The 144,179-nt window shown below is 37.4% G+C and overlaps 1 protein-coding gene across 1 annotated transcript; it reads left to right on the forward strand.

Annotated features, from left to right (window-relative positions):
- Window positions 1–2,728: 2,728 nt before the first annotated feature.
- On the forward strand, window positions 2,729–115,794 carry LOC128659599 (glutamate-rich protein 5). Its single transcript, XM_053713183.1, has 4 exons — window positions 2,729–3,093; window positions 102,829–103,116; window positions 113,533–113,640; window positions 115,415–115,794. Exons 1-4 carry the CDS (start codon window positions 3,003–3,005, stop codon window positions 115,435–115,437), a joined length of 510 nt encoding a protein of 169 aa, XP_053569158.1. The 5' UTR covers window positions 2,729–3,002; the 3' UTR covers window positions 115,438–115,794.
- Window positions 115,795–144,179: the final 28,385 nt, after the last annotated feature.

Below are 144,179 nucleotides of genomic sequence, written 5' to 3' on the forward strand. Positions count from 1 at the left end.
TGAAAGAAATAATTTGAGATTCATGTCCCTTTAAATATTAATTTCAACTTATGTGCTTGAGCGATATTTACGCATGACAGAGCTAATATTTTTGTGTTCCACATGTAATCTGGGCCTTTATGGAAAATTACATTTTAGTGTCTCTTTAAAGGGACAGTCTAGTATAAATAAAACTTTCATTATTCAGATAGGACTTTTAATTTTAATCAGCTTTCCAATTTACTTTTATCATCAAATTCGCTTTTTTCTCTTGGTATTCTTAGTTTAAACTAAACCTAGGTAGGCTCATATGCTAATTTCTAAGCCTTTGAGGGCTGCCTCTTATCAACACAAAGAGACAGAAAGTACACGTGGGCCATATAGATAACACTGTCTTCAGGCACAGGGGGTTATTTAAAGGAACAGTATACACTAATTTCCATATAACTGCATGTAATAGACACTACTAAAAAGAATAAGATGCACAGATACTGATATAAAAATCCAGTATAAAATGGTTTAAAAACTTACTTAGAAGCTTTCAGTTTAGCTCTGTTGAAAAGGTAGTTGGAAAGCCCACTGCAAGTGGGAAATAAGACACTCCCCCCTCCCCCTTCTTTTGCATATGAAAAGACCCTTTAAACAAACAGGAGCAAGCTGGAGAAGGTAGCTGACAATATTCAAATTAAACTTTGTGGCTTGGTTAGGAGTCTGAAAATCAGAGCAATGTTATTTAAAAATAAGCAAAATTATACATTTTTAAAAGAAAACAAACTTTATGGGCTTTATAAATAGATCATCTACAAAACATTTATGCAAAGAAAAAATGAGTGTATAATGTCCCTTTAAGATCTAGCACAAACCAATGCTAAATTTAAGACAATAGATAATAAACAGTCACATTCATGTGATCAGGGGGCTGGAAGAAGGTTCCTAGATACAAGGTAATCACAGAGGTAAAATGTATATTAATATAACTGTGTTGGTTATGCAAAACTGGGGAATAGGTAATAAAGGGATTATCTATCTTTTAAAACAATTACAAGTCTATGGTAGACTATCCCTTTAAATAAAACTGAACAATTTAAATGAAAATCTATGTCACAATGAAACATTCACATTCAAAGCACCTATCCACAGCTCAAGTCTTCATCCTTAAAAATACCTAATCGGTACCTAAACACACATACGGTCCCAGCATGTGCCCCCCAATACTGATCACTTTCAAGTTTTACAATTAGATCCCTTTAACACTAGAGTGTTTTTATACAATTATAGTATATAAAATTAATTCTGTATGCAAAACATTTAAAGTTATTTTTTGTAGCAATAATTGCACTGCTTTGAAGTCCAGGGAAATACCCCTTTAAGCAACTCATGAATATATTTGGCTTCATTTTTTTTTCTATGGCTAATTCCTAATTATTTTCTTTACATAATTTATAAAGAACTAAATTTTGAATTTACGTTTTTATTGAGGCGGTTTGAACAATTTGATTTTAAACATCCTGTTATTGTTTGAAAAAATCGTACCCATTGTATATTGTGGAGAAAAGAAACCAAAGTGTGTCACTCTCTCTTAGATTGAGACTTCAAGCATCAACATTACACAGAGGAGATATTTTTGTGATAGCAGTGATTTATCCTCTTGGGTTACTGCCCTAACTGGTGCAAGGATTTTATAGTAGCAGTTAAAGGAGCAATACTGTATAAAATTGTGTGGCAATATACTTTAATTATTTATTTATTTGTTGTCCCCTTTACTGTAATTTAACATAAAAACTTTTTTTTTTCCAGTTCTCAGGAGAATTAAACATCCACATTTCAGACCCTGCTACACAATACACAGTGGTTATTTACTGTATAGTAACACATTTATATGTGTCACTTTTTTGCCCTCAGCACAGGTAATGTCCCTAAGTGGCAGAACAATGCAAATGTTACTAAGAAACAGTTTGTAGGTCTTTAACAATATGTTTTTTGTTTTGTATTCAGGTTTTCACTGCACATATATATTTAGCTGTAGGCCCAATTAACCCCTTTATTACCAATGACAGAATCATTCCATCATGGAACAATTGAGCAAACTGAAGCTGTGTCCTTGGACACTAAACACCTTGTAACTACTAAACATTTTAGTTGTCTTGACAATTGGCATAGAATATTATAAAATCCAAGTGTAAACATTTTAAAAACAAAATAACTACAGTATTTTCTAATAGACAATCTTTACCATTTGCCATATTTCACTTGTAACTGAAGTACACAAAAAATAACCATGGTCATTATTTTAGTATAAAGTGCATTATTTTGCAGTTATCAGTGTAAAGCAAATAGGGAGGGATATGTAGCAGAGCTAGCCTTAAGAAGACTGCAGTGTGCATTTCCAGTAGTGAGAATGACAAAAATCACAATATCCAGAGCTAAATTGGGTGGAAAGTGGAAAAATAAATAATGAATAGATACATATTGCATAGTTGTTATATTAATACTACACTTACTTAAACATACTGCGTTTTCAAGGTGTCACTGTTTAGTGTTCTTTTTTTACTAGAACTGATTAAAGGACATATTTTGTTTGAGAGTGTTAAATAATACAAGGCTGTCGTGTTAACCCATATCATGCCAAGGTCGTGAAGTTAGTTCCCTAGCTCCGGGTGCTTTTATGTATGCAAGAGATCCCTGGCACTGTGCCGCGCATGCGCATGAGGCATAGTACGCATCCTTCAGCCCTGGCACAGTGCACAGCTAGCACGGGTTACAGCAGCTGCTGGATGCTGAGGTTCTGCTGTTCGTATGGTAACTACCTCTGCAAGTAAACATTAATATTCTGCACCACCAACAGCAGCACGAAACTTTCAGCAAGAGTCACACAAGGAGCGAGCAACTTGCAATGTGCACGGAGCTGGATCCTCTCGCTCAGTTATAGGAGACCTACAGAGCTGCAGCATTGCTGTACCGGTACTGGAGTCTTTTTAGTTTGTTACATTTTTATCTTTTCGTGATCGGTTTTGGAGAAAGTGATGGGTTGTTCAAGCAGCACTCAGACTCACGCACAAGGGAGTAACAGACCCCCTGCAAAGACAGTGGAGACCAATGGACCCAAGAAAAGCGGTGAGTATACTGCTGACCCTTGGTACAGTCCCCAGGGACCTGCAGTGCACAATGCACATGGTCAGCGTCTAATAAAGGAGTTACCTGGGGAAAATCTGCTACCATAAAGTTACAAATTATACTAAGTTGTAGCTATAAAGTTATGTAGTAGTTGCATATAAGAGGGCACTTTATATAAATGTATCATTTCTAAACAGATAGTGACCATGCAGTGTGTACATAAACTTGTTATCATTTTAACCATACCAGCCAGTAAAAGTTAATGATACTTTCCTGATATTTATTTTTACAATAGTACCAAGGTGTGCACATAACTTATATCCAAAACTGATAGTGTTTTATCTATCTATCTATCTATCTATCTATCTATTTATCTATCTATCTATTTACAAATATATATATATATATATATATACATATATATATATATGTGTGTGTGTGTGTGTGTGTATATGTATATATATATATATATAGACAGATCTATCCCGTAAGGATGAAATAATATAGTACAGTTCTGAATTTGATTTTTCTTCCTATATTTGTCAGTGCCCTTTGTGAGATTAAGATTTTAGTCCTTCTATGTTTGGAAAACAAACCAAGATCCAGCCTGTGCTTACTCTCTTTAAATGTGTACAAGTTAAAGAGCTGACTTCAAATACATAAATTGATTCGAAAGAAGCTATAGATACATTTTAGTTAGAACGCACAGGAGGAATTCCGGTTAGAGTTTGTTTAGCATTTTGCAGGTAAGTTAATGATTTATTTTCTTTGGTGCAGTACTGAATACTCTCATTTTCCTTTATCTCTAGGAGTGGGATTCTGCATATTTGTGTCCCAGCCAATGATGCAATATTGATTGTGAATCAGTATTGTAGTTGTTTTTATTATTTTTATTATAATTATTATTATTATTATTACATTTCTTATGACCAATTACAAGCTATATTTGCTACACGAGGTTGTTATCTTATTCTTCACGGATAAATACAACTAGATACAATATTTATTATTACAGAAAATATAGCTCATAAAAAGACAATTTTCCCATTCTTTAATAGTGATCTGCATTATTAGAAGCTACTGGATACAACGGGTGTGTTATTAATTGTGTCTCACATAAAAACTATATTATTATTTCCTGTGTATTAGAAAGTCATTTTTAATTTTTATTTTGACAAACTTGTTTTTAATTTCTTAACAGAATATTATTTTGTAAACGCATAAGTGTATGTTACCTGGAAGTATTAGTATTGTTGCACGTTATTACTCATTATAAGTATATTGCATAGCATTCTTTTTTTTCTGTTACCATTTTTAACCCTTGTCCCACTATATCAATATACATATGTGAGTGTGTCATTTTTTTTTTTTTTTTAAAGATCAGTTTGCTAAGCAATGTGGTTTCTTTTTTACTTAAAGGGACATGTTTTTTCATCATTTAGACAGAGCATGAAATATTTAAATACTTTTATTGCTTAATTGGCTTTGGTATTCTTTGCTCAAAAGCATACCTAGGAAGGCTCAGGGGAACAATGCACTACTGTTAGCTAGCTCACAACTGGTGGCTGCATATAAATGCCTCTTGTCATTGGCTCACATGTGTATTCAGTGAATTGTTACTCCTCCAAAAAAAAGATGCCAAGAAAATTAAGTAAATGTGATAATACAAGTAAACTGGTAAATGGTTTAAAAGTGTACCCTTTATCTGAATCAGAAAATAAAACATTTGGGTTTCATGCCATTTTATCAACAACAACAAAATATCCCAGTGTGTTCCATGTCCTTCAAATGAAATCATTTGTAGTTCTGTGTTCTCCACTCCTGTGCTCTCTAAATGGTTTATTTATTACTTTTATTACAAATGAATGATCCCTGGTTGTCTGATGGGGGTGCACAGTAAATCCCTGACCTCTGGCAGTGAGAAATATATAAGGGAAATATTAAGTGAAACAAAGATTTGGAGTAAAGGTTTTGGGGTAGGAGATTTCCCAGTGTCAAGTACATAGATATTCAGATTAACTGTACACAGGATCACTGCTGAAACAAGACCAGTATCATCTCACCCACTATCAGACTGAGCATTATAGCTCTAGAGGTGCACCTGCATCCCTGGAAACCCTGCCTGGCTGTTCTCAGTGACCCAGTGTGAGGCTATGTAGTTATAGCCTTAGTGATAGTGGGCATAAGTGACTGCAACTGAAGTACACATGTTGTTGGATCAATTTCCCAGATTGCAGTTTTGAGTTGTCACAGTGATCTAGTGCCAGGTATTTGTTGATGCCTGCCTATCTTCATGATTTAAGTCATTTGCTTGTTTCAGGTGAAAGAAAAACCATTAGGAATACTGGGGACCCCCATACACACACACACACACACACACACACACACACACACACTCACACACACACACACACACACACACATACACACACATACTCACACTCACACACACACACACACACACACACACATACACACACACATACACACACACACATACACACACATACACACACACACTCACACACACACACACATACACACACACACATACACACACATACACACACATACACACACACACTCACACACACACACACATACACACACACATACACACACACACTCACACACACACACACATACACACACACACAAAACAGAGCACAGGGTCACCCAATCACTGCTCATTTCACACCCCTGTGTTGAAACTATTTCTAGACATTTGCACTTTAATAAAATTTAACATTATCTCCTGTCCTTTTTTCTGTGAGTTACACACAAAGCATGTTTTATTTTTTCAGCAGTCTGCTGTATACATACATGGTAAAATGTGTCAATATTTGATTTATCATTTAAAATTTAGAGTTGATTGAAAATTAGTAATTCGTTTTTTTTTTTTTTACTATCTGGAAGAAGTAGGAACATACTATATATACAACCATACAATATGGGGTACAATTGAAAAGTACTCAAAATTATGATTTCAGAGAGGAGTGAAAATATATAAGTGCAGTTTTAGGACTCGGATTCTATGAGTAAAACACATTTAAGGAGTTTCTAATAATTAAAGGGACACTATCCCCAAACATTTTCTTTCATGATTAAGGTAGAGAATATAACTTTAAACAACATTCCAATTTACTTCTATTACCTAATTTGCTTCATTCTTTAGATATACTTTAATGAAGAAATAGCAATGCATATGGTGAACCAATCACACAAGGCATCTATGTGCAGCTACCAATCAGCAGCTACTAAGCATATCTAGATATGCTTTTCAGCAAAGAATATTAAGAGAATGAAGCAAAATAGAAAATAGAAGTAAATTAGAAAGTTGTTTATAATTGTATGCTCTTTCTAAATCGTGAAAGAAAAAATTTGGGTTTCATGTCCCTTTAGATGTGTGAAAAGTGTACTCAGGCGCCAACAATACTGAGGCTAAGGTTAAAATGAGGATTTATTACATATAATTTACTCACATAATATACATATACATATACAACTGCATGGATCCACGCTAAAATTGGTCTAAAAATTGGTCTAAAAATGCTGGTCTAAAAATATAAATCTAAAATCAATCAATCTTAGAAGTGAGGAACAAACTGTTAGGTGTGTCCCAATGCGGTACAATATGTCCCTAAGAGTTACTAAAAGGACTAAATAAAAACAGTGGTAGTTACATAGTGATTGGTGAGTGACCTTGTAAAAATAATGTGTTAAATTATTTAAAACACTGTGTTAAATTATTTAAAACAATCCAAATGTGAAAAAATGTTGAAAAAGTTAAAAAAGTTAAAAAATGTGACAGTGTGTGCGGTGTCCTTGAAAAAAGGGGTGCTGAAAGTCTAAAAAGTTCCAAAAAAGTTCCAAAAAAATTCCAAAAAAATTCCAAAAAATACCAAGAAATCCAAAACAATTCTGTGAAGTGTCTTAAATATGTCCTAAATGATTTGCAGAGGTCCAAAGTAAAATAAAAATCAATTTGCTCTGTGCTTGTCCGGTGTGAAACACATTATTTTTACAAGGTCACTCACCAATCACTATGTAACTACCACTGTTTTTATTTAGTACTTTTAGAAACTCTTAGGGACATATTGTACCGCATTGGGACACACCTAACAGTTTGTTCCTCACTTCTAAGATTGATTGATTTTAGATTTATATTTTTAGACCAGCATTTTTAGACCAATTTTTAGACCAATTTTAGCGTGGATCCATGCAGTTGTATATGTATATGTATATTATGTGAGTAAATTATATGTAATAAATCCTCATTTTAACCTTAGCCTCAGTATTGTTGGCGCCTGAGTACACTTTTTACACATCTGTTTTCACCTAGTGGTAGCTAGGTACCACTGTCTCGGGCATATAAGGTTTGGTTGGCGCTGGGATACACCTCCCCCTTTTTCATGTCCCTTTAAGCAGATAAGTGGACACGTTTAACCATTAGGTGAAATTCTATGGAAGCTCTATATAAGATAATTTATTTGTATGTGAATTTCTTTGTCTTTTTTTGCTATTTTGCCAGCATGCATGTTTAAGTATATAGTTATGGTAGCTTTCCTTAGAAGCTAGTGAGATTTAGCCTAAAGAATTGATATTTTTTGTTTTTTAAATTGCATTAAGAGCATGTACATATTGTAGGCTCTGCAATATCATGTTTTCAAATATACTGCAATTTAAAATGAAGTCTTTTAGGCATAGCAAATCAAATATGAGTTAGTTTAATAACATTTAGTCTGGAGTATGCAGATGGAATGTTATGTTCATTACTAGATAAATGTTAAGAACACTTGAGTCCTCCAAATTTTAGATGCTTGTTGCTGTAGTGACATTATGAAAAGGGACTAAGCAGATTTATTTTGTCAGGAATGAGTGACCTGCAGTAATGTCATTATCCTCATGCACAGTATATGGGACATGTCCAATTGCACAGGCACTTCTTCATTGCTTTGCCTATAGAGTAGAGGCCTTACCTTGGCAACCCCTCATTTGGCAAACCCTAATTTTTACATAAGGTGAATGTCCCACTAAGATACAGCCTGATCTCCAGAAAAATGGTATTATGGAGCCTACATCGTTCCTTCTTGTATACTTAGAGAGATATACATTATAGATCACATTCCCCAAAAGATTAATAGTGGCTAGTCTTCTAATAATGATTACCTGCATCACTATGCACCAGGAGTCCCTTTTTTAAATGATAGATACCCTGCACATATGGCATTCATGTATTTTATGCATTTACTGCATGGGTTGAAAGGGGTTCCAAATTAGCCTTCTATCTCCTAAAGTGAGAATACAAAACATATATATGACAACGCTCATACAAAGAGTCTGTTATTCCTCTTAACCCCTTCTCTCCCATGAGTTTTAGAGATAAAAATGTTTATTGCATGCTACCATTTCGCCGGCAAATGCGATCATATAAAAAAAATGTAAACTTTTCCAGAAACTTTGAATTTCACACTGAAATTATTTACATACTGCTTGTGAAGTCATAACACAAAGCAGTGAAGGGGCCCAAAGCAGCCAGTCTATACATAGGTGTGCCTATGTGGTCATTATCTGTGTATAGCTACTCACATCATTATACTGTGCTGCATACTCATCGGTGTATAGCTACTCACATCATTATACTGTGCTGCATACTCATCGGTGTATAGCTACTCACATCATTATACTGTGCTGCATACTCATCGGTGTATAGCTACTCACATCATTATACTGTGCTGCATACTCATCAGTGTATAGCTACTCACATCATTATACTGTGCTGCATACTCATCGGTGTATAGCTACTCACATCATTATACTGTGCTGCATACTCATCGGTGTATAGATACTCACATCATATATAGTACACGGTGTTCACTATTAGTGTATAGATATTCCATCATTATACAGCACATTCATCATAATAATCATATTTATACAGAGCAGAGTACTCATCAAAGTATAGTGTATAGAAACTCATATCATTATACAATATAGTGTGCTCACTGCCAGTGTATAAATACTCAATATCATTATCAGTGTGTGTATATAAAGTATATATATATATATATATATATATATATATATATATATATATATATATATATATATATATATATATACTACTGACTAAATTCCTTACATAGCCAATTTAACCCAGTGGGGGGTAGGAGGGAGAAAGGGCTTAACCCATTAGTAAGGGTGGTCTTGAAGCTGCAATACATTGAACTCTTCTCAGTTGCTTGTCTGGGTACATTGACAGCTCCCTTTTTTTCTAAAAAATATTTTAAGGTAAAAATTTGATTGCATTAAATATATTGCAGTTTTTTATTAATGGTTACTGAAGCAAAAACATGATATTATAGTATACATTATATTTTATAAACGAAGGAACAAAAGTTTAACATGGTTGGTTACTTCACAATTTAGCATTATTGTTTTTCAGCCTTTGCTAGAAATGTAAAGACTTCTATGGTCAAAACTCTATTCTGATTCAAATGTCTTTACACAAATTGGCCTTTTAATCTTAAATCAGATATTTTTAGTCATTACTGCTCAGAGGAAACCTTTTGCATAAAGATGAAAACTTCTTAAATTCCTCATAGTTCTGCAATGCATTGATGAGCCTATTGAAATGCAAAGTGTGGTATTTGTAACAAAGAGGAAAACAACAACTTATTTGAATGAAATTGGATAAATAATTTAATACAAACTCACCTTTTTTAGAATGAGATTGCAAAAGGTTTAAATAATTTAATACAAACTCACCTTTTAAAACGAGATTGCAAGAGATTTAAATAATTGAAATGGCTGCTGAAGGTTTTTAAATATTTAGTTTACACCTTTGCTGAACTTGCTTTGTTCCTGTTACTGTTACATAAGTAATTATATAGATATTGGTTGTAGATCTGGAGTGTCCAAGCCTTTTGTCAGCAAAGATTTATTTTCTCTTCAGCTAGAAAATTGTTAAAGGGACAGTAGAGTAAAAAATTAGCTTAAAGGACATGAAACTCATTTTTTCCAGGATTCAGCATACAATTTCAAATAGACATGTTTAAAATTTCATTAGCTGATGAATGTGGGTGAAGGCGGCTGTTCGTGGCATTCACCTGCTTTTGGAGCCAAATTTCTTCTTGTGGAAATGCAACACACTAAGACGAAGATTTGCACAGCTCTTAGTGTGTTGCACTTTCAAAAGAAGAAAAGAGCCGAATGCACGAGTGACCACCTTTCTCCGCATGAATGCACATGCCTAATTTTTAAAACCTTTCTAATTTACTTCTATTAACATATATTACATTTGTTTCATTCTTTTTATATTCTTTGTTAAAGGAGCAGTAATGCATTACTGGGACCTACTAGAAGAGGCAATGATTTGAGGCATATATGTGCAGCCAGCTCTCAGTTGTACATTGCTGCTTCCAAGCCTACCTAGGTATACTTTTCAAAGGATACATAGAGAACAAAGAGAATTTTATAATATAAGTCAATTGGAAAGCTGTTTAAAATTGAATGCTCTATCTGAATCATGAAAGAAAAAATGAGTTTCATGTCTCTTTAAATTATTTAGATAGAGTATGCGATGTTAAACATTTTCCCACTTTATTTCTATTATCAATTTTACAATTTTTGCTCTCCTTAATTGAAGAATAACCCTAGGTGAGCTCAGGACTGTGCGTCTATAGCCACCTGGCAGCAGTGTTTACTACAATGTTTATAGCAATGTTTTACATGTTTGCAAACACTCCTGCCATAGACTGCTAATGAAATGTGCACAATCCTTACCTCTTATCAGCCTACCTTGACTTACTCGTCAACAAAGGATACCAATTTAATTTTTTACTTTACTGTCCCTTTAATACTTTTTAGCAATTATATTATTTGAAACAAAATATATACTTTGTATCAGTGGTGTTCATCCTTTTGAAAATATTGTTTATCATATTTATAAATAAAAAAAGGCAAATGATTATTTAATTATATGTATGGCATATAATTTATTATACATACAGACATGGAAACAAATCTATGCATGCAGAACAATAAAGGAAGATTCATTTAAATGGACAATTAACACCTTGTGATTGTACAGTAAGTGCCCTACTTACAAACGAGTTCTATTCAGGGAGCATGTTTGTAAGTGCAATTTGTTTTTAAGTCAAACTGTATTGTAATTTGTGTGAAAGGTGTTATAAACCTCACTTAATACTTTTCAGTAATACATAAAAAACAAACAATACTGTAAAGAATACATTTTTAATCTTAATTTGTATAGTAAAACAGGCATGGAGTGAACAAAAATGGAACTAACTTCCGTGATTTGACATGCAAACTCATGAAAGTTTGTAACTTGAAAGTTTGTAAGTAGGGGACTTACTGTACTATAACATGTATAATTATGTATAGTAAAACAACTTTGCAATATACTTGTTCTCAGCAGATAACAACAAACAATAAAGTTTTAGCTAACATAATGGCTGCAGCTAACCTTGTCTACTTCAGTAACAAGTCCTGATTGGCTCCTGCAAAGGCAGATTGTGCGTGGAACTTGGCTATTGAAAAAGAATTACAGGAAACAAGGTGTTATTTTATTTTTAAAATGTTTAGACTTTGATGATATGTCATTGTATAGCAAGACAAAATAAATGTATTGCAATTACAAGGTATTTTAGGATTGATGATCAACAATTCTCTGGCATGGAGAGAAAGCATGCAGAATATTTGGGGGATTTTTTAGCCTTATATTGTAATGTATGTCTCTCCTTCATACCCAGAACCCTGCTTAGCTAAATAAATAAATAATAAATAAAATAAATAGAACATAACATTTAGGGGGGACAGATTAAATGCTCTGGTGGACTGCATTATGGCAAAACTGTTATATATAAACATTGATCAAAGGAGCAACTGCTATTGTAGCAAAATCTGTTCTACAAACCTAAATTTTCTCACAAACAGGAAAAAATCCATTGCCCCACCCAGTTGTATAGAAATGAGGCAGTTGTATAGAAGTAGAGCAGTCTGTGTGTTACAGGTGGAGAGAGATGAATGAGTGTTGCAAAGGAGGTCTGTAGCAATCTGATATCTGGTGCTGAGGTTGCACAAATCTGTTCAGGGTCATAACTAGACCTCACTGGTCATTAAAGACACGTTGGAAACTTTGAGATTATAATATAAAATGTGTTTTTTTTTTTTACTTTTGTGATTTTATTAGTTTTTACAACAAAGACATAGGGCTTTGTGAAGCTAAGGATGCAGCTTTTGGAGTGCTTGTGGTGCAAGAGTGAGCCTGTGGCTGATAATTAAGAAGCAGCTTTCTTTAGACCGCTGTTTCTTAACCTCTCCTCCACATCTGAGATGGTGGTTTAAAATCAATGTGGACTAATCTGAGCAGGATATTGAGACCCTGCTCTCTTTTGTGATTGGTTGCACAAGAGGTGGCACTAGCAGATGCTCTTTCAATAATAAAGCAGCACAATGCTGCCCACTCGCTGCAACCACGGGCGGACAGGTTCCTAAGTTAGGTACCTTGTCGCCTGCACAATGATATATTGAGCCAATGAACAACAGTTTGTACTTGAAATTTAGTAAAATTGTTACATGAATCAGTCAACAGAATATATATATATATATATATATATATACTGTATATATATATATATATATATATATATATATATATATATATATATATATATATATAATCGAGAACGTTGCGGTGGGGACGCAATTGCAATCAGGAGCTTTTTTATAATTTAGAAATTTAGTAACCATGCAGGCATAATAGCCTCAGTTAGTGTTAAAGACAATGTGGTGCAGACCCTTAAAAAGTATGATATGGAATGGCAGAAAAAGAGCCTCAGGATTGTAATCCTGAATATAAAAGACAGAGAATTCAGCACTCTTTTAAAAAAAGAAGAAATAAGCTCACAATAATAAAGTTAATCAAATTTGCAGTTTTAATCGTTAGATAGCATTCTCCCACACTGTAAAAGCACACACAAGCTGGAAATATAATAGGTAGAGTTCAGCAATTGTTGATTATGTATATATAGCAAGTAGTTGAAACCTTATGACAAGAAAATAATAACAATAATAAACCTGACCGGTCAGGGGTAGATGCATATGCTGCTTGAAGTACAGTCTAAGTAGTAGTTATGTTTATCACAAGAGACAGTATTCTGGGTCTAGGCCTACTACACCCTACTGCTCACGGAACCTCTTCAACAGAGTATATAGAGGTAAATCCTTGGCAGGTTAATGCACGGGTTCTAAGAGGCCAGAGCAGATTACTTATGAAAAACAAAGGGCTGAGTATAGTTCACATAAAGTTCAGGCATAAATATATGTACAGAGTATCAAACATATATCAAGGAAGGCTACTCCAGTCAAACTACACGCAGCTGCACACAGCACCCCTGTGAGGGGGAGTAACGCTGGGCAGGTATACAAAGGGGATCTAAGTAGACTGATTAGCGGATCCTCCAGATATGTACATATCAGGACACAATTTCTAGTTAGTGCACAAGAAAATAATACTTGATGAGGTAGAGGATACAACTGTGTTAAATGCCAGTATATAGACTGCAGAGCGGAGTAGTATTTGTCATGCAGGGTATAAGCGGTATAAGAATTAGGATGGTTAGTAGCCAAAGCTGGTTCTATAGCGTATTTTTCATGCAGGCAAAAACATATGCAGAACCAATATCGTCACATATCCAGTTAAGCCAAAGTTAATAGCCAAAAGCAGAGTAGTTAGCGTATATTCATTGTAGGCAAGCACACAGACAGTGGAAATATCGTCACTTATTTAAGTAATTAAAAATTAGACCAGGTATGCAGATCTGTATTTTAGAACATGGTCGTATGGCTGCTTTTATCAATCAAGAACCCTCAGCGGGGAACAGCATCCAGAGAAGTACTACCCAGTATGATAGCTGGCAGTGCTAATTTTGCCGTTAGAGAGGCAGCATTCATACGACCTGTACATGCACTGTTCGTTGGAGGTGTCCTTCCTTATCCTTGCTTGTTACAGGAATAGGTGTACTGGCTCAAGCGGATTGTTTGCAGGAGTGGAGCCTTCATTCATGGATCCAAGCGGCAACGGCAAACGCATGTGTCACATGACCGGACGGCTTAGCCAATGCTGATGCGCGTTTCACCTGCTCGTCTTTACTTCAGAAAAGTATGAATGCTGCCTCTCTAACGGCAAAATTAGCACTGCCAGCTATCATACTGGGTAGTACTTCTCTGGATGCTGTTCCCTGCTGAGGGTTCTTGATTGATAAAAGCAGCCATACGACCATGTTCTAAAATACAGATCTGCATACCTGGTCTAATTTTTAATTACTTAAATAAGTGACGATATTTCCACTGTCTGTGTGCTTGCCTACAAAGAATATACACTAACTACTCTGCTTTGGGCTATTAACTTTGGCTTAACTGGATATGTGACGATATTGGTTCTGCTTATGTTTTTGCCTGCATGAAAAATACGCTATAGAACCAGCTTTGGCTACTAACCATCTTAATTCTTATACCGCTTATACCCTGCGTGACAAATACTACTCCGCTCTGCAGTCTATATACTGGCATTTAACACAGTTGTATCCTATACCTCATCAAGTATTATTTTCTTGTGCACTAACTAGAAATTGTGTCCTGATATGTACATATCTGGAGGATCCACTAATCAGTCTACTTAGATCCCCTTTGTATACCTGCCTAGCGTTACTCCCCCTCACAGGGGTGCTGTGTGCAGCTGCGTGTAGTTTGACTGGAGTAGCCCTCCTTGATATATGTTTGATACTCTGTACATATATTTATGCCTGAAATTTATGTGAACTATACTCAGCCCTTTGTTTTTCATAAGTAATCTGCTCTGGCCTCTTAGAACCCGTGCATTAACCTGCCAAGGATTTACCTCTATATACTCTGTTGAAGAGGTTCCGTGAGCAGTAGGGTGTAGTAGGCCTAGACCCAGAATACTGTCTCTTGTGATAAACATAACTACTACTTAGACTGTACTTCAAGCAACATATGCATCTACCCCTGACCGGTCAGGTTTATTATTGTTATTATTTTCTTGTCATAAGGTTTCAACTACTTGCTATATATACATAATCAGCAATTGCTGAACTCTACCTATTATATTTCCAGCTTTTGTGTGCTTTTACAGTGTGGGAGAATGCTATCTAACGATTAAAACTGCAAATTTGATTAACTTTATTATTGTGAGCTTATTTCTTCTTTTTTTCAAAGAGTGCTGAATTCCCTGTCTTTTATGTTCAGGATTACAATCCCGAGGCTCTTTTTCTGCCATTCCATATCATATATATATATATATATATATATATATATATATATATATATATATATATATATATATATATATATATATATATATATATATATATATATATATATATATAAATAAAGGTTAAATCCTTAAAGGGACACTGAACCCAAATTTTTTCTTTTGTGATTCAGATAGAGCATGCAATTTTAAGCAAATTTCTAATTTACTCCTATTATCAATTTTTCTTCGTTCTCTTGCTATCTTTATTTGAAAAAGAAGGCATCTAAGCTTTTTTTGGTTCAGAACTCTGGACGGCATTTAAACTTATATTCTTGCATTTCAAATAAAGATACCAAGAGAATGAAGAAAATGTGATAATAGGACTAAATTAGAAAGTTTCTTAAAATGGCATGCTCTATCTGAATCACAAAATAAAAATTTGTGTTCAGTGTCCCTTTAATTCAGAGTAACTGGTCTTATTAGTGAAAACTGGGTCTCTAAAACTATAAATCCAAACAAAAATAATAGCTCTGTTAGAGTTGGAGGCTTTTGTGACAAACTGAAAAGATGTATAACAAAGTATCAGTTATTCGCCGTATGTGCAACACATACCTCCCAGAGCTCCCACAACCTTTGTCACTGTTTACATGCGGCTATACTAAGTGTCACTGCCGCAATATGTATATCATAAGAGTACTTTAGTTCCAAAGGACGCTCAAATCAGTAAATGTTCCCACAGCCGAATCCAATGTTAAATCCACTCCCTCGGTGGGTCCGCGCTCCACATGTGCGGAGGACACCAACAGCTTAGCTCTGGTAAGAAAGGTGCTTTGCTCAGGTAGGTCACGTTACCATCAGAGGAATCCTTAGGGCTAGATTTATCAAAGCAATTCGCCTGTAATTGTGGGCAAAATAATGCATACGCACCAATCGCCATATTTATGAAAGTAATCTGCGCCTAGAATTGCGCAAATCTGAAAGCAATCCATTTGCACTTTCCCTGCATTCGCCTAGGCGCACGGTCGCGCTCCCAACAGCGCTAATGCACATTGGTTACAGACGTAATTTTAGAGGCAGACATAGAAATATGACTTGTTTTTTATTCATCATTGCTTTGCGCCAATACTGAACTGTAGTTTCTCCTGCAATTAAGTATTCTCTATTTCACCTTATATACATAGGCGAATCTCAGTAGAGCCGACATTTTAACATATCTGAAGATGGAGTACTTTTTGATTTTAGCTAATTTGTCCATTGCTTGACGCATGGAGGAGACTGATTCGACAACAAATATGCGCTTAGAAAGGCGCACATGGGTGCCGAGAGTTTTATTGCCCTGTTGCGTTCTGCATGCTCTAACTGATAAGAAATTAATAAAGGTTTCAGGCTCAACAGATCAACTATTTTAGATTTATATGGACTAATACGAAATGTACTAGAACCAAGCACAAGAAGGACAAGATCAATACCAGGAATAGTGAAATTATTGGCTGTGCTAGATTTCTTGGCTACAGGATCTTTTCAATCGGTGCCCAGTCCGATTGTAGGAATGAGTCAGCCATTGAGCAATGATTATTTTTTTATTGGAATAAACTATACATTATTATAAGTACACTTATAAATGTATAGTTAGTGCAATACATTTTTTTTATCTCTGCTCATGCCAATACTATGCTTATTTTATTATCTATCTATCTATCTATCTATCTATCTATCTATCTATCTATCTATCTATCTATATATATATATATATCCATATATATATTTTGTTATATATGAGATAGATATGTAGATAGAAAAAGAAAGATAAATATATTACAGATGTAACCTATTATCACATTGTAGACATATGTCAATATATAAAGATATATATGCGCAAAATTTACATATAGAGGTCTAGCATGATCAGGGATAGGCAGGAGCCAAGGCTGTGGCGGACATTTTCTAAAGTAAAGACCTTTAGTGAAGGACACCAAGGTACATTTCAAATTAACACCATTATTTTATAGTGCTGAATTTTATTATACTGATGCAGATACCACTGACCCTATAACCAGCCCTTGTCTGGCTATACGCATGTGCCAGTATCACTTCTGTGTCTGTATAGTGCTGGGTGTTATTATACAGATGCAGCCACACATCCAGTATTTCCCTCAGGCTTTGTTTATTCCATAACTTATCACCCAATATCGCTAGCAGTCTCTTGGCAAGCCACTAACTTTATTCACACTACATATTCTCCCTTTCCTATTATTTAATCAGAAAAAAAAGATATACTAAGGTTATGAATCACAACCTTAGTATATATTTTCTTTCTATTTAAATACTACTTATAATAAACCTCAGGTGCTGGTTAAAGTGCTTTACCTTTGCATATAAAGCTCCAGGGACTCAGTGGCAGCTTGCTCCCTTAATCCTCCCTCGCTCTAAGTCTCACTCAGAGTCATTTTCCTGGTACTAAGCAGCATCATGTGGGAGTGGCCACAACCCTGCGAAACGTGGAGCCGCGTGTGTTAAGGAGGAGTCAGGACCAGTATTCATCTGTCTTACTCTTCCCTCCCCACAGCAAAATGGGCGGCCAGTGTCCGTGACACCTTGCCTATCCCTGAGCATGATAAATATAGAGAAGTCAAATTACGATCTGCGGGATTTATCATAATACGCCGCAGTTCGCCAGTTTCAAAGAGCGCAGAATTACGAGCTGTTTAGTGATAAATATCGGCGCATCTGTGTGCCCTTGCAGAGGCGAGATGAGGCGCAGTTACAGGCGCACGTAATATACACTACGACTTGCCTTTGATAAATTTAGCCCTTAGTATGGGAAGCAGTAAGGGCACTTTTGTGAATCAAAGGAACTGCCCCAGCTCCAACGAATATAAGTAGAGAAAATCAAAAAGATAGATCCACGAAAAAAAGGAAAAGGAAAGGAAAGGAAAATGAATGTTGAAGTTTTTTTTTAAATTGTGTAGAGACATACAGGGCCGCACAGGTTTACAAACAATATCCTCTAAAACTATAATGATTAAAGGGACAGTCTACTCCAGTATTTTTAAATAACTCCATAGGAGTGAGCACAATGTAATCTATATGGCACACATGAACTAGTATTGTCTAGCTATGAAAAACTGCCATAGTGCACTGAGATAAAGAGGCAACCTTCAAGGGCTTATAAATTAGCACGTGTACCTACCTAAGTTTAGCTTTTAACAAAGAATACCAAGAGAACAAAGCAAAATTGATGATAAAATTACATTGGAAAGTTGTTTAAAATTACATGCCCTATCTGAATCATGGAAGTTTAATTTTGACTACACTATTCCTTTAAATAAAAAAACAAACAGATTCAACATCTTGATCATGTCATGTCATATGCTATCCCCTAAATCTACTTCACTAAATCACTGAAATCCCTAGTTAATCATTAAAGGCAGCAATCAGGGCAACTCTTATTTTATAGAAATATGGAGACCTTTGTCAAACAATTTGAATGCCTTTAATTGAATTACCACAAAAAATATAAACCGATGTGCAGGTTCAGTGTAGATGAAATAGAAATAAAATATACAAAAAAAACATATAATATGTAAAATGTTTAAATATGCATAGTAAAATACTTTTCTTTCATGTAATTGGCAAGAGTCCATGAGCTAGTGACGTATGGGATATACAATCCTACCAGGAAGGGCAAAGTTTCCCAAACCTCAAAATGCCTATAAATACACCCCTCACCACACCCACAATTCAGTTTTACAAACTTTGCCTCCTATGGAGGTGGTGAAGTAAGTTTGTGCTAGATTTCTACGTTGATATGCGCTTCTCAGCATTTTGAAGCCCGATTCCTCTCAGAGTACAGTGAATGTCAGAGGGATGTGAAGGGAGTATCACCTATTGAATGCAATGGTTTTCCTCTCGGGAGATCTATTTCATAGGTTCTCTGTTATCGGTCATAGAGATTCATCTCCTACCTCCCTTATTCAGATCGACAATATACTCTCATATTATATTACCTCTTCTGATAACCGTTTCAGTACTGGTTTGGCTATCTGCTATATGTGGATGGGTGTCTTTCGGTAAGTATGTTTTCATTATTTAAGACACTCTCAGCTATGGTTTGGCACTTTATGTATTAATATAAATTTCTAAATATATGTATTGTACTTATATTTGCCATGAGTCAGGTTTATGTATATTTCCTTTTGCAGTCTATTCAGTTTCATATTTGGGAAAAAACATATTTAGGAAAATATTTTTCTTACCTGGGGTTTAGTCTTTTTTCTTAAATTGACTGCATTTTTACTAAATTTTCGCAGGCAAAATTACGCTCGCGATGCGCAAAATGCTGATATTTATTGCGTCATTTTTGGCGTGAGAATTTTTTGGCGTGAAGGGACGTCTGGTGACGCAAGTTCATCATTACATTCATTGTACAAGATGCGTCTGCAATGACGCGAGTGTCTCATTTCCGGATGTTGTTAGCGCCAAAAAAATTTCAGTTTGTGTTGTGCGTCATACTTGGCGCCAAATAATTTCATTATTTTAAACCCCATTCCTATATGCCTCTTGCCTTTTTTCTATATCTGAGGGCTATGCTGTTTGCATTTTTATCCCATTCCTGAAACTGCCATATAAGGAAATTGATAATTTTGCTTTATGTTGTTTTTTTCTCTTACATTTGCAAGATGTCTCAATCTGATCCTGTCTCAGAAACCACTGTTGGAACCCTGCTGCCTGATAACAGTTCTACCAAAGCTAAGTGTATCTGTTGTAAATTTGTGGAGATTATATCTCCAGCTCTGGTATGTAATAGTTGTCATGATAAGCTTTTACATGCAGATAATGTATCCATCAGTAATAGTACAATGCCTGTTGTTCCTTCAACAACTAATGTACATTATATCCCTGTGAATATAAAAGATTTTATTGCTGATGCGATTCAGAAGGCTTTGTCTGCTATCCTGCCTTCTAATAAATGTAAAAGGTCTTTTAAAACTTCTCATAAAGTTGATGAATTTTCAAATGACTGACAACATACTGAATTATCCTCCTCTGATGAGGATCTATCTGACTCAGAAGATCGTACCTCAGATATTGGCACTGACAAATCTACTTATTTATTTAAAATGGAGTATATTTGTTCCTTGTTAAAAGAGGTGTTGATTACATTGGATATTGAGGAAACTAGTCCTCTTGATGTTAAAACTAGTAAACGTTTAAACTCTGTTTATAAACCTCCTGTGGTTACTCCAGAGGTTTTTCCAGTTCCTGATGCTATTTCTTATATGATTTCTAAGGAATGGAATAGGCCTAGTACTTCTTTTATCCCTTCTTCAAGGTTTAAAAAATTGTATCCTTTGCCAGCAGTTAATTTGGAGTTTCGGGGAAAAGATCCCCAGAGTTGATGGGGCTATTTCTACTCTTGCCAAATGTATTACTATTCCTATGGAAGATAGTACTTCCTTTAAGGACCCCTTAGATAGGAAACTTGAATCTTATCTAAGGAAAGCTTATTTATATTCTGGCTATCTTCTCAGGCCTGCCATTTCTATGGCTGATGTTGCAGCTGCATCAACTTTTTGGTTGGAAAGTTTAGCGCAACAGGAAACAGATCCTGATTTGTCTAGCATTGTTCACTTGCTTCAACATGCTAATCATTTTATCTGTGATGCCATTTTTGATATCATTAAAAATTGATGTTAAATCTATGTCTTTAGCTATTTTAGCTAGAAGATCTTTGTGGCTTAAATGTTGGAATGTTGACATGGTATCTAAATCTAGATTACTATCTCTTTCTTTCCAAGGTAATAATTTATTTGGTTCTCAGTTGGATTCAATTATTTCAACTGTCACTGGGGGGAAGGGAGTTTTTTAGCCTCAGGATAAAAAACCTAAGTGTAAATCTAAAGCTTCTAACCATTTTCGTTCCTTTCGACAAATAAGGAACAGAAACCCAATCCTTCCCCCAAAGAATCTGGTTCCAATTGGAAACCTTCTTCAAGTTGGAATAAATCCAAGCCATTTAAGAAACCAAAGCTAGCCCCCAAGTCTGCATTAAGGTGCGGCCCTCATTCCAGCTCAGCTGGTAGGGGGCAGATTAAGATTCTTCCAAAGCATTTGGGCAGATTCTGTCCAAAATCAATGAATTCAGAGCATTGTCTCTCAAGGGTTCCAAATAGGATTCAGAGTAAGACCTCCTGTGAGAAGATTTTTTCTCTCACGCATCCCGGCAAATCCAGTAAAGGCTCAGGATTTTCTGAAGTGTGTTTCAGACCTGGAGCTTTCAGGGGTTATCATACCAGTTCCGTTTCAGGAACAGGGTCTGGGGTTTTATTCAAATCTATTAATTGTCCGAAAGAAAGAAAATTCATTCAGGCCAGTTCTGGATCTCAAAATTTTGAATCGTTTTGTAAGAGTGCCAACTTTCAAAATGGTGACTATAAGGACTATTCTGCAAGGTCATTATATGTCATTATATGTCCACGATAGACTTACAGTGCCCTACTCTCTGTAATCTGAGAACGGGGTATTGCGGTGTTTCCTTATTTGGATGATATCTTGGTACTAGCTCAGTCTTTAAATTCTGCAGAATCTCACACGAATCAACTAGTGTTATTTTTTCAAAAACATGGTTGGAGGATCAATTTACCAAAAAGTTCCTTGATTCCTCAGACAAGGGTCACCTTTTTAGGTTTCCAGATAGATTCAGTGTTGATGACTCTGTCTCTAACAGATAAGAGATGACTAAAATTGGCTTCAGCTTGTCGGAACCTTCAGTCTCAATCATTCCCTTCAGTAGCTATGTGCATGGAAGTTTTAGGTCTCATGACTGCAGCATCGGACGTGATCCCCTTTGCTTGTTTTCATATGAGACCTCTCCAGCTTTGTATGCTGAATCAATGGTGCAGGGATTATACAAAGATATCACAATTAATATCCTTAAATCCCAATGTTCGACACTCTCTGACTTGGTGGTTAGATCACCATTGTATACTTCAAGGAGCCTCTTTTGTTCGTCCAAACTGGACTGTGATCATAACAGATGCAAGTTTTTCAGGCTGGGGAGCTGTCTGGGGATCTCTGTCAGCACAAGGGGTTTTAAAATCTCACGAGGCCAGGTTACCAATCAATATTTTAGAACTCCGTGCTATTTTAAGGGCTCTTCAGGTGTGGCCTCTGTTGAAGAGAGAACCGTTCATTTGTTTTCCGACAGACAATATCACAGCTGTGGCATATGTCAATCATCAGGGTGGGACTCGCAGTCCCCAAGCTATGAAAGAAGTATCTTGGATACTTTCTTGGGTGGAATCCAGCTCCTGTTTAATTTCTGCAGTTCATATCCCAGGAGTAGACAATTGGGAAGCGGATTATCTCAGCCGTCAGACGTTACATCTGGGGGAGTGGTCGCTCCATCCAGATCTGTTTTCTCAAATTGTTCAGGTATGGGGTCTTCCAGAAATAGATCTAATGGCTTCCCATCTAAACAAGAAACTTCCTAGGTATCTGTCCAAGTCCAGGGATCCTCAGGCGGAGGTAGTGGATGCATTAGCAGTTCCTTGGTGTTACCAACCTGCTTATATCTTTCCGCCTCTAGTTCTTCTTCCAAGAGTGATCTCCAAGATCATCATGGAACAATCGTTTGTGTTGCTGGTAGCTCCAGCATGGCCTCACAAGTTTTGGTATGCGGATCTTGTTCGGATGTCCAGTTGCCAACCTTGGCCACTTCCTTTAAGACCTTACCTTCTGTCTCAAGGTCCGTTTTTCCATCAGGACCTCAAATCATTAAATTTGAAGGTATGGAAATTGAACGCCTAGTGCTTAGACTTAGAGGTTTCTCTGACTGTGATTAATACTATGTTACAGGCTTGTAAATCTGTTTCTAGGAAGATTTATTATCGAGTTTGGAAAACTTATATTTCATGGTGTTCTTCTCATAAATTTTCTTGGCATTGTTTTAGAATTCCTAGAATTTTACAGTTTCTTCAGGATGGTTTGGATAAAGGTTTGTCTGCAAGTTCCTTGAAGGGATAAATCTCTGCTCTTTATGTTTTATATCACAGAAAGATTGTAAAGCTTCCTGATATTCACTGTTTTGTGCAGGCTTTGGTCCGTATCAAGCCATCAAGCCTGTCATTAAATCAGTCTCTCCTCCTTGGAGTCTTAATTTGGTTTTGAAGGCTTTACAGGCTCCTCCGTTTGAGCATTCTTTGGACATTAAACTACTTTATTGGAAAGTGTTGTTCCTTTTGGCCATCTCTTCTGCTAGAAGAGTTTCCGAATTATCTGCTCTTTATTGTGAATCTCCTTTTTTGATTTTCCATCAGGATAAAGCAGTTTTTCGGACTTCATTTAAATTTCTACCTAAGGTTGTGAACAACATTAACAGAGAAATTGTTGTTCCTTCTTTGTGATCTAATCCTAAGAATTCTTTGGAGAGATCCTTTGGATGTTGTAAGAGCTTTGAAATATTATGTTGAAGATACTAAAGATTTCAGGAAGACTTCTAGTCTATTTGTTGTCTTTTCTGGTCCTAGGAAAGGTCAGAAAGCTTCTGCCATTTCCTTGGCATCCTGGTTAAAGCTTTTGATTCATCAGGCTTATTTGGAGTCGGGTCAGGCCCCGCCTCAGAGAATTACAGCGCATTCTACTAGATCAGACTCCACTTTGTGGGCTTTTAAGAATGAAGCTTTAGTTGATCAGATTTGCAAAGCAGCAACTTCATCTTCTTTGCATGCATTTACTAAATTCTACCGTTTTGATATATTTGCTTCTTCGGAAGCAGTTTTTGGTAGAAAAGTTCTTCAGGCAGCTGTTTCAGTTTGATTCTTCTGCTTATGTTTAAGTTTTTCTTTTCATTTATGAGAATAAATTTATATTTTGAGTTGTGGATTAATTTTTTTCAACGGAAAATTGCTGTTTTCATCCCTCCCTCTCTAGTGACTCTTCTGGGGAGTTCCACATCTTGGGTATTACTATCCCATACGTCACTAGCTCATGGACTCTTGCCAATTACATGAAAGAAAACATAATTTATGTAAGAACTTACCTGATAAATTAATTTCTTTCATATTGGCAAGAGTCCATGAGACCCACCCTTTTTATGGTGGTTATGATTTTTTTGTATAAAGCGCTATTATTTCCAAATTCCTTTTTTGATGCTTTTTACTCCTTTCTTTATCACCCCACTACTTGGCTATTCGTTAAACTGAATTGTGGGTGTGGTGTATTTATAGGCATTTTGAGGTTTGGGAAACTTTGCCCCTCCTTGTAGGATTGTATATCCCATACATCACTTGCTCATGGACTCTTGCCAATATGAAAGAAATGAATTTATCAGGTAAATTCATACATAAATTATGTTTTTTCTACATACCGTACTTTCATTATTTATGTGGCCCACTTTGGGCTAGATTACATGTGGCGCAATATTGAAATATCGTGCCAGCGTTAACTTGCGTGCCTTTTACAAGTTAAAAGTAAATGCGGCCTCACGAGCGCAAACTAAATTTGCGCTTGTCAGGTTAGCGTGACTGAAGTAAACGGTTAGGGCTAACAAAAAAAGTTTCAACAGAACATAAATACATTAAAATAAAGCATTACACTCAAATATACAATATCTAATAAAAATGAATGATAGAAATATTAAAAAAAAATATACGGGTTAAAAGGTATATGGTATATGATAAGATATGTGAACGGAAAGGGCTATAATGTATTTATATATACAGTATATACATACATATACATGTGTATATATATATAAGACCACCCACCAGGGCGACCAATTGTGTCAGCGGTACAATCCATGACGCAACCAGTAGCACAGCTACTTGACATATTGCTGCAACCCACAGTGAAAAAAACCATGTCTTATATCGCTGACACAGATGATCTCATACGCAAATTGAGGGATGTTGCTGTGGAGACTGGGGACATCCTGGTAACCCTGGATGTCAACAGTCTCTACACCATCATCCCTCATGACAAAGGACTCACAGCAGTCAGGAACCATCTTATTGAAGACACAGAATATGAGGGACCCCCAATTGAGTACTTCATGACACTCATGCAATTTTGTCTCACACATAACTATTTCCGCTTTGAGACCCAGTACTACCTGCAGACATCGGGCACGGCGATGGAGTCAAATATGGCCCCATCGTATGCCAATATATATATGTCTGACTTTGAAAAGACATTTCTGTGGAACAAAGATATAACATCTATAATATTCTATGTAAGATATATAGATGATGTCTTTTTAATTTGGAGGGGAGGACAACACACACTATTAGAATGGTTCCAATACATCAACAACACAGACACACCGGTGCGATTCAAAATAACACACAGTGTAACAGAAATACACTTCTTGGACCTAAATGTGTACATACAAAACGGCACAATAGGCACTACACTGTATTACAAACCCACCGATAGGAACTCCTTACTATGTGCAACTAGCTGTCACCCACCAGCTCTACTCAAAGGGATCATTAAATCACAACTTATGCAAGTAATACGCAACAACACAGATAAAGCCACAGGGGTCTCCCAATTTCAATATATGAGGGACAAATTCATACAACGGGGATACAAAAAGAATACAATAGATACAATCCTACAGGAAGTACTACCGTACACACAGACAACCCTTATGAACAAAGAAAAAAACAAAGAACCATCTAACAGGCTCATAATGGCAGCCACATTTTCACCAAATACCACTGAGGCTGGTAACATCCTAAGGAAACACTGGCCTGTGGTACAGTCGGACCCTAAACTAAGATTTGCTCCTAACCTTACACCAATGATTGCATACAGGAGGGGCACGAATCTAAGAGATCTGCTGGTTAAAACAGACCCCAAAAAATGCTATCTAAAAAAAGAAAAGGTTAACATCAAAGGTTCATACAAATGCTTAGGCTGTACCACATGTAATGGCCTAATAGCCACTAAGACCTTCCACCATCCGCACACTAACCGAGTGTATCACATCAAACACTCTCTGTCGTGCAATACAACACATGTAATCTACCTACTCTTCTGCCCATGTGCCAGATTTTACATTGGTAAGACCAGTGGGACATTACGCGAAAGAATGGCCAACCATAGGCGGGCGATAAGGGTGGCACTTGATACAGGCAATTCAGATCAACCTGTAGCCAGACATTGCACCCAAAAACAACATCAAGTTTCCAGCATCAGATACATCTTAATTGATCACATCCCCCAGCTGGAGAAAGGAGGGGACCGCAATAAAGCCCTAATCAGAAGAGAGGCAGAATGGATGTATAGACTGGGTACAATATATCCAGGGGGGCTCAATTCAGTACCTGACTTCAAGGCACTGGTATAGGTAGGAGACACAAACAAAGGTACGACGCCCGGATACTGTGCACCATATCAGGGATAGACTGAGACACAGACCCCAAGGGGGGCAGTGCCCTAGTCATAATCCTATGATTAGAGTAAGGGGACACACGAGAGTGGCTTCCACTACTCTTGGGGTAAGACGCAGCAAGGCATGTTACCAGTAAACAACTACTCCCATAACCTAGATAGACAGTAGCCAACTACAACAAAGAGAAAACCACAGAACATGGATATCACCTAAAGTCATAAAAGATGGAACTAAATTACAAATCAAAAGAGGAATGGCAACAAAAGAACATAGATCCGGCGTACAGAACTTTAGGAGAAAAGTGAACCGTAGTGGGGACATTCCAAGATCTCCCATATAAGAGACAATCTTAGAAAAACAAACATGAAATATAACCATATAGGAGAAGACGATAAAAAACAAATATTAAGAGGATAAGTTACATTTTAATGTACAAAATATGTAGATAGCAAAATTAGAATTGGGATATTATATGTCAGAATCATGTGTGTAAATAATTTAAGTTGTATATAGGCACAATCTGGCTACTAATCTTTGGGCAGATAAGATCAAGGATTAGAATGGGCCAATCACGAGTAACTTGACACTCACACCATTGGGAAAGATAAATAAACATGTAAAATGTGGATAATAAGATAATGTAAATAACACACAGTGGGGTAACAACTATACAACAAAGTATAAATACAATGAAAAAGCATACGGTATGCCTTATAAATAATGCCATACAGATAGTGCAAGACACATAGAAAGTACACAGTCAGCGCTACTGGGTAACCAAGGCAACCGAGATAAACAAAAAAGGTAGATAACGTTAACATAAGTAGATCGTAAATATGCACATAACTATAAATACCAACAAATTGACACAAATAAATCACATAGAACACACAATGAGAGTGGCTAATATAGAGACAAAGCCTGCACATAGAAGTTTAAAATATTAATGTAAGGTCTGATATATATTAATGTAGCGGCGAAAAGCAAGTGGATCACAAGAACACAAGAATGACACAGGGACATACTGACTATAGACACTTAATAGATACACAGTAGACATATATTGAACATGATTAGATAATAACCATAAGTTACACGGATAAGATATACTCTAAACAATAGAGACCGGAAGTCATATGACATTAGGCACTTCCGGGCACAAATCACTGGAACGCATAGTGCGTTCCAAACACGAGTGTTTGGCGGGTTTTCTGGGACACCAAGAGGTACACAGGTTGTTGGCATTAAAAATATTGGTTTGTTTGTATAAATATATGTTGTGTTTCACTAGTGTGTCATGCTGATGACGGGGACCAGCTCCTCGAAAACGTTTCATTAAAAAGAGACTTTTGCTGTTCTCACTTTGAAAAAAAGACCTGAGAGTGCTGTCATTTATATTGGAATTATATATGTATATATATATATATAAATATATAAATATATATATATATATATATATATATATATATATATATATATATATATATATATATATATATATATAAATGAAAAGAACACCAATAGAACTAGCTGCTAGGGATATTAATGACTGTGGACAGGGCCCCCCCACACACAAAATACACAGTGGAAACCCTGGTGCACGGAAGTTTAAAAAATAATTCCTCACAGCAAGAAAAAATCACAAGGGGACTTTACCCAGCAACCCCACATTAAGCCCAGTAAAAAACAAAAGAATATCAGTCTCTAGAAAAGCACACTATAACACAGAAAATGCTACTGTAATAAATTATTATGCTGTGTGGATATATATATATATATATATATATGTTTATATGTGTATATATGTATACATACATATATTCACAAATAAACACATATACACATATTTATATATAATTTGGAGCCCTTTCCACTCAAATACCTGAAAGAAAGAAAAAACATTTTTATTTAATTTTAATATTTAATTATGTGTTTTACTGTAAATATTTTACATTTCAATGTTCTTCACATAGGACAAAATGTTCTATTTATTTTTAAATAGATTTTCCTATATACTGTACAGTATATATACATATGCCTATATATATTCATATATATCTAGGTATTATTATATATTTTACAAAAATTACATTAGATATCAATAGAAATATATATTTCAAAATAAATAGAACATTTTCTTCCATGTGAAGGACATTGGAATGTAAAATATTCATAACTACCTTCAAGTTAGTGCTGTAGGTTTTACTCCTGTCAGGTAAGCGCGTGAGCAATATGTCTTAGGTTTTTTCCAGTTTGTGTTCTCCATTGAAGTCTATGGGGAGAATAAAGTAACGCGGTTGCACCATCTGAAGTCCTGAAGTTTGCGCATGTTGGTTTTTGCTTGCGTGCCAGCATTTTGCTTTCAACTTGTAATACAGTACCATGCTAAATATTTAATAGTAGTGTTTGCTCACAAGCAAAAAAGCTAAATAGCGTGCCACTTGTTATCTGTCCCTTTCTAACGGCTAGATTACAAGTTTTGCGGTATGAGTGAAAAAGCAACGTTACGGCTCATAACGCTGCTTTTTCACTACCGCTGGTATTACGAGTCTTGCAGATTTAGGGGCACCGCACACTTTTTTGGCCTTAACGCAAATTAACTTACGCAATTTGCGTAAAGTCTTTTTTCAATGGGACTTCCATAGCGCCGATATTACAAGCTTTTTCTGGGAGGCCAAAAAGTGAGCGGTACAGCCTAAACTGCAAGATTTGTAATGCAATCTAAAGTCAGTAGTTATGAGTTTTATGCTACAAAGCTGTAGCATAAAACTCATAACTAAAGTGTTAAAAAGTACACTAAAACCCATAAACTACCTATTAACCCCTAAACCGAGGCCCTCCCGCATCGCAAACACTAAAATAAAATTATTAACCCCTAATCTGCCGCTCCCGACATTGCCGCCACTATAATAAACATATTAACCCCTAAACCGCCGCACTCCTGCATCTCAAACACTAGTTAAATATTATTAACCCCTAATCTGCCGCCCCTAACATCGCGGCCACCTACATTACAGTTATTAACCCCTATTCTGCTGCCCCCAACGTCGTCGCCACTATACTAAATTTATTAACCCCTAAACCTAAGTCTAACCCTAACACCCCCTAACTTAAATATAATTCAAATAAATATAAATAAAAATTCCTATCATTAACTAAATTATTCCTATTTAAAACTAAATACTTACCTATAAAATAAACCCTAAGCTAGCTACAATATAACTAATAGTTACATTGTAGCTAGCTTAGGGTTTATTTTTATTTTACAGGCAAGTTTGTATTTATTTTAACTAGGTAGAATAGTTACTAAATAGTTATTAACTATTTACTAACTACCTAGCTAAAATAAATACAAAGTTACCTGTAAAATAAAACCTAACCTGAGTTACACTAACACCTAACATTACACAACAATTAAATAAATTACATAAATTAAATACAATTACCTAAATTACAAAAAAACAACACTAAATTACACAAAATAAAAAATAAATGATCAGATATTTAAACTAATTACACCTAATCTAATAGCCCTATCAAAATAAAAAAGCCCCCCAAAATAAAACAAAACCCCTAGCCTAAACTAAACTACCAATAGCCCTTAAAAGGGCTTTTTGCGGGACATTGTCCCAAAAAAATCAGCTCTTTTACCTGTAAAAAAAAATACAAACACCCCCCCCAACAGTAAAACCCACCACGCACACAACCAACCCCCCAAATAAAATCCTAACTAAAAAAAACCTAAGCTCCCCATTGCCCTGAAAAGGGCATTTGGATGGGCATTGCCCTTAAAAGGGCATTTAGCTCTTTTCCAAAAGCCCAAACCCTAATCTAAAAATAAAACCCACCCAATAAATCCTTTAAAAAAACTATTGGCTGTTCCAATCAGCCAATAGAATGCAAGCTCAATCCTATTGACTAATCGGATCAGCCAATAGGATTGAAGCTCAATCCTATTGGCTGATTGCATCAGCCAATAGGATTTTTTCACCTTTAATTCTGATTGGCTGATAGAATTATATCTGCCAATCGGAATTCAAGGGACGCCGTCTTGGATGACGTCATTTAAAGGAACCTTTATTCGGGAAGAAGACTTAGATTGAAGAGGATTCTCCACGCCGGATGTCTTGAAAATGGAACCGGATGAAGATAGAAGATGCCGTCTGGATGAAGACTTATGCCCGTCTGGAGGACCACTTCTGCCGGCTTGGATGAAGACTTCTCCCGGCTTCGTTGAGGTTAAAAAAGAGCTAAATGCCCTTTTAAGGTCAATGCCCATCCAAATGCCCTTTTCAGGGCAATGGGGAGCTTAGGTTTATTTAGTTAGGATTTTATTTGGGGGGTTGGTTGTGTGGTTGGTGGGTTTTACTGTTGGGGGATTGTTTGTATTTTTTTTTACAGGTAAAAGAGCTGATTTCTTTGGGGCAATGTAATTTATTTAATTGTTGTGTAATGTTAGGTGTTAGTGTAACTCAGGTTAGGTTTTATTTTACAGGTAAATGTGTATTTATTTTAGCTAGGTAGTTAGTAAATAGTTAATAACTATTTTGTAACTATTCTACCTAGTTAAAATAAATACAAACTTGCCTGTAAAGTAAAAATAAACCCTAAGCTAGTTACAATGTAACTATTAGTTATATTGTAGCTAACTTAGGGTTTATTTTATAGGTAATATTTAATTTTAAATAGAAATTATTTAGTTAATGATAGGAAGTTTTATTTAGATTTATTTGAATTATATTTAAGTTAGTGGGTGTTAGGGTTAGACTTAGGTTTAGAGGTTAATAAATTTAGTATAGTGTAGGCGACGTTGGGGGGCGGCAGATTAGGGGTTAATAAATGTAGGTAGGTTGCGGCGACATTGGGGGCGGGAGATTAGGGGTTAATAAATATAATGTAGGTGTCGGCGATGTTGGGGGTAGCAGTTTAGTGGTTAATATGTTTATTATAGTGTAGGCGATGTCGGGGGTGGCAGATTAGGGGTTAATAAATATAATGTAGGTGTCGAGGTGGCAGATTAGGGGTTAATAAGTGTAAGATTAGGGGTGTTTAGACTCGGGGTTCATGTTAGGGTGTTAGGTGTAAACATACATTTTGTTTCCCCATAGGAATCAATGGGGCTGCGTTACGGGGCTTTACGCTGCTTTTTTGCAGGTGTTTTTTTTCAGCTGGCTATCCCCATTGATGTCTATGGGGAAATCGTGCACAAGCACGTAAAACCAGCTCACCGCAGCTTTCAGCAGCGCTGGTATTGGAGTGTGGTATGGAGCACAATTTTGCTCTACGCTCACTTCTTGCCTAATAACGCCAGGTTTGTAAAAACCTGAAATACCAGTGCTGTAGGAAAGTGAGTGGTGACAATAACGTGCAAGTTAGCACCACACCCCTCTTACCGCGAAACTCGTATCTAGCCATAAGTTAATACCATAAATTGTGGGTTTTTCTAAATTCTGTGTGGATTGTAAGTGCATACTCCAGAGAATACACAAGTCTAGCCCTGTGACATTCTATATAGTGATTGTTTGATAAGTAATTTATATTTATATTTGCCCTTAGCAGGCATCAGCAGAAGGGATACAACAAGAGGCTTTTAAAAATCTCCATGGACTTAAAAAATACAAATATTACTTAAAAAAAAAAAAATTCAACACTTAACCCGTTGGTGGAAAATTAACATAATTTATTTTCACTAATCTCTAAATAAAATTTCACATTTCCTTCTATTATAAATGTTGCAACAAACCACAAAAGTATTAGCAGAAATTATATAGGCCTAGATTACTAGTGGAGCGCAAAATAGCACTTTCACAAGCGTGATATTTGCACTACACTCCCCAAATACTCTGTCATCACCTCATCCCCTCAAGTCTACTGCTGGCTTGGGGTCTCAGAAAATTATTTTTCTTCTCACATTCAGTTCATGACTAATTCCTAAATCTCAAAAATGTGTCTCTTTGTAACACAAGATCCCCCAAGTGCTGCCTGCCCCACTTCACTCTATCATGACCGCCTCTGTCAGACTCATCTTCCTTGTATATCACTCCATATCAGCTGTGTCTCTCTGCCAGTCCATCCATTGGCTTAACTAAGTCTCGAGAATAAAATTCAAACTCTTGACCCAATCATATATCGGCCTCATCAACACTGCGCCTCTCTGCCTTTATCTGCAAATGCTCTTCCAGCTTTTCTCATACGCTCTAGTTATTTTCTTGTGCTCCCATATGCAAGATGTTTCTAGAACTGCACCTATCATAAGGAATTATTTGCTTTACTTATATATGATATGAAACCCAAACACTTTCTTTGTGATTCAGACAGAACATACCATTAAAAAAAAGTTTCCAATTTACAGTACTTATATTATCAATTTCGCTTAGTTAATGTTATTCTGTGTTGAAGAGATACCTAGTTAGTCCTGACATCTAGTGCTCTTTTAAATGGATAGCATTCTTGCAAAACTGCTGCCATATAGTGCTACCGAAATGAGCCGGCTCCTAAGCATTACGTCCCTGCTTTTCAACAAAAGACACCAAGAGGACAAAGAAAAATTGATAATACATAATTGATGTTAATCAGAAAGTTGTTTAAAATAGTATGCTCTATCCGAATCATGAAAGAAAACATTTGGGTTTCATATCCCTTTAAGCATTCTATTAAACCATCTGTTAATGATGCTTACAAAATAATAATTCATTTCTGTTTCTCCTGCCTTGGACCCCTCCCCAGTCTTTCCTCATGCTCTTCCTTTAACAATTAAGCTCATGAGTCTATCTGTCCTGTTATCTCAAGTATAGTGGGTTTATAGCTAACAGTGAATCACAGCAGAGCTCTCTACCTATTTCTGTTCAGTTACTGTACTTTGCTGTATTGCATGTTACCACTTTATAAATAAAATATACTTAATAATAATAAACTGTTCTGTTCAAGTAACCGTGCATTTGATTAGTGCTTCTTTGTGTTCCTTTCACCAAAATCAACCCGCCTTATGAAACGTATATATTTGAGAATTTGAGTTGCACTCGTCAGCTGAGCACTACACGAAGGAAATTTAATGCAATGTGATTGCTTCCTGCTTTGCATGATTTCTCGCTATGCGATAATAATTAGCCTGAAAGGAATGTGCCATTTCAACTTTGCTCAGTGAACAGTTATAAGAAATGTTTTTTGTCTATAATAAGGGTGAGGTAATAGAAACCAGTGCGTGCATATCCTGTCATACCTAATAATATAACAGATTATCTGTAACAATGGTTGTGAAATAGGACATTAACATGGTCTATCTAAGCAGAAAGAAAACCATGGTTTCATATGTGGTTGACTGCAGTGAGAAATCAGTAAAGCATTTTAATTTAAAACCAAGAATAATACTTTAATTAATTCTACCATTACCATAACGGGCTAGGAAACCCCCAAAGTTTTCTTTTAGGATTCAGACAGAGCATACCATTTTAATCTACTTTCCAATCTACTTAATCATCAAATTTGCTTCATGCTTATGTTATTCTTTGTTGAAGGAACAGCAATGCCCTAATGGGAGCTAACTGAACACTGGGTAAACAATGACCAGAGGCACATATATACCACCACCAATCAGCAGCTAGCTCCCAGTAGTGCATTGGTGCTTCTGAGGCTACCTAGATATGCGTTTCAACAAATGATACCAACGGAACAAAGCAAATAAATTTAAATAAATTGGAAAGTTGTTTAAAAAAGCATATTCTGTCTAAATCATGAAAGTTTAATTTGGACTTTGGTCTGTCTGAGTCTTCCAAGCAAGAGACAACATCTGTTGTTTACTTTTTGGAATATTGAAGGGGCATTCTAGTTTATAGAATATATATATATATTAAACAGCAAAAACTTTATTACAAAATGTAACACACACGCATATATATACATACAAATACACACACACACAAACAAACACACACATATATATACATACAAATATACACACACAGAAACAAACACACACACATATATATACATACAAATATACACACACACATATATATATATATACATACAAATATACACACACACAAACACACACATATATATATACATACAAATATACACACACAAACAAACACACACATATATATACATACAAATATACACACACACAAACAAACACACACACACACACATATATATGCATACAAATATACACACACACAAACACACACACACATATATATGTATACAAATATACACACACACAAACACACACACACACACATATATATATATATACATACAAATATACACACACACAAACAAACACACACATATATATACATATATATCCACATAAAAATATATAAATACAGACACATACAAACACATATATAGCCTTATATTGTTCTATCATGTCAGGCTCATGTCGGAACTTACCCCGCCCGCACTGCGAGGGGACACTAGACCTTTACTGGACATACAATGAGTGCAGTCGGACAATCTCTTTATCTCTTCACGTTACTATTATTGTATGTATAATTCGTTGAGTTAACAGACATTTCAAATATATACTCTGTTTATGAACGTATTGTCATTGAGCAGTACTGTACCTGGAACTGTTCTTTGCATTTCTAATGGAATAAAAGCAATAAAAAAATACACACACATATACAGTATATATATATATATATATATATATATATATATATATATATATATATATATACAAATACACACACCTTGTTGGATATTTATCAAAGCCTCAACTATGGTGCATTCGCCGGCACCAATACGCTCGCCTAACATCGCCTAACGTTGCGGCCGTGGACCTGAATACTGAATATGATCTCCATATTTATAAAAAAAGCCGGCAAAAAGACACGCACCAAGTACGGGACGATGAGCATCGGACTGTTGTTAACTAACAGTCATCGATGGCGCTGCTATTCGGCTTTTTACCAACTTTATTTATACCCCATCACTAAACGCCGCCACTATACTAAAATGTTAAACCCCTATCCCACAGCTCCCGGACCCCAACGCAACCTAAATAAACATATTAACCCCATCCTGCTGCTCCCGGACCCCGTTGCAACTTAAATAAAGTTATTAACCCCTATCCCGCCGCTCCCCGACCACGCCACCACTAAATAAACGTATTTAACCCCTAAACTTCTGGCCTCCTACATCACTACCACTAACTAAACCTGTTAACCCCTAAACCACCGCCCCCCACATCGCCATAAACTAAATTAAGCTATTGACCCCTAAACCTAACAACCCGCTAACTTTAAATTAAAATTACAACATACCTATCTTCAAATAAATTTAAACTTACCTGTAGAATTAAAAGAAACTTATTTTAAACTATTAATTAACCTACCCTAACTATTATCCTAAAATTAAATTAAACTAGCAATTAAATTAACTAAATTACATATTAAAAAACCCTAACCCTACTAAAATTATTTAAATATACTATATACCTTACTAAAAATTACTAAATTACCAAAAAAATTAAACGCTAAATTACAAAAAAAACAACACTAAATTACGAGAAAAAAAAACACATTATCGAAAATAAAAAAAGAATTACACCTAATCTAATAGCCCTATCAAAATAAAAAAGAAATCGGCTCTTTTATCTGTAATAAAAAATACAAACAACCCCCACCAGTAAAACCCACCACCCACCCAACCAACCAACCCCCCAAATAAAAACCCTATCTAAAATAACCTGATTGGAACAGCCAATAGGATGAGAGCTGCTCAAATCCTATTGGCTGATTGGAACAACCAATATGAATTTAGCAGCTCTACTCTATTATTGACTGATTGGAACCTTTCAGCCAATAGGAATGCAAGGGACGCCATCTTGGATGACTTCACTTGCATTGAAGTTCCAGTTTACAGAGACAACCGTATTGAAGAGGAGCTCCGCACCGGATGTCTTCAGGATTGACCCGCTCCGTGCCGGATGGATGAAGATAGAAGATGCCGTCTGGATGAAGACTTTTCCAGTTGGATGAAGATCGAAGAGGCCGCCTGGATGAAGACTTCTTGCTGGCTGGATGGATCCTTCAAGCGGGACTTCAATAACTGTAAGTGGATCGTCGGGGGTTAGTGTTAGGTTTATTTAAGTGTTTTTTGGGTGGGTTTTATTTTTAGAGTAGGGTCTGGGCAGGTAAAAGAGCTAAATGCCCATTTAAGGGCAATGCCCATACAAATGCCCTTTTCAGGGCAATGGGGAGCTTAGGTTATTTTAGATTGGGGTTTTTATTTGGGGGGGTTGGTTGTTTGGGTGCTGGGTTTTACTGTTGGGGGGTGTTTGTATTTTTTTATTACAGGTAAAAGAGATTATTTCTTTGGAGCAATGCCCCACAAAAGGCCCTTTTAAGGGCCATAGGTAGTTTATTGTAGGCTAGGGTTTTTTATGTTTTGGGGGGCTTTTTTATTTTGATAGGGCTATTACATTAGGTGTAATTCTTTTTTATTTTTGATAATGTGTTTTTTCCCCCCCGTAATTTAGTGTTTTTTATTTTTAGTAACTTAGCGTTTATTTTTTTTTATAATTTAGTAATTTTTAATAAGGTTAAATAGTATATTTAAATAATTTTAGTAGGGTTAGTTTTTTTTAATATGTAATTTAGTTCATTTAATATGTAATTTAGTTTAATTTAAGTGTAGGATAATAGTTAGGGTAGGTTAATTAATATTTTAAAATTAGTTTAATTTAATTCTACAGTTAAGTTTTAATTTATATTAAAATAGGGATGTAATTTTAATTTAAAGTTAACGGGTTGTTAGGTTTAGGGGTTAATAGCTTAATTTAGTTTATGGAGATGTGGGAGGCCAGAGGTTTAGGGGTTAATACATTTATTTAGTGGCGGCGGGGTCCGGGAGCAGCAGGATAGTGGCGATGTCGGGGTGACAGATTAGGGGTGTTTAGACTCAGGGTGTATGTTAGGGTGTTAGGTGTAAACATAATGTGTATTCAGAACAACTGTAATGATGTAAGCATCGATCTGCTTCGGATTGGGACCCGTGGATCGTATGTTACATCACAAATGTCAACTTTTGCTGGTCTATAGGCTTTGATAACTAGGTTGGATCAAGCTTGCAACAATTATGCTGCGGAATTCTGTCATATTTGCGGTTGATGGCTTGATAGATATCCCCCACTGTGTGTATTTGTATGTGTATATAGAAATATATATCTGTAGGTCCTGAGCAGTACGTTAACTATCGCCTAGATTACGAATTTTGCGTTAGAAGCTGTGCGGTGCTAATGAGCAGTTTATGCTCACCACTCACTTACAGACAGCGCTGGTATTACAGGTTTTTAGCAACCCGGCGTTAACCGCAAAAAAGTGAGCGAAGAGCAAAATTTTGCTCCACATCTCACCTTAATACCAGCGCTGCTTACGTTAGCGGTGAACTGGCTAAACGTGCTTGTGCACGATTTCCCCATAGGAAATCAATGGGGGAGAGCCGGCTGAAAAAAACCTAACACCTGCAAAAAAGCATCGTAAAGCTCCTAACGCATCCCCATTGATTCCTATGGGGAAATAAAAGTTATGTCTACACCTAACACCCTAACATGAACCTCGAGTCTAAGCACCCCTAATCTTACACTTATTAACCCCTAATCTGCCGCCCCCGACATCGCCGACACCTACATTATATTAGTAACCCCTAATCTGCTGCCCCCAACATCGCCGAACCCTACATTATATTTATTAACCCCTAATCTGCCGCCCCCAATGTCGCCGCAATCGGAATTAAGGTAGAAAATTCCTATTGGCTGATGCTGATTATTGGAACAGCCAATAGAATGCCAGCTCAATCCTATTGGCTGATTGGATCAGCCAATAGGATTGAACTTCAATCCTATTGGCTGATTGCATCAGTCAATAGGATTTTTTCTACCTTAATTCCGATTGACTGATAGAATTCTATCAGCCAATCGGAATTGAAGGGACGCCATCTTGGATGACGTCATTTAAAGGAACCTTCATTCAGTCGTCGGCCGTGGAAAGAAGAGGATGTTCTGCGTCGGATGTCTTGAAGATGGACCCGCTCCGCGCCGGATGGATGAAGATAGAAGATGCCGTCTGGATGAATACTTCTGCCCGTCTGGAGGACCACTTCTGCCCGGTTGGATGAAGACTTCTCCCGGCTTCGTTGAGGACTTCGGCCCAGTTGGGTGAACTTCAGGGGGTTAGTGTTAGTTTTTTTAAGGGGGGATTGGGTGGGTTTTAGAGTAGGGTTGGTTGTGTGGGTGGTGGGTTTTAATGTTGGGGGGGTATTTGTACTTTTTTTTTTACAGGTAAAAGAGCTGATTACTTTGTGGCAATGCCCTGCAAAAGGCCCTTTTAAGGGCTATTTGTAATTTAGTGTAGGGTAGTGTTTTTTTTTATTTTGGGGGGCTTTTTTATTTTGTTAAGGGGATTAGAGTAGGTGTAATTAGTTCAAAAATCTTGTAATTTCTTTATTATTTTCTGTAATTTAGTGGGGGGGGGTTTCGTACTTTAGATAATTTTATTTAATTGTATTTAATTTAGTTAATTTATTTAATTATAGTGTAGTGTTAGGTGTTAGTGTAACTTAGGTTAGGTTTTATTTTACAGGTAAATGTGTCTTTATTTTAACTAGGTAGTTATTAAATAGTTAACTAAATAGTTATTAAATAGTTAACCTAGTTAAAATAAATACAAAGTTGCCTGTAAAATAAAAATAAACCTTAAGCTAGATACAATGTAACTATTAGTTATATTGTAGCTAGTTTAGGGTTTATTTTATAGGTAAGTATTTAGTTTTAAAAAGGAATTATTTAGTTAATTGTAGTAATTTTATAAGATTTATTGTAATTATATTTAAGTTAGGGGGGGTTAGGGTTAGGGTTAGACTTAGGTTTAGGGGTTAATACATTTAATATAGTGGCAGCGACGTTGGGGGCGGCAGATTAGGGGTTATTAAATGTAGGTAGGTGGCGGCGATGTTAGGGCCGGTAGATTAGGGGTTAATAATATTTAAATAGTGTTTGCGATGCGGGAGTGCAGCGGTTTAGAGGTTAATATATTTATTATAGTGGCGGCGATGTCCGGTTCAGCAGATTAGGGTTTAAAATATTTATTTTATTGTTTGCAATGTGGGGGGGCCTCGGTTTAGGGGTTAATAGGTAGTTTATGGGTGTTAGTGTACTTTTTAGCACTTTAGTTAAGAGTTTTATGCTACGGCGTTGTAACTCTTAACTACTGACTTTTAAATGCGGTACCAGGTATCGTAATCTAGGCCTATGTGTTTAACTCATTTACAGGGGTTAATCAAATAGAATTGTGTCATCTCTAAGTATAAAATTAGATGCTATAATGAAATAGAGCATGTCATTTTATCACTAATGGCACTTTAACCCCTTCAATTCGCATGAGCTTTTGTCTTGATGTACCTTTCTTGTGTGCGCATAACAAGCCCTTTTAATCATGCATGGAGATTGACAATCAAACCATGTTTTCGGTGATTCCCCACACTAAATGCCAGGGATTTTTGGTGGCCTAGTGGGAGGCACTCCCAGGATTAACGCAGATGGTGACCTCCCAAACGGGGCAGAACCAGGAAGCTCATTGTAGCTGCAAGGGAGCTGGAAAGGGGGGGTGTTATTCAAACCCCTTGAGCTCAGCTCCCAAAGCAACTACAGACCTCCAAAACTGCTCATTTGAAAGGTGGCCTTGGATCAGTACCATACAGCAGATGTTTTAAAACTAAAGTAGAAAAAAACACGTGGGGATTTGCTTGGGACTGGGTCATTATATTTGCAATAAAAAAATCTGGTTTGTGTCGCGACCCCTAATAACGTTTATTTTCTAGTAGACAAGTCCCTCTCTCAAAAAAGATATGCCTTTTGTCTGTATAGTCAGGTGATCACTGTGGTAACAGTAAACACCTTGCAAGAAAAAAAATTGCTTTTATTTTTGTAATTCTGTTCTGAATATATAATTTCTGTGGGTCACTCAGTGAAATTTGACTTACAATAGGGTTTTTTAAATGTAGGTAGCAAAAAAGCTTCTAATTAGCTCAGTACTAGGGTGAAAAAGAACTATTTATGAAAGGTCTGTCGGACATGATCCGACATTGTGGATCATGTCCGACAGACCTCGCTGAATGCGGAGAGCAATACGCTCTCCGCATTCAGCATTGCACCAGCAGCTCTTGTGAACGGCTGGTGCAACGCCGCCCCCTGCAGATTCGCGGCCAATCGGCCTCTAGCAGGGGGGTGTCAATCAACCCGATCGTATTCGATCGGGTTGAATTGCAGCGATGTGTGTCAGCCTTCTCAAAGCAGGCGGACAGGTTATGGAGCAGCGGTCTTTAGACCGCTGCTCCATAACTTGTGTTTCTGGCGAGTCTGAAGGCTCGCAAGAAACACGGGCCCTCAAGCTCCATACGGAACCCCTTAGTAATGAAAGAGTAAAATATACACAGTTAAATGTTGTTGATGTGAGCATTGTGTCACATTCATCATATACAGAGTCACCCGGGATATCTATGCTATAATTATATCAGTTTAGTAGAAGGCAAACAAACAAAAAAACTCCCCAGTGGAAACAATATCTAGTTTTGCATTACAGATAAAGTAAATTCCTTGTTGACTCAAACTATAAACGTATATTTTCCTTTGATGTACCTACTTCCTATGTTTAAAGGGACACTGAACCCAAATTTTTTTCTTTTGTGATTTAGATAGAGCATGCAATTTTAAGCAACTTTCTAATTTACTCCTATTAGCAAATGTTCTTCATTCTCTTGGTATCTTTATTTGAAAATCAAGAATGTAAGTTTAAATGCCGGCCCATTTTGGTGAACAACCTGGGTTGTTCTTGCTGATTGGTGGATAAATTCATCCACCAATAAACAAGTGCTGTCCAAGGTCCTGCACTTTCTTTTTCAAATGAAGATAGCAAGAGAACGAAGAAAAATTGATAATAGGAGTAAATTAGAAAGTTGTTTAAAATTGCATGCTCTATCTGAAAAAAATGAAAAAAAAGTGTCCCTTTAAATTAATAGTGATATTTTTAAAAACAGTATTTGCTCAATGGATTTACTACAGTTTCTTAGAGGCTCGCACTCTGTACGCAGATAGCTCTCTAGCTATATCAGTGACACTCAATCCAAATGCATTAGTTTGCCATGAGAAAACCTTGAATTCAAACCGTGTGCGGTTTTGACTTCCTTTTCTATAGCATCTATAGTTAAATAATACATTAATGATACATTATTAAAAGAAAATGTCAAACTGCAATAGAGGAAATTGAGCCATGAGGGCAAAAATGGAGTAGTGCAAAAAAGTAAAATACATTTTAGTACAGTGCCTTAAAATGATTTAAAGCCCAGTATCAAAAAATAATCTTAAAAACAGGGGCACTTTAATTCATTAAAGTTTACAAAGATGCTTTATTTTTTAAAATACTTACCATTGCATTATGGTAAACACAGCGCTGATCCTCCGCCTGCATCTCCTGCTTTCTTTGGCATCCAGCTCGTTGGGCACGCAACGATTTGGGAAGCCAGATTCGTCATCCTTATGCTAAATGCAGTAGGAGATGCGATCGGAAGATCAGCGTTATGTTTATAATAATGCATAGGTAAGTATTTTAAAAAATAAGCGTCTTTGTAAACTTGAATTAATTAAAGTGCCCCTGCTTTTAAAATTATTTTTTTATACTGAGCTTTAATTCATTAACGTTTACAATCACTTTAAATACCTAGAAAACAACTCAGACTTGAAGCAATCTTAATATACAAAATTATTGAAAACACAAATTAAAATATTTCTGATTAATAGCAGAAATTTAATCTTGTAAATTTGTGCATATGAAACAGACCCAGTTAATATACAGGGAGTGCAGAATTATTAGGCAAATGAGTATTTTGACCACATCATCCTCTTTATGCATGTTGTCTTACTCCAAGCTGTATAGGCTCAAAAGCCTACTACCATATTAGGTGATGTGCATCTCTGTAATGAGAAGGGGTGTGGTCTAATGACATCAACACCCTATATCAGGTGTGCATAATTATTAGGCAACTTCCTTTCCTTTGGCAAAATGGGTCAAAAGAAGGACTTGACAGGCTCAGAAAAGTCAAAAATAGTGAGATATCTTGCAGAGGGATGCAGCACTCTTAAAATTGCAAAGCTTCTGAATCGTGACTATCGAACAATCAAGCGTTTCATTCAAAATAGTCAACAGGGTCGCAAGAAGCGTGTGGAAAAACCAAGGCGCAAAATAACTGCCCATGAACTGAGAAAAGTCAAGCGTGCAGCTGCCAAGATGCCACTTGCCACCAGTTTGGCCATATTTCAGAGCTGCAACATCACTGGAGTGCCCAAAAGCACAAGGTGTGCAATACTCAGAGACATGGCCAAGGTAAGAAAGGCTGAAAGACGACCACCACTGAACAAGACACACAAGCTGAAACGTCAAGACTGGGCCAAGAAATATCTCAAGACTGATTTTTCTAAGGTTTTATAGACTGATGAAATGAGAGTGAGTCTTGATGGGCCAGATGGATGGGCCCGTGCCTGGATTGGTAAAGGGCAGAGAGCTCCAGTCCGACTCAGACGCCAGCAAGGTGGAGGTGGAGTACTGGTTTGGGCTGGTATCATCAAAGATGAGCTTGTGGGGCCTTTTCGGGTTGAGGATGGAGTCAAGCTCAACTCCCAGTCCTACTGCCAGTTTCTGGAAGAAACCTTCTTCAAGCAGTGGTACAGGAAGAAGTCTGCATCCTTCAAGAAAAACATGATTTTCATGCAGGACAATGCTCCATCACACGCGTCCAAGTACTCCACAGCGTGGCTGGCAAGAAAGGGTAAAAAAGAAGAAAATCTAATTACATGGCCTCCTTGTTCCCCTGATCTGAACCCCATTGAGAACCTGTGGTCCATCATCAAATGTGAGATTTACAAGGAGGGAAAACAGTACACCTCTCTGAACAGTGTCTGGGAGGCTGTGGTTGCTGCTGCACGCAATGTTGATGGTGAACAGATCAAAACACTGACAGAATCCATGGATGGCAGGCTTTTGAGTGTCCTTGCAAAGAAAGGTGGCTATATTGGTCACTGATTTGTTTTTGTTTTGTTTTTGAATGTCAGAAATGTATATTTGTGAATGTTGAGATATTATATATTTCACTGGTAAAAATAAATAATTGAAATGGGTATATATTTGTTTTTTGTTAAGTTGCCTAATAATTATGCACAGTAATAGTCACCTGCACACACAGATATCCCCCTAAAATAGCTATAACTAAAAACAAACTAAAAACTACTTCCAAAACTATTCAGCTTTGATATTAATGAGTTTTTTGGGTTCATTGAGAACATGGTTGTTGTTCAATAATAAAATTAATCCTCAAAAATACAACTTGCCTAATAATTCTGCACTCCCTGTATAACTGAAGTCTACACTTTACCCCAATAAGCTAAATACCAGGTGTAAAGGGGATTGAGGCCTATTTATCAAATGTCTGTCGGACCTGATCCGACAGTGCGGATCAGGTCTGACAGACATTGCTGAATCCGGAGAGCAATTCGCTCTCCGTATTCAGCATTGCACCAGCAGCTCTTGTGAGCTGTTCATGCAACGCCGCCCCTGGCAGACTCGCGGCCAATCGGCCACCAGCAGGGGGGTGTCAATCAACCCAATTGTACTCAATTGACTGATTCTATCAAACGAGTATCAACAGGTTATGAATATTTTTTTTTTATATTTGGTTAAATTAAAATGTTACAATATGAATATGCTATGGAATATCAGAGCTCAATAATAAATTACAGTATCAATTATTGAGTGTTGATAAATTGTGGTATTGGCCCATGTCTTTTATATGCACTACAAATGATGTGCATGTTAGATACTGTCTCACAACATACTGTCTACTGGATAACACATAGTAATATGTATAGCTTAATTACATATAATACACTTATATCAATTAGAAACATCTGGGTCTCTGCAACCTGGTTTTCATCAATTATTTCTTCAATGGATTCACATCTAACTACATAATCCCTAATATTGCAATTATATGAGAACTGATATACGGAAGTCTAGTTCTTAATCAATTCTTTTTAATATTCCAGAATTAGAAAGAGAGTAGAAAGAGCATAGGAATTATCATTATGATTATGAATATTTGTATTACAGATTGATACTTTATTGAGGATAGAGTTCACATTTGCACATGAACTCTATTCTCAATAATTTAAAACTGTGTGTTTTTTTTGGCTTTTGATTTATTCAAATATCATAGCAAGTAAACATTATGCCTTCCTTATCACTATTTTTCTTCTTCTTATTATTATTATTATTAATAATAATAATAATAATAATGTACTTATCTTTTAAACTTATTAGCTAATAGGAGGAGCGATTTCTTATTTGTTGTATGCAAATCTAGCTAGTTACAGAATTCTGGAATAGCGGTTTTAAAAGTGGCAACAAAGTCTCCATAGATCAATTTGAAGTCAGTTACTCTAAATAGATGTACCAGGGGAATCTTTTTCTCTGTAGTTTAATTAGTGTGTAATGTGCTGCTTGTACGCTTGGTCATGGAATTGCTATTCTGTTTTACTTATTACAAATGTTTCCTTTTGTGAACATTTTCTATCCATGTCATTCTTGCTGTTAGTGTTAATCAGCTCCCAATATACATTTTTTAGATATTGGAGTGATCACAATCTAAATTATAACACTATTTGCATATTGGAAAAAGATTAAATCAGATAGTGGAAAAGTCACCCATACAAAGAATGGACAGCATCAACTTTGATGTTCACATTTCACCCAACCACAAGTTATCAACTAAATATCGACAACAAAATGGACGCATCAAATTCAAAAGCCAAATGCACTTTATAAGGTGTAAAACTAGCTTTTTGATGATGTTTGCAAGTTTATGAAGATGATTTGAAATAATTCTATTATCTTGCTCATGTGCATTACACTCTGAAATGGCCATGTATGCTATGTTATATGTATATATAAATATCTGGTCTAGATTCATTAAACCTTGTCACTTGTAGAAAGAAAACAGAGGTGCCACAATGGCCTAGTACCGCCGAACCAAGTGATAATACCAATGAGACAAATGGAACTTCACAATAGTCCAGCTCACTGAATCAAACCAACTGTAGTTCAGAACCAGGAATTCCAGAAAGATCACCACAAACACCTATGTAGGGATGAAAAGCAAACAGCCATGGTCCAGTACAGTTTGACAAAAGCAAAGTTGTAAGAAGTGATTGCACTTAAAAGATGGATAGCACCTCCAGGTGCAATACAGGCAGAAGGGGACTTCACAGCCGCCCAGCAGACTGAACTCCACTGCAAAAAACAGTTGTGCTCCAAATCCTGAGGAGTAAGATGTCAGAGTCCACAGCAACAGCAAGTTTAAATAGAAAAACAATAGCTTTATTAAAAAGCAACACATTTCTCGGCCTCTGTAGGGCTGATTCCTCAGGCTATTCTTTTAAGAGGCTTGGGATTTGGAGCACAACCGGTTTTTGCAGTGGAGCTCAGTCTGCTGGGCTGCTGTGAAGTCCCAGTCTGCCTGTATTGTACCTGGAGGTGCTATCCATCTTGTAAGTGCAATCACTCCTTACAACTTTGCTTTTGTCAAACTGTACTGGGCCATGGATGTTTGCTTTTCATCCCTACATAGGTGGTGATCTTTCTGGAATCCCTGGTTCTGAACTACAGTCGGTTTGATTCAATGAGATGGACTACTGTGAAGATCCAGCCTGTCCCAATAGCACCATTGGGTGCATCACGTCTGTGAGTAACTCATTTGTATTATCACTTGGTTCGTTGGTACAAGGCCATTGTGGTGCCTCTATTTTTTCTACAGATTACCGCTTATCAGGATTTGACTGTTCTTTGACAGAGAGCTGCCTTTGTTCTGGATTTTAAGGAGTTTTTGCATGCTTTGTATTTGTTTGTTACATGTTTCAACTAATGTGTTAGTATTGGTTAGGAAGCATTCCCTATGGGATATTTTGTGCATCTTTCTCATTTTTTTTAAACCTTGTCACTTATCAGTTTTACGATAAACAGTATGATAACTGTTAAAATCCCAGTACAGAAGATGATATAAGCTGCGGCCAATTTCTTGTTATGGAAAATAATTTCCTGCAGGGTTTGTGGTATTGAATAAAAATCTCACCAAGTCTTAAGACATCCCAGACAGATCCAACCAATTACACAAGAGCAGGGAGTGTGACTTTATGAGCATTTACTATTGTGATGATAAATGCAGGCACAGAATCCTGCCCACTCACTGGGATGTCGGTCAGACAGGTTTCTGGCTGGAAATCTTGTCCATCTATGGTATGATAAATGGAAAACCAATGTATTTGGCAATTGTATAGTAGAAGCCGGAATTATGGCACTCTCTTGCATGCACACAGCTAGATTAAATGCAAACTGGAAGAGTTAGTTTCAGCATTTGACAATGGTGATAGGCTCAAAAACCTGTATATGATAGCTTTCAACCAAAATGATATACATACAAGGGTGGCACAGGCCTTTGTAGTTTCCCTAGACACATACAAAACATGGAAATTAACTGCACTCTCAAACTGGAGTAGATATACATCCCATGCCACTAGCAAAGTACTCACCTGCACTCATAGACAGCTGCATTCTCTTTAAGTGACTCAAGCCGTTAACCCCAAATCAGCCTAGGTACACAGCCCATAGCAAAAATTACATAAATATGTAAATACAACACGTAGAAAGTTTGGTGCACACAGCTTATTTAAAAGAAAATTGAAAGAGTTAATTACAGCATTTGGCTAAATGGTGATATTATGCTTTACACTGGGTGATTCATGTTTTATAAAAGTGTCATATCTTGTTCCCTGACCTTTCTAAATCAATTGTTATTATCTTATCACTTTTTGTTTCTAAGCTCCTTTACCATCATTCTTTTCTTTCAAATAGTTTTTTATTGAGGTGATAAAGAAATACAAACATTTAATATATTACAGTTTTCAAGTATATTAAGTATTAAAATGTACAGATGGTATAAACCCGCATAGATATGGTATCAGATGATATTCTGTGAGGATTATTGCAGAATGATATAATACACTTGAATATAAACATATCCCAAAATATGTTAGTATGTGTGAAAACATTACATAAACTATGAGGCCTATTTATCAAGCCGTCAACCGCAAATACGCTGAAATTCCGCTGCATAATTGTTGCAAGCTTGATTCCCCTTAGTTTTAAAACCCTACAGACCGGCAAAAGTAGAAATCTGTGACGTAACATACGATCCGCCAGTCTCAGTCCGACACAGATCGATGCTTACGTCACTACAGATGTTGCGAATGCAAATTCGGCACTATCTGACTACTTTTGCTAGTTAACAAATATCTACCAAGTACGCTCGCCACTATTCCGGCTCAGCGTACCTGGTTTTCAATCCGCCACCCTGGAGGCGGCGGATGCCATAGGAATCAATGGGAGTCTGAAAGCAGTGAAAGCTATGTTCGCTGCTGCCCGATATCCCATTGATTCCTATGGGAGAATAAAAGTTATGTTTACACCTAACACCCTAACATAACCCCCGAGTCTAAACACCCCTAATCTTACACTTATTAACCCCTAATATGCCACCGCCGCCACCTACATTATACTTATTAACCCCTAATCTACCGCCCCGACACCGCCGACACCTACATAAAGTTATTAACCCCTATCCCGCCGCTCCCGGAGCCCACCGCAACTAAATAAATGTATTAACCTCTAAACCCCTGGCCTCCCACATAACTACCACTTACTAAACTTATTAACTCCTAAACCACCAGCCCCCCACATCGCCATAAACTAAATTAAACTATTAACCCCTAAACCTAACAACACGCTAACTTTATATGAAATATTAACTCATCCCTATCTTATAATAAATTTAAACTTACCTTTAGATTTAAATTAAACTATATTAAACTATTAATTAATCTACCCTAACTATTATACTCAAATTACATTAAACTACACATTAAATTAACTATATTATATATTTAAACACCTAACCCTACTCAAATAATTTAAATCTACAATATAAAAATGACTAAGTTACAAAAAATAACAAACACTAAGTTACAAAAAAAATAAACACTAAGTTACAAAAAATAAAAAAGAAATTATCAAAGATTCAAACTAATTACACCTAATCTAAGGGCCCTATAAAAATAAAAAAGCCCTCCCAAAATAAAAAAAAAAGCCATAGCCTACAATAAACTACAAATAGCCCTTAAAAGGGCCTTTTGCTGGGCATTGCCCAAAAAAATCAGCTCTTTTATCTGTAAATAAAAAATACAAATACCCCCCAACAGTAAAACCCACCACCCACAAAACTAACCCCCCCAAATAAAAACCTAACTAAAAAAACTTAAGCTCCCTATTGCCCTGAAAATGGCATTTGGATGGGCATTGCCCTTAAAAGGGCATTTAGCTCTATTGCAGCCCAAACCCTAATTTAAAACTAAAACCCACCCAATACACCCTTAAAAAATCCTAACACTAACCCCTGAAGATTCACTTACAGTTTTGAAGTTCCAACACCCATCCTCTAAGAAGCCGGGAGAAGTCCTCATTGAAGCCGGCAGAAGTTTTCATCCAAGCGACCGAAGTCTTCATCCAAGCCCGCAGAAGTCTTCACCCAGACGGCATCTTCTATCTTCATCCATCCGGCGCGGAGCGGCTCCATCTTCAAGACATCCAACGCGGAGCATCCTCTTCATTCAACGTCTTCTTCTACAATGAAGGTTCCTTTAAATGACGTCATCCAAGATGGCATCCCTTAGATTCCGATTGGCTGATAGAATTCTATCAGCCAATCGGAATTAAGGTTGAAAAAACCCTATTGGCTGTTGCAATCAGCCAATAGGATTGAGCTTTCATCCTATTGGCTTATCCAATCAGCCAATAGAATGTGAGCTCAATCCTATTGGCTGATTGGATCAGTCAATAGGATGAAAGCTTAATCCTATTGGATGATTGCAACAGCCAATAGGATTTTTTCAACCTTAATTCCGATTGGCTGATAGAATTCTATCAGTCAATCGGAATCTAAGGGACGCCTTCTTGGATGACATCATTTAAAGGAACCTTCATTCAGGAAGAAGACGTTGAACTAAGAGGATGCTCCGCGTCGGATGTCTTGAAGATGGAGCCGCTCCACGCTGGATGGATAAAGATAGAAGATGCCGTCTGGGTGAAGACTTCTGCGGGCTTGGATGAAGACTTCGGCCGCTTGGATGAAGACTTCTGCCGGCTTCGATGAGGACTTCTCCCGGCTTCTTAGAGGATGGATGTCGGATCTTCAAAACTGTAAGTAAATCTTCAGGGGTTAGTGTTAGGATTTTTTAAGGGTGTATTGGGTGGGTTTTAGTTTTAGATTAGGGTTTGGGCTGCAATAGAGCTAAATGCCCTTTTAAGGGCAATGCCCATCCAAATGCCTTTTCAGGGCAATGGGGAGCTTAGGTTCTTTTAGTTAGGTTTTTATTTGGGGGGGTTGGTTGTGTGGGTGGTGGGTTTTACTGTTGGGGGGATTTGTATTTTTTATTTGCAGGTAAAAGAGCTGATTTCTTTGGGGAAATGACCCGCAAAAGGCCCTTTAAGGGACTATTTGTAGTTTATTGTAGGCTAGGGTTTTTTTATTTTGGGGGGCTTTTTTATTTTAGGGCCCTTAGATTAGGTGTAATTAGTTTAAATCTTTGATAATTTCTTTTTTATTTTGTGTAACTTAGTGTTTATTTTTTTTGTAACTTAGTGTTTGTTATTTTTTGTAATTTAGTTGTTAGTTTTTTGTAATTTAGTAATTTTTTAGTGTAGATTAAATTATTTGAGTAGGGTTAGGTTTTTAAATACAGTATATAATATAGTTAATTTAATTTGTAGTTTAATGTAATTTTAGTATAACAGTTAGGGTAGATTAATTATTAATTTAATATAGTTTAATTTAAATCTAAAGGTAAGTTTAAATTTATTATAAGATAGGGATGAGTTAATATTTAATGTACAGTTAGCGGGTTGTTAGGTTTAGGGGTTAATAGGTTAATTTAGTTTATGGCGATGTGGGGGGCTGGCGGTTTAGGGCTTAAGAACATAATGTAGGTGGCGGCAGGGTCCGGGAGCGGCGGGATAGGGTCTAATAAGTTTATTAGAGTTGCGGTGGGCTCCAGGAGTGGCGGTTTAGGGGTTAATAACTTTATTTAGTTGCGGAGGTGTCGGGGAGCGGCGGGATAGGGGTTAAACATTTTAGTATATAAGCGGTGTTTAGTGACAGTATACAAATAAAGCTGGGAAAAAGCAGAATAGCAGCGAGATCGATGACTGTTTAGTTAACAACAGTCCGCTGCTAATCGCGCCGTACTTGGTGCGTGGCTTTTTGACAGCTTTTTTGTTAAATTTGGAGAACGTTTTTAGGCGATGTCAGGCGAGCGTATTGGTGCCGTCAAATGCAGCATAGTTGACGGCTTGATAAATAGGCCACATAGTCACACCTCATTTTTTAAAGTTTTTAAACAGTATAGACAATTATATATCCCCTCAAAGATAATTGGACAGCTGGTAAAATATCATCCCTATGCAGTGCATATGGGACTCACGTGGATTTCTAGAATGTTATTGTCAACTACAGGGTTTTTCAGGGGGGATTTAGAAAGATTAGAAGTTTCTAAGGATGCATTTTCCTATGCTTACTTAATAAGCGACATATGAGGGGGAGGGCGGAGTGAGAGTGGTGGTACAGTACTATTAGGGCTAGGCAAGTGGCAGCCCTGATTACTATTATAATTATAAGGTAGCTTTTAAATGACATTGAGGTTAAGTATGTACAGTAAATAGGTGTTGTCTAGGGTGGGTATTTGGTAAACCAACATAATACAAATATAGCGCAACTGACCTTTATGGTATTATGTTTAAGAAAAATGTAAGGTTGCCACATGAGAATGGGCCCTATACCCTGCGCAAAGAGCTTACATTTCTACCTACCAGCTCTATATATTATGCAGCTATTGCTTTTATGAATCTATTACCCAGTGGGTTCAGTACAATATAAAATTCCTTCAGGGTGTCACATAAGTCTTGAAAAAAATAACACTACACCACCCCAACGCATATATTAGCAGATTAAAATTTAACCTTTAGTGTGCAGGAAGAAAATAAAATGTATACATGAATAAAGTTGATATTCCACTGACAATAGAAATCCATAAGTAGAATATGGTATAATAGATCTCACAGCTCAAACATGTAAAACCCCTAAACAAAAACTTAGGTTTATGACCTTCATAAAATCAGGTAGCTTCGTGAGTATTAACTGTCACAGGAGATACTGTAAATTATTATCTATACTATGCCAAGGTGTAATGCCCATAGAGTATACATCTATGTTTCTGGGAACTAATGTTACTGCACCTTTGTTATCTAGCTAGAGAATAACACATAATTAATTGGTGTCTTAACTGTACTGCTGCATCCTAGAACAGAAGAAGTAATATAACAGCTTATTCAATATTATGACATTTCTAAAGAAACTTCTCCATACTTTATGCAAGAAGACATTCATCTAAACCTGCATACTATTCAAAATACGCATATTTATCTCAGCCTAAATACTGATATAAGGATAACTAAATAGGAGCAAAAATAACATGTGAATTGGAGAGGGAAGGACTCCTTGGCTATAGACTTCTTCTAACTATATGGACACCATGATATATAACACAGGCATCTATAAGATTACCAAGAGGCACACATAGGTTAGAAGGAATATCACTGAATTCACAACAAAGTAACTCTTAAATATATAAAAAAAAAACTTGGAATTTATAAAATTGAACATGCAACCGAGTAGTAGGATAGAATTAGAAGCGTTAACTGACTATTGCGTATCCCCTAATCTAACAAGGCAATCGCACTAGTGATCTATTCCACTCCAGCCTTCCTATTCATTTGTCCCAAACAAGTGGCAGAGGATGTCATCCATCCTTGTCTGTCAGTGTCCTCGGCTGCCTGGTTATAGGATGTGAAAGATGAGGCTGCTTTAACGTATCTATCTGCTTTAAATGGATACTTAGCAGTCCCTTTCATGAATATCTGCCAAACAAATATTTACTTGGTACGATCACGTAATTAGGACTCTTTCCTTCTTATCTCCCCAAATTAGAAAGGCATGTTGGATTGTTCTGTAGGTTTCCTTGTTTGTCAGTCTAGGCGCTTGGTTGGTGGGCTAGATGTTTTGAAAACTGTTCCCGGGTGTCGACCGCATCTCCCGAGGTCTGATTATCCCAAGCAGATTTAGTATGCCAAATATCTTGCCTCTGACTGCTTATAATTAGCAGTACTTCTGTGTGAGGTGTCAGAGGGTTATTGAGTTGCAGATTCTCAGTTGGCGTTGGCGGTAGTAAGTCGCCAAAGCTTTTGAGCACTGCCACCTCAAAGGAGGAGGACTTGTATAGTTTGCGTGATATCCCCCATGGTAGGTAAAAATAAGAAAAGTCAGCTTGAGTGAAGCAGTTGTAAGTCCCAGTGAAATGGATGAGTCACCACTTTGCAATTACGGTAAACACTGCTCCGTGCCGAGTTAATCAAGGGGAGCCTGAACTTGGCAGTAATGAGACCAACTTATTGCTCCTGAAGTGCAGCGGACCTATCTAGCAGTGTATGTTGACCATACCTCCACTATTGCTATTCCATCTATGTGTGTGCACGGTAGTCTGTAGGTTTGTTTAAGTGCTGATGGCCGCCACGTGGATAAGAAGATGGCCATTCCAGCCTGTCTGCATATAAGTCATCTATAGTCACCATATAAGTCCCTATAGTCACCATCTTGAAAGCTGGGACTCTTATAAACGTTATAAAAATTTCAGATCCAGAGCTGAAATGTTTTCTTTAGGGCAAAGAATAGATTTGAATAGAAACCAAAAACTCTGTTCCTGTAGAGGGACTTGAACCATCACCCCTGAAAACTCTAAATCTGAAACACATTTCAGAAAAACTTGAGTTTTTACAGAGTTTGTTATAGCATGGAAAAGAATCTTCCCATGGGAGGTTTTTATTCTAAAACCCAAATGATACTCCTGAGAAAAATAATATTCTGAATCCACTGAACAGAAACTGCCCAAAAGTGTTGAAATAAATACAATCTACCCCCCCCCCCCTCACCACCACCACCAGTAGAACTTGATAAAAGACCACACCTTCATGCAGTCTTAGGCACTGAAATTAATTAATTATAAGACTTGGAATTAATCAAATTCAGAAAAAAATCTAAATCAGAGCCAGAGGCCTTAGGGCCGGGGAATGAAAAAACAATTAGAAGTTTAAAAAATTACCCTTAGATTTCTAAACTAATATAATAAGATAGTAATCTAAATATAAACACCATATTAGAGATTTAAGCCATAAAGCTCTTCTAGTAAAAATGGCTGAAAACAAAGGTTTAATATCAGATACAATTACATAAAATATAACATCATAAATTAAATGATTAGCATGTTGAAGTAAAAGAACAATGCTTAGACAAATTAAGATCTGACAACTCCAAAAAGTTGAAACAGCAGCAACATCAGCCATAGAAATGGCAGGTTAAAAATATGGCCAATATTTAAATATGCTTCTTTTAAGATAGGAAACAAACTTCCTATCTAAAGTATCCCTAAAAGAAGAAATATCTTCCATAGGATGGAATTACAATTAGCAAGAGAAGAAATAGCCAAAGGAAAAGGATATAGCTCTTTAAACCTAAAAGAAAGGTAAAAAGAAGCACTTAGTTTAGAATCCTTGCTAAACATATGATAAATAGCATCTGGAATAAGAAAAACTTCAAGAGTTACATCAGAAGCTTAAAAAACCCAGAATTCCAACATTTTCTATTCTTGTTATCAAGAGGACTAGATTCCCCAATACTCAAAGTAAACAATACTTCCTTAATAAAGAATGAATATATTCAAATGAAAAGTTTGATTTTTCAAAATTAATCTCTGAAATAGGATCCTCTGAGTCAGAGAAAACCACATCAGCAGAAATACTACAGTATGCTGTCGATCAATACAAACTTCATAGGTATATGAGAAGTTAGGAGAGATTGTTTACGTTAATTTGAAGGCGGAATTGCAGTCATAGCCTTCTCTATATCATTTGCAATATAATCCTTTATATCAACAGTAATATCATGTACATTAGACTGTGAAGGTAAAACAGTATATGTATATATACTATAGAAACATTATCAGTATGAATAATAAAAAATAACAAGTGCCACTTATTGAAGCTGAAGAAATAAAATCAACTAAATAAACAATATACACCCTTAGCTTTGGTAGAAATTGTGTACAGGCAGTATTGTTTCTACAGTAACATCAGAGGCAGGTTCAGTTTGAGACATCTTGTAAAATATAAAGAATGTGGTAAGGTTGCCTGAAGAGTGTGGTAACAAACTCACAAAAATCCCAAAGCAGAGAAGCCTAAGTATCCACAACGGGCAGTGCCTAGTACCGACTAAATGTAGGAGTTACAAAGTGGAGAGAAAAGAGGTACTGTTAGGGCACACTAGAATTCGGTATATGTGAGATTTACCAGAATCAAAATAGTTGGGGGAAAAAGAAAATGGATGGCTGGTAAATAAAATTTAACTTTTAATCAATAATTAGTCAAATATAAAAAAACATACCAATGTACATGCCTGCCCTCTGGAAATTAAGTCATGCAGACTCACTATAATTGTCTCAAACAGGTATCTAGTAAACTGAAAGCAAAGGACAAGGGGTGGTTGAGCAATGAGTTCAATATATGTACTACATTTACTTATCTCTATTCCAGGTAAGGCCGTGATTACGGCTCCAATTAAACCCCCCCAAGTAGTGTGCTTACGTTTAACACAATAATTAAGAATGGGTAATAATGCTTGCTGTAGCAGATTTAAATGAAGGAGGCCAATTTCAGCATTCGAGTACTGGGTAATTATGTTATTAAACAAAACACCGGGATGATCACCATTGTTCCCAGTGTCAGTGTTTTGTTATGTGAATATACTCATTACTTGTCTATATCGCTGGTACTCACATAGAGGACAATCTCCCCCCCACACAGATGTGTTTATACTAAAACTTATCTAAGCTCTGCAAGTATATGCAAGATATTGTATTCAAAGCTATCTGTTAGCGTAAAAATACCCGGATAGCTCACAATGTCAATGATCAATTATGAATACAGGGTTAAATCCGGTCATTAATCATTTTTCATATTGTACTTAACATTCAGTTTGGCATTCATTTCAAAGTACACTTGTTTGCCACAATACTAGTTAACTGTTGCTCAGATGGCTAACACCCCCACACATTAGTATGTTAACATTAGAATAAGTCAAAGCGATGTAAATATACAGTATACATAGTGGTTCTAATATTCTATGTTGTATTCAAAGTAGTTTGGTAACGTGAAGGTATTCAGATACCTAGCACTGTCAATTTTGAATACAGGGTTAATCCCAGCTAACGACATTTAAACAAAAAATCCAATTTCCTCAAAATAGCAGTTTCAGGAATAGGAAAAAATGCTTATATGAAAAACAAAAGCAAATAACATAGCCCTCTGTAACAAATGAAAACAGAGAGCAAAAAGAGAGAGAGATTTAAAGGGACACTAAACCCAATTTTTTCTTTCATGATTCAGATAGAGCATGCAATTTTAAGCAACTTTCTAATTTGCTCCTATTATTAATTTTTCTTCGTTCTCTTGCTATCTTTATTTAGAAAGCAGGAACGTGATGCATAGGAGCCGTCCCATTTTTGGTTGAGAAACTGGGTTATGCTTGCTTATTGGTGGGTAAATGTCAGCCTCCAATAAGCAAGGGCTATCTATGGTGCTGAACCTAAAACAGGCTGGCTGCTAAGATTAACATTCCTGCTTTTAAAATAAAGATAGCAAGAGAACAAAGAAAAATTGATGATAGGAGTAAATTAGAAACTTGATTAAAATTCCATGCTCTATCGTAATCATGAAAGAAAAAATTTGGGTTCAGTGTCCCTTTAATATAACAACATTCTTGGCGCCAAAAATGACACAAACAAAGATGATGCAAATGCTAAGGAAAAAACTTTTGGCGCCAAGGTTAACAGGAAATGACACGATTCGCGTCATAACAGGCTCGACTTTGCTGCCAAAAAATTTGTGGCAACAAAGACCAAAGATATTACGTGACTTGCGTCACGACAAACGAAACCTTTTCACCCAAAAAAATGTGTGCTAAGAATGACACAATAAATATAATCGTTTTGCGCCATCGTGAGCCTAATTTGCCAACGAAAATCAGCCAATAGAATGCGAGCTCAATCCTATTGGCTGATTAGATCAGCCAATAGGATTGAAGTTTAATCCTATTGGCTGATTGCATCAGCCAATAGGATTTTTGAAACCTTAATTCCGATTGGCTGATAGAATTCTATCAGCCAATCGGAATCTAAGGGATGCCATCTTGGATGACATCACTTAATTCATTCGTAGGGTAGTCGTCGTTGGAAGAGGATGCTCCTCGCCGGATGTCTTGAAGATGGACCCGCTCCGCGCCGGATGGATGAAGATAGAAGATGTCGTCTGGATGAAGACTTCTGCCTGCCTGGAGGACCACTTCTGCCCATCTGGAGGACCACTTCTGCCAGCTTCGTTGAGGACATCTTGCCGCTTGGATGAAGACTTCTCCCGGTAAGTGGAACTTTGGGGGTTAGTGTTAGGATTTTTTAAGGGTGTATTGGGTAGGTTTTATTTTTAGGTTAGGGCTTTGGGCCGCAATAGAGCTAAATGCCCTTTTAAGGGCAATGCCCATCCAAATGCCCTTTTCAGGGCAATGGGGAGCTTAGGTTTTTTAGTGAGGGTTTTATTTGGGGGGTTGGTTGTGTGGGTGGTGGGTTTTACTGTTGGGGGGTTGTTTGTATTTTTTTTATAGGTAAAAGAGCTGATTTTTTGGGGGCAATGCCCCGCAAAAGACCTTTAAGGGCTATTGGTAGTTTAGTTTAGGCTAGGGTTTTTTTTTATTTTTGGGTGGACTTTTTAATTTTAATAGGGCTATTAGATTAGGTGTAATTAGTTTAAAGATCTTGTAATCCAGGTGGTGAGGTCTTCTTCCATCCAAGAGGGCGTCTTCTATCTTCATCCCGGCGGCGCAGAGCAGATCCATCTTGGAAGCTGATCCTATGCAGAGCGTCCTCTTCATATGGTCGCCGCCGTACACTGAAGTTGAATGCAAGGTAGCTGTTTCAAAATGGCGTCCTTTGCATTCCTATTAGCTGATTTGATTCTTCAAATTCAAATCAGCCATTAGGATGAGAGCTTCTGAAATCCTATTGGCTATACGAAAAATATTTTTCGTAGAATTTGGGGTTTTTTAGTTGTAATTTAGATTTTTTTCATTTTTTTTGTAGTGTTAGGTTTTTTAAATTTGTAATTTAGATATTTTAATTGGTAGTATTTTTTATTTTATTAGAATAGTAAGGTTAGGTTAATTTATAGTTTAATAGTAGGTTTATTTTTATTTTACAGGTAAGTTTTTATTTATTTAAAAATAGTTATGTTGTAATTTTAATTTAAAGTTAGGGGGTGTTAGGTTTAGGGGTAGATAGTTTAATTTAGTGTTTTGCGATGTGGGGGGGCGGCGGTTTAGGGGTTAATAGGTTGATTTAGTGACGAAGATGTGGGAGGCCGGAGGTTTAGGGGTTAATAACTTTATTATAGTGGTGGCGATGTCAGGGAGCGGCGGTTTAGGGGTTTATATATTTAAATAGTGTTGGCAATGTGGGTGGGCAGAAGATTAGGGGTTAATAGGTTTATTTAATAGCCGCAATGTTGGTGGTCGGCAGATTATGGGTTAATAAGTTTAATATAGTGTTTGTGATGTGGGAGGGCAGCGGTTCAGAGGTTAATAGGTAGTTTATGGGTGTTAGTGTACTTTGTATCAGTTTAGTTATGAGTTTTGTGAAACATTTTTGTTACACAAAACTCATAACTACTGTTCTCAGATGGAGGTATGGATCATGTCGGTATAGGCTGTAACGCAAGCTTTTTAGCCTCACCGCACAACCTGTAATACCGGTGCTATGAAAATCCAGCGCAAAAACGTCATTTTTTTGAGTGCGGGATTGACGTTGCGTTACAGGCGGTACAGCTATACCGACACGACTCCCAATAGCGGCGTTACTGCTTTTACGCTGAAATTGCCATTTTGTCAGCGTTAAAAGCCGCAACACAAAACTCGTAATCTAGGTGTATGTAAGCAGACACCCTGTGAAAATAAAGAGAAAATCATTTGATAGGAGAACTCTGGCCTATGTTTTCCAAATTATGTCCTTAATAGGAGAGGGTGAAAAAGTAAATAGTGGGAAAGAATATATTTTATTTTATGTCCCCTCCTTCAACTCTCCATGTACTCTCTCCCATCCAGTAAAAGTGATATATTTTGTTCAGATTCTATCTTGCATGACAGGGTATTCTCCTCTAAGTACTGAAATTCTAAAATAATTTGATTTGGAAAAAAAGGAATAGATTTTAATTTGTAAGTTCTCTGGGAGAGATTTAAAGAGACAAGAAATCACAAAATGTTCTTTCATGATTTGGATAGAACATACAATTTTAAACAACTTTCCAATTTACTTCCATTGTCAAATTTGCTTCGTTATCTTGTTATACTTTGATGAAGGAACAGCATTGCACTACTGGTAGCAAGATGAACATATCTAGTCAGCCAATCACAAAAGACAAATGTGTGTAGGCACCAATCAGCAGCAGGTCCCACTAGTGTAGGAAATGTGTGTATTCATTTTCAACAAGGGATACCAAGAGAACAAAGTACATTTAAAAATAGAAGTAGTGAATTTAAAAGTGTCTTAAAAGAACATGCTCTATCTGAATCCTGCAAGTTTAATTTCGACTTTCCTATCCCTTTAATGACTTTGCTCCATATTGAGACGAAAGGTTTTATTCCATTTTCAAATCCAATATCTATATTAAATGGCAATATCATGAAACTTACTATAATTTCAATTGATAATGTAATAATTGATGTCTGGTTGCTATCTTATTAGGATTGCCAATTCGCCAGTATTTTACAGACATGGCCGGTATTTTTAAAGGGACACTGAACCCAATTTTTTTCTTTTGTGATTCAGATAGAGCATGCAATTTTAAGCAACTTTCTAATTTACTCCTATTATCAATTTTTCTTTGTTCTCTTGCTATCTTTATTTGAAAAAGATGGCATCTAAGCTAAGGAGCCAGACAATTTTTGGTTCAGTACCCTGGACAACACTTGCATATTGGGGGTAAATTTATCCACCAACCAGCAAGAAGAACCCAGGTTGTTCACCAAAAATGGTCCGGCTTCTAAACTTACATTCTTGCTTTTCAAATAAAGATACAAATAGAATGAAGAAAATTTGATAATAGGAGTAAAATAGAAAGTTGCTTAAAATTGCATGCTCTATCTGAATCACAAAATAAAAAAAATGGGTTCAGTGTCCCTTTAAGGCTTAGGTCAATGTAGGTAATAAAGAATAAATGTAGAAATAAAGACATTATTACTATGATACATTTTCTATCTGTGTTGGCATCCAGTTGAAAACAAATGGTCACTTAGGGACAATAAAGTCAAAATTAAACTTAAATGAATTGGACAGAGCATGGAATTGTAAACAACTTTCCAATTTAATTTTATTATCAATTTTGCTTAGTCCTCGTGTTAAAGAGTAGAAATACAGATCGGGACTTGCAGTGCACTGCTGTTACCAAGCGAAACTAGCCGCTGATCCAATCAACAGCGCTAGTTGCACATTTGAGTTAACGAATAATGAATAAGAGCATGTAATTTTTCGACTATAATGGCTGTTTGCCCGTCACAGCAATATTGCAATTTGGAACAACATTTCAGATGAAAACAGCAAATAATAATAAAACAAATATGTCTCTGAAATGTATTTTATAATACTTTTTCTTAATGTTACATTAGATGAGATGAGAATATATATATGGGATTTGTTTCCACATTTTGTCTCTCATAGTTGAGTTATACCTATGATAAAAATTACAGGCCTCTCTCATCTTCTTAAGTGGGAGAACTTGCACAATTGGTGGCTGACTAAATACTTTTTTGGCCCACTGTATATGCACACACATACCCGCATACACACATATATACGCACATACACACACACATAAACACTCACATATATACACACATACACACACACGCATACATACACACATATATACATACACACACGCATACACACGCATACACACACATATATACACACACTCACATACATACACGCATACACACACAAACACACACATATATACATACACACACTCACATACACATACGCATACACACACAAACACACACATATATACATACACACACTCACATACACACACGCATACACACAAACACACACATATATACATACACACACTCACATACACATACGCATACACACACAAACACACACATATATACATACACACACTCACATACACACACACACACACACATACACACACATATATACACACACACACACACACACACACACTCACATACACACAAGCATACACACACAAACACACACATATATACACACACACTCACATACACACACGCATACACTCAAAAACACACACATATATACACACACACTCACATACACACACGCATACACTCACAAACACACAAATAGAGGTTTTTTTTTCTTGCTTAATAAATGTTTTTATCTGTTATTTGCTGTTTGTTTTTAAGGAACACACAAGTCTTATTTATTGATTTCCTCCTAACCTTTTGTCAATTTGTCATCTTTTAAAGTTCTGAATAAAGCTGAAAAAGCTTATGACTGCTGCAGGCCCTAATGTCAACTTGTAGAGTCTTCAGAAGCCCCATACAAAGGGCACATGTAGGGTTGCCAGGTGTCCGGTATTAGACCGAACTGTCTGGTATTTCAGGCTACTGCCCGGTAATTTTATTTTTAAAAAAAAACTGGACATAGCCTTCGGTAGTTTTCTTTTTAACTTTTTTTTTTACTATTCAAGAAGAATAGATGCTTCAGACCGTGGCTGGAGTCCAAGCCGCATCCGGGCAAACCAGCCGAACCTACCTACCCACCCAGCACAGTAACCCAAGCCCATTAGCCCAGCCCTGGCAGCCACCCGCAGCCCGTGTCCACTCCTCTAACAGGCTCCACTCAGCTGATCCTGTGCGGGGCCCCTCAGCCTGTGCGGTGCGTGCTGCCACCTGCCGCTGTGTGTGAGACTGTCAGACGTCATGTGATCACACACAGGACGTCAAAACAGCAAGAAGAGCCGTGGGCTGCGCTGTCAGTGTCTACACAGTCTATGCTGTGCATGCGCCTGCTGAGCCTGTGTGACTTTGAGTGTGAATTCACTCAGTCAGAGCCGGCAGCAAGATAGGATGAGCTATGTCTCAGTCTCAGACAGTTATATTAGACAATTTTTATATTTTAATATCACCCTTCCTTCACCCACACAAAATGTATATATATATATATATATATATATATATGTAAATACATACTGTGTATATATATATATATATATATATATAATGTATATATATATATATATATAATGTATATATATATATATATATATATATATAAAACTGTATTGATGAAGGAGGGCACTCACAGGACTTTTTTGAATCATAAAGTAGTGTAAATTTATTTCCAAATGCGTAACAACATTAGATAGAATGTCGACGTTTCGACCCCATTATGGGCCTTCTTCAAGACAAATTTGATCAGATTACTGTCGGTTTGTAAACTGCAGGATTCTCCCAGTCCTGTCTCTCTGGACTCAGTGAGCAGCTGAAGTCCGGTGAGACAGGACTGGGAGAAGCTTGCAGTTTACAAACCCACAGTAATCTGATCAAATATTTCTTGAAGAAGGACCATAATGGGGTCGAAACGTTGACATTCTATCTAATGTTGTTACGCATTTGGAAATAAATTTACACTATGATTCAAAAAAGTCCTGTGAGTGCCCTTCTTCATCAATACAGTTCTATTTAATCTCAATGAGGATAGCACGCAGGCGGTGATTACACCAATGTGGAAGAAGTGCTGGGCCACAGGCTAAGTATTATATATATATATATATATATATATATATATATATATTAGGTATACATATATATATATATATATATAAAAATATATATATATTAGGTATATGTATATATATATATATATATATATATATATATATTAGGTATATAAAGGTATATATATATTTATATATATATACATATTTTTATTATTATTATTATATATACAGTATATATAATGTGTGTGTATATATATATATATATATATATAGCCAGTGTAGAAAGGAAGTCACTCACAGGGTCTTGTGTAGAATAAATACAAAAATATATTTATTTATTTAAATAAATATACTTTTGTATTTATTCTACACAAGACCCTGTGAGTGACTTCCTTTCTACACTGGCTATACACATATTTGAAGGACACCCAGGGCAGGATAGGCTGCTTAAAGCCACAAGAAGCAGGAGTGCTTGTCTTCAAGAATTTGTCTCCAATCTAAATAAAAACAACCGTAACATATTTCTAACATATGCCTCAAGCACTAAAGAACTGCCGTTCCTAGATATAGTGATTAAAAAAGAAGGGAATAAAATCTCTACTGAGAATTACCGAAAAAGTACAGCAACGAATAGTGTCCTGGAGGCATCAAGCAGTCACCCTGAATCTCTGAAGAAAGGCATACCTTTCAGTCAATTATTGAGATTAAGGAGAAACTGCTCCTCCAGGACAAAATTCGATCATCATGCTGATCAGATGTGCCAAAGATTTATAGAAAGGGGATATTCACGAAAATTGATTAGATACACCCTAAATAAAGTGAGGAAAATGAATAGGGATGACCTCCTAAATTCAAGAAAAGAGAAAAAAGTTGAAAATAACTTAAGGTTTATTACAACTTATAATTGCCAGTGGCATAATATTCGATCCATATTGGCACAGAAATGGCACATTCTAACACTAGATGAAAAAATAGCAGATAAGGTAGGACAATACCCACTGATGACAGCTAAAAAATCACCAAATCTCAAAGACAAACTAGTCAAAAGTAGATTTGTTAGATCACAGACTGAAACCACCTGGCTAAATAAACATCAACAGGTTAAAGGCACCTATCCCTGTGGACACTGTGTCTACTGTCCATATATCCTAAAAAGCAAAACTTTTTGCACCCACACAGGCAAGAATTTTGAAATAAGACACTTTGCAAATTGCAATACAGTAGGGGTTGTCTATCTCTTACAGTGCTCCTGCCCCCTGTTCTATGTTGGAAAAACGAAAAGAATGTTCAAGGACAGGGTGCAGGAGCACAGGGATGACATTCTCTATGAAAGGGATACAAGTGTAGCTCGCCACTTCAAAGAGGTACATAATAGTAGCACTGTATCTTTAAAATTTATAGCAATTGATAAAGGGATTACAAATGGAAGAGGAGGTGATGAGGACAAGTGCCTTCTTAGAAAAGAAGCCAGGTGGACGTATACACTAAAAACAATGACTCCTACTGGGCTAAATGAAAGAATAGAATATGCTTCTTTTCTGGGCTAATTATTGTAATTCTGAATAACAAAACGAAAAATTTATTTGTCTAGCTGATAAAATCTTTTGGTCAACAGATAATCATTATCAAGTGAAAGTTAATACTTTTCACTAATAAACACTGCTCTATTTAAGTTTCCATTTCTCTATGTCTAACCTAGTGTTTTATATGATGGCAATATTTGTATAGCGGAGCACATGATTTCTGTGTCTTCGTGGCAGATTTAAGATGCATTTGTATCAAGTCTAATTCTCCTAGCAATTGGATAGTTTCTTTGGAGGTTTGTCTGTTGGAAACCAATTGTAAATGTCCATTTACCGGAACTAAACACACCCCCTTGGGAAAAAAATCCAATAATAGGTAGGAGATACAGGTGTCAGGGAGTCCTGATGAGGCCCTAGCTTTCGCTGAGCATTGTGGGGCGAAACGTGCGTCGACAGACATCTATCTGCAGTGTACCTAAGTTCGTACGAAGGGTATGAAGATAAATATCTGTCACCCGGTGCAGTCAATATCCTTACAAGCAAAGGTGATGAGACTCTGAAGTGGAGACAGCAAGTAGTTTGAGGTCGGAAGCACTTGTCCCGACTCGGCATGAAACATCAGTATCCATATCCGAACTAATCACTGTAGTCCTTGCGGATATAAGGTGGATCCGGAGGTGAGCACAAACACAGATACCTGGACAATTATACAGTCATAGAAGTCTGGAGGAGTGTATTGAATGTAGACACTCGGACCGCTACTTACCGCTGTTTGGTGGTTACAAAAGTGGAGCTGGAGGTGAGCACTAACACAGATACCTGGACTGTAGTTATACTACAGAAGTCTGGAGGAGTGTTTTGAAGCAGACACTCGGACCACTACCTACCGCAGTTTCCTGGAAAGCTGCATTTGTCTTGGGTCGTAAGTAATAATGGCATCTTGCAACAAAGTATTATTTATCCATGCTAGCTAGAGAGGTCGCATTTACCTCGGAGTTCTAGCATGCAAGTTTCATCAACAAAGATCATGTTTTAAAGCAAAGAATGAGCCCTGGAAAAATCTCTTTCTTGAGTTTCCTTTCACTTGGAACCTGGGCCCAGACAGAAATGGACTCTTTTGAAATATTTTGTCCCTTTCTACTTTTTCAATCACAAGGAGGACTTTCATACAGGTCGTATATATGATCAAAAGTAATCCCACATGATTATTAGTTATCTTTCTTTTGTTGACTTACAGGATCAATATAAATATACATGTTGCAATTATATCAGCTGTTTTAGCAATATATAACGATAATGTATATCCCACTGCAGTGGTAGTAATATAATCTTTTATACCATGACAAATTGCAATGACTTTTCAGTATGTTTGTTACTGTGTAAATAAATTTGCCATGTGACCAGAGCTTATGTGCATTCGCGTGTCTGTTTCTTGATTGCTTTCAGTCAAACACCTAACTAAGTAAAATGAAGCTCTATAGAGTGCTATAATCCCCCATCTTTACACAGTATCTCATATAGCTCTACTGTGGTCTATCTTTTTCTTATATACTTTGTAGCTATAAAAGTTTTTGGGGGTCTGCACCTGATCTAAGAACGGATAACAACCGCTTGGATCTTAAACAAACAAAATATAATTACTGTTAAATACCTTGCTCTGTTTAAACAGGAAGGTGTCAGTATTCCTCTCCCAGTACTTGCTTTGTAACTTTTATATAAAACGTGCGTCGACAGACATCTATGCGTCGACAGACATCCTTGCCCAGTGTGCTTAGAGGAATGTGGCTGCACCTCACTGACGAGGCCCATAGGAGGCCGAAACGATCGTCTGGGGTTGTCATGTTCCTTGTTAAGAGGAGAATTGCCTGGTATTTCGGGGCTGGACTGACCTTACTTGGCGGGATCAGACTGATATACTTCAGGAAAGTTTTCTTCTGTGAAAAGCACCCTGGTCTAAAAGAGGCTGCTTCCGGGTGGTAAATCGCCATAGAACAAGCCACTGAGCTGTTGTTTGTTCCTGGTAGAGCGCTTCTCTCTTTGTATGCAAATTATTATGACCCTGGGGAAGTCTTCCTATGGGTGATGGGGGAAACCAGACGTGGACTCCTTGCCCAGTGTGCTTAGAGGAATGTGGCTGCACCTCACTGACGAGGCCCATAGGAGGCCGAAACGATCGTCTGGGGTTGTCATGTTCCTTGTTCAGAGGAGAATTGCCTGGTATTTCGGGGCTGGACTGACCTTACTTGGCGGGATCAGACTGATATACTTCAGGAAAGTTTTCTTCTGTGAAAAGCACCCTGGTCTAAAAGAGGCTGCTTCCGGGTGGTAAATCGCCATAGAACAAGCCACTGAGCTGTTGTTCGTTCCTGGTAGAGCGCTTCTCTCTTTGTATGCAAATTATTATGACCCTGGGGAAGTCTTCCTATGGGTGATGGGGGAAACCAGACGTGGACTCCTTGCCCAGTGTGCTTAGAGGAATGTGGCTGCACCTCACTGACGAGGCCCATAGGAGGCCGAAACGATCGTCTGGGGTTGTCATGTTCCTTGTTCAGAGGAGAATTGCCTGGTATTTCGGGGCTGGACTGACCTTACTTGGCGGGATCAGACTGATATACTTCAGGAAAGTTTTCTTCTGTGAAAAGCACCCTGGTCTAAAAGAGGCTGCTTCCGGGTGGTAAATCGCCATAGAACAAGCCACTGAGCTGTTGTTCGTTCCTGGTAGAGCGCTTCTCTCTTTGTATGCAAATTATTATGACCCTGGGGAAGTCTTCCTATGGGTGATGGGGGAAACCAGACGTGGACTCCTTGCCCAGTGTGCTTAGAGGAATGTGGCTGCACCTCACTGACGAGGCCCATAGGAGGCCGAAACGATCGTCTGGGGTTGTCATGTTCCTTGTTCAGAGGAGAATTGCCTGGTATTTCGGGGCTGGACTGACCTTACTTGGCGGGATCAGACTGATATACTTCAGGAAAGTTTTCTTCTGTGAAAAGCACCCTGGTCTAAAAGAGGCTGCTTCCGGGTGGTAAATCGCCATAGAACAAGCCACTGAGCTGTTGTTCGTTCCTGGTAGAGCGCTTCTCTCTTTGTATGCAAATTATTATGACCCTGGGGAAGTCTTCCTATGGGTGATGGGGGAAACCAGACGTGGACTCCTTGCCCAGTGTGCTTAGAGGAATGTGGCTGCACCTCACTGACGAGGCCCATAGGAGGCCGAAACGATCGTCTGGGGTTGTCATGTTCCTTGTTCAGAGGAGAATTGCCTGGTATTTCGGGGCTGGACTGACCTTACTTGGCGGGATCAGACTGATATACTTCAGGAAAGTTTTCTTCTGTGAAAAGCACCCTGGTCTAAAAGAGGCTGCTTCCGGGTGGTAAATCGCCATAGAACAAGCCACTGAGCTGTTGTTCGTTCCTGGTAGAGCGCTTCTCTCTTTGTATGCAATGTATATATATATATATATATATATATATATATATATATATATATGTTGTTAGGTATATACAGTATATGTCTACTATTACATATATAATGTGTGTGTATATATATATATATATATATATATATATATATATATACTATATATATATATATATATATATATATATATATATATATATATACATATATATATATATATATATATATATAGTAAAAATAAATTAAATGTTTTTACCTTTTTCTGCCCCCCCCCCCTTTTTGTGGGGCACACTCCTTTTCAGTTTAATGTTGACTAACCAAAGTAGGTAGGTTGTTAGTAATTACAAATAAATTGCTCTAATAATATAGAGGGTTGTCAGAAACATCAAATCACTTAAAAGGACATGGTAATATTATTATTAAAGTTTCATGATTCATATAAAGCATAAAATAAAAATGACAAACTTTTGACATCTAATATGTCCAATTTGAACATACCTAGGTAGGCTCAGACATGTGCACTATATGGTTGCAGCATTTGTAACAATGTTATGCATAAAGCCTACCTCAGTATGCTGTAATGGAAAGGAGCTAAGTTTCAACAAAGTGTACTAAGAGAAAAAGGCAAATTTGATAAAACAAGTAAATTGGAAATATATATATATATTTTTACTTTCTATCTGTATCATGAAACTTTAATTTTGAATTCCATGTGTCTTTAAAGAGGCAGTGTACTGAGGCAAGCAGTTGCTAAGAGTTCTTTGCATTTAAGGCAGCTGCAGCAAACTATTTCATAGAGGCTTGGTTCTCTCGTTTACATAACTTTTCTACCACAATTACTACAGCATTAACATTTTCAGTTTAACAGAAGGTTTCAACAAGCATAATAAAGGTAAAAGAGCCATTTGTAAACAATTTAATACACTTCAGCAAGTAAAATAGATTACTAGGCACATATTGAAAGGGATATCACTTTACAGTGCAGTGTCCTTTTAACTCAAAGCATTTTCAGCTAAATTATATTAACAAAATATGTTCTATTGTGCAAAACAGGATGCAAATGACATATTTAGTTGCTTGCTATCTATTAATGGACAGAGGAATAACATAGGAAACTTATTCCTTCACTAGCCGTCTAAATATGAGCAAAACTGTTTTCAAAATTACTGTAATTCCCAAAATGATCCTATAAAAATGCTTTAAATTCAGAAATCTTTCATTTTTATCAGATCATCCTGACATTTAGATTAATAATAACAAACTCTCTTTCCTCAATTTTTGCTGTAGCATAGTGTTTTAAATTGAATTCAACAACCTGACTAGAAGATGATAATAAATTAGAATCTGAGAGTTATATAATCTGCACTTCAGTTGACTTATTTTCTTTTCAGAGCTATCTCTCTTGCTGCCTAGACACTATTATGGGCTAGATTACTATAGAATGTTGTTTATTGCTTCCGCTCGTGCTTTAACTCCGCTAAACTGAGGTTGTTTCCGTGCGTATTACAAGTTGGAAATAAAACATTTTCGCACAAGCGCTAACCAAACGTGCGCAAAAAGCCGAATTACGAATATCGCGACTGCATTAACGTATTCCCTATAGACTTCAATGAAGCACCAAAAGTGGCAAAAACCCTTAATCGTTTGCAAACCTGATCACGTTTAACCAAGTGAGCTAATTTTAATTACTATGGCCTAGATTTAGAGTTGGGCGGTAGCCGTCAAAACCAGCGTTAGAGGCTCCTAACGCTGGTTTTTAACGCCCTCTGGTATTTGGAGTCAGTCATTAAAGGGTCTAACGCTCACTTTCCAGCCGCGACTTTTCCATACCGCAGATCCCCTTACGTCAATTGCATATCCTATCTTTTCAATGGGATCTTTCTAACGCCGGTATTTAGAGTCGTGTCTGAAGTGAGCGTTAGAAATCTAACGACAAAACTCCAGCCGCAGAAAAAAGTCAGTAGTTAAGAGCTTTCTGGGCTAACGCCGGTTTATAAAGCTCTTAGCTACTGTGCTCTAAAGTACACTAACACCCATAAACTACCTATGTACCCCTAAACCGAGGTCCCCCCACATTGCCGCCACTCTATTAAAATTTTTTAACCCCTAATCTGCCGACCGCCACCTACGTTATCCTTATGTACCCCTAATCTGCTGCCCCTAACACCGCCGACCCCTATATTATATTTATTAACCCCTAATCTGCCCCCCTCAACGTCGCCTCCACCTGCCTACACTTATTAACCCCTAATCTGCCGAGTGGACCGCAGCGCTACTATAATAAAGTTATTAACCCCTAATCCGCCTCACTCCCGCCTCAATAACCCTATAATAAATAGTATTAACCCCTAATCTGCCCTCCCTAACATCGCTGACACCTGACTTCAAACATTAACCCCTAATCTGCCGACCGGACCTCACCGCTATTCTAATAAATTTTTTAACCCCTAAAGCTAATTCTAACCCTAACACCACCCTAAGTTAAATATAATTTTATTCTAACGAAATAAATTAACTCTTATTAAATAAATTATTCCTATTTAAAGCTAAATACTTACCTGTAAAATAAATCCTAATATAGCTACAATATAAATTATAATTATATTGTAGCTATTTTAGGATTAATATTTATTTTACAGGCAACTTTGTATTTATTTTAACCAGGTACAATAGCTATTAAATAGTTAATAACTATTTAATAGTTACCTAGTTAAAATAATTACAAAATCACCTGTAAAATAAATCCTAACCTAAGTTACAATTAAACCTAACACTACACTATCAATAAATTAATTAAATACAATATCTACAAATAAATACAATGAAATAAACTAACTAAAGTACAAAAAATAAAAAAGAAGTAAGTTACAAAAAATAAAAAAAATATTTACAAACATTAGAAAAATATTACAATTTTAAACTAATTACACCTACTCTAACCCCCCTAATAAAATAACAAAGACCCCCAAAATAAAAAAATGCCCTACCCTATTCTAAATTACAAAAGTTCAAAGCTCTTTTACCTTACCAGCCCTGAACAGGGCCCTTTGCGGGGCATGCCCCAAAGAATTCAGCTCTTTTGCCTGTAAAAAAAAAACATACAATACCCCCCCCCCAACATTACAACCCACCACCCACATACCCCTAATCTAACCCAAACCCCCCTTAAATAAACCTAACACTAAGCCACTGAAGATCTTCCTACCTTGTCTTCACCATGCCAGGTTCACCGATCGGTCCAGAGTCTTGATCCAAGCCCAAGCGGGGGGCTGAAGAGTGACGTCCATCCTCGAGCTGAAGTCTGGATCCAAGCGGCGGCTGAAGAAATCCATCATCGGGCTGAAGTCGGAAGTCCATCATCGGGATGAAGTCTTCTATCAAGCCGCATCTTCAATCTTCTTTCTTCTGGAGCGGAGCGGAGCCATCTTCTTTCCAACCAACGCGGATCCAACCTCTTCAACCGACGCCTACTCGCCGAATGAAGGTTCCTTTAAGGGACGTCATCCAAGATGGCGTCCCTCGAATTCCGATTGGCTGATAGGATTCTATCAGCCAATCGGAATTAAGGTAGGAAAATTCTGATTGGCTGATGGAATCAGCCAATCAGAATCAAGTTCAATCCGATTGGCTGATCCGATCAGCCAATCAGATTGAGCTCGCATTCTATTGGCTGATCGGAACAGCCAATAGAATGCGAGCTCAATCTGATTGGCTGATTGGTTCAGCCAATCGGATTGAACTTGATTCTGATTGGCTGATTCCATCAGCCAATCAGAATTTTCCTACCTTAATTCCGATTGGCTGATAGAATCCTATCAGCCAATCGGAATTCAAGGGACGCCATCTTGGATGACGTCCCTTAAAGGAACCGTCATTCGTCGGGAAGTCGTCGGTGAAGATGGATGTTCTGCGTCAGCGGGATGAACATGGATCCGGAAGAAAGAAGATTGAAGATGCCGCTTGATAGAAGACTTCAGCTGGATCATGGACCTCTTCAGCTCCCGCTTGGATGAAGACTTCAGTCGGATCATGGACCTCTTCAGCTCCCGCTTGGATGAAGACTTCAGTCGGATCATGGACATCTTCAGCCCCCCGCTTGGGCTTGGATCCAGACATCGGAGGAGCTCTTCTGGATCGATCGGTGAACCCGGCGTTTTGAAGATAAGGTAGGAAGATCTTCAGGGGCTTAGTGTTAGGTTTATTTAAGGGGGGTTTGGGTTAGATTAGGGGTATGTGGGTGGTGGGTTGTAATGTTGGGGGGGGAGGGTATTGTATGTTTTTTTTTACAGGCAAAAGAGCTGAATTTTTTGGGGCATGCCCCGCAAAGGGCCCTTTTAAGGGCTGGTAAGGTAAAAGAGCTTTGAACTTTTGTAATTTAGAATAGGGTAGGGCATTTTTTTATTTTGGGGGTCTTTGTTATTTTATTAGGGGGCTTAGAGTAGGTGTAATTAGTTTAAAATTGTTGTAATTTTTTTCTAATGTTTGTAAATATTTTTTTATTTTTTGTAACTTAGTTCTTTTTTATTTTTTGTACTTTAGTTAGTTTAATTGTATTTATTTGTAGGAATTGTATTTAATGTATTTATTTATAGTGTAGTGTTAGGTTTAATTGTAGATAATTGTAGGTATTTTATTTAATTAATTTATTGATAGTGTAGTGTTAGGTGGTTTAATTGTAACTTAGGTTAGGATTTATTTTACAGGTAATTTTGTTATTATTTTAACTAGGTAACTATTAAATAGTTATTAACTATTTAATAGCTATTGTACCTGGTTAAAATAATTACAAAGTTGCATGTAAAATAAATATTAATCCTAAAATAGCTACAATGTAATTATAATTTATATTGTAGCTATATTAGGGTTTATTTTACAGGTAAGTATTTAGCTTTAAATAGGAATAAGTTATTTAATAAGAGTTAATTTATTTCGTTAGAATAAAATTATATTTAACTTAGGGGGGTGTTAGGGTTAGGGTTAGAATTAGCTTAGGGGTTAAAAAATGTATTAGAGTAGCGGTGAGCTCCGATCGGCAGATTAGGGGTTAATACTTGAAGTTAGGTGTCGGCAATGTTAGGGAGAGCAGATTAGGGGTTAATATTACTATTTCTTATAGGGTTATTGAGGCGGGAGTGAGGCGGATTAGGGGTTAATACATTTATTATAGTAGCGCTCAGGTCCGGTCGGCAGATTAGGGGTTAATAAGTGTAGTTAGGTGGAGGCGACGTTGGGGGCGGCAGATTAGGGGTTAATAAATATAATATAGGGTTCGGCGGTGTTAGGGGCAGCAGATTAGGGGTACATAGGGATAATGTAAGTAGCGGCGGTTTACGGAGCGGCAGATTAGGGGTTAATAATAATATGCAGGGGTCAGCGATAGCGGGGGCGGCAGATTAGAGGTTAATAAGTGTAAGGTTAGGGGTGTTTAGACTCGGGGTACATGTTAGAGTGTTAGGTGCAGACGTAGGAAGTGTTTCCCCATAGGAAACAATGGGGCTGCGTTAGGAGCTGAACGCGGCTTTTTTGCAGGTGTTAGGTTTTTTTTCAGCTCAAACTGCCCCATTGTTTCCTATGGGGGAATCGTGCACGAGGACGTTTTTGAGGCTAGCCGCGTCCATAAGCACCGCTGGTATCTAGAGTTGCAGTGGCGTTAAATTATGCTCTACGCTCCCTTTTTGGAGCCTAACGCACTGAAAACCCTGCCATTCTGTGAGCTCTAAATACCAGCGGTATTTAAAAGGTGTGGCCAGAAAAAAGCACGCATAGCTAACGCACCCCCTTGGCCGCAAAACTCCAAATCTAGGTGTTAGTGAAGAACATTGGAACATGAAATATTTACAGTAAATACTTAGTTAAACACTTTTTTAAAATATGAATATTGCATATATCTGTTTTTCATGTTTTCAGCTACTTGGTTGCAAAGGGCTCCAATGCATATATATATATATATATATATATATATATATATATACTCACCGGCCACTTTATTACGTACACTTTGCTAGTACTGTGTTGGACCCCCTTTTGCCTTCAGAACTGCCTTAATTCTTTGTGGCATATATTCAACAAGGTTTTGGAAATATTCCTCAGAGATTTTGGTCCATATTGACTTTATAGCATCCCACAGTTGCTGTAGATTTGTCGGCTGCACATCCATGATGCGAATCTTCCGTTCCACCACATCCTAAAGGTCCTCTATTGGATTGAGATCTGGTGACTGTGGAGGCCATTGGAGTACAGAGAACTCATTGTCATATTCAAGAAACCAGTTTGAGATGATTTGAGCTTTGTGACATGGTGCATTATCCTGCTGGAAGTAGCCATCAGAAGATGGGTACACTCTAGTCCTAAATGGATGGACATGGTCGGCAACAATACTCGGTAGGTTGTGGCATTTAAATGATGCTCAGTTGGTATTAAGGGGCCCAACGTGTGCCAAGAAATATCACCCACACCATTACACCACACCACAACCATCAGCCTGAACCGTTGATACAAGGCAGGATGGATCCATGCTTTCATGTTGTTTACGACAAATTATGACCCTACCATCTGAATGTTGCAGACTCATCAGACCAAGCAATGTTTTCCAATCTTCTATTGTCCAATTTTGGTGAGCCTGTACTAATTATAATTATTATGTACAAGAGAAATGTCGAAAGATATTCAGCGCTACAAATACTCAGAATGTGTAAATATATAAATAAATAAATATATAAACGGTTCTATCGAAAAGAAATGGAATGAAATGAAATGTCTCTTGATTGAAGTAGACAAATGTCCTTAGTCTTACAAAAAAAGTTCAGGTGATGACTATGAACAAGTAAGATGAATATTATACGTTCAAGATGTAAATTTATCAACAAAACTTAATGGTGACAGTAACGCTGGTACTAGGAGACCAGTAGTGTGCCCTTACCAGAGGGTACCTCAATCATATGAGGTAATGTCTGAGTGTCTGGTTGGTGTCTCTCCGGTATGTCTTGGCAGTCTTTCCTGTGTTGGAAGATGTTCTTATCCTTTGTTTCTTTTATTTCATGCCAGGCTTGTGTATGGTACTTTCAACCTTGGAGTCTCCTGGTCTCTGATATTGCTGACTTGGTATCTCTCCGCAGTATGGTAGTGCGATCTGGATCTTGGCTCTCACCGTGTAGGATGAAATATGGCAAAGAAAGAAAAAGAGTACATAGCGTGATACTGTATAAATAAAAATATTTATTACATACAAAGCAGGTCTAAGAAATGCACTCACATTTATTACCCTCAATCTGTATGAGGTAAGCAATGGCGTATAAGTATATATTTATACACCTTAGGCAGGTGTTACTGGAGGCAGGTGTCTGTTGATAAGCTAATTGGGTATGTCCTGGTAGTAAAGTCACTTCACGTAGTGTCCTCTGTGTCCCAAACAAGAGCTGTTAAGCTTCCGCGTTTCGAAGCGTGGGGTTGCTTCTTCGTCAGAGGAGTTTGTCTGACAAACTCCTCTGACGAAGAAGCAACCCCACGCTTCGAAACGCGGAAGCTTAACAGCTCTTGTTTGGGACACAGAGGACACTACGTGAAGTGACTTTACTACCAGGACATACCCAATTAGCTTATCAACAGACACCTGCCTCCAGTAACACCTGCCTAAGGTGTATAAATATATACTTATACGCCATTGCTTACCTCATACAGATTGAGGGTAATAAATGTGAGTGCATTTCTTAGACCTGCTTTGTATGTAATAAATATTTTTATTTATACAGTATCACGCTATGTACTCTTTTTCTTTCTTTGCCATATTTCATCCTACACGGTGAGAGCCAAGATCCAGATCGCACTACCATACTGCGGAGAGATACCAAGTCAGCAATATCAGAGACCAGGAGACTTCAAGGTTGAAAGTACCATACACAAGCCTGGCATGAAATAAAAGAAACAAAGGATAAGAACATCTTCCAACACAGGAAAGACTGCCAAGACATACCGGAGAGACACCAACCAGACACTCAGACATTACCTCATATGATTGAGGTACCCTCTGGTAAGGGCACACTACTGGTCTCCTAGTACCAGCGTTACTGTCACCATTAAGTTTTGTTGATAAATTTACATCTTGAACGTATAATATTCATCTTACTTGTTCATAGTCATCACCTGAACTTTTTTTGTAAGACTAAGGACATTTGTCTACTTCAATCAAGAGACATTTCATTTCATTCCATTTCTTTTCGATAGAACCGTTTATATATTTATTTATTTATATATTTACACATTCTGAGTATTTGTAGCGCTGAATATCTTTCGACATTTCTCTTGTACATAATTTTTCATCAGTGTCAGGGGTACACTGAATCGTATACATTCATGCAGCTCAATACCTCAACCATATAAGTTTATTAAGAGCTTATTAAGACTACACAGGGAACATACACATCCCAGACCTATATATATCTCTTCAACTAGTGTGGTAATCTAACAACATTTTTTTGCCACCTTTACCAATACATTGACCTATTTGTCTGTAGAACAACTGAGCGCTGGTACTTTTTCTTGAATACTATCTGTACTAATTATAGCCTTAGTTTCCTGTTCTTAGCTGACGGGAGTGCTACCCAGTGTGGTCTTCTGCTGTTGTAGCCTATCTGCTTCAAGGCGTGACGTGTTGTGCGTTCACAGATGATACTCTGCATACCTTGGTTGTTATTTGAGTTAATGTTGCCTTGCTATCATCTCAAACCAGTCTGCCCATTCTCCTTTGACCTCTGTCATCAACAAGGCATTTTCTTCCACACAACTGCCGCTCACTGGATATTTTCTTTTTTTTGGACCATTCTCTGTAAACCCTAGAGATGGTTGTGCGTGAAAATCCCAGTAGATCAGCAGTTTTTTAAATACTCAGACCAGCCCGTCTGGCACCAACATCCATGCCACATTAAAAGTCACTTAAATCCCCTTTCTTCCCCATTCTGATGCTCTGTTTGAAGTTCAGCAAGTCATCTTCACCACATATAGATGCCTAAATGCATTGAGTTGCTGCCATGTGATAGGTTGATTAGCAATCTGTGTTACCAAGCAATTGAACAGGTGTACCTAATAAAGTGGCCGGTGAATGTATATGTATGCATCTCTATGTGTGATATCCCTTTAAGACTTTCTGACTATCAGCACTTCCTCCTATTTAAGGAAGTGCTTTTCCATTACTCAGTGCCTGAAAATTAAAGTGGATTCTCTCATCATGTGTTACTGCTCTTTCCAAGCAGTATACTTTTCCCTTTCAGGTCTTAAATATTTTATTTTTTGAAGGCTGTTTGTATCTCAAAGTTTGCTGCACTTCTTTCCTGATTCTTTTGGACTGAAACTTCAGATCGTATCCCTACGCTACCGGAACTCTATCACACGCGGCTGAAGCCACACTCACACAAGCTGCTACCGGAACGCCGCTCTCTACTAATCTCCGGTTTAGCACTTACTCTGCTGTTATTACCGCTCTCCACGCTACACCATCGCTTCTGGGGAAATCTGGTCTTGTCACCACGCTGGTTTGGGTATCGTATTGTATACAAATCATAAGGTTTCCAAATATAACGCTAAGTGTTTTTACTTACCTGAGGTGTATTACACTGAATTAACCTCCTCCTTGCTGGTCAATATTGCGTGTGTGCTGGAACATTGTATATATATTTTAGAGTGTTTGTGTGAGTGCGTGAAACTTAAGGAAAGATATTTGAACATTACTTTATCTAGAGTTGAACTCCATCACTTCGTTTCTTATCCTGAATATAAAGGATTTTTTCTCATTTTTTCTTTTTCGATAATATTAATGAATCATTGCTTATATTATAGAGGCTTAATAAGTACCTCTCATAAGATTTATTATTATCATTCATAGAGGTTTAAACCATACTTTTCACTTCAATTACTAAAAGTAAATGCTCACCTTGTACATGCTAGTAGAACAAGTTATATTTACTTGCTGTTTACAAGAATAGAGCTACATTCCATTTATTTTATTTTTTATTATTTTTTCTCTGAAGTTTGGTGAGACAAAATTATCACAGAATTTTTAGGCCTAAAAAATAAAGTTTATTTTTTTTATTTTTGGAAGATGGATCCCAATGAAATTAAAAATGAATTTTCTAATATTCATCAAAAACTAGAATATCTTGCTAGAGCCTTAACAGAGGTACAAACTGAAAATAAAGCTCTCAAAACCTTAATAAAAGATTGTATGTCAGGGAAAGAAGCAGGAATTACTGAACCTCACATACAATACCCACAACCCTTCTCTGGCAAGCGCAGCAAATTCAGGGATTTTAAAAGTGCATGCAAACTTCTTTTCTCACTTAGACCTAAAACATACCATAGTGAAAGGATAAAGGTCTGTACCACTATTTCCTTCCTCCAGGGGGAGCCGCGCTCCTGGGCCAATAGATTCTTTGAAAGTGAATATCCAATATTAGATTCGCTTGAAGAATTTTTTCTAGCTATGACTGCCTTGTATGAGGATTCCCACACTCAAATAACAGCTGAAAATAAATTAAGATCTATGAGACAGGGGAAAAGAAACATTGAAGAATATATTACTGAATTTCAAATGTGGATATGGAACGAGATCAGCTTAAAGAACCAATTCAGATTGGGTCTCTCTGAATCCCTTAAAGATGAATTGTCACGATTAGAGATGCCTGACACACTGAATGGGTTGATGAAATTAAGCACCACTTTGGACCGAAGGTTACGTGAAAGAAAGGCTGAAAGAGCTTCCTATGAAGTTGTGCCCAGACGTTCCTATCCCTGTTCTACAACCATGGAAAAAGCTGTTTCAAACCAGGTTCCTATGGAAATTGGAACTATAAGGGGTGCTCTAACCCCAGAAGAAAAAACCAGACGCAGATTAGAAAATCTCTGTCTTTATTGTGGACAAAAGGACCACTCCGTCACAAATTGTCCATCTCTATTGAGACAGAAAAAGGGTAAGGGTAGTTTCAATCACAATATTTTTCACATTACCCAAAATCCACATCTCACTCTCACCTTTTCTTTACAGTGGGATCAGAAAAACGTGCGATCTAACGCTTTGATTGATTCTGGGGCGTCAGGAAATTATATAGATATAGCATATGTTAAGCTCAATAAAATTCCAACTGTTGTCAAAACACATCCTGTTTCAGTTAAACTTATTGATGGTTCTATTATACAACAGGGCCCCATTACCCATCAGACAATCCCTTTACTCATAACAACTGACCAAGGACATTCCGAATATATTACTTTTGACCTCATACCTATCTACATGCATACTATCATCTTAGGATTTAGCTGGTTACAAATACATAATCCTCATATTGACTGGTCATCACCACAAGTAAACTTTGACTCTGACTATTGTATAAAGACTTGTTTTCCCTATCAGGTAATCTCTACTATAGAACATGAGCTGCCTCAAATTTATCAGGACCTGGCAGAGGTGTTTGACCTCAAGGAGGCAGAAAACCTCCCACCACATAGGGAATTTGACTGTCCCATTGATTTAATACCGGGATCTCAAATACCACATGGAAAGATTTACCCTCTTTCACAAGAAGAATTGGTATATCTAAGATCATATTTAGATGAAAACTTGCGAAAAGGGTTCATCTCACACTCAACATCCCCTGCTGCTGCAGGACTGTTTTTAGTACGCAACAAAGATGGAACAATAAGACCTATTATTGACTACAGGGCATTGAATGAAATAACAATTAAAAATAGGTATCCTCTACCTCTCATACCAGAGTTACTCGAAAGATTAAATGAGGCCACGATCTACTCAAAATTAGATCTAAAGGGCGCTTATAATCTTATTCGCATAAAGGAAGGACACAAATGGAAAACCGCGTTCAGAACCCGTTATGGTCTTTTCCAGTATAACGTAATGCCCTTTGGTCTAAACAATGCTCCCGCAACCTTCCAACATTTTATCAACGAGATTTTTCATGATCTAATGGATATCTGTGTCATCATATATCTAGATGATATTCTGATTTATTCGAAATCTTCCATAGAACATGAAAAACATGTTAGGTGGGTTCTTACTCGTCTCAAGGAGCATAAGTTATATGCAAAGCTGGAAAAATGTGTTTTCCATGTCTCTAAAATAAAGTTTTTGGGTTATATAATTACCCCAAACAAAATAGAAATGGATCCTGAAAAAGTAGCCGCAATTAAAGACTGGCCTATACCCACTACAGTAAAAGCATTACAGCGATTTATTGGTTTCGCAAATTATTACCGTAAATTTATTAAAAACTACTCCTCAGTGATAAAACCACTAACACAATTAACTAGTATAAAACAGCGCTTTAAGTGGTCTGAACAAGCCCAGAAGACTTTTGATAGTCTTAAGGAAATGTTCACAACAGCTCCAATACTAACACTGCCTAAATTTGATCAACAATTCCTGTTGGAAGTTGATGCATCGAACACAGGCATTGGGGCTATTCTTTCCCAACAAAATAAGGAGACAGGTGAAGTTCATCCCATTGCGTTCTATTCAAGAACTTTGACTTGTGCTGAAGCTAACTATAGTGTTGGAGACAAAGAACTCCTTGCTATTAAGTGTTCACTAGAACAATGGAGACACCTACTAGAAGGATCAGTAATTCCATTTCTTATTTATACTGATCATAAAAACTTAGAATACTTAAAGAAGAATAAGACTTTAACAGCTAGACAAGCAAGGTGGTCACTTTTTTTAGATCGCTTTAACTTTTTAATAACTTATAAACCAGGGAGTCAAAACACAAAGGCAGATGCACTTTCTCGTATTCATGAGTTACTTCCTCATGAACAACCTAACTTCACTATCCCTCCAGAAAAGATAATAGGTACCTTAACACCCTTAGAAGAAGAGATTTACACTGCTCTAAAACATGATTCAATACCACTACAGAATTGTTCTAAAGATCCTACTACAGGTCTTTTTTATCATGAGGAAAAGTTATACGTACCTGAGAAAATAAGATCTTCCATTCTCACACATACCCATGATGACACCATATCTTGTCACCCAGGGATACAGAAAACCATTGAACTTACCCGTCGTAAGTTTTGGTGGCCAGGGATGAATAAATACATTTATGATTACGTCTCTAGGTGTGAGAATTGCGCTAGAAATAAAATTGAACATAAAAAACCCATAGGGTTACTCAGACCTCTGCCCATTCCAGATAAACCATGGAGTACTATTGCCATGGATTTTATAGTGGAGTTACCTGCATCACAACAATATAACACTATCATGGTAGTAGTCGACCATTTAACAAGACTGGCTCATTTTATTCCACTCAAGGGATTACCAACTGCCATGACTACAGCTAAAGTATTTCTTGATCAGGTTGTAAGACTACACGGTTTACCCTCTAATATTATTACTGATAGGGGTACCCAATTCACCTCTTCCTTCTGGAGATCTTTGTGTAAGCTACTGAAAATTGATAATCGCTACACTACTGCTTTCCATCCACAGACAAATGGGTTGACAGAAAGACTGAACCAGACCATTGAACACTTTTTACGTTGTTATATTTCACATTTACAAGATGACTGGCTAATTTACCTTCCTATGGCAGAATTTACTCATAATAATTCATTGTGTTCCTCAACCAAAACATCCCCCTTTTTCGCAACTTATGGGTACCATCCTAACACTATAACCTTGTCCCACAAAACAGTGAATTCCCCTTCAGCTTTAGATTTTTCTTCCAAACTTCAAGATCGATTGAAAGTATTGAAAACACATCTAGCTGAGGCTAAGGAATACCAAAAGAAATACTATGATCGGAAACATTCGATTGGACCTGAATATAAAATAGGTGACTTAGTGTTACTCTCTACTAAAAACCTCAAACTTCAGGTCCCTAGCAAGAAATTGGCTAACCAGTTTCTGGGACCTTACCCTGTAGAGCAGATAATAAATCCCAATGTGGTCAAGCTCACGTTACCCAAGGATTACAAGTTTCATCCCACCTTCCATATTTCATTATTGAAACCTTTTCATTCAATGACACGCACGGCAGTTGATCTTCCGCCTCCTATCTCAGTGGATCTTCAAGAGGAATTTGAAGTTGAATCAATACTGGATTCTAGGATTCGACGACAAAGATTAGAATATCTCATCAGATGGAAGGGTTACGGTCCAGAGGATGATTCCTGGCATCTTCATTCAGAAGTTCATGCCCCTCGTCTGGTGAAGTCATTTCATCATCGTTACCCCCTTAAACCTGGTCTGGAATCCCCGGGGGTGATTCCCTGAGAAGGGGGGGATGTGATATCCCTTTAAGACTTTCTGACTATCAGCACTTCCTCCTATTTAAGGAAGTGCTTTTCCATTACTCAGTGCCTGAAAATTAAAGTGGATTCTCTCATCATGTGTTACTGCTCTTTCCAAGCAGTATACTTTTCCCTTTCAGGTCTTAAGTATTTTATTTTTTGAAGGCTGTTTGTATCTCAAAGTTTGCTGCACTTCTTTCCTGATTCTTTTGGACTGAAACTTCAGATCGTATCCCTACGCTACCGGAACTCTATCACACGCGGCTGAAGCCGCACTCACACAAGCTGCTACCGGAACGCCGCTCTCTACTAATCTCCGGTTTAGCACTTACTCTGCTGTTATTACCGCTCTCCACGCTACACCATCGCTTCTGGGGAAATCTGGTCTTGTCACCACGCTGGTTTGGGTATCGTATTGTATACAAATCATAAGGTTTCCAAATATAACGCTAAGTGTTTTTACTTACCTGAGGTGTATTACACTGAATTAACCTCCTCCTTGCTGGTCAATATTGCGTGTGTGCTGGAACATTGTATATATATTTTAGAGTGTTTGTGTGTGTGCGTGAAACTTAAGGAAAGATATTTGAACATTACTTTATCTAGAGTTGAACTCCATCACTTCGTTTCTTATCCTGAATATAAAGGATTTTTTCTCATTTTTTCTTTTTCGATAATATTAATGAATCATTTCTTATATTATAGAGGCTTAATAAGTACCTCTCATAAGATTTATTATTATCATTCATAGAGGTTTAAACCATACTTTTCACTTCAATTACTAAAAGTAAATGCTCACCTTGTACATGCTAGTAGAACAAGTTATATTTACTTGCTGTTTACAAGAATAGAGCTACATTCCATTTATTTTATTTTTTATTATTTTTTCTCTGAAGTTTGGTGAGACAAAATTATCACACTATGCTAAAGCCCTTTGCAGTCTCAGACCTATATCTTTGAGCCCTTATAGCTTTTTTTATGCAATTCTAAAAAAATAAAAATTATAAGGCAGTGTTACTATGAGTGTAAATTAACATTTAAATTATTTTTTAATGTGTTTTGTGCAACTTTTTTTGACTCGTGTAACAGTTAACCAGAGCTCTAAGTCACTATATCCTGACGCATGTTAAATTCAATTGCACTCAAGCAAATGCGTTTACTTTCAACTTGTATTACGTGCACTACTTCCAACCCGCGATAAACCCCTTTTTGCTTGCACACAAGTTAGCACACCACTTGTAATCTAGTCCTATGTGTGTGCACTCTTCTTATTCATTCTACCTTAAGTCCTCACCAGCAAAACACCTGAGCATAATATGTATGATAACAATATATCAATCACACACGATAAGTGGCTGAGTTGTTTTTTTCCACAGTAGCCCTGATTCATTAATAATTTAAAAAATTCTGTTAGAGCAATTTATTATTGCATTTTTGCTTGTACATAACTGTTTAACCTCTGCAAATGGATTAAACACATAGTTAAAATCAGCTCAAGAGCAGAAATGCACTACTGGGATCTAGCTTAACCCCTTAATGACCAGGGCCGTACCCTGTATGACGCTGTTGTCCTGGGCGTCTCTCCGCTGCGATCTTGCTAAAAATAGTGAGATTGCGCTATTTCTGCATGTCCCACAAGTGGGGCAGTGCAGAAATAGACGGGCAGAGTTACCGATGCGGGAGTGGGTGGGACCGCTACACTACAGAAACATTTCTGTTAGAGCGGTGTCAGGTGTCCCCGGCAGTGAGTGGGAAGGAGGGAGGGAGGAGAAGGGGGAATGAGGCTCTTAAAATGGAGGGGGGAATTAGAGAGTGGGAAATCAATCTGGGAGGGGGTAGGGTAATGAGGGGGGGCAGCTACACTACAGAAAAATAATGTTTTATTATTTATTTATTTTTTAATTATGTAACTGGGTACTGGCAGCTAAGATGGCAGGAATTAGTTAGCAGGGGGAGGGTTAGAGAGCTTTTGGGGAGGGATCAGGCAGGTGGGAAGGTAAGGGGGTAATCCTACACTAAGTAAAATATTACAATTTTTTTTAAAAAAGGTGTAAAACTGTCTGCCAGTATTTAAGGTGGGGATGATCAGATGGGGGCCATGATTGCACAAGCAGTATGTAAATTATTTCAGTGAGAAATGCAAAGTTTGTGAAAAAGTTTTTTTTTTTTATCGCATTTGGCGGTGAAATGGGGGCATGAAGTATAAATAAAATGAAAATGCTCCCCTCTGAGGAAGCAAAAAGTGAAACGCGCCCGCATCAGGGGCACCTATTGTGTTTTTTAACTTGCACTCTGTTGAATTAAGATTAAAACCTTGTATATTTAAACTACTTTTTGCTAATAAATGGTGGGAAAGGATGGGAGAGCGTTAGCCACTTACTATGGAAGTCTTGCTCTACTCCAATGCAGTGGAATATTAGGAATCAATCCTTATTAGAGCCTTTCTAAATGTTTGAATTTCCCAACCTCCTTAAAGGGACACTGAACCCAATTTTTTTCAAGATTCATGATAGAACATGAAATTTTAATCAACTTTCTAATTTACTACTATTATCAATTTTTCTTCGTTCTCTTGCTATCTTAATTTTAAAAGCAGGAATGTAAATCTTAGCAGCCAGCCTATTTTAGGTTCAGCACCATGGATATCACTTGGTTATTGGAGGCTTAAATTTACCCACCAATAAGCAAGCATAACCCAGGTTCTCAACCAAAAATGGTCCGGCTCCTATGCAACACATTCCTGCTTTTTAAATAAAGATAGCAAGAGAACAAAGAAAAATTGATAATAGGAGTAAATAAGAAAGTTCCTTAAAATTGCATGCTCTATCTGAATCATGAAAGAAACAAATTGGGTTAGTGTCCCTTTAACCCACGGCATTCCCCCCTCCAATACTGAATCTTTAGCAACATTGTAATCATCTTATTAATTTTTAACAAGTCTCCTTCACCAGAGATGTGTTTTTAAACTTTTCTTTCTACAACGCCAATATAATATCCTATACACTATTATTGCAGCTGTAATTTTATTTAGAAAACTATTTAAAGTAAAATTTTATCTTAAATTCTTAATCTTTTTGTGCTAATAGGAGCAATAATTTTCCTCTCTATTTCTGCATAGGGTTACTATATGCATGTAATAGATGCTACTATAAAGAAGAATATGCACAGATACTGTTCTAAAAATCCAGTATAAAACCATTTAAAAACTTAGAATAAAATATTTGCCATGTATTTGGTCCAGATGGCTAGGGTTCGAGTGATCGGATCCCTCTCAGGCCCTTTCACGATATCAAATGGAACCAGGCAAGGATGCCCCCTATCCCCACTGCTATTTGCCTGTGTGATTGAGACTTTAGCATTAAAAATCAGATCTATGCCCAACATCTCAGGGGTTCAGATTAAAGAGCACCATTATAATCTTATGCTATATATGGATGATGTGCTCTTTCTCTTAACAAATCCGGTACAATCTATTCCGAACCTATTACACCAACTAGATGAATTTGGAAAGGTCTCAAGTTTCCTTATAAACCAGAGTAAATCAGAACTATTAAATATCAACTTCCCAGATGAGGACACACAATTTATACATCAGGTGTGCACGTTCAGATGGCAAAATCGTAGATTAAAATACCTAGGCATATTCCTGACCCCAACGGTTAAAAAAAAATTTGAGGCCAATTTTACACCACTCCAAACCTCCATAATAGCCACTCTGTCCTCCTGGAGATGGAAACTTTTGACCTGGATAGGGAGGATTAATGCCTTTAAAATTAGTATTCTTCTGAAGATACTATATTTAATGTAAACACTACCCATTGCTCTTCCACCAACATTCCTTACGTCCCTACAAAATAAATTGATAAATAGGAAGGAAATGTTCCAAACTGTAGATAATGGGGGGCTCTGGGTCCCCGGTTTAGTCTCATACAGGAAAGCTGCACATTTGCAGAGAATAGTGGACTGGTACACTAATTATGACTCCAAGATCTGGGTACGCCTAGAACAATGACATAGCAGGTTCTACACATCTAGGCGCGCAGTGTTGGACACCTTCTAATGTAGGCCCACCACAGATGTACATTACACATACAGTTCAAGAGACTCTGTCGACGTGGGATTCTCATAGACTACCCCAATATCTCATCTAAATATTCCCTTCTTACAGCTTTCATTTCCAATAAAGAATTTACATCAGGCCTTTCAACTAAGATTAAAACCAATATATCGCCAGACAGAGTGCTGATGATGTGTCACTTAGGGAATGAAAATAAGTTGTACGACAGAAATGATCTTGTGGAAAAGGGACTCGGGTGCTTCAGAAACTGGTATTTCTACTTGCAGTGTTATAATTACTTGTCAGGACACCCACAAAAAAGAACATGTTGAGACCCTTGAAAACTTTTCAGTCACTGTGTCACAAACCCACTCCCACTAGACACGCACTATCCCTTATTTACACATTACTGAAGCAGACCACACCAGGACAAATACCTCACTTCATTAGCACATGGGGGGGAAGAGCTAGATGTGCAGATCTCACACATTGACGCCTGTAAAATATACACAGCTATCAAAATATCAGCCTTTTCCAGTAAATACATTGAATTGAACATGAAAATACTGCACAGATAGTATCTCACTCCATCACGTTGTAAGAAAATCTTTAAAAACTCTTCCGACCTTTGTTGGAGATGTCAAACACACATAGGCCACATGGCGCATGTCTGGTGGTGGTACCCTAATATAACGCCAGTATGGGATGCCATCTCAAAGGAGACCTCTAAATTAATTGATAGGCCTCTGCCACTGGATCCGTGCCTCTGGCTATTCCATCTTACACCCAGGAGATTCTCTTTAGTACAGGATAAACTCTTTAATATAGCAAGCAACAGTTTAAAAATACTTAGGTATATAGGTAATAGGTAATAGTTAGGAACTGGAAAAGCACTACTATACCGACTATAGCACAATGGGTACAAGAATGTAACCATACCATACTACTAGAAGAATACCACTACATCAAATTACGGAAACTAGATACATACATACAACTTAAGATACACTGGGAGGACTACCTGAAAGATAAATTAAATCCATGTACTTCATACCTTCATTATTCAATAGAATAAGAGGATGACTGAATGGGGCATACTCGGAGGAGGTAGAGATGTGTGAATATGTTTGCAAAGAACATGTGAAGACTTAGGGCAACACATTGTTATGTCACGTAGATAATCCAATCCCTTAGATACTTGGGATTATCTGGAGATGATCAATTATTACGGCAGTAAGATAAAAATTGTATGTCGGGTTACACATTGTGTTTTGTTTAATATGTTTATCTTTGTTATTCATATATTTTAATATTTATGACCTGCACTGTACGTGTACAGGCTATTTATAAGCAATCTTTTGTAGACTTGAAATAATGTCAACTGTATATGCGCAATGTATACATTTTGCAAAATAAAAATCTTTTTGAAAAAAAAAAAATTAGAAGCTCCCAGTTTAGCACTATTGATGAGGTTAGGCTGGGACACCCAGTGAAAGGGGCTGGGAAAACAGGAACAGCAAACACTCCCCCCTTCCCTGCATATGAAAAGACAGATTATACAAACAGGAGCATGTTGGAGTCTGTAGACATCAATATACATCTAAAATGTTGAGGCTTGGCTAGAAGTCTGAAAATCAGCAAAATAAGCATAACTATAAATTTTTACAAAAACACTCCCAGATGGGCTATATAAATGAATCATCTACAAACCCTTTATGCATAGAAAAATCTAATGTACAATATCCCTTTAATTTTGACTTTCCTATTATTCTTTTTTATTATTATCAGGTATTTGTAGAGCTCCAACAGGTTCCACAGCACTATGAACATAGGTTGTGTAAAAAACTATTACAGGGATCAAATGGGGAGTGAGGGACCTGCCGAGAGTTGCACTGTTGTAGTCGGCTCTTATGAAGGTGAGCTACAAACCGCTGGGCTCATAGGCTTACATACTATGGGGTTTAAGGGGATAGCAGTGGAGATAGGAAGGTTAGTGTAGGTTGTAAGCGTCCCTGAATAGTAGAGTCTTCAGGGAGCACTTGAAGCTTTTAAAACTAAGGGAGATTCTTGTGAGAGTTCCATAAGATGGGAGCCAATCTGGAGAAATCTTGTAGACGGGAATGTGAGGAGGTAACAAGAGAGGAGGAGAGTAGGAGATCATGAGTGGAGCGAAGAGGACGGGAGGGAGAGTATCTGGAGACAAGGTGTGAGATGTAGGGGGGAGCAGTGCAATTGAGGGCTTTGTATGTCAGAGTGATAATTTTTTGTTTAATCCTGGAGGCAAGAGGAAGCCAGTGAAGGGATTGGCAGAGAGGTGCGGCAGATGAAGATCGACGTGCAAGGAAGATGAGCCGGGCAGAGGCATTCATTATGGATTCTAATGGAGCTAGGCGGCAGCTAGGGAGCCAGAGAGGATAGAGTTGCAGTAGTCGAGGCGGGAAAGGATGAGACAGTGGATTCCAAACTTTGTTGTGTCTTGTGTAAGGAAATGTCTAATTTTAGCAATGTTTTTAAGGTGGAAGCGGCAGGCTTTAGCCAAGGACTGAATGTGAGGAGTGAAAGAAAGATCTGAGTCCAATGTAACCCCAAGACATTGGGCATGTGAGGTTGGGGTAATGATGGAGTTATCAATGGTTATAGAGACATGGGGGGGTGGAGATTTTGGAAGAAGGGGGGAAAATAAGGAGCTCAGTTTTGGAGAGATTTAGCTTGAGGTAGTGAGAGGCCATCCAAGATGAGATATGAGAGAGACAGTTAGTGACATGAGTTATCAAGGAAGGAGATAGTTCTGGTGCAGAGAGGTAGATTTGGGTATCGTCTGCATACAAATTATAATGAAACTCGTGGGACTTTATTAAGGAACCTATTGAGGACATGTAGATTGAGAAGAGAAGGGGACTGAGGACAGAGCCTTGCGGTACCCCAACAGAAAGAGGTAATGGGGCAGAGGATGCCCCAAAGAAAGCTACACTAAAGGTACGGTTAGACAGATAGGAAGAGAACCAAGAGAGAACTGTGTCACAGATGCTGAAGGATTGGAGGGTATGGAGCAAAAGAGGGTGGTCGACAGTATCAAAGGCTGCAGACAGATCAAGGAGGATAAGTAGAGAGAAGTGGCCTTTTGATTTTGCTGTAAGTAGGTCTTTGGTAACCTTAACAATTGCTGTCTCTGTTGAGTGAAGGGGCAAAATCTAGATTGCAGTGGGTCAAGGAGGGAGTTTAGTTTAAGGAAATTAGATAGACGTGCATATACTAGCTTTTCAAGAAGCTTTGAAGCAAGAGGTAGTAGGGAAATAGGGCAGTAGTTGGATGGGGAGGTTGGATCGAGAGGTTTTTTGAGGATAGGTGTGACGAATGCATACCTATACCAGTGCTGAGGGAGAGGTTGAATATGTGTGTGAGTATAGGGGTAAGGGTAGAAGAGAGGGAGGGTAGTAGTTGTGAGGGGATGGGGTCAAGGGGACAGGTAGTGAGGTGAGAGGATAGTATAAAGGCAGAAACTTCATCCTCTGTAACAGAGGCAAAAGAGCTAAATTTATGACTATGTGGGTTTTGGATGATTGTGAGCTTTTGAGGGGGTGGGAGACTGGTAGAATGTTGAGAGCTGATTTCATGTCTGATGGAGTCGATTTTGTTGTTGAAGTAGCTGGCAAAATCTTGGGCTGAGAGAAAAGTTGTGGTGGGGATGGGCGGAGAAGAGTATTGAATTTGGAGAACAGACGTTTTGGGTTTGAAGAAACAGTAGAGATAAGAGTGGAGAAGTAATGTTGCTTATATAGATTAAGGGTAAAATAGTAAGAGTTCAAGATGAACTTAAAGTGAAGAAAGTCAGCAGAACTCCGAGATTTCCTCCAGTGTCGCTCATTAGTATGGGAACATCTGCGTAGGTACCGTGTCAGAGGAGTATGCCAGGGCTGAGGATGAGTGTATGTTTTCCGAGTTATAGTAGGTGGGGCCAGGTTATCGATGTAAGGGTGGAGTTATAGTGGCAGATGGATTCGTCAGGACAGGAAAAGGAGGGGATGGAAGAAAGAAGAGGTTTGAGAGAGCTAACGAGCTGTTGCTGATCTAATGACTTGATTCTTCTGTGACGTTTAGTGTGAGGGGTAGAAAGAGGGAGAGTTGTAGTGAGGGAGGTGATGGTACAAGTGAGGAGGTGGTGGTCAGACAGAGGAAAAGGTGAGTTTGTGAAGTTTGAGAGAGTGCATCGATGGCTGAAAATCAGATCAAGGGAGTGACCATCTTTGTGAGTGGGAGAGTCAGTCCATTGTGACAGGCCGAAGGAGGAAGTGAGTTGCAGAAGTTGTTTTGCAGAGGAGGCAGTGGGATTATCAACATTATTATTATTATTATTTCCTATCCCTTTAACATGAAGCTGTATCCTGTTTTCAGCATTATGGTAGCAATAAACTTGCCCAGATATTAAAAAAAATGTTTCACATTTAGTAGAAGTATTAATGCTTAAAGTGGTTCACACTTACTGCCTTTACTGGGCATGTGCAGAGAAGAAAGTGAATTCACTGCATGAATGGCCCTATAAGCTCACATTTTGTGCCAAAGTCTTGGAAAAGGCCCTGCTTTAAACAGTTGTGGGGTAAAACAAGTAATAAACAGCAAAAGTTGTGCGGTACAGCTATACCGCTGAAAAATTGGTCATTGCGCACAGAATATGCAGGTCTCCCGTATTACAATTTGCGGCAGTACAGCTATACCGCTAGCATTTTAACCTTTACGCAACTCTCTATTCATTGCCCGTATTACAGGTCGTGAGGTATAATCTATACTGCCGAAATCCATTCCGCTATCTGAGACCACTAATTATGGATTTTGCAAAACAAAAATGTTTCACAAAACTCATAACTAAAACTTTTACAAAGTACATTAACACCTATAAACTACCTATTAATCCCTAAACCGTCTCCCCCATTTGCAAATACTATATTAAACCTATTAACCCCTAATCCGATGACCCCCACATAGCCAATACTAAATAAACCTATTAACCCCTAAACCTCCGTCCCCCCACATCGCTACTACTATGATTTGAATGGCCAATAGGATTTCAGTAGCTCTCATCCTATTGGCTGATTTGAATTTTTTCAGGGGTAAATAATTTAATTAGGTTTATTGTGTTGTGGGGGATGGCAGTTTAGGGGTTAATAGGTTTATTATAGTAGTAGCGATGCAGGGGGCGGTTTAGGGGTTAATAGTTTTATTATAGTAGTGGCGATGTGGGGGGCCGGCGGATTAGGGGTTAATAGGTTTATTTAGGTGTTAGCGATGCGGGGGCCGGCAGTTTAGGGGTTAATCACTTTATTTAGTGTCGACGATGTCAGGGGTGCGGCGGATTAGGGGTATTTAGTCTAGGAGTTTATTTTAGGGTGTTAAGTTTTAACATAAATTTATTTGCCCCATAGACATCAATGGGGATTGTGTTTTGGCGATCGCCATTCCGCAATCTCAGGAATTTAACCCCTTTGCTACGGAGAATTTCAGAAAAAAACTTGCCCAAAGTACTGGAGAATTTTTAGCATTTTTCTGTCACTCCATTTAAAAAGAAATGGAGCCTTTGTTGTTGTTGTTTTTTTGTTTTGTTTTTTTACCTAAAACAACTATATGTTTTGGCATAAAAAAATCTTTTAGTGGATGACCGTTTCAACTTGCTAGTTATTCACAGATTCAAGAAATTACTGTCAAATTAACAAAAAAACAAAAATAAAATCTCAAAATTTGTTCATTGGCATCCTCTGATTCATCTAAGACCAAACAGGTATATATACATTTTTTATTATTTTTGATCATTTTAAAAGGACAGGAAACCCATTTTTTTCTCTTGGTATCCTTGTTGAAAAGCATATCTAGATAAGCTCAGGAGCTGCTGATTGGTGGCTGCATATATATGTCTCGTGTTATTGACTCACCCATGTGTATTGCTATTTCTTCAAAACAAAAGATACTAAGAGAAGTAAGCAAAATAGATAATAGAAATAAATTGGAAAGTTGTTTAAATATATTTCTCTATCTAACTCATGAAGGAGAAAAAATTGGGTTTTATATCCCTTTAAGGTATTTATCTGCAGTTATTCTCATTTTGGCATAGCATAACTGCCCAGATTCTCAAAATTGACCCCCAAAACTATATATAATTAAAGTAGACAACCCATTATTTAGACACAACTACTGGAGTCATAAGACAAATGGTTATAAAAGCTTCATAAGGATCCCCTTTATGCAGAAATGGCAGACATGCATACCTTTGTAATCGTTTTTTGGTAATAATAAGGCCACTAATTGCAGCTGCACACCACACCTTTGAAATTCCTGGTGGTGAAGGGATTAATCAGTTAGTTTTAAAGGGTAAAATGTATTGTAGTGCAGTGATTACCCTCATACGTGACACCTTCCACATCCCTGATCTCTCCCAAACAGCTCCCTCATATTGGCCCCAACAATATTAAGTACTGGTAGCCAGTCTGCCAGTATGCAGTTTAGGGCTTTTTTTATTATTATATTTTATTATTTTTTGCAGTCTAGAGAACCCTCCTCAGCCGCTCACCTCCCTGATTGCTCCCAAACAGCTTTCTTCCCTCCCACTTCCTCCTGGTCAACGCCATAATTATTTATTTTTCTGTAGTGTAGGGAACCCCTTACCCTTCCCACCTGCCTCTGCAAATGTTCGTTCAGTTTATAGATTTGCTGTAGTGTAGGACCCACCTACCCTTCCAGACAACAAAATTCCGATTATCCTAATAAAATGACGGAATAATCTAGATTTTATTAAAGAGACAGAGACGAGTATTTTGCATTACTTTTCCTTTTACTGCTCAAATAGCAATTTTAAAGTTAAAAACAGTTAAACAGAGAAACAGAAAAAATTAAACCATAACCAATAACATGTAAATAACATATAGTCAGTTAGTAAATATCCAATCAGATCATAACAGAGTCCATAATATACACAGAAAACCGTTATTAGTCCTCTTTTCTATTTGTTGAAAGAAGAAAAATTAGCATGGGAAATAGGAAAAAACAAAACTCCAAAAGAAGGCAAAAAATACTGAAAAACAGGAGAACCACATAAGAAAGGTAAACTATAGAAAATCCTGGAAACTTGAAAAATCTGGAACTCTTGAGGTTGATGAAATAATCCGAAGCTGAAGAAGAGGATCTTTGTTGCGAAAATTCATAGAAGGGTTGAGATCCAAAATCTTCCTTACATCCCTGGATTGGAAGAAGGTTGAGCTGAAATATATATAAATTAGATTAAATAACTTAAAAGAATAGACAATTAAACTTTGTCAAAATAAGAACCTTAAATAAGGGAGGGATAATGATATGAGAGGAGGGAAAATACTAGTCTCTGTCTCTTTAATAAAATCTTGATTATTCTTCATTTTATTAGGATAATCAGAATTTTATTACAAATACAGAGACTCATATTATGCTAGTTTTTGTTTTTTTTAGCAAATAAATCAAGATGCCATATGGTGTGGAATAGAAGAAATGGATTTAAAATAAAACTGACGAAAAATTGAGTCAGAAGACCAATCTGCAACATTTAAAATATCTTGTAATGAGGCAGACTTGGAAAAAGCTTTAGAAGCAGATGCTCCTCTAATAGAATGAGAAGAAAAAACAGGATCCACACCAGCTTGCAACATGATCCACTTAACCCACCTACTAATAGTAGAGGAAGTAACAGGTAAATGAGGAGGAGAAAAAGAAATTAACAGTTGGTTTTAGATTCATATATTTTTAGACAGGAAACAACACAGAGATTAGGATGTTTGAAAAAATAAGGATAGAAAATAGAAGAAGTCATAGTTTTAGTACATCTGGACAGAGAAAAAATTACACCTTGAGGAGAAAACATTTTAGCATCATAATCTATTGCTCTCTCATAATCAGAAACTCTGTTACAAGACAAAAGGCATAATAAGGTTGCAAGTTTACAAGTAAGCTGTTAAAGAGATAAATCCTTATTATCCGGCCAATTCCTAAAAAAAGAAATTGATAAATCCACATCCCAAAAATAATTATATTTAGGAACAGCAGGTCTTTTGACACAAATAACTTTGAGAAGTTTACAAATAGTAAAATGTTGACCAGCAATAGGTACATTCTGTAATAACTCATAACCTGCCGAAATAGCTGAACGAGCAACATTGATAGATCTGTAAGCCAAGCCAGCTTCAAAAAGAGAAGTTAAATAATGAATCACTTCACTTAAATTAGCTGAAATGGGATCCATATCCCTGTTACTGCACCAGCTAGTCTATTTGCTAGTCTATTTAGTCCAAGCGGATAAATAACATTTACTGGTTCCTGGTGCCCAAGAGTCCTGAAGGAGTTTAGCCCCTTCCAAAAGACCATTCGGAAGACCAGGATCCCCTGAAATTTTCCAGGCAATTAGTCGAAGAGAACCTGATAGAACTAGTTTGTGAAAATCTCTGTTGTGATTGATGAGAAGATCTTGTTGAAGAGGTAAAAGAACTGGTGCTGTCCATCAAGGAGTTATTAATAGGAGAGAGATCAATTTCCTCTTCATATAAGAGATTGTTTGAGGAATCATTGAGAATGGAGGGAAGGCATAAGATCCTGTCATTGGCCAACTTTGAAGAAAGGCATCCGTCGCTAAAGCTGTCGGATCTGGTTTCCAAATGTAAAAAGGAAGGATCTGGTAATTGAGACGAGAGGCGAAGAGATCTATTGAAAAAGGACATATTATTTCTTGAAGTCTGAGAAACAAGAAGATGTTTAATTTCCAATCGCTGTTGTCTTTTAAATGACGGAATCCCCAATCTGCAGCAGAGTTGAAAATACCAGGAAGGTATTCCACTTGAATTGATATATTGTGAGAAAGACATTGATGAATAAAGTCCTTGGTCATTTCTGATAACATCTTTGAAGAAGTTCCTCCTAAATGATTCAAATAACGAACTGCAGAAATGTTGTCCATATGAAGAATAGAGACAGGGGAAACATTCCTGACAAAGCTTTTAATTGCAAATGAGCTGGCCAGAAGTTCTAGACAATTTATATGAAGCTTCTTTTCTGAAATAGACCATTTGCCTCCCGTAATAATAGGACCAAATCTTGCACCCAAGCCAGAATTGCTTGCATCCGATTCTAGGATAATGTCCGGAGATTTCCCAAAAATAGCTCTCCCATTCCAGGCTTCCATGTTGGATAACCACCAAAGAAGTTCCAGTCTCGCTTCTTCTGATAAAGAGATCATCTGAAAATAAGAATAACCTAAACGAAGATAATGAATCTTCAATCTCTGTAAGGCTCGATAATGAAGAGGCACAGGAAATATTGCCTGAATCAAAGAGGAAAGAAGACCTATAATCCTTACTAGAGCACAAATGGGAAAAAAATTGTTTCTTGAGAAGGTAATTTATTTATTCCTTGATCTTCTTGATCTTGTCCATAGGAAGACTAAAAGTTGAAGAAATAGTATTTATAACAACACCCAGAAAAATTTAATTTTGAGAAGGGGTAAGAATGGATTTTTTGAGATTGATAATACAACCTAAATTCTGGAGAAGATTCATAGAAGTATTTAATTGGTCCGTAAGGACAATAGGATCTTGATGAAAAATTAGACTATCGTCCAAATAGATAATTAAACGAATACCCCTCATTCTCAACCAAGAAACCACTGGTTTCAATACTTTTGTAAAAGCCCAAGGAGCATAAGAGAGACCAAAAGGAAGACATGTAAACTGCCAGGTTTGATCTTTCCAAAAGAAACAGAGACATTTTCTGAAATCTGAATGAATTGGAATAGTCAATTAAGCGTCTTTTAGATCTAAACAAATTAACCAATCTCTGTCTAGAAGACAATCTCTCAAAAGATGAATACCTTCCATCTTGAAATGATTGTATTCCAGACACAGATTTAACTGTCTTAAATTTATAACTGGGCAATAGGAACCTTCTTTTTTCTTTACTAGAAACATGTCGCTGATAAAAAAAATCTGCAGGATTTAGGACTTGTTCTATCGCTTCTTTTCTTAATAGATCTGAAATTTCTATGTCTAAAAGTCTGGAATCTGACTGGGAAAAAACAATTGGACAAGGAAGAGAGCTTTGTATTGGAGGGAAAGAAAAAACAAGGTGAAAACCTGAAATAGTCTGAATGATCCAAGGATCTTTCGTGATTAAAAGCCAGTTTTTTCAATAAAGAGCTAGTCTGCCTCCAATTTTTTGTGGGGAAAAAAGAGTGTCCATTGTCTTCCTCTTGAGGGGAAAAAGTTAGTGTGGGAGGTAGTTGGTGTTGCAAAATTTTGGAATTGAGACCTAGAAACTCCCTGGAAGCGGCCGGGAAAGTGGCCTCTGCCTTTCCCGGCCCTATCAAAATTTCTATTAGGCTAATTTAATTTAATCTTATTCAGATAATTAAACTCATTCACATAACTATTTAATTTTTTGAGTCCAGATTCTCCAAAAAGAAGACCATTAGCTTTTTTACCCATTTCAGTTGGAGCAAAATCTGCAATCTTAGGATAAATACATTTTAAGACTAAACATATCCTTTGAGTTGTCATAGCTGAATTAGCATCCCCTAACAAATCAACCAATATTTGCAGCCACTCTCTCATAACGTAAGGATCAAAATTTGATTAATTATAAAGATTCCTCAGAGAGTTCAAATAATTTTGTAATGGGACTAAATAAATCAAAATATTTATCTTGGTGGGGGGCGGAGCAAGCTCTAAAACTTAACGGCCACGTTTGATCATAGCTCCAGCCATAAATGGCAAATTAACCATATATTTGGCCACTCAGACCAGCTATATCTATACAATTATTGTATCTAATGGTACACTGACCAGAAACGTGTCACTCAGAGACCTGGGGACACCTACAAGGAAATAAAATCCACTTTTCTTTGTGGGGAGTTCTGTGATAGGAGCCCTGCAGAGCGGCCATATTCTGGCACACGTGGAGGCCTGTTGATGGAAATGCCGCACTGTGAGAAAAGACTGATTGAAATTTTAAATAAACAGTTTGCAGAGTTGGAACATAGGTTAACTCTAGCACTCACCTCGTCTGACGAAGAACCCATGTTCATATCTGGACAATATGAGGTGGTGACATGGGAGACAGCTGGAAATGTTCAAGCCCGGGCCGCATCGGAGGTTGAGAGTACATATGTTGAGCCTACTGTACAGCCTAGGCCACCCCCTCGTGTCCCAACAAAACTATATGCTGCAGCAGTGACACAGTCAAGCGGAATACACCACCTAAGCAGCCAGACAACTGAAGCACCTATCTGGTACGGATGTCCTATTGTGCCTGGTGTAGCTTGGGAACCTCAGAGATGCAGGAGAGTCTTACATCTGCAGGAGAGTCTTACATCTTCTACTATGGGAGATCGCCTTGCGGTTGAGATGGACCTGACTACATGGAGAGCATCGGGTGTGGTCCAACCTACTGACGCAACATTTGAGACCTATTTGGAGTCCCCTTCAGAGATAGATTGTGTCCTCTGCGCTAAGGATCGATTTTACTCTACATGCCCATCTGAACAAGCATGGAGGCGTATCGCAGCAGAGAGCCTCCGGCTCCTAAGGAGAGGAATAGGCTGACAGAGTAACTTCCATTAGAACTAGTGGACTTGGCAATTTGAACTGCACCATGAGAACGACTATATATCCTTGCTAACTGCCAGTTAAGCCTTTTGTATTAGTTAATATAGGTTGTTTAAGGTGTTTACGAGTGTTTCCCTCTGAGATGTATTTTTGTTGGGTTGATATCGCTACCCAGGGTTTAATGATACAACAATCTTCTTAATATATGATCTCTCTTGGCTCACACATACTCCATCTTTATTAGGCTTGAAAAATGTGTTAACTTTAACCCACAACTAGTAAGGTTCATCAGGGTTTATTTGATATGTTGTAATTAATGCTTAATAATTGTGCATTCTGTGTACTACTACATTAGTTGATTCTGATGGCCATGTAGGACGGTACGTGCTGAGAGAAACAAGATAAAAATCCCTCCATATCTATATACTGAACCTCATAGCACTTCACACTACAATGTTTCTGCGACAGTTTTCATCTACAAAGTTACCAGATTATATAAAGGACAATATACCTACGTTTTTACTTAACTAAAGTTCCAAACATTTTATGTTTGAGATATAAAATAGCTAAAACCTTTTTAATTGCCCTTGTGTTTGGCCAATTAGACTAACACCATAATTTTTTTCCCCCCCGCAGCCCTGTGGTAATTTGCATCCCATAGTTGGTGACATGTTAAATTAAGTCAATAACTACTAATAGAATTCTTCTATATAGGGATCATTTTGGTTTTAGGGAACTATCTTATAATGGTTCACCCTTTTGCAAATTTTGATGGAATAGTTATGACTACTACCTCATTTAATGAACCTCGGTGCCTGCTGCATTCAATTGCCAAGGGTAGACATGGGTTAATATTGGCTGTTTGATTTTTTCCTCAGTTTATGTTGCTCTGTTCTATAGACGTGTGATACAATGGATGTCTAGATGTCGGATGTTAACTATGTTTAAAGTTTGTTTATGTATATGAGTACAGTTTTGATTATTTAGACACTTATGCTTAGACCCTACACCACTTCTCTAATAAGGTGCAAAGATTAATAGGCATAGACTGTAACCAATTTCCTTGGTTCATGCTTTACCTTACATAGAGGCATCATTGCCAACCCCAGATATCAGGACCAAGTATGCAAGGAACAGAATACTAGTGGCAAGTTTGGGGCCACAACACCTCCTTTAAGTATAAACGACTGAGCCAGTAGAAGATGACAACATTTTTAGATTTTCTTTAAGGAGTGGATGGTAGGCAGCAGATAGTCAACCATGCTCCTTAAACTGTTGAGTCCCATACACATTATGCACATATATACCTATACCTGAGTATTTAACCCATTGAACTTAGTACACTATCCTTCCTCTTGGTCATTTACATGTGCCACTCTATCGTACATACCCGTCGCTGGGCACAGGGCCCATGTCCAGATGATGGGGTAACTTTATAATAAGATAGCCACGTTTGCCTTACCTCATTCTATTGAAATGGAGGCGGATACATTTATGACAGGATAGGCCAGATCTAGTACGCCTGCATTACATGGCACCATAGGCCTTTAGTCCTAAAGGGATAAGTGAACTCAATCTGTCAGCTTAGCGATGCCCCGTAGTCATGCCAGTTGGTAGCATTCATTGTTATTCTCATCACCCAGAACGTGCCAACTTCCTAACATAACTTATGCTCCCCCCCCATACTCCCATGTGCTTATCTCATAAGCAAAGGAAAATGAATCCTATAGAACCATTTATTTTCTTTCTACATGACAACCATCTATTTCATTCATCAACAATATCCCATCTCAGTGATAACACCAACTCGAAGTTATAGATAAACCTTGAAGTCTAGATAACTCATTGTCTGTATTGAAGTGAAGTAGCCGGAGCTATAAAAGATCTATTATACTATTTCTCTTATTTCTATATAAATTGTACACTTGGGTTTAGTTACTTATATTTCTCTGGACGGTGATAGTCTATTGATGAGTGTAATTTACATGTTCACAGACGAACAAAATGCTACCCATGATGGTTGAAACTTATTTCAGAATTTATTGCTGATATATATAGTTAATGTTTTATACCTTACCAAGCCCAAAAGCGGCTATAGTTTCAATCTATTGCCTCCATTGAGCATATATATTTTGCCAAGGTCCAAGAGTGACCTACTAATTTCAGAGGAGGTCGATAAAATTATAAAAATAAGGTTGCACCTATCTCTGCCCATTTTATTTTGAATTTGTATTTATTTGATTGTACTATGTATTGTATCCTAATGATTGTACTGGTTAAGATTTGACGCTTTTACATATTTTCTATTAGTTTATAATAACCTCAATAAAAATTATATTTCAAAAATATTTATCTTGGCAAGCCTTGAGAAACCTGTCAGGACCTCTTTTGATGTTAAATTTTTTTGCTCAAATAAATGTTAAAAGGTTGGGATCAATCTCAGGAGTTAAATGAGAAAGATCTGGCCTGGGGCATTCTGCCATCAGAATATTCTTAGTTTTATTTGATAATGGTTTCCTTATATAAAAATCTAAAAACTTAGCAACCTGTTTAGATGGTTGCCACTGAGATGAACGGGGATGTAAAATATCATTAGGATCTAAATATAATTCCCCTTTATTAGCAAATAATTTAGGTTTGGAAAAAACAGATGCCTTTCTCTACGAAGACTCTCTTGCAGAAACTAAGTCTGCGTGTACTCTGCTTGTAAATTTTTTATTTTCAAATAAAATATCTTCTGAATCTGAGTCAGGGTAAGAATTAATATTAAGCTCTTTCTTTTTTGAAATTGCAGAGATTTTGTCTGATGAAATCAGACGTGAACCAGCTTTTCTTTTATTTTTATCTGGTAAACTTTTTACATACTGTTCTTTTAAATGCTTGGTTTCACAACCGCTTTTTTAGGTAAAGGGTTAATTTGAGGCGTTTGAACAGATGTTATAGCTGATTGAATCTGAGACATTTGTTCTTGAAATTGATTAATAGCTGTAACATAGACTGTAAAGAGCTCTCAGGTATTTGAGAAACATTTTCCTGAGACATAGTTAAAACCAAAATTTGTGTTTAAAATAAATTTAAAACTAAATAAATAAATACTAAAGTGATAATTAAAATTATTAATACAATAAATTAAGAATAAATACTGACTGAAATTAAAATAAATATGTCAGATGAATAAACAATTAAATAATATTTATAGTAAGCCAAAAACAACACTGTTTATAAAAACTAATAAGAAAGTGAAAAAACGTCTCTAAATATGATACTAATATAAACTGTAACAATTCAGGAAAGTAACATTTTTTTTCCTGATTAAAGTAAGTGACGAAGCAGTATGAGGGAAGTTAAGGGCGGGTAAATGAAGAGGGAGGCGGGAAAATGAGTCCCGCGATGTCAGAGAGAGGAGGAGTCACAATGAGACAAAAGAGAAAGAAAGATGGCGGACGGAAGCGTAACTGACAGTTAATGTGAATATGAAAAGAAATATAAAAAATGAAAGGTAAAGATAACAACAAGAACCGGAATTAAACAGGAACAATACTTAAACAAAAAACGTAACGAAAAAGGTCATAAATAAAGTTAGAAAGAAAAAACGGAGCAAATCCAAATAAGAGTTATAAAATTAAAACAGAATAAGATTGAAACAAGATGAAAGAAAACAAATAAAGACAATAAACAAAGATAATAATAAAATATTAAACAACACATAAAAAATATTTATTTTGCACAATCAATATAAATATACTTATCTCATAGAGCAGCAAAAAGAAAAGAGGACTAATAACGGTTTCCTGTGTATCTTATGGACTCTGTTATGATCTGATAGGACATTTACTAACTGACTATATGTCATCTACATGTTATTGGTTATGTTTTAAATTTTTCTGTTTCTCTGTTTAACTATTTTTAACTTTAAATTTGCTATTTGAGCAGTTAAAGGAAAAGTAATGCAAAATATGAGTCTCTGTCCTTGTAATAAAATCATTTTCTGCAGTGTAGGGCCCATCCATATCTCTTCACTCCTGTGCTCATTTACCATAGTGTAGGGAACCATCTCTTCCTCCCCCATCCAGCAATAAGCTTGCCTCCTTGCTTAACTGCCAACCCATCCCATCGGCTACACTGCATCATCAATACAGACAGTGACACTGTCTATGTCACTGTCTGTATCGATAGACTATCTGGCTTCATATGCTGATCGTGCTCCCTTACTATATGAAGACAAATGCCTTTTGCCACCAGCTGCAGTCTCTAATGTCAAAGCTAACAGCGGGGACTGAAGCATGAGCTCCAGTGTTGGATGTAATTACTACTGTGGGCAAAGTACTTTGCTTAATTGGATCAAGGGGTTAAAGATACATTAAAATGTAAATTAAACATTCATGGCTCTCAGATTGAGCATGCAGCTTTACTAGACTCTTCAGTTAACTTCTGTTATAAAATGTATTTATCCTCTTGGTATCCTATGTTAAAGAAAACACAGCAGTCAGATCCAGCTGAAATTACATGCTATTAGAAGATTTCAGTATTAAAGAGAATAGTCGTTTTTTTCACAACAGAGTACAGACTTACGGCAAATACCAATGTGGACATATTTTATTCCCAAAAAGCACATTTGCAGGCACAATCACCATTATTTCTGTTCTGCATTTTTATTAATGAATCCCAGAACTTTTAAAACTTTAAAACATTTTTATGTATTTCTTAAAAAATTTCACAAATAATAACATTTAATTTTTTCATACTGAACTTAATATTCTGGCCTTTGCCATATGCATACTGAACTTATATGTTGGTATTTTCCTTTGTCATATGCATATTGAACTTATGTTTTGGTATTTTCCTTTGCCATATGCATATTGAACTTATGTTTTTGTATTTTCCTTTGTCATATGCATATTGAACTTATGTTTTTGTATTTTCCTTTTCCATATGCATATTGAACTTATGTTTTTGTATTTTCCTTTGCCATATGCATACTGAACTTATATTCTGGTATTTACAGATACATCGGATGTAAGCGACCAAATCATAGATGATGTTGAAACAATTCCTGATCAGACCAAATTAGTCCCAATGACAGAGAATGAAGCATCCGATGAGGCTCAGCAAGTGGAGGACAATGTTGAAGCCATCGAAGCTGTGGAACTGGAAGCCTCAGAAGTCGTGGAGCCAGTAACAGAGGACTATGCACCTGCAGAAGAAAAACCTGATCTTGTTCCTACATCAAACACTGAAGACACAGAAGCAGCCACAGATGTTTACTCGAATCAGGATGATACGCTGGCTGACGGTAAGTTTAAAACTAAAAATTTTATTTTTCCATAAATTGTTGATATGATTTTCTCCTGTGCTTCTCATAGAGATTTTTTCCCCAACTAGACAACTTTAAAGGGATAGTCTAATTTACTCCTGTTATCAATTTTTCTTCATTCTCTTGGTATCTTTTTTTGAAAAAGCAAAAATTTAAGCTTTGGAGCGGGCCCATTTTTGGTTCAGCACCTGAGTAGCATTTCCTACTCTAAATGCAGGGTCCTGAACCAAAAAAGGTTCCTAAGCTTACATTCCAGCTTTTTCAAATAAAGATACCAGGATAATAGAGTAAATTAGAAAGTTGCCTAAAGCTTTAGAGCCTTTAGAGTACTTTCCCAAAAGGGGTTAAACCCATAGTTAAAATTAGCTCCAGATTGGCAAACCACTGCTAGTCCAGCGTTGAACATAGCCAATGATCCAGTCATTAGCAGTATTGGTGCGCAGCATCCTGACCATATTCAGATATGGAGAGGTAGTGCATTACCACTATGGAGTTGATGTTATATTGATGTCCTTTGCGGTGCTTAAATACATAGTTAAGGACAAGCATAAGACTAATAAGTAAATGCTCAAACATATTTATGTCCTTTTAAGGTAGCAATATACAAGTGTAAACTTTAAATTAAACTTAAAAACCTTTAAAAGCCCATAATAAATTATTAAATAAAAATAATAATTATAATAATGTATTTTAAGTGAAGTTTGTAATCAATTCCTGGATCCATTATGGATCTGTTAGCTGGCTTCCCCATAATTTGCACTTCCTTAAGTGATGTTTTTGGAACGAGTGGTCCAGCCCATGAGAAGGATGCCGTTTGCTTCATTCTCTTCACTCTTAAGCTTGTTCATGAGATTTGCTTGCCTGCCCAGCTTCCCCTTGTATGCAAACAGCGCATACACTTTAAAAACAGTAAAATTAGTGCAACGGCACTATCAGTAACCATGGGACTAATTAGACCACTCGTCAAAAAAAAAGTCTGGAGCTGGGAGCGGACAGCGGAGACTCTCACAGAGCACAATTTTTAACACAAGGTACATTTTCTTTGACTTAATAAAACTGGATTTTTTATACAAAGACCATTGAGTGCCTGTGCTTTGGACTGTTCTGGATATGCTCTGCAGTGCACCGTGGCATTCTACTAATTTGTGAGATTGTGCTGTCCTTTTTGGATATGTGTATATATATATATATATATACATACATATATACTGTATATATATATATATTAAATAAAAGATCCCAGCATCTGAGTCTTAGATAATTTTATGTTTATTAAACAGCATATTATCATTTATAATCCAATGATCAAAGTTTAGAAAAAAACTAAGAAAAGCAAATTAAGGCAAAGAAAGGCAGAAAAATTATCTGTCTATTCTTCACACAAACCCCATCCACCATGTAAATCCGCTCTATAGAGTGAGCTAAATGACAATTAACACATTCAATCCATCCACACTAAAAAGAAAACAAATGAATAATATATATATAAGTATAAATTGCCCCAAGGCGTCCCAAGCGGGAAAAAAATGACAACCTGCACCACCTGCAAAATAATCAAAAACAAAAAGAAAAAAAGTTATAAAGAATAACTCAGTCCCAATTATGCAATTGTATTTTCATGTCTCGTAATAGTCGTTGCAGACAATGTAACTTGTATTCAAATCCAAATTGTTACTGTCCCAGTATCTCAAAGGAAAAAAGTAATTCTTATTGTATCCAAAGTGTTACTATCCCAGTATCCTGGCTAATTTACTTATTTGATTGAGTTAATGTCCCAATCTTCGTTCAAACAAGGTCTCAAAATTTCAGTGAAAACAACATCTATGTTCAGATATTAGAATATATTATCAACCAGCAGTATTTCATAGATGCAACCTCATGAAGTTGATTATGCTATGGCCATGCAAAATTGAACCTCCTTTGTTTTAAACAAACTCATATACCAGGATTTCTGCATCTAATAACATAATTTATGTAAGAACTTACCTGATAAATTCATTTCTTTCATATTAACAAGAGTCCATGAGCTAGTGACGTATGGGATATACATTCCTACCAGGAGGGGCAAAGTTTCCCAAACCTTAAAATGCCTATAAATACACCCCTCACCACACCCACAAATCAGTTTAACGAATAGCCAAGAAGTGGGGTGATAAGAAAAAGTGCGAAGCATATAAAATAAGGAATTGGAATAATTGTGCTTTATACAAAAAAATCATAACCACCACAAAAAAGGGTGGGCCTCATGGACTCTTGTTAATATGAAAGAAATGAATTTATCAGGTAAGTTCTTACATAAATTATGTTTTCTTTCATGTAATTAACAAGAGTCCATGAGCTAGTGACGTATGGGATAATGACTACCCAAGATGTGGATCTTTCCACACAAGAGTCACTAGAGAGGGAGGGATAAAATAAAGACAGCCAATTCCTGCTGAAAATAATCCACACCCAAAATAAAGTTTAACAAAAAACATAAGCAGAAGATTCAAACTGAAACCGCTGCCTGAAGAACTTTTCTACCAAAAACTGCTTCAGAAGAAGAAAATACATCAAAATGGTAGAATTTAGTAAAAGTATGCAAAGAAGACCAAGTTGCTGCTTTGCAGATCTGGTCAACCGAAGCTTCATTCCTAAACGCCCAGGAAGTAGATACTGACCTAGTAGAATGAGCTGTAATTCTTTGAGGCGGAGTTTTACCCGACTCAACATAGGCAAGATGAATTAAAGATTTCAACCAAGATGCCAAAGAAATGGCAGAAGCTTTCTGGCCTTTCCTAGAACCAGAAAAGATAACAAATAGACTAGAAGTCTTACGGAAAGATTTCGTAGCTTCAACATAATATTTCAAAGCTCTAACAACATCCAAAGAATGCAATGATTTCTCCTTAGAATTCTTAGGATTAGGACATAATGAAGGAACCACAATTTCTCTACTAATGTTGTTGGAATTCACAACTTTAGGTAAAAATTCAAAAGAAGTTCGCAACACCGCCTTATCCTGATGAAAAATCAGAAAAGGAGACTCACACGAAAGAGCAGATAATTCAGAAACTCTTCTAGCAGAAGAGATGGCCAAAAGGAACAAAACTTTCCAAGAAAGTAATTTAATGTCCAATGAATGCATAGGTTCAAACGGAGGAGCTTGAAGAGCTCCCAGAACCAAATTCAAACTCCAAGGAGGAGAAATTGACTTAATGACAGGTTTTATACGAACCAAAGCTTGTACAAAACAATGAATATCAGGAAGAATAGCAATCTTTCTGTGAAAAAGAACAGAAAGAGCAGAGATTTGTCCTTTCAAAGAACTTGCGGACAAACCCTTATCCAAACCATCCTGAAGAAATTGTAAAATTCTCGGTATTCTAAAAGAATGCCAAGAAAAATGATGAGAAAGACACCATGAAATATAAGTCTTCCAGACTCTATAATATATCTCTCGAGATACAGATTTACGAGCCTGTAACATAGTATTAATCACGGAGTCAGAGAAACCTCTATGAGTATATCGTCGATCTGAAAAGGGAGGTAAGAGATGAATCTCTACGACCGATAACAGAGAACCTTATGAAATAGACCCCGTAGAAGGAGATCACTGCATTCAATAGGCAATACTCTCCTCACATCCCTCTGACATTCACTGCACGCTGAGAGGAAAACCGGGCTCCAACTTGCTGCGGAGCGCATATCAACGTAGAATCTAGCACAAACTTACTTCACCACCTCCCTTGGAGGCAAAGTTTGTAAAACTGATTTGTGGGTGTGGTGAGGGGTGTATTTATAGGCATTTTAAGGTTTGGGAAACTTTGCCCCTCCTGGTAGGAATGTATATCCCATACGTCACTAGCTCATGGACTCTTGTTAATTACATGAAAGAAAATGCTTACACTTGTATATTATTCATCATGTAAAAGAAACTGTGACCAAGCGACTGAGACAGAGGTAGTGTTCCGTACTTAACATTCCCAACTTCACACAAACGGATCTTCACTCACAATGCACAGCATATCAATGGCTGACCAATTTCCACAGCCGTTATGTATCTTGTTGTAACATTCCAAACAGCAATAGGCATATATCAGTGTTACCTGGATTTTTTCTCTGTGATGCAGAGTGCAATCGTGTGACTTACCACTGCCGAATGTAGAGATAGATACCTTCAAGACCCTCCGGTCTCCTGTCTCAATCTACCAACAGTCCGTGTATCCAGTTTCAAAATTTCAAAGTGTAGCTTATCCAACACAGAACCTTGCAGGTGATGGCGTCATGTGATTCTGATGCGAGTTTCGGGACTCTGCCCTTTGTCAAGAAATATGCAGGTGTGTGCTTAGATGGTGCTCTTTTAACAGTCAACTACTCAGTTTTAATTGGATTAGCACACACACACCTCTCATACATGGGTAATTTCTCAAACCAATCTATCCCTACCCATAGCTTTAGAATACTAAGTGGGTGGATCTTAGCTTAAAAGTGGATCTCTAATTCTCCTTGGAAATGCCACCAATTAGTAAATATGAATTAAATCTTTAATACCTTAACTCTAAGCAAAAATATTCATTAGAAAAAAATAAAAATAAATAAAAAATATAGTGGCAATAAACTCCATACTTATAACCATATCAGGTAAATAAAATCAAAAAAGAAAAGAAAAAAATGAAAAGGAAGAGAAAACAGGAAAAAACAAAAGAAAAAGGGATATTTACATATTTCAGTATAATCCATCATTGCTAAAAAAGCAATTCTACAAGTGCAACATCAAAGGGCATGTTTCAACACGTAATGAAGGAAATTATGCAGTAGTGGTCGGGGATCCGACTGCTAGACAGAAGCTTAAAATCCAAAAGATAGTTGATGAAGCCTTATCCTCAGATACTATTACCAAGAAACAAGCTATATTTTAAATTAAAGAGAACCCCATTGTGCCCGTCTTTTATGTATTGCCAAAAATACATAAGAGGTTGGATGACCCTCCGGGACACCCCATTAATTAATTACTGTAGACCTTTGTTGGGGTACCTTGAGTCATACCTACAGGACACAACCGATTTTTTATGCAAAATTGCACCTCTGGTGATCCCTTTGAATAGTCTTTTGGTGACAATGGACATTACAAGTCTCTATACCTCTATCCCTCATCATCTAGGTATTGAGAGCGTGTTCCATTTTCTGGATAAAGATAGACTGTATTCTCCAAGTGAGAGACGACTCATTAAGGATTTGTATGAGAATTATTTTCTTTTTGAGGATACATTCTATGTCCAGAGGAAGGGAACGGCTATGGGCTCAAACGTATCACCTACCTATGCGAACCTTTTTGTTGGCAAATTTGAGGAGGATGTGGTGTTTAGGGATCAGGGGTATAGAGACTTTGTGCTAGGTTGGTATAGATATATCGACAGTATTTTTTTCGTTTGGACAGGGGGTCAGGACGAATTATTACAATTCGTCTCTCGCCTCAATTTTTCGAATGATCATTTGAAATTTACTGTGGAATCTAGTACAGAGAATGTGAGTTTTCTAGACACAAGAGTTCTAGTGGAAGGAGAGATTTTGAGGTGTGACTTAGAGAGAGTTTGAGGTATGAACCTGCAATTTAAACAAAATTTTTGTTTAAATTGCAGGTTCAATCACTTATTTTTATATACATTATTATATACTTTTTTGGAACTCTCTCAATCTAAGATTCAGTATTAGCATTATTGTTGCTGGATCCACACATCCATTTACTAGCACTTTTACAACTGAATTTTTGAGGATTTATAAAGGAATATTTTAAAGGGATTTATCCCAAGTCATTCACTCCACTAATTTTTGTACTTCATTGCACGGATTGGTCTACTTTGAAGTGTGAAGTCTGAAGTTTGGAATTACACATTTGATGAATTTTTGATTTTTGTTTTTTCTGTCATCACTTATTCACGACACGCTGAAATTGGATTTATTTTTTGGACACTTTTATTTATTTATTTATTTTTTGGACACTTTTATCTGGACACTTTGCAATTGTTTACATATATTTTTATATTTATTGTGTTTAGGACACTATTTTTTCAACATATATTTTTTATACATATATTTTAGTTTGGCTCTTTGCCACTCCTATCATTTTACATATTATTGTATAATTTACTGTTCCAGCACCATATGACTATCCTCTATTTGGATTAGTCCCCCATATATGCATTTTATACACTCTCTGCTCTAACGACGTTACAACATTGTTTTTATCATATAGTATAGATTTAGTGTTTATATAATTCTCATGGATCCATGTAGGTTTTAATGTTTTAACCTATGTTATTGTATTTCTGATCTATATTATGTATTTATGTGATATATTAAACTATATTTTTAGTTATAATTTTAAGCTTACAGTGGTCCCAGCCTATTCAGGATAATCAAGTTGGCAGCATATTCAATGATGCCCCACTCTTTTCGTACAGGAGAAATAAAAAGTTAAGAGATTAATTGATTAGATCAGATTTGGGCTCAACAAGGAAACCTATTGAAATGATGAAAAAAGGTTGCTTTGCCTGTATGAATTGTGCATTATGTAATTCTATGCAACAAGGTGATTCTATCACACATCCTCACTCGGGAAAGAGGATCCCGATTAGAGGTAGATTTTTATGTAATTCTAAATATGTTATTTACGTGGTGAAATGTCCTTGTGGTTTGGCGTATGTAGGTGAGACCACCCAGTTAGTGAAAGATAGGATACGCCAACATAAGGCAGCCATTGGTAAAGATGATGAGGATGCCCCGGTGGCACATCATTTCACTAGGGCTTCACATAATAAAAGTCAACTTAGATTTCAGATAGTGGATGGTGTACCCCCACTTCGCCGGGGTGGGTATAGACAAAAATGATTATTCAGGAAAGAGGCACAATGTATCAGGAGACTGGACACATTATCACCCAGGGGTCTCAATAGGGAGATCTCCTGGGGCAGCTTTGTTTATCTGTACATAATACCATATGACTTTAAAATGAGATTATGGGTTGAGGTGGGTGGTTTTACTTTTCATTTAATCAATCTCATTGGTATACATATGCATGTATTATTAATATATTAAAGGACGTGTTGAAACATGCCCTTTGACGTTGCACTTGTAGAATTGCTTTTTAGCAATGATGGATTATACTGAAATATGTAAATATCCCCTTTTTTTCTCCTGTTTTCTCTTCCTTTTCATTTTTTTCTTTTCTTTTTTGATTTTATTTACCTGATATGGTTATAAGTATGGAGTTTATTTCCACTCTATTTTTGATTTTTTTTTTTTTTTTTAATGAATATTTTTGCTTAGAGTTACGGTATTAAAGATTTAATTCATATTTACTAATTGGTGGCATTTCCGCGGAGAATTTGAGATCCGCTTTTGAGCTAATATCCACCCACTTAGTATTCTAAAGCTATGGGTAGGGATAGATTGGTTTGAGAAATTACGCATGTATGAGAGGTGTGTGTGTGTGCTAATCCAATTAAAACTGAGTAGTTGACTGTTAAAAGAGCACCATCTAAGCACACACCTGCATATTCCTTGACAAAGGGCAGAGTCCTGAAACTCGTGGCGGAATCACATGACGCCATCACCTGGATGGTTCTGTGTCGGATAAGCTACACTTTGAAATTTTGAAACTGGATACACGGACTGTTGGTAGTCAGTAGATTAAGACAGGAGACCGGAGGGTCTTGAAGGTATCTATCCCCACATTTGGCAGTGGTAAGTCTCACGATTGCACTCTGCATCACAGAGAAAAAATCCAGGTAACACTGATATATGCCTATTGCTGTTTGGAATGTTACGGCGAGATACGTAACGGCTGTGGAAATTGGTCAGCCATTGATATGCTGTGCATTGTGAGTGAAGATCCGTTTGTGTGAAGTTGGGAATGTTAAGTACGGAACACTACCTCTGTCTCAGTCGTTTGGTCACAGTTTCTTTGATATGAAGAATAATATACAAGTGTAAGCATTATTAGATGCAGAAATCCTGGTATATGAGTTTGTTTTAAACAAAGGAGGTTCAATTTTGCATGGCCATAGCATAATCAACTTCATGAAGTTGCATCTATGAAATACTGCTGGTCGATAATATATTCTAATATCTGAACAAAGATGTTGTTTTCCCTGAAATTTTGAGACCTTGTTTGAACGAAGATTGGGACATTAATTCCCCAGATACTGGGATAGTAACACTTTGGATACAATAAGAATTACTTTTTTCCTTTGAGATAATGGGACAGTAACAATTTGGATTTGAATACAAGTTACATTGTCTGCAATGACTATTACGAGACAGTATTATTGCACATGAAAATACCATTACATAATTGGGACTGAGTTATTCTATATAACTTTTTTTCTTTTTGATTATTTGCAGGTGGTGCAGGTTGTCATTTTTTCCCCCTTGGGGGCAATTTATACTTATATATATATTATTAATTTGTTTTCTTTTTAGTGTGGATGGATTGAATGTGTTATCTGGCCCACACTAGATTGAATTTGTCATTTAGCTCACTCTATAGAGCTGATTTACATGGTGGATGGGGTTTGTGTGAAGAAGAATAGACATCATTTTTCTGCCTTTCTTAGTTTTTTTCTAAACTTTGATCATTGGATTATAAATGATAATATGCTGTTTAATAAACTTAAAATTATCTAAGACTCAGATGCTGGGATCTTTTATTTAATATATTATTATAGAGAGAGGAAGACTAAACTCTATCCCGGGCACGAGCATATTTTTCTAAATTAATTTTTTGTGTCTCTTAGTAGTGCTTTTATATATATATATATATATATATATATATATATATATATATATATATATATATATATATATATATATATATATATATATATCATTATTTTAAATAACTATTTTTACTTTATATTAACAAATAAAAAATATGTAATCTTTTACATACCTGTAATATTTATTTTGTTTTATTCAATCATACTTGTTTATTAGTATATACTGCAGCTCCTTTGTCTCTCTTCTGCAATACCTGGGAGCGGTTTTGCTGCTCCTCTCTGACAGCAAATAGAATTCTTTAATTATATGTTGTTGCCTAACTGTGCTAAACAGCTAAAACATAATTATATGTTTACCACCTTACTTATCTGTCTTAACAAAACAAGAAATGTAATATGTGTGTCACGTTCTGGCCCTCTAATATCAGTTTACACATAGCTAATACTAATGTACCTCTATTGTTCAAGTCTCGGGTTGCCAGGTGTCCAGTATTCAACCGGACAGTCCAGTATTTTAACAGGCTGTCCAGTAAAATCTTCAAAAAATACTAATCACTTAAATGTCCACCATTTTTTAAGTCCCCTATCAGCTAAATGTAAGAGGCCTTCTAGGCCTCTATACATTACAAATATAGCTCAAAAAGAAGTTACATAGTGCATTTTCTATTATATATGTTACAGGCAACCATGGGAGTGTTAAATCATAGCTGGGTGTGTGCTCCTGGCAATCAAGGGGGTCAAACCACTACTGCATATCTGTGTTACTGGCAACCAAGGGGATAAAATGACTGCTAAGTTGTGAATAATATGTGGTGGGATAAAGGATGGTGCCTAAGGTTGAGCTTTTTTGGGGATATTGTGTGACCCCAACTACCATGCATGGCCCGTCACCTATAGGTGGTCCGCTATTTTTATGAAGCACAGCTGGAAACCCTACTCAGGTCTAATATTAGTGCTGTCAATACTTTATTACTTGACTGCAGGGTTAATACCTTTTTTTTTTTTTGCATTTTGTATTAATGAAGTATAGAGCTTTTTGATTTATTTCACAAATTATTATAATTAAAGAATCAATAGCTCAAATGTAAGTTTTCATTCTCCTGGGTAGCCTTGTGATTTACATTTTACAGTTGCCTTCCTGTGTTTTCAGATTCATCAGATGTAAGTAAGCAAATCAATAATAATAATACTAACGATAGATGAGGTAATCTGTTTATTAAGGCTATGGTTCTCTCTAGAACTAACCCCATGGATTCCAGAGAGTACAGCCCTGTCTGACAATCAACTGGTTATCCAGATATTGCACTTTTACCACGCTCCCTAGAGAGGGCAAAAAGCAAATTCTGTAACCTAGGTTTTTAAAATGCTGCAAAACAAAGAGCTGGTTTATGCAATTTGCAACATGTTGAAATCCTAGTATTTAGATTTTCCTTTTTGGCAGTTTTTTTTGTTTGTTTTTTAACAGAAAAGCAAGGCGTTAAATGCCCCTTTAAATATAAATGATCATATTAAATTAAAATGCTTAGCGTTTCCCCTTTTGTTTAAAGGGATATTGTCACACAGCACATCACCTGCTTTGCAGTGCTGTGTCTTGACCTAACTTGGCTAATTATATCCCCATGGTGACTGTGTCCAGGTGAGACAGAAGACGCTCTGGAAGCTGAGATGCAAGAAGAGATAGCAAGCGAGCAGCCTGAAACAATGGAGGAAGAAACCGGACACTCTATGGAAGCAGCAGAGATCAGTATGTTGATAGGAGGGTGAATGGCCACTTCATTATCAGTCACATGACACAAACGTTGTAGGGTTTACATAAAGCTGATCTTTCATTAGCTATCTAATGTTACTGAGCTCAGGTTTAACTGGAATACAACAATATACAAACACCAACATGGACAGTATGTTCAACATATTATTGTTTAACTGGGTTCTTTGTAAAGCTGTCAACATTTATAATTACCATATTAGTAAATAATCCCTTTATTCTGTACGGATTATACAATCTCTTCAATTCCCAGATGAAACACAAATCGTTTTATTAATTCCACAGTGCCCCTACACATACACAAACAAATAGTATTTTGTATATTCTAAGGGGTAGATTTATCAAATGTCGGACGGACATGATCCGCTGTATCTTACTGTTTTGTATTGTGCTAAATAAGCCAAAAGCTGTTTTCTATTAAAGAACATTAAAGTGATGTTTTGTTTTATCTAAAAAAAAACCCAGTACTTTACAATATATATATTTTTTTTAATTATTGGAAAAGAAATGTGTTTACAGATTTCAACTTTTGGGATGTGTCAATTTCCTCAGAGCTGTCAAGAGTTTTCCTCATCAGCCAGTGAGCAACCTGTCCCTAGGGAGGTTTTGTGTGCAAACATGCATTTTCTGCTAGTTCTAAAATTGATATTATAAGCCTTAAAGGGACAGTCTACTCCAGAATTTTTATTGTTTAAAAAGATAGATAATCCCTTTATTACCCATTCCCCCATTTTGCATAACCAACACGGTTATATTGATATACTTTTTACCTCTGTGATTACCTTGTATCTAATCCTCTGCAGTCTGCCCCCTTATTTCAGTTCTTTTGACAGACTTTCATTTTAGCCAATCAGTGCCGTCTCATAAGAAACTGCACGGGTGTTAGCACAGTGTTATATATATGGCACACATGAACTAATGTCCTCTAGCTGTGAAAAACTGTCAAATGCATTCAGTTAAGAGGCGGCCTTCAAGGTCTTAGGTCTTAGAGATTAACATATGAGCCTACCTAGGTTTAGCTTTAAACTAAGAATAACAAGCAAACAAAGCAAATTTGATAATAAAAGTAAATTGGAAAGTTGTTTAAAATTACATGTCCTATCTGAATCATGAAAATTTAATTTTGACTTCACTGTCCCTTTAACTGGATGTTTTTGGGCTTATAGATGTTCTTGTGTTTATGCTTGTAGGGTATGTCACTGTCCTCCAGTGGAGCTATGTTGTTTTTTTTTTTGAAAACTGTCCCTATGAATGAGTTGTGCACAAACTTGCATTTAATATTAGTTCCAAAATCAGTTGAAACGGATTTAACTTAAATGTAAATTTTTCGTGCAAAGCGGTAAAACACCTACTCTACTCAGGTGTTCCCTGCTTTGGCGCTGCTGAGATGGACATGGCTGAAAATAGGCAGCTACATACATATGCCACTCCTGAAGTGGTAATTAAACACAGTTACAGAGGGACAGTCAAGCAATAAAAATCTTCAAACCAATTAGAGCATTGTATTATTGCACAATTATGTCCTTTTAAAAGAACAGTATACCAGGCACATGAGTAGTATCATTTTAAGGGTTGTAGGTATCCCTCATGTGTGTAACGTTTTTCAGTATTCTTAATAAAGTATTTTTTCTTTACTTTGTTTCACCGACGGAGTGCAAGTTATTTTGTGTTCCATAGGTAGCATTGTGATAAAATATGTTACATGTATAGTGTGTTGTACAGTATGAATAACATTGTTATTATTGTTTCACAGACACAACCGATATTGAAGAGTAAGATCTATTGACCACAGATACACCCATCATATTATGTGAACTGTTTTATGCCCATGGCATATGTGAATAGATCATCTGTGCAGCCGTGAGATGATATGTCATGTTTCACTGGATTCCTGTATAATATTGCCTCAAAGTCATATTGCCAAGATGTCAGTGATTAGATCACAGCCTGTGGACTCTGCTTCCTGGTGCCTTACCTACATTTTTGAAAACCATTTACAGTAGTGGATATTGAAGACCTTTGAGAAACAGCTGCTTCTTTGACTGATGTGATCAGATGCTACAACAAACAGTAGCTTATATAATTTTGCAGTATCATAGGAAGCCTTTTTAAAGAGACATTTAAGTCAAATCTTTATATATGTATAATATATATCAGCACTGTGTTGCAAAATAACTTCAAACTAAATAAATGTTTTAAATCATTTAAACTGTCTCTTTGCTAGCAAAATGTGCATCGTTTTGTAGTCCATAACCCTTAAAAACCCTTAGTAAGTTTACCTAGTCTCCTCTGATGGGGCAAATGAGAGCCCACATCTATATGAGCTCCTGCACTGCTCTAGAACAGGAATTCACAAATCAAATGAGTGTTACATTCTTTACTCCATTCCTAGAAATATCAGGCTCTTAATTTTAAAATTTAACAAGCCCTGTGTCAGCTAAAATTAGGTTCCAGCTGGTGGAGTGGAAAAAGCACACTCTGCAGAGGCAAAATCATTTCAATATCACTTTCTTTCCTCTCCAAAGAATCTCATTGAACAAATGTCATTGAATATATTTGAATAATAATGGTGATCATGATTTCAAAATTCTTAAGATATACAACAAAGCTAGCTAAGCTAAACAACAAAATAGCAAACCAGCTTATAATAAAAGGACCCTTGGGGGCCTATCTATCAAGCTCCGAACGGAGCTTGTGGGCCCGTGTTTCTGGCGAGTCTTCAGACTCACAAGAAACACAAGTTATGGAGCAGTGGTCTAAAGACAGCTGCTCCATAACCCTGTCCGCTTGCTCTAATGAGGCGGACAGGAATCGACGGAAATCAATTCGATCGAGTACGATCGGGTTGATTTACACTTCCCTGCTGACAGCCCATTGGCCGCGAGTCTGCAGGGGGCGGCGTTGCACCAGCAGCTCACAAGAGCTGCTGGTGCAATGCTGAATACGGAGAGCGTATTGCTCTCCGCATTCAGCGATGTCTATCAGACCTGATCCGCACTGTTGGATCAGGTCCGACAGACTTATGATAAATAGGCCCCTAGGTGTATATCAAAAGGACCCTAGGACAGATATATGACACAATTAATTAATTAGAAACAAACTGATCAAAGATTAAAGAGAAAGTAAGCATTCATGATTCAAATAAAAACATCTTACAATTTTAAACAATTTTCCAATGTACTCCTATTATCTAATTCGCTTTCGGCTAGATTACGAGTCTTGCGTTATGAGTAAAAAAAAGCAGCGTTAAGCCTCATAACGCTGTTTTTTTTACTACCGCTGGTATTACGAGTCTTGCAGATTTAGGGGCACCGCACACTTTTTTTGGCCTTACCGCAAGTCAACTTACGCAAATTGCGTATAGTCTTTTTTTCTATAGGACTTCCATAGCGCCGGTATTACGAGCTTGTCCTGGGAGGCAAAAAAGTGAGTGGTACAGCCTATCCCGTCAAGATTCGTACCACATTTTAAAGTCAGTATTTAAAGTGAAGGTAAAGTTTTGTTAAGCAGCAATGGTATTTAGGATCCTTTTAATAACTCCAATCCAGTCGCTAGGTTTGTTTTTTACAAATATTTAGTTATTTAGGTATTTTTCTAACAATAGTTTTGTTACCGTTCCGTGCAGATTCTCCTCCCACCCTCAAGTTCCGGGTTTATGATACTGTGACGTATAGAGCGGTCCCACCCGCTCTATACGTGTCTACTACGCTTGTGCACATCGAGCATGGAATAACAGCGCATGCGCATCATTTGTTCTCAGCGGTCTTTGCGCATGCGTTAATCCCGGTTGTCGCTCTCTACTGCGCATGCGAAAATACTTAGCAAGTTCCTCGGCAGCTCCTACTATGACAACTACCTAAAGTATATACTGCGCATGCGCGAAATGAGGACGCGCGCGGATGGAAAATGAGAAGTAGAAAATGTTACGCATGCGCATATAAACCCATCGGTTGATGACGAAATTTGACGGCCGCCTAACGGCCAGAGAATCAATTGGATGGCTCAACCACGTGATAGTTCTTTATAAAAAAAAAACATTTAACGGGTTGATTTTCGGAAAGCCGATTACATGACAATAAAATAAGATATCTCAGGTAATATATATTTTGGGGAATATTGATGAATGAAACTTATATTTATTTGCCTTGATATCTATAATTGTTTATAATAGAGTGTTTGACTTTACCTTCACTTTAAGAGTTTTACACTACAACGCTGTAGCATAAAACTCATAACTAAAGTGCTAAAAAGTACACTAACACCCATAAACTACCTATTAATCCCTAAACCAAGGCCCTCCCACATCGCAAACACTAAAATTAAATTATTAACCCCTAATCTGCTGCTCCGGACATCGCCGCCACTATAATAAACATATTAACTCCTAAACCGCCGCGCTCCCACCTCTCAAACATTAGTTAAATATTATTAATCCCTAATCTGCTGTCACTAACATCGCCGCCACCTACCTACATTTATTAACAACTAATCTGACGCCCCCAATGTCGCCGCCACTATATTTTTTTTTATTTTCAAAAAAGCTTTATTGAAATAACTGTAAGCATACATATTTTGCAACAAATGTAAACAAGCCGCCACTATATTAAATTTATTAACCCCTAAATCTAAGTCTAACCCTAACCCTAACACCCCTAACTTAAATATAATTAAAATAAATATAAATAAAAATTACTATCATTACCTAAATAATTCCTATTTAAAACTAAATACTTACCTATAAAATAAACCCTATGCTAGCTACAATATAACTAATAGTTACATTGTAGCTAGCTTAGGGTTTATTTTTATTTTACAGGCAAGTTTGTATTTATTTTAACTAGGTAGAATAGTTACTAAATAGTTACTAACTATTTAATAACTACCTAGCTAAAATAAATACAAATTTACTTGTAAAATAAAACCTAACCTGTCTTAGACTAACACCTAACCTAACCCTACAATTAAATAAATTCCCTAAATTAAATACAATTAACTAAATTCAAAACAATTAGCTAAATTACAAAAAAAAAAACCCACTAAATTACAGAAAATAAAAAACAAATGACAAGATCTTTAAAATTACACCTAATCTAATAGCCCTATCAAAATAAAAAAAAGCACACCCAAAATAAATAAAAAACCTAGCCTAAACTAAACTACCAATAGCCCTTAAAAGGGCCTTTTGCGGGGCATTGCCCCAAAGAAATCAGCTCTTTTACCTGTCAAAAAAAATACAAACAACCCCCCCAACAGTAAAACCCACCACCCACACAACCAAGCCCCCAAATAAAACCCTAACTAAAAAAATCTAAGCTCCCCATTGCCCTGAAAAGGGCATTTAGCTCTATTGCGGCCCAAAGCCCTAACCTAAAAATAAAACCCACCCAATACACGCTTAAAAAATCCTAACACTAACCCCCGAAGATCCACTTACCGGGAGAAGTCTTCATCCAAGCGGCAAGATGTCCTCAACGAAGCCAACAGAAGTGGTCCTCCAGACGGGCAGAAGTGGTCCTCCAGATGGGCAGAAATCTTCACCCAGATGGAATTTTCTATCTTCATCCTTCCGACGCGGAGCGGCTCCATCTTCAAGACATCCAGCGCCGAGCATCCTCTTCAATCGATGGCTTCTTCTGGAATGAATGCTTCTTTAAGTGACGTCATCCAAGATGGCGTCCCTTAGATTCCGATTGCATCAGCCAATAGGATTTTTTCAACCTTAATTCCAATTGGCTGATAGAATTCTATCAGCCAATTGGAATCTAAGGGACGCCATCTTGGATGACTACACTTAAAGAAACATTCATTCCAGAAGAAGCCGTCTATTGAAGAGGATGCCCTGCGCCAGATGTCTTGAAGATGGAAGATGCCGTCTGGGTGAAGACTTCTGTCCGTCTGGAGGACCACTTCTGCCGGCTTCGTTGAGGACATCTTGCCGCTTGGATGAAGACTTTTCCCGGTAAGTGGATCTTCCGGGGATAGTGTTAGGATTTTTTAAGGGTGTATTGGGTGGGTTTTATTTTTAGGTTAGGGCTTTGGGCCGCAATAGAGCTAAATGCCCTTTTAAGGGCAATGGCCATCCAAATGGTGGTGGGTTTTACTGTTGGGGGGGTTGTTTGTATTTTTTTTTGACAGGTAAAAGAGCTGATTTATTTGGGGCAATGCCCTGCTAAAGGCCCTTTTAAGGGCTATTGGTAGTTTAGTTTAGGCTAGGTTTTTTATTTTGGGTGGGCTTTTTTTATTTTGATAGGGCTATTAGATTAGGTGTAATTAGTTTAAAGATCTTGTAATTTGATTTTTATTTTCTGTAATTTAGTGTTTTTTTTGTAATTTAGCTAATTGTTTTTAATTTAGTTAATTGTATTTAATTTATGGAATTTATTTAATTGTAGGGTTAGGTTAGGTATTAGTGTAAGATAGGTTAGGTTTTATTTTACAGGACAATTTGTATTTATTTTAGCTAGGTAGTTATTAAATAGTTAATAACTATTTAGTAACTATTCTACCTAGTTAAAATAAATACAAACTTGCTTGTAAAATAAAAATAAACCCTAAGCTAGCTACAATGTAACTATTAGTTATATTGTAGCTAGCTTAGGGTTTATTTTACAGGTAATTATTTAGTTTTAAATAGGAATTATTTAGTTATTAATAGTAAGTTTTATTTAGATTTATTTTAATTAATTTATGTTAGGGGGTGTTAGGGTTAGACTTAGGTTTAGGGGTTAGGGACGGCAGATTAGGGGTTTATATGTTTATTATAGTGGCGGCAACGTTGGGGGCGGCAGATTAGGGGTTATTAAGTGTAGGTAGGTTGCGGCAACATTGGGGGCGGGAGATTAGGGGTTAATAAATATAATGTAGGTGTCAGCGATGTTGGGGCAGCAGATTATGGGTTAATATGTAGGTGTCGGCGATGTCGGGGCGGCAGATTAGGGGTTAATAAATGTAAGATTAAGGGTGTTTAGACTCGGGGTTCATGTTAGGGTGTTTAGTTGTAAACATAAAATGTGTTTCCCCATAGGAATCAATGGGGCTGCGTTACTGAGCTTTATGCTGCTTTTTTTTTGCAGGTGTTAGACTTTTTCTCAGCCGGCTCTCCCCATTGATGTCTATGGGGAAATCGTGCACAAGCATGTACAACCAGCTCAGCCCTGACTTAAGCAGCGCTGGTATTGGAGTGCGGTATGGAGCACAATTTTGCTCTACGCTCACTTTTTGCCTTTTAACCCCGGGTTTCTGGTTTCTGAAAACCTGTAATACCAGCGCTGTAGGTAAGTGAACGGTGACAATAACGTGCAAGTTAATACCGCACCCCTCATAACGCAAAACTCGTAATCTGGCCATTTGTTTTTTGTTGTTGTTGAAAGCATAGCTAGGTAGGTTTAGGAGCAGCACTGCTGGGAGCTTGCAGATGATTGGTGGCTGCACATATATGCCTATTGTCATTGGCCCACCTGATGTATTCAGCTAGCTCCCAGTAGTGTATTCCTGCTCCTGAGCCTACTCTTCAGAAAAAGATGCCAAGAGAACAAAGCAAATTTGATGATACGAATAAATTATAAAATAGTTCAAATTTAAATGCTATATCCGAATCATGATATACTTTTTTGGGTTTCATATCTCTTTAATTTATTTACTTTGTCATACATCAATGGTTCAAGATAAATGTATTTTCAAGCTAAAAACATAGTCAAAGTAAAAAAACTTTCATGATTCAGATAGAGCGTGCAATTTTAAGAAACTTTTCAGTTTACTTCTACTATCACATTTGCTTTATTCTGTTGGTATCCTTTTGTTGAAGATTAAACCTAGCTAAGCTCATAGGACCTCAAAGCAAAATTTATATTGTTTTGCAGTCCCTTTGCAAGTATACATTTCACCAAATATACTGCTGGCTTTTTCAAGGATAATTCTATGAAAAAGCCAGCAGTATCTTTGGTGAAACGTGTGTCGGATAAGAATACTTGCGGTTCAAAAGGTGTCACAAGAGGAGACGGGGTTTGTTGGAAGTGTCGGGACTTAATATAAGCCCTGTGTGAGATTCATAGCTTTCAAGCAAGGAGTACTCTGGGGGGTCTTGGACGTTTCTTATGTATCACTTTTTCCATGATGTGTGACCGAACTGCTTGTTATTTTGTTTCCTATAGTTGTTTTTAATAAAAGCTTATTTTAAGTATCCAGTGGAGGTCGGTTCCAGTTACTGTCTGATCCATCTGTATCACATGCTGTGTATACTTAGAGCTGGATTCACTGCTCAGAAGAACGTGAGTTGGATTCTATCAGTGTTTTTTTACAAAGACTGTGACAACATTGCACCATTTTTTTCTCTCTTTACATGTGTTAAAAAACCTGGAAGGAATACCTCCCCTTATATAAAGGGAATTTGCATCTAGCTGCCTATATCCTTTGAAAATAGTGCAGTGAATATCTTTTTGGTATATTATTTCTTTTATATTTATATTCACTTGTTACTTCACTTTTTTATTTTGTTATATAATTTCAATATGTGTTTACTTATTATTTAACATGCATAATGCAAAAATAATCACCGAGATTACGAGTTTTGCGGTAACAGGGGTGCATTGCTAACAAGCCTTTTTTTTTAACGCTCCCTTAAGACAACGCTGGTATTATGAGTTTTTTTAAACCCGGTGTTAGCCGCAAAAAGGTGAGCGTAGAGCAAAATTTTGCTCCACATTTCACCTCAATATCAGCGTTTTTACGTTTACATTTCTTACGGTAGCGGTAAGCTGGCTAAACGTGCTCGTGCACGATTTCCCCATAGGAAACAATGGGGCTGAGCCGGCTGCAAAAAAGCAGCGTTCAGCTCCTAACGCAGCCTCATTGATTCCTATGGGGAAAGGAATTTTATGTCTACACCTAACACCCTAACATGAACCCCGAGTCTAAACACCCCTAATCTTATACTTATTAACCCCTAATCTGCCATCCCCGACATCGTCTCCACCTACATTATAATTATTAACCCCTACTCTGCCGCTCCGGACACCGCCGCCACCTACATTATCCCTATGAACCCCTAATCTGCTGCCCCCAACATCGCCAAACCCTACATTATATTTATTAACCCCTAATCTGCCCACCCAACGTCGCCGCAACCTACCTACACTTATTAACCCCTAATCTGCCGCTGCCAATGTTGCTGCCACTATAATAAAGTTATTAACCCCTAAACCTAAGTTTAACCCTAACACCCCTTCCTAATTTAAATATAATTTAAATAAATCTAAATAAAATAACTACAATTAAATAAATTATTCCTATTTAAAACTAAATACTTACCTATAAAATAAACCCTAAGCTAGCTACAATATAACTAATAATTACATTGTATCTACCTTAGGATTTATTTTTATTTTACAGGTAACTTTGTATTTATTTTAACTAGGTAGAATAGTTATTAAATAGTTATTAACTATTTAATAACTTCCTAGTTAAAATGAGTACAAATTTACCTGTAAAATAAACCCTAACCTAAGTTACAATTACACCTAACACTACACTATAATTAAATAAATGAACTAAATTAACTACAATTAATTACAATTAAATTAAATAAACTAAAGTATGAAAAACAACAAACACTAAATTACAGAAAATAAAAAAAATAATTACAATTTTTTTTTAAATAATTACACCTAATCTAATCCCCCTAATAAAATAAAAAAGCCCCCCAAAATAATAAAATTCCCTACCCTATACTAAATTAGAAATAGCCGTTAAAAGGGCTTTTTGCGGGGCATTGCCCCAAAGTAATCAGCTCTTTTACCTGTAAAAAAAAATACAATACCCCCCAACATTAAAACCCACCACCCACACACCCAACCCTACTCTAAAACCCACCTAATCCCCCCTTAAAAAAAACCTAACACTACCCCCTTGAAGATCACCCTACCTTGAGACTTCTTCACCCAGCCGGGCACAAGTGGACCTCCAGAGGGGCAGAAGTCTTCATCCGATCTGGGCAGAAGAGGTCCTCCAAGTGGCAGAAGTCTTCATCCAGACGGCATCTTCTATCTTCATCCATCTGGAGCGGAGCGGGTCCATCTTCAATCCAGCCGGCGCGGAGCATCCTCTTCAAACGAAGTCCAAGCGAAGAATGAAGGTTCCTTTAAATGACGTCATCCAAGATGGCGTCCCTTGAATTCCGATTGGCTGATAGGATTCTATCAGCCAATCGGAATTAAGGTAGGAAAAATCCTATTGGCTGATCCAATCAGCCAATAGGATTGAGCTTGCATTCTATTGGCTGTTCCAATCAGCCAATAGAATGCAACTTCAATCCTATTGGCTGATTGGATCAGCCAATAGGATTTTTCCTACCTTAATTCCGATTGGCTGATAGAATCAGCCAATCGGAATTCAAGGGACGCCATCTTGGATGACGTCATTTAAAGGAACCTTCATTCTTTGCTTGGACTTCGTTTGAAGAGGATGCTCCGCGTCAGCTGGATTGAAGATGGACCCGCTCCGCTCCGGATGGATGAAGATAGAAGATGCTGCCTGGATGAAGCCTTCTGCCACTTGGAGGACCTCTTCTGCCCGGATCGGATGAAGACTTCTGCCCCTCTGGAGGTCCACTTGTGCCCGGCTGGGTAAAGACGTCTCAAGGTAGGGTGATCTTCAAAGGGGTAGTGTTAGGTTTTTTTAAGGGGGGATTGGGTGGGTTTTAGAGTAGGATTGGGAGTGTGGGTGGTGGTTTTTAATGTGGGGGGGTATTGTAATTTTTTTTTTTTTACAGGTAAAAGAGCTGATTACTTTGGGGCAATGCCCCGCAAAAAGCTCTTTTAAGGGCTATTTGTAATTTAGTATAGGGTAGGGAATTTTATTATTTTGGGGGGCTTTTTTATTTTGTTAGGGGGATTAGAGTAGGTGTAATTAGTTTCATTTTTTTTAATTATTTTTATATTTTCTGTAATTTAGTGGGGGGTTTTTGTACTTTAGTTTATTTAATTTAATTGTAATTAATTGTAGTTAATTTAGTTAATTTATTCAATTATAGTGTAGTGTTAGGTGTAATTGTAACTTAGGTTAGGATTTATTTTACAGGTATATTAGTCTTTATTTTAACTAGGTAGTTTTTAAATAGTTAATAACTATTAAATAACTATTCTACCTAGTTAAAATAAGTACAAAGTTGCCTGTAAAATAAATATAAACCCTAAACTAGCTACAATGTAACTATTAGTTATATTGTAGCTATCTTAGGGTTTATTTTATAGGTAAGTATTTAGTTTTAAATAGGAATTATTTATTTAATTGTAGTAATTTTATTTTGTTTTATTTAAATTATATTTAAGTTAGGGGGGTTAGACTTAAGGTTAGACTTAGGGGTTAATACATTTAATATAGTAGCGGCGACGTTGGGAGCGGCAGATTAGGGGTTAATAAATGTAGATAGGTGTTGGCGATGTTAGTGATGGCAGATTAGGGGTTAATAAAATTTAACTAGTATTTGCGAGGCAGGAGTGCAGCGGTTTAGGGGTTAATATATTTATTACAGTGGCGGCGAAGTGCGGTTGGCAGATTAGGGGTTAAAAACTTTATTAAAGTGTTTACGATGTGGGGGGGAGGCCTCGGTTTAGGGGTTAATAGGTAGTTTATGAGTGTTAGTGTACTTTTTATCACTTTAGTTAAGAGTTTTATGTTACAGCGTTAGCCCATAAAACTCTTCACTACTGACTTTTAAATGCGGTAGGAGTCTTGACAGGAGAGGGTCTACCGCTCACTTCTTCCAATACTCGTAATACCGGCGTTAGGCAAGTCCCATTAAAAAGATAGTATACGCAATTGATGTAAGGGGATTTGTGGTAAGCTCGAGTCGCGGAAGAAAAGTGAGCGGTAGACCCTCTCTTGCCAGACTCGTAATACCAGCGGGCATTAAAAAGCAGCGTTGGGACCTCTCAATGCTGCTTTTTAAGGCTAACGCAAGACTCGTAATCTAGCCGTATGTTTTGTAATACAGATAATCGATTGTTAGACAAATGTTCATCTTAAATTGCGTTCACATGGCAAACAGTAACATTTCACTATTGAAAGAGAGACTTGTATGTGTGAGAAACTCAGTAATGCAGAAATACATAGAGTAAAATCTTTATATTTATATTAATGTAATTATTATGCTAAGCATTTTAGCATTCTTTCTAATGATATGCAAATCAACAAATGCTGACTATGGTGAAGTATGACAATTACAGGAAACAAACACTTGGAGATACATGGCAAAGTTGACTGACACGCCTTTTTGTGAAACAATCTTCGCACACAGTTATGACCGCCTTTAATCATTACGACTGTATATTCGCTACACAATGTAAACAACTTTCTATTGTTTCAGATAATCTCTAAGTATTGGTCTCAGCTGTGTATTTTGAGATAAGGTAAGGAGGATTTTGTGTAAATAAAGCTCAGCCCATTTCATTGGGTTGTGGTTTCAATTAACAGAAATTTCATATAAAAATAATAAACGAGCAATTTCCCATACATGTTTTTACTCTGCAGTTATTGGAACCACATTAAAGGTAAAACCAATTTTACAATACACTGTCTCTTTAAGTCTAGGTAGATAAATTTGTACTTATTCTAGGGTTGCCACCTTCAATTCGGACCAAACCTGAACACTCTTGAGCTGTGCACACTCACACACTCTCTCTCTTATACACACTCTAACACACACACACTCAAACATACTCCCTCTCTCTCTCTCACACACACACAAAGACACACACTCTCTCTCTCACACAATTAACCACACATTCTCTCTTACACTTTCTCTCTCACACACACATATATACACTCACTCTTTCACACACACAGAAAGACACTGACAAATACAAAGTGTCAAGATACACTTGTGAGGAGTAGTTGATACTTGGATTGGCTACCCAACTGAGGTGGTATATCTCAGCATTGCCAGATTAATCTGAACTGCTCTTTGTGTAACATCTGTGTGTGCTGTGGTCTCAAGACACCCCTCCTCTTCTGGTGGATAGTACTTTGTGATACTGTGAGTTAAGGCAGGCTATGAATGGTTGAATGATCGTAAATTATAACAAAGGTGGGGGCCTTTACAAGACAAAGAAAAACTGAAGTTATAACTGAATGGTACAGAGAAAATATTCAGAACTTGTCTGGGACCAGAAGGAGCAACAACTGACGCAGGTTCTCCACATATCTCAAGAAACTTGGTAATAAGCTTAGCTATTGTGTTATTCTATGTCCCATTTTATTTATCTTTGCACCTATCTGTTATATTGAATGTTTGTCGTGCTGCGGGGCTCTAGCTGTTGCTAGGGAAGCGGCACCTGTTGTCTGCTCATTGCCTATGGGGAAGTCAGCTCCTCTCTGCATGCGGCGGTGACGTCATCACTGCCCGCTTCCTCCTTCAGAAGCCGGAATGGATCTCCTGTGGCGTGAATCCTGCGCCTATGTAAGTAACTTCAGTCCTACCGATCACTGCCCAAGTATAGGTGTTACTTACTGTCCTGCTGGGTGTTATTGATTTGTATGCTGGATTTTTATTTTGTTGCTGACCCCTGCTTGTCTGACCACTCTGCCTCTTTAACCCTTAACTGTTGGATTGATACTGCTGCTGAATTCTGCATGTCTGACCACTCTGCCTCTTTAACCCTTAACTGCTGGATTGATACTGCTGCTGAACTCTGCTTGTCTAACCACTCTGCCTCTTTAATCCCTTAACTGCTGAATTGATATTGTTGCTGAACTCTGCCTGTCTGACCACTCTACTTGTTAACCCCTATCTAGCCCTGGATTGCCTTACTGTTGCCAAACCCTGCCTGCCTGACCATTCTAGTGGTTTACGCCTGGACTGCCTTACTATTGCCAAACCCTGCCTGCCTGACCATCCTATTGATTTACCCCTGGGCTGCCTTACTGTTGCCAAACCTTGCCTGCATGACCACTCTAGTGGTTTGTCTCTGGTTTCCTGCCTGTTGCTGCCAAGGACAGTCCTGCCTGTGGTGAGAGCCATTTATCTCATCTTGCAAATCTACTCTGCTCTGGGATATTCCCTATCATTCTGGCTCGACGCCGGGATAACAAGACTACTGGCCAAGTTCGGTCTGATAGAGGAGTATCCCACAAGCATTACATTATACTTGGGCCATGGAGCCAGATGAGGTGGCACGAGCAGTTTATCTTCAGGGACAGATGTTGGGAACCCATACCACACAGTTGCAGAATATGGATTCCAAGCTAGAGGCTATAACCGCTCAACTCTCTTTACTAGTTACAGCGAGGAATACCGCCCCTGTTGTTGTACCGCCAGTCTCTGCTCCTAGTACTGCGGCTTCTTCCTCTGCTTCTGGAAGTATACCCTGAATACCATTGCCTGACAAGTATGAAGGTACTACTGATTGCAGGGGTTTTCTTAACCAATGCAGGCTGCACTTCCACAATGATCCTTACACCTTGCAGTCTCACCAGTCAAGGATCACCTTTATCATTTCCTTACTGAAAGACAAGGACCTAGCCTGGGTCTCTCCCCTTTTGGAACAGAATGCTCCACTCCTGCGTGATGCTGATGCTTTTATTTCTGCATTATCTTCTGTGTTTGGGACTTCTGGCCATACCTCTGCTGCAGAGTTTTCTCTCCTGGACCTCCGCTAGGGCAATAGAACTGTGGCACAATTCGCCATCAAGTTTCGCACCTTAGCACTTGAAACCACTTGGGATGGCAGTGCTCTCAAGGCAGCCTTTAGGAGGGGTCTGCATGAACGCATCAAAGATTTACTCACTTATCGTGATGTTCCTTCTTCTTTGGATGACTTTAGAACGCTTTGTTTCAGTTTGGACTCTCGCTGCCAGGAGAGACAAGCCGAAAGAGAGAACTAGGAGGGTCCTTCCCTCCTGTCCTCCTATTCATCCGGGTTCGGCAGTATCATCTACCCCTTCATCAGCTCCAGTCACCCCAGTGGAGGAACCCATGGATCTCTCCCGCTTCAAACCTTCAGAATCTGAAAGACAGAGAAGAAGGAGATTAAGACGATCCTTTTATTGTGGGTCTAACACCCACCAACTAAAGGACTGTGACATTCGGCCGAGAAAAGCCAATGCTTAGGGGATAACACTGGGGTACCTCTAAGCATGATCACTACTAAATCCCCTCACTCCACTCGGATTCTGGTACCTGTAACCCTTACCTTCCTTCAGAATACGGTCCACACTCAAGTCTTCATTGATTCAGGGGCAGCTGGAAACTTTCTGGATCACCGTTTTATGATTCAAGCTGGCTTGCCTCTTCTGCAGAAAATACATTGTCTCAAAATAACTACTCTGGATGGCACCCCCCTTGGTTCAGGGTTGATCCATTTTGAGTCAGAACCCCTGACCCTGACTGTGGGAGTCCTTCATACCGAACAGCTGCAGTTCGAGGTCATTCATTCCCCAGCACAGCCTGTCATTCTTGGTCTTCCTTGGCTTCGTATACACAATCCACAGTTCGACTGGGCTGAAGGACAACTGGCCTCCTGGGGTACCTCCTGTTTCCTTTCCTGCCTTGCTAAAGTCACTTCTCTACTCTGTATCCCCATAGCCAGTATACAGACTCCTCCAAACCTTCCCTCAGTATATACAGACTTTGCAGATGTGTTTGAGAAAAAGGCAGCTGACGTGCTACCACCCCAATGTCCTTTTGACTGCAAAATTTACCTCTTTCCCGGAGCTCCACTTCCTAAAGGGAGGACTTATTCACTCTCCAAAGCTGAAACCAAATCTATGGAGGAGTATATCCAAGAGAATCTAGCTAAAGGCTTAATTAGCCCTTCCTCCTTTTTCGTCAGTAAGGATGGTGGGCTCAGACCCTGCATTGACTACAGGGCCTTGAACAATATAAGTATCAAGAACCGCTATCCCATTCCTTTGATCACCGAGCTCTATGACTCACTCCAGAATGCTCGCTTCTTCACCAAGTTGGACTTACGTGGGGCATACAATCCGTATCTTCCCAGGCCACGAATGGAGGACCACCTTCAACACAAGATCAGGGCATTACGAATACCTTGTAATGCCCTTTGGGCTGTGTAACGCCCCTGCAATCTACCAGACATTTGTCAACGATGTCTTCCGTGACCTCCTCAATCGCACTGTCATTGTCTACCTTGATGACATCCTTATCTTCTCTTCCACTCAGGAAGAGCATCATAAGCACGTGAGACAGGTACTTCAACATCTCAGGGACAATTCTTTAGTAGCCAAACTAGAAAATAGTGAGTTTGACCAAGTTCAGATCCAGTTCCTTGGCTATGTCATCTCGAAAGAAGGTTTAGCCATGGATCCTGCTAAACTCACCGCAGTTTTAGAGTGGCCTCTCTTTAAACCCTTAACTGCTGGATTGATATTGTTGCTGAACTCTGCCTGTCTGACCTCTCTACTTGTTAACCCCTGTTGCCAAGTCCTGCCTGCCTGACCATCCTAGTGGTTTACCCCTGCCTGCCTGACCATCCTAGTGGTTTACCCCTGGACTGCCTTACTATTGCCAAACCCTGCCTGCCTGACCACCCTAGTGGTTTGTCTCTGGTTTCCTGCCTGTTGCTGCCAAGGACTGTCCTGCCTGTGGTGAGTGCCATTTATCTCATCTTGCAAACTTACTCTGCTCTGGGATATTCCCTATCATTCCGGATCGACACCAGGATAACAAGACTACTAGCCAAGTTCGGTCTGAGGAGTATCCCACAAGCATTACAATGTTTTTATAATTTGGCACTGTGTAACCTGTATTGGTATTTTTGTTATTAAACAAATAGAAAATTAAATTCTGTCTTTGGGCTCTAATATCTGAATTCACACTCTGAAGAGACAAGGTTAAAGGCACGTTACCTAATTGTTAATTTGTGTGAGTTAGTGGGTTTCTAAGACACCCCTTTATTCAAATTTCTTGGTGGTGGCAGCAAGTGTTAAACTGGGGTTGTGTGGGCAGGATTCAGGGGTTAATTTGGTGTCCCTTTAAGGTCCTTTGTAGAGATAAAGGTTTTACAGAACCATAGGCTTAGTGCTATTAACCCCTTCATGCCCACACCCTCCCCATTTGTGACGGCTGAGTGGAAAGGCTTAATCTATGAATAAGAAAAAGTGTATACTGGCACTGTGAACTAATAGTCAAAGGAAGGCCCTCAATAAATAGTAATACTAAGGACCGGTGCTACCCTATGAATAAACATACTGGGGAGAAAAACTCACAGAAAGCGAGTGAAAGATAGGGTTTGTAGCACTCACCCTCTGACTAGTAAAGAAATTAAAAAATAACTTAATATAAATTTGTTAAAATACAGGAACGATTCACCTGTTATAAACCCCACCAAACAAACAATCATACACACGGCTCAGCACCTCCCTGTTTCCTGGCCGGTAACTGTATACACCGGCGTCAGGTGACAGAGGTGCTAGAACCTGTTAAAACACACACAAACGTGTTTCGGCATATAGAATGCCTTTCTCAATGTCTCTGATTTTAACAAAGGTTGACAAGCCGAGCCCTTGCTAGACTGTCTTTAAATACCCACTCATTAGTATCATGACCAATCACACTTAATCACCATGTCATCACACCTCCTCCAGTAGACCGCCCATGGATACAACCTCCCCCTTCCTATTGGTTAGTCGGAAGGATTGTCCCTATATCGCAATTTCATTGGGTCTGGATAGTAGTACTACATACAGTTCATGGAGTGACAGTGTTAGTAACTTATTAATACCCCAGACTAATATTTGAGGTGCATAAATAAAAAGAGAGAAGCGCTCAACCTGGAAACGAACAATAGCATAATAGCTTGCTCTATGGCTAGTTACCACCCAAGAAGCAGCCTCTTTTTGCTCAACATGTGCCTTTCACAGAGAAAAACTTTCCTGAAGCATATCAGTCTAATCCTGACTTCACAGTACAGTCCAGCCCCGAAATACCAGGCAATCCTTCTCTGAACGAAAGAAACAGCTAAACCCCAGACGTACGTTTCGGCCTATTGTGGGCCTCGTCAGTGAGGTGCAGCCATATCTCTCTAGGCACACTGAGCAACGGGTCCACGTCTGGATTCCTGCATCACACTTAGGGAGACTTCCCAAAATGTCATAATTTGCATAACTAAAAGAGAGAAGCGCTCAACCTGGAAACGAACAATAGCATAATAGCTTGTTCTATGGCTAGTTACCACCCTAGAAGCAGCCTCTTTTTGCTCAACATGTGCCTTTCACAGAGAAAAACTTTCCTGAAGCATATCAGTCTGATCCTGACTTCACAGTACAGTCCAGCCCCGAAATACCAGGCAATCCTTCTCTGTGAAAGGCACATGTTGAGCAAAAAGAGGCTGCTTCTTGGGTGGTAACTAGCCATAGAACAAGCTATTATGCTATTGTTCGTTCTCAGGTTGAGCGCTTCTCTTTTTATTTATGCAAATTATGACACTTAGGGAAGTCTCCCTATGTGTGATGCGGGAGTCCAGACGTAGACCCGTTGCTCAGTGTGCCTAGAGGGATATGGCTGCGCCTCACTGACGAGGCCCACAATAGGCCGAAACGTACGTCTGGGGTTTTGCTGTTTCTCTCGTTCAGAGAGGGATTGCCTGGTATTTCGGGGCTGGACTGTACTGTGAAGTCAGGATCAGACTGATATGCTTCAGGAAAGTTCTTCTCTGTGAAAGGCACATGAGGGATATGGCTGCACCTCACTGACGAGGCCCACAATAGGCCGAAACGTACGCCTGGGGTTTTGTTGTTTCTCTGGTTCAGAGAGGGATTGCCTGGTATTTCGGGGCTGGACTGTACTGTGAAGTCAGGATCAGAATGATATGCTTCAGGAAAGTTCTTCTCTGTGAAAGGCACATGTTGAGCAAAAAGAGGCTGCTTCTTGGGTGGTAACTAGCCATAGAACAAGCTATTATGCTATTGTTCGTTCTCAGGTTGAGCGCTTCTCTCTTTTTATTTATGCAAATTATGACACTTAGGGAAGTCTCCCTATGTGTGATGCGGGAATCCAGACGTGGACCCATTGCTTAGTGTGCCTAGAGGTATATGGCTGCACCTCACTGACGAGGCCCACAATAGGCCAAAACGTACGTCTGGGGTTTTGCTGTTACTCTTGTTCAGAGAGGGATTGCCTGGTATTTCGGGGCTGGACTGTACTGTGAAGTCAGGATCAGACTGATATGCTTCAGGAAAGTTCTTCTCTGTGAAAGGCACATGTTGAGCAAAAAGAGGCTGCTTCTTGGGTGGTAACTAGCCATAGAACAAGCTATTATGCTATTGTTCGTTCTCAGGTTGAGCGCTTCTCTCTTTTTATTTAATATTTGAGGTGGTTATCCTGTGACCAGATTCATACGATCATAAATGCCTTACAAAAAGACTATATGTTATCCGTTCTTAGATGGCATCACAATCTGTATACTACGATCTATCACCCCGCCCCTCACAAACTAATTGGTCGGTGGGCGGAATATTTGATATATGTTTAAGATACCTATTATACAGATAGTGCATCTGAATATAATACAAATGTGCCAAATAACATTCGTCGTTGCACCTCCTCATTTAGACCGCCCATGGATACAGCCTCCCCCTTCCTATTGGTTACTCGTAAGGAGTGTCCCTATATCGCAATTATGATTGGGTCTGGATCGCAGTACTACATACAGTTCATGGAGTGATAGTGTTAATAACTCATTTATGCCCCAAACTACTATTTGAAGGTGGTAGGCTTGTGACCAGATTAAAACAATCAAGGATCATAAATACCTTGCCAAGAGACTATATGGAATCCGTTGCATGGTGACGTCACAGTCTATATACTAAAAAACTATCAGACCGCCCCTCCCAACCTGATTGGTCAATGGACGGAATAGTAAACATTGTATAATAGGTTATCATAGGGAATACCTTATACATGAGAGTGCATCTAAATATAATAGACATGAGCCAAACAACTACATTCATTATACATTATACATCCTCGATGGTTAATGTAATCACTGATGCATAAAAAGACATCAAATTAACAAGTGTATTAATTCGATCATGCATCATCATACCAGTCATATCGAAAAACATCATACACAGTACCATAGACTCATAGGCTGTGTTATACAGACTGCTACTATCGTTCTATATATCAGGTATCAAGACGTTCGATATGACAAGATATTATTAACCTCAATTGCAGACAACTCTATCTTTTAGCGATGACTATCTCACTGGATTCATTTCCATAGGGTGTATCTAAAGTCACTCACAGGGCATTGGATCATCCTTAATGCCATTAGTTATTTCTGAGTAATAAAAGTCTGAGCATATTCATTCATGTCATTACCAGTTATTTACATTTATTGCTTAAGACCACTAGAGGGAGTGTTAACTCTCCACATAGAAGCCTTGTGGCACCAAAACAGGTTTAAAAGAATTGTGAACAGTGTTGTACAGTTAGCATGACTAAGTGGTTTAACCCACGAAACGTTGCTGCTTTTTATGTAACTCCTATAAAAGTTTATTCAAAGACAACTAAGTGCTGGTGTTACTATTACTAACACAGAGTTATTTGGGGACATTGCAGCTGCCCCTTACACCGAGCACTCTTGGACACTGTAGTGCTGAATACCGTAATAATTGTTTGCTATCTGTATAATAGGTATCTTAAACATATGTCAAATATTCCGCCCACCGACCAATTAGTTTGTGAGGGGCGGGGTGATAGATCATAGTATACAGATTGTGACGCCATCTAAGAACGGATAACATATAGTCTTTTTGTAAGGCATTTATGATCGTATGAATCTGGTCACAGGATAACCACCTCAAATATTAGTCTGGGGCATTAATAAGTTACTAACACTGTCACTCCATGAACTGTATGTAGTAGTACTACGAACCAGACCCAATGAAATTGCGATATAGGGACAATCCTTCTGACTAACCAATAGGAAGGGGGAGGCTGTATCCATGGGCGGTCTACCGGAGGAGGTGCGATGACATGGTGATTACGTGTGATTAGGTGATTGGTCATGATACTAATGAGTGGGTATTTAAAGACAGTCTAGCAAGGGCTCGGCTTGTCAACCTTTGTTAAAATCAGAGACATTTAAAAGGCGTTCTATACGCCAAAACGCGTTTGTGTGTGTTTTAACAAGTTCTAGCACCTCTGTCACCTGACGCCGGTGTATGCAGTTACCGGCCAGGAAACAGGGAGGTGCTGAGCCGTGTGTATGATTATTTGTGTGGTGGGGTTTATAACAGGCGAATCGTTCCTGTATTTTAACAAATTTATATTAAAAGTTATTTTTTAATTACTTTACTAATCAGAGGGTGAGTGCTACAAACCCTATCTTTCACTCGCTTTCTGTGAGTTTTTCTCCCCAGTATGTTTATTCATAGGGTAGCACCGGTCCTTAGTATTACTATTTATTGAGGGCCTTCCTTTGACTATTAGTTCACAGTGCCAGTATACACTTTTTCTTATTCATAGATTAAGCCTTTCCACTCAGCCGTCACAAATGGGGAGGGTGTGGGCATGAAGGGGTTAATAGCACTAAGCCTATGGTTCTGTAAAACCTTTATCTCTACAAAGGACCTTAAAGGGACACCAAATTAACCCCTGAATCCTGCCCACACAACCCCAGTTTAACACTTGCTGCCACCACCAAGAAATTTGAATAAAGGGGTGTCTTAGAAACCCACTAACTCACACAAATTAACAATTAGGTAACGTGCCTTTACCAAACGCGTTTGTGTGTGTTCTAACAAGTTCTAGCACCTCTGTCACCTGACTCCGGTGTATGCAGTTACCGGCCAGGAAACAGGGAGGTGCTGAGCCGTGTGTATGATTATTTGTGTGGTGGGGTTTATAACAGGCGAATCGTTCCTGTATTTTAACAAATTTATATTAAAAGTTATTTTTTAATTACTTTACTAAACAGAGGGTGAGTGCTAGAAACCCTATCTTTCACTCGCTTTCTGTAAGTGAGTTTTTCTTCCCAGTATGGAAAGGCTTAATCGTCACACAAAGAAACACACTCTCACACACAAAGACACTTACATGCACTAAGACACACTCCCACACAAAGACACACATGCAAGAGAGAAATAACTGTAGGCATGTGTGCAGTGTGTTGCAAATGCACAATGTCACCTTTTTGGCTGTGGCTGTTTCCCCCAAACCCTAGACATTTGCATGACCGGACTGACTCAGCTTCAAAACTGGACACACCTGGACTGCCCGGGTCATTCCCAGATAAGTGGCAACCCTAATTTATTCCGTCCTCCATAACCCCCTCTGTTCTCCACCTGAGTCTGTGTTCTTCATTATGAATGAATCTAAGTTTAGTACATTTGATGTACGTGTTAGACATTGGCCAATTTGCATTTTAACATTATTCAGAAATACTAGAAGATGTAAAAGTTTATGCTTAGTTCTCTGTAACTGCATTGTATGTACAGGTCAAAAAATATAAAAACTGTGTTTTTATTGTGCTTTATGTATCATTTATTCAGTATCCTAAAGAAAGTCAAGAGAGATCTTAAAATATAATGCTTTTTTTTTCCAGATGTCTATCTGATTGGACATAAAACAACATGATTCTTTATTGGATCACGCTAAACCTTTTATCATATAGAGAATATCTATTATGGCAGCACATTGCAGACATCAGTTTAATTAAAAACAAAAAAACATAATTTATGTAAGAACTTACCTGATAAATTCATTTCTTTCATATTAGCAAGAGTCCATGAGCTAGTGACGTATGGGATATACATTCCTACCAGGAGGGGCAAAGTTTCCCAAACCTCAAAATGCCTATAAATACACCCCTCACCACACCCACAAATCAGTTTAACGAATAGCCAAGAAGTGGGGTGATAAGAAAAAAGTGCGAAAGTATAAAAAATAAGGAATTGGAATAATTGTGCTTTATACAAAAAAATCATAACCACCACAAAAAAGGGTGGGCCTCATGGACTCTTGCTAATATGAAAGAAATGAATTTATCAGGTAAGTTCTTACATAAATTATGTTTTCTTTCATGTAATTAGCAAGAGTCCATGAGCTAGTGACGTATGGGATAATGACTACCCAAGATGTGGATCTTTCCACGCAAGAGTAACTAGAGAGGGAGGGATACAATAAAGACAGCCAATTCCTGCTGAAAATAATCCACACCCAAAATAAAGTTTAAAAGAAAACATAAGCAGAAGATTCAAACTGAAACAGCTGCCTAAAGTACTTTTCTACCAAAAACTGCTTTAGAAGAAGAAAACACATCAAAAAGGTAGAATTTAGTAAAAGTATGCAAAGAAGACCAAGTTGCTGCTTTGCAAATTTGATCAACCGAAGCTTCATTCCTAAATGCCCAGGAAGTAGAAACTGACCTAGTAGAATGAGCTGTAATCCTCTGAGGCGGAGTTATACCCGACTCAATATAGGCATGATGAATTAAAGATTTCAACCAAAATGCCAAAGAAATGGCAGAAGCTTTCTGGCCTTTTCTAGAACCGGAAAAGATGACAAATAGACTAGAAGTCTTTCGGAAAGTCTTAGTAGCTTCAACATAATATTTCAAAGCTCTAACAACATCCAAAGAATGCAATGATTTCTCCTTAGAATGCTTAGGACAAAATGAAGGAACTACAATTTCTCTACTAATGTTGTTGGAATTCACAACCTTAGGTAAAAATGCAAAAGAAGTTCGCAACACTGCCTTATCCTGATGAAAAATCAGAAAAGGAGACTCACAAGAAAGAGCAGACAATACAGAGACTCTTCTGGCAGAAGAGATGGCCAAAAGGAACAAAACTTTCCAAGAAAGTAATTTAATGTCCAATGAATGCATAGGTTCAAACGGAGGAGCTTGAAGAGCCCCCAGAACCAAATTCAAACTCCAAGGAGGAGAAATTGACTTAATGACAGGTTTAATACGAACCAAGGCTTGTACAAAACAATGAATATCGGGAAGATTAGCAATCTTTCTGTGAAAAAGAACAGAAAGAGCAGAGATTTGACCTTTCAAGGAACTTGCGGACAAACCTTTATCTAAACCATCCTGAAAAAACTGTAAAATTCTCGGAATTCTAAAAGAATGCCAGGAAAAATGATGAGAAAGACACCAAGAAATATAAGTCTTCCAGACTCTATAATATATCTCTCTAGATACAGATTTACGAGCCTGTAACATAGTATTAATCACAGAGTCAGAGAAACCTCTTTGACCAAGAATCAAGCGTTCAATCTCCATACCTTTAAATTTAAGGATTTGAGATCCTGAAGGAAAAAAAGGACCTTGCGACAGAAGGTCTGGTCTTAACGGAAGAGTCCACGGTTGGCAAGAGGGCATCCGGACAAGATCCGCATACCAAAACCTGTGAGGCCATGCTGGAGCTACCAGCAGAACAAACGAGCATTCCTTCAGAATCTTGGAGATTACTCTGGGAAGAAGAACTAGAGGCGGAAAGATATAGGCAGGATGATACTTCCAAGGAAGTGATAATGCATCCACTGCCTCCGCCTGAGGATCCCGGGATCTGGACAGATACCTGGGAAGTTTCTTGTTTAGATGAGAAGCCATCAGATCTATTTCTGGAAGTTCCCACATTTGAACAATCTGAAGAAATACCCCTGGGTGAAGAGACCATTCGCCCGGATGCAACATTTGGCGACTGAGATAATCCGCTTCCCAATTGTCTATTCCTGGAATATGAACCGCAGAGATTAGACAGGAGCTGGATTCCGCCCAAACCAGAATTCGAGATACTTCTTTCATAGCCAGAGGACTGTGAGTCCCTCCTTGATGATTGATGTATGCCACAGTTGTGACATTGTCAGTCTGAAAACAAATGAACGATTCTCTCTTCAGAAGAGGCCAAGACTGAAGAGCTCTGAAAATTGCACGGAGTTCCAAAATATTGATCGGTAATCTCACCTCCTGAGATTCCCAAACCCCTTGTGCTGTCAGAGACCCCCACACAGCTCCCCAACCTGTAAGACTTGCATCTGTTGAAATTACAGTCCAGGTCGGAAGAACAAAAAGAAGCCCCCTGAACTAAACGATGATGATCTGTCCACCACGTCCGAGAGTGTCGTACAATCGGTTTTAAAGATATTAATTGAGATATCTTTGTGTAATCCCTGCACCACTGGTTCAGCATACAGAGCTGAAGAGGCCGCATGTGAAAACGAGCAAAGGGGATCGCGTCCGATGCCGCAGTCATAAGACCTAGAATTTCCATGCATAAGGCTACCGAAGGGAAGATTGTGACTGAAGGTTTCGACAAGCTGATATCAACTTTAGATGTCTCATGTCTATCAAAGATAGAGTCATGGATACTGAATCTATCTGAAAACCTAAAAAGGTTACCTAAGTCTGAGGAATCAATGAACTTTTTGGTAAATTGATCCTCCAACCATGATGTTGAAGAAACAACACAAGTCGATTCGAATGAGATTCTGCTAAATATGAAGACTGAGCAAGTACCAAGATATCGTCCAAATAAGGAATACCACAATACCCTGTTCTCTGATTACAGACAGAAGGGCACCGAGAACCTTCGTAAAAAATTCTTGGAGCTGTAGCTAGGCCAAATGGCAGAGCCACAAACTGGTAATGCTTATCTAGGAAAGAGAATCTCAGAAACTGATAGTGATCTGGATGAATCGGAATATGCAGATATACATCCTGTAAATCTATAGTAGACATATAATGCCCTTGTTGAACAAAAGGCAGGATAGTCCTTACAGTTACCATTTTGAATGTTGGTATCCTTACATAACGATTCAAATATTTTTAGATCCAGAACTGGTCTGAAGAAATTTTCCTTTTTTGGTACAATGAAGTGAATTGAATAAAAACCCCAGTCCCTGTTCCAGAACTGGAACTGGCAAAATTACTCCAGTCAACTCTAGATCTGAAACACATTTCAGAAATGCTTGAGCCATCGCTGGGTTTACTGGGACACGGGAAAGAAAAAATCTCTTTGCAGGAGGCCTTATCTTGAAGCCAATTCTGTACCCTTCTGAAACAATGTTCTGAATCCAAAGATTGTGAACGGAATTGATCCAAATTTCTTAGAAAAAACGTAATCTGCCCCCTACCAGCTGAGCTGGAATGAGGCCGCACATTCATGTGGACTTAGGAGCTGGCTTTGATTTTCTAAAAGGCTTGTATTTATTCCAGACTGGAGATGGTTTCCAAACTGATACCGCTCCTGAGGATGAAGGATCAGGTTTTTGCTCCTTGTTGTGACAAAAGGAATGAAAACGATCATTACCCTGGAAAGAAAGGGAAAGCAGAGTAGACTTAGAAGATATAACAGCATTCCAAGTCTTAAGCCATAAAGCTCTTCTAGCTAAAATAGCTAGAGACATATACCTGACATCAACTCTAATGATATCAAAGATGGCATTACAAATAAAATTATTAGCATGTTGAAGAATAAAAATGCTATGAGAATTATGATCTGTTACTTGTTGCGCTAAAGCTTCTAACCAAAAGATGAAGCTGCAGCAACATCCGCTAAAGATATAGCAGGTCTAAGAAGATTACCTGAACACAAGTAAGCTTTTCTTAGAAAGGATTCAATTTTCCTATCTAAAGGATCCTTAAGGAAGTACCATCTGCCATAGGAATTGTACGCTTAACAAGAGTAGAGACAGCCCCATCAACTTTAGGGATTTTGTCCCAAAACTCTAATCTGAATAAGAGAAAATCCCAGGCGCCTACCCTAAGGAGGCTAGGTTTGAATAAAAATATAAAATCTAAAATTCAGTGCTGTCTAAAATGTGTTTTAATACATAGATATAGATTATTAAAAACTTGGATATAAATGTTGACAAATTTAAACAAATTTACATACAAAACTTAATGGATCAATGATAAATAACAGATAAAATTTTCAAATTAAAAACAATAAAATAAATGAAAAAATAAGTAATGGATGAGATAAAATTTAGGCAGTTATATGCAGTATTGCAGCAAGGTATTCAGCATAAAAATAATTGCAGACAATTCTGGTGAAACGTTTCAAAGTGAAAGAATTACAGTGAAAAAATGATTGGTGAAAAATTGCAAAAAAATGCAAAAAAACTTCTCAAAACGGAATCCAAAATAATAATAGGGGAAGTCTAAAATTTGTAGTCCTATTTTGAATAGTGTGATCCAGTGGCTGGAGATCCCAAAAAATAATAGAAAGAGTGTATCCAAACTGATGTCAAATAAGTGCAAATGTTACAAACTTGGGTGTGGAAATGTCACAGCAAAACAAATGATGTTTAAAAAATGATGTTTAAAAATAAAATGTGAGTGCTCCAATATTCTTCAAAAATGCATATCTTCAAAACAAATCTTCAAATCAAATTTAAAGTGATACTTGATAGTTGATATAGAAACAATAATAAAAAGAAAACAACAAGAAAAAACGAAAAAATGACCTGTGGAAAAAGAAGAAAAAGAATATAGTGTAGATTGTCCTAGAAGTTTAGCAAACAGTAGAATAAGGCTTACCAGTGCTGGTCAACGCGTTTCGGCCCGTACTAGGCCTTTCTCAAGACTGGTTTAGGATTACAAATGGTAGCCTTATATAGGGTGCTTGACCGGATGTAGCTTGATGTTTACTTCCGGTTTGCCGAAATTGATTATTTTTTGGCAAAAAGGTTTTGGACTCAATCTAATTGTTTATAATTTTGTTTGCTTAGTTAAACAAAATGGGATGCTTCCCCAGCTTAATCCATGTGGTATTATTTTTATTTTTACCTTCCTAGTACCTCCGTGACGTCACTTCCGGTCTAGGTAATTTATACGATCAGTTTGTATAGATCGTGGGATCAAATTGGATAATTTATGTTATAAGTTGTAATAGGGGTAAAATGGTAAAGTAGATTAGTGTCCTTATTCGTTCCTTACTATTTGGGTTTTTACAGACTAGGTCCGTAATCAGACCGACCTGATTGGTCGTGACATCACGGCCTCAGGTTAGCGCCTTCGATTGGATCTAAGAAGTGTGTGTACATTATCCTACTTTGTTATTGGTGTGTATTCGGGCTATGTTAATGGCCCTGGTTAGAGGTGTGTGAGTGCTCAATCGTTCTGATTGGATATAAGGATTACGTTAATCCTAAATGTAGTAAACGATGATATTGTATAATATATTATTATATTGTTATCTTCGAGGGATTTCTTTTAGAAAATTTTTATTTTGTTTAGCAATCTTCAAATGAAAGTCTCTATGTTTAAGATGTCAGATGCAGCTGTGCAGGTGTCGTGTCTATTTGTTCACAATAAATTTTGTGAAATTATGGGGATGTCTATAGTGATATACTTTTAAATTGCGGAGGAATCAGTCTTTATTCTATTAGGTGGTATGTACTATACCACCTTGTTGAAAATATTTGGGAATGAAGGAAAAACTTTTATATAAGACATGGGAGGTAGAACTTGATTTTCAAACGTGACGATTTGAGTGACTGAGTGGCAATAATTCTTAAACATATGATTGTCTGATCTAAAGCAGAGTACAGTGACAACAAAAATATCATTGAAAAGATATTCAAAAAACACTGGGGTATATTAAAAGATGACGATTTAATAGGCAAAAAACTTCCTATTCAACCTAGGTTTATCTATAGGAAAACCAGGAACTTGAAAAATAAACTAGCCCCAAGTATACCTAAGAAAAAGACCTCTGGAGTTACAAATGTGTTTGGAAAAGAAATAAAAGGGTTTTTCCCATGCATATCATGTAAGTCCTGTAAGCAAGGCATAAAAGCAGCATCCTTCATTTGTCACAATACCAAGGAAACACACAAAATCAAGGATCTAATCAGATGCCAAGACAAAGGCATTTTTTATATGCTTCAATGCTCATGTGGCCTACAATATGTGGGTCAGACTTCCAGAACCTTGAAGGACAGGATGCGAGAACATCTGCTACTCATTGAAAAATTAAATACAGACACAGCCTTATATAAACATTTTGCAGAGAAACAAAGGTAATACTAAGGAACTTACCTTTCTAGGGATACAAAAGATCAAAAAGGATTGGAGAGGAGGGAATTATGAAAAAAGACTCCTCACAGCAGAATCCAGGTGGATCTTTAACCTAGATTGTCTGCACCCAAGAGGTCTTAATAATAAAGAAGACTTATCGCATCTCTTCAATATGTCCTGATCATATCAGACATTTTTAAACATAATGGATTCTCCCAACACTAAATGAATCTCCTTTGACCAAAATGCTCTCTCTCAAATTACATCTCACCATTCAAGCCTTGATAAGACACATCAAACACAAGCAGGAAGTTAAAAAGATAACTAAGAACAATGTTACACTTGGGTCAGATATAAAAAAACCCAAGTTTCGCTCTAAGTCCCCAGATTACGTACTAGATCTTCATGTTCCCAAAGCCCACACAAAATTGTTGGAAAACAACAATAATACATATTCACTCCAGATTTGAGTTTCTTCATAAGTGACTAATTATCTGTGTTAATAAAAAAGACGCATATATACCAAAATGTTATAAGTTAACTAGTAATAGCTCATACAACTAGTAAAGGTTCAGAATGATATAAATACCATGAAGATTTCAGGCAATACATATCTCTTTTGGTTTATTTTTTATTTTTTACTTTTTAGTTTATACTTGCAGTTATTCCTATTAAGTCAAACAATTTGATAAAGTAATAAAAAGTGGAAAGTATGATAATACATCCCCCATTACGTTGTTACAACCAAAAGGTACCGACGAAAAGAGGAGTGAGAAAAGATACTCTATAGAGAAGAACCCTTTAGGAAGACCATTTCAAATTTCAGAATTTTGAGCTCTTTGAAATTCCTTTAAAGTATATAATCAAACTTCAAAAAGTATATAGTGTTTTTAAAATATCCCCCACTATCATATATAAAGAAAATCTATATTATAGAAGGCTTTTTTATAATAGGAAAGCCAGATAAAGAAAATATAGGGTCCAACTCCCCTCATCTTGGTCACTAATTTTAGATCAGACAATCATATGTTTAAGAATTATTGCCACTCAGTCACTCAAATCGTCACGTTTGAAAATCAAGTTCTACCTCCCATGTCTTATATAAAAGTTTTTCCTTCATTCCCAAATATTTTCAACAAGGTGGTATAGTACATACCACCTAATAGAATAAAGACTGATTCCTCCGCAATTTAAAAGTATATCACTATAGACATCCCCATAATTTCACAAAATTTATTGTGAACAAATAGACACGACACCTGCACAGCTGCATCTGACATCTTAAACATAGAGACTTTCATTTGAAGATTGCTAAACAAAATAAAAATTTTCTAAAAGAAATCCCTCGAAGATAACAATATAATAATATATTATACAATATCATCGTTTACTACATTTAGGATTAACGTAATCCTTATATCCAATCAGAACGATTGAGCACTCACACACCTCTAACCAGGGCCATTAACATAGCCCGAATACACACCAATAACAAAGTAGGATAATGTACACACACTTCTTAGATCC

The sequence above is a fragment of the Bombina bombina genome, chromosome 5, assembly GCF_027579735.1.
Source record: "Bombina bombina isolate aBomBom1 chromosome 5, aBomBom1.pri, whole genome shotgun sequence".
Classification (NCBI taxonomy): domain Eukaryota; kingdom Metazoa; phylum Chordata; class Amphibia; order Anura; family Bombinatoridae; genus Bombina; species Bombina bombina.

Coding starts and splice junctions, on each gene's coding strand:
- LOC128659599 (XM_053713183.1), top strand. CDS start 3,003: ATGGGTTGTTCAAGCAGCACTCAGACTCACGCACAAGGGAGTAACAGA. Junction 3,094..102,828: donor CAATGGACCCAAGAAAAGCG/GTGAGTATACTG, acceptor TGGTATTTACAG/ATACATCGGATGTAAGCGAC. Junction 113,641..115,414: donor TATGGAAGCAGCAGAGATCA/GTATGTTGATAG, acceptor ATTGTTTCACAG/ACACAACCGATATTGAAGAG.